Here is a 144,179-nt window from a genome sequence, read left to right as displayed (position 1 = left end):
ATTCTTCTGTGATTTATAGTGATGGAATGTTTTAGAGAGGACAGTTGGGATCTGAAGGATTTTCTATTTTCTCTCTCCTCACATTATGTAATTGTTGTTTAAAGGTCAAATTTTATATGCCTCTTTTGCTTTATTCAGAATTTTTTTTTCTCTGAGCAAATCAGTGATAAGGTTATACAAGTTGCTTCCAAAAAAACATGCTTTGTCAATGAGTCATAAGAGTCAAAACAATCCTAGGTTGTTGTTGTGTGTACTATGCTCAGAAATATAAAAAATTAGATATTTTTTTCTTACTGATGTACTTGCTTTCCAGTTTCCATTTTTGCATTTGCGTCTTAATTATTTATATAATTAAGCATAATATAATTAGGCTTTTTCTCCATGAACCACACTGACTGGCCAGAATTTTAGTAAACTTTAAAAACAACTTATATTTAATTATTATATAAAATCTTTCAGATATTTTTGAATTTCAAGATATACATTTTTGAAACACTTCATTTCAAGGCTTTAGTTTAGAATATAACCAGAATTAGATAGACTGGCCTAGGGGAGGGCTACAAAAGATTGGGAATTATTTATGGTGCTCTTCACCTCTAAATCATATTCAGTATGAATGTAGTCCAAGACATTGTGAAATCAATTGGTGGTATCATGTCAGATCAGTTCCTAGTAAACCAATATCTCCACCACAATCAGGTCTAACTGACATTGTTGCCAGAGAAGCCAAAGAATTTTGGGACATGGACAGGTGCTACTAGAAATAGAATTGAGACCATGAAGGAGGCAGGAGATGGTGATGACTTTACAACTGTGCCAATTGTTATCTAATCCTGAAATGATCCACACCCTCTAGACCTTTATTCCTAGATTGGGCCCTGATTCTGCAATGGGATCTCAACATACAGACCCTTACTCCCACGGAGTCTCATTGTCTTTATTGAGCTTCTGTAAGGAGTAAGGATATGCATTAGGGTATATGCATAGAAGTAAAGCTCCGCCTCCTTGATGGGATCAGAGCCTTAGGCTGGATTTGAATCTGTAATAAAGAGATTAAAGACTTTTTGGGTGAAATCCTACCCCCACTCAAGTCAACGGGATTTTTCTGCACTTACTTGAGTGGGGCTAGGATTTCATCCTTTATGTTTTGTTACCAATCTCCTGAGTCATCCTTTCATTACACTTCAACTTGCAGTGAAAGTCCTAGACCCCACAGAAGCCTAAAATTTAGTTCTACGGTCAGCTACGTTTCTGCACCATTTGGGACCTGGGGAGTTTCCCTGGCATTAAAACATCTGTATTATCAAAGAGCAATCTAATGTACTGGAGTAAATGTTCTCACTTGTACAAAGATTCTTACCCCAAACTTTTACTGGCGCAATTTGCCTTTCCATAACTTTTGTATATGATCCCTGCAGGGAATTACATTCATTCTGCATTGGTATTGGCTGCACCCATTTTCCACATTAGTATCTTTTCACTCTTGCATCTCAATATAATAGTCACATGTCCCACTGCAAACTCAGCAACAGTCTTGCTGAATATGGATATAATGTAAGTACACTAGAAGAGGGGCTAATATGCTGTTTTATTTCCAAACTGTAATCTTTCATGGCTATAGGCTCTTCTTCTATAAAAACTCTTCTGGGCCAAATTCTTCCTTCCAGTGCAATTATGACCATGAGATAAATCACTATGAGGAATTTAGCTCATTAGCTTTTATTATATAACATGAAACTTACACTTTAAAGATATTTTTCCCTAATTGCCTTCTTGTCCAGAACATGGACTTCTTTTTAGGAGTACTCGCCTTGATTTCCTAGTCAATAAAACCTGTAAAATAGTTTAAATATCAAAATTAGGATTTCTTTTCCTGTTTAGTACAATGGATTTATAGCTTGTATAAAATACCAGGCCCAAGGCTAAAGTCTTGAGCATTATAAATTTTTCCAAAAAATGGCAGAACTAAACGGCAGCTCTCCATTCATTCGGTTATTCCCTTTTTCCTTTGGGAATATTCTAAGTGATTTATGGTTTTTACCTTACAGTGAGAGAGCAGCAGCTGAATCCTATTAGAATACTGAGAAGTTTTTGTAGACACAGTAGGCCTATCATTCCATTGTCTAATCACAGATCTCCTGGATCAAACATGTGATGTGTAGTGATTGATGCAAGATCTCCAATTCCGTTTCTTCTACAAGAGGAGCCAATTGCCTGTCAGTATTAGAAAATCAGCACACTAAAGGGCATGATGGTGACCTCATGGTTAAAAAGCAGGAGGAATTTCTCCTGTTCAAGGTAAATTAGTCTTCAGGTAGGTAAATGAGATATCTATCACTACATATGTATAGCTGACACATTCTCTGTGTGCAGTACAAACTAGGGAAGGACTCCAGTTCATCATAAATCCATAGTAATCTCCATTTTCATCCTATTTCTTCAAGGGATATATGCAACTATAAGTACACTGAAATAGGTCATATGCTGTAGACTTAGTAAAAGGGTTAGCCCAAAATGTCATGGGGCAATGCTAACTGATGGCATGATTCTAGAGCCCTTATGCTGCATAGCACTTAAGTATCTCATTAATGTCAATAAGACTACTTGACTGGATAAGCAGTACACTGTGTGAGTAGGAAGAAAAGGAGGACTTGTGGCACCTTAGAGACTAACAAATTTATTTGAGCATAAGCTTTCATGAGCTACAGCTCACTTCATGAAAGCTTATGCTCAAATACATTTGTTAGTCTCTAAGGTGCCACAAGTCATCCTTTTCTTTTTGCAGATACAGACTAACATGGCTGCTACTCTGAAATCTGTGTGAGTAGGGTTGCCAAACTGGACACTGAGTAAGCACAGACTTGCAATTCACATGTATTTGATCAAAATATTATGGGGTATGAAAAACTAGAGCCAGGACAATATTGAACCATAGTTATATTTTAAATAATCACCTCCTACTTCTGTCTAAGGCCAGACTGATCAGGTGTATTGGGGGTGGGTGCATGGAGGCTTCCTCTAGCCTCACAGTAAGGCCATGCTAAGGGACCAAAACAACGGCAGGGATTACACCCTTCTTACTCTTCCTGTTCCTTTTCTCTCTACCTTGATTCGGGGGGAAGAGGGAAGCAAAGCTATGGCTTTGTCCCTTAAGCACTGGACATGGCCCACCCATCAGGATTAGTAAACTGCACCCTATTAATGGATGGAGGGGGGGCATTGCAACTCTAAGGGCACTGCAATCCCATGAGACAGATGAGCTGATGCCAAGCTGCAATATCCCATGGAAAGCATCAGGAGGTAGGCATGGATGAGTTCATAATGTCTTTGACTTAGGGGTATCAGAGCACCTTCCAAACATTAATTAGCACAACAGTCCTATGAAATACATATTACTTTACAGATAACCTTCATTTGCCTTAGTTTACTTAATGGTTTAACCAGCCCCCTTTAACATCCTCCTATGCAAGGGGAAACTGACAGGTTACAAAGGGCATATTGTAACTCTACACTAGGCATGGCCAAACTGCAACTTACGAGCCTCATGCAACTTTTACATTTAAAGTGAGGCTCATGGACCCCCCCACACACACCATTCTCTGCCTACTAGACTGGCAGGGTGATGGGGATCGGGGCTTGTGTCCTGAGGGGAGAGGGGTCTCAGGGCTTTAGCCCCATGGAGGGTGCTGGGGCTCGGGTTTCAGCAGGAGCAGGGCCCCCTCCCCATCTCCCCCAGAGTTCACTGCTGTTAGTGGGGAGAGGGCAGGCAGGAGTCCTCCTTTCTGCCCCCCTCCCCAGACCCAGGGCAGCTTGCCTGCTGCACCCCAAAACTCCTCATCCCTGGCATAGCCACACACCCCAACCCTCTGTCCCAGAGCCCGCACCCAGCACTCCAACCTCTTCCCGCACCCAGCACTCCAACCTCCTCCCGCACCCAGTACTCCCTCCTGCATCTCAACTCCGTCTCATCCCAGAGCCTGCACCCAGCCCCCAAACTCCCTCCCAGAGCCTGCACCCCCAACACCATGCCCAGCCCGGAGCCTGTACCCCGCACCCAAACTCCCTCCCAGAGCCTTAGACAGGTGGGGGTGGAGGGGCAGGACCTGGACCCGTTCTGGGCTCCCCAAAAAATTATACAAACCTGCCGCCCCTGTCCCCAGCTCCTGGAACAGGGGACGTTCCCAAGGCTCTTCTAATCCTTGGCTGCTGGATTGACTTTCTGGAAACCTGGAGCCTCTAACATGTACTCAGAACCAGGCAGGCACCAGGATAGTTCAGGATTTTGGGAGGTCTAATGGTCTAAGTTAAAGCCACGTTTGCATCCTTGTTTGCTGCATGGAGTGAAGTTCTGAAATGGCCCAGGGTATCACTTGAAGTATAGACAGAAGCAACCTCTGATTTATTTTTAAAACTTTGATAAATTATAATGTGAGGAGAAAAGCCGAATAGGACAATTTCTCCCTAACAACTCCCTAAGAGGGAGTACTAGAACAATGAAAAATGTACCAGGCCACTGCCTGTGAGATTTAAACAGATCCAGAATTGGGTGGGTAAGGGATAGATTTTTATTTTCTAACTTTTTTTAAATTCTCCAAGAGAAAAGACAACATGCAGCCTCTCCCTCCAATACAACTTCAGAAAATGGATGCACCTGAGTTTATGGGATAAGTTCATCCAGTCAGGGGACCAGAAAAAGAAACATATATGTGATCAACCCAGCTCAAGACACACAAAAGCAGTGTGAAAAGCCCCCTCAGATTTTGAGACATCCATGCAAGTTTAATTTAAGATTTTTTGCTTTCATGAATATTTTAAAGAACTGCATGTTTGAGGAAGATACTGGGATTGGGGTAAGAGAACCAATTTTGACTTCAATTTGTACAGGTCTAGTCCACTATTGAAAACTCTCACAGTGAGCCACCTGTTTAGCCTAACCAGCAGGAAATTTGAGAGGACTGTACACTTTTGTTAGATATCTGCAAACAAAAAGCAAGACATTCACAAGTGTATGTACACTGTGATTTGTTCAAATTTCACCATGAAATGTTTTAGAAGCAATATCTTCAAAGCCCATAGGTTTTTGGTAATTTACTCAATTTGTATACTGCAAAAACTTTAGCAGAACTGGTACATTTAAAATTCTGGTTTTTTTTGTCTCCCCCCTCTCTCCGTCCCCCACCCCCCCGTTCTAGGATCCTCATCAATTCTGCTTTGATTCCACAAACTGACTTGTATGTTTCTCTCCACTAGCTGGCTTGGGGGGAAAAAAGTTGCAATCATGCCTGTTAGACATGTCTTCAAAAGGATAGTCGCTAAATTTTCCCTGAAATAAAAATATAGAATTTTTACTCTCAGATTGTCCTTTGCGTTCCCACCAATAAAAATTTACTTTCAAATGTCATTTCCATACGAGTATGTCACTTTTAAATGAATGCTGATAGGTACACCAACCATAATGCACATTTGAACTCTAACTCTCATTCATGGAAGGTTTCTGACAATGGCCGTGTCCTTGAAATCTATGTGTGCAACTAGCGTTACAGATAAAATTTATATAATTAATTACATTTGTATATGAATACAAAAACTAGCAGAGAATGGTATTAAGTGAAACTAGTGCATTATTTAGGATATCAAACATGGGAGAATCTTTTTTTTTTTTACAGGATTATTCATTGGTATTTATACTTTGAAGTGTTTTAAACATAAAAGCCAAACATATTTGCCAGGTATCATCATGAATATTTTTTTTCCAAATAATTCACTACTACTTTGACAAAAAATGTACAGTATCCAAGCATTACAAAAATCAATTCTAATCCACCTTCAGGCTTTGTCACTGCTGCTGCAGTTAACAGTGTGAAGATTGTCTTTCGTTATTTGTCTAGCCAAGAATAATCAGACAAAAAGTTAAAATGAAAGATTACACTCAAAATTTTGTTCAATGTAAAACCCTTGCTTTATATTACCTGTGACCTGCAATCCTTTTCCATGCTCCAAAGAGTACAAACCCTCAAGCTAGAATTCTGTATGCAAGGGGACACATTTTCATGCACTGGCCTCAGGGGATGCAGGTGGACCACAAAGGCTATGAAGCCACACAGCAGAAGCTATAGAAGCAAATTTATAAGCAATGCTCCTCCCATACCACCTCTCCTGGACAGAGCACTGGAGGATCTGTGCAATATGAATCTGTTGCCCCCCTGAGCACAGCTACACTGGGAGACTGAACAGAATAGGCCTGCACATGGGTTCACCCTCCACATCCTGTATCTCTGCAAAGCTTTGCTTGCCCCTTTGTCACTAGAAGCATAAACCAGGGAGGCCTTGTGTGGCTAAGCAGGTAGGAAAAGTGTTTAGCTGCAAGTGTTAAGCATTTCCCGTGTGGTGCTAAGCACCCTCCACTAAAGTTAATGAAGGAATTGTTTTCAATTACTAGTAAATAGAACTGTCCTTTTCAATCAACTCATAAGACAGGCATTGCTTTGAATGATTAAATATTTATTTGCAGGCTGCAGTTAGATATCAGGATCTTTATGATCATCATCATCATCATCAACACTCCATCACTTTAGAATACTGCCTGTTTTATACTTGGCTCAGCAGAAAGCATAAAAGCTCTTTCCACTCTAAGAAAACATACTTACTAAGTTGTTTTCACGGATAGCAAAACACATCCCGAGAAACAGATTCTTAGAAGAAATATATTCATGCTATTTCCAACCAACTCTCAAGTCAAACATATTGAATATTTGCTATTGCAGAAATTGTATTCCTGCTCTCTTCAGCAGATATGACTAAAAAGCACCTTGTCCCTTCTTACCCATGTGTATTCTTCATCATTGCTACTGTTTTATTCTTTCTGTGCATTCTTTAAGACTTTATATGCTACTGCTCTGCATGGTCAGAATGTAGGTTGTTCATTATAATTCATCCTCAAAAAGGTTTGATGTAGTGGCCAGAGCATGGGAGTGGAAGCCAGCTATTCCAAGATTCTAATCCTTGCTGTCATACTGAATCTCTTTGCTGACTGGAACAAGTCACTTAATCTCTTTGGCTCAACTTCCCTATATGCAAAATGGGGTTGATAGCATTTACTTCTATATAGGAATACTAAAAGCGTTAATATCTGCAAAGCACCATATAAATAAGAATTGCCATAATCGAAGCAAGCCTTGTTCCTGCAATGAATACATGTGCAAGACTTTATTGTATTGCACCTGTACTATTGAAGTCAAATCTTTGCTTTGCACCAGTATAAATATTTACATAAGGGTCAAGGCAGGGGAGAATCAGTCTCACTGATTTCAATAAGAGTTTTGTCTGAATGAGAATTGCAGAATGGGTCCTATGATGCTCTGCTGAAAGAGGAGCAATATTTTTTTTATGGTTGTACTAAATTGCTTTAAATAAAAAAATATATTTTCTTGTGCACATACTTGGTGTGACAGTTTTTTCCATTACAAGGACAGCCTATATTTTACTATACCATAATTCCACAGGCGGAGGGGTCACACATATAAAAAAATGTACAATACAGAGTCGAGCTGCTAACAATAATTAAAAAAAAGCCATTGTTTAAATTGCAGATCCTTTAGTAGAGCGTTCAGTAAGCAGGTCAGGGGATCTCTAAGATGCCTTCATTTTGTCATAAGATGAATCTCTCTAGTAGTTTCCTCCCAAAACTGTTTAATTCCTGAAGTCAGCCACCACATATTCAGGCATATTCCTCTTTCCCTGCAACTTGTCCAAACAAGTGGCTCTCATTTGGCCACCCTTTCTTGTATACTCAGAGGAGGAGACCACCTCAGACAGAAAGCCAGAATTTTAGCCAAGTTACTTGAATATTAACCTGATCCTGAGTAAGCAATATTCGATATAGTATGCTAACATTGGATTCAGAGTAACAGCCGTGTTAGTCTGTATTCGCAAAAAGAAAAGGAGTACTTGTGGCACCTTAGAGACTAACCAATTTATTTGAGCATGAGCTTTCGTGAGCTACAGCTCATGCTCAAATAAATTGGTTAGTCTCTAAGGTGCCACAAGTACTCCTTAACATTGGATTGTAACTTTGACTTAATAAACAAGTTTATAATGATATAATTTTGTATATATAAGTAATACACAACGTATAAGGTTATGTATATTACAGGGATTGGCAACCTTTGGCATGCGGCCCTACAGGGTAAGCCCCGTGGCAGGCCAGGCCGGTTTGTTTACCTGCCGCGTCCGCAGGTTCTGCCGATCGCAGCTCCCACTGGCCATGCTTCACTGCTCCAGGCCAATGGGGGCTGCGGGAAGCGGCAGCCAGCACATCCCTCAGCCCACGTCGCTTCCCACAGCCCCCATTGGCCTGGAGCAGCGAACCACAGGAGAAGACTGGAACCTTTGGTTTTGTATCATGTTTCTAGGAGATCACCTTATCTGTGCATTCCACTTAGATTCCTGCACTCCTCTAGTCCATTAGTCCTCCTGTCTCAAGTGTCCTTAGTTCTTAAGATTTCCTGGGAAATGCTTTAACTTTATTGAAATAAGAGTGATGTGGGAGTGCCACTAAAATTAAGTTTGCGTCATGGCATCTGTTTGAAGGTGGACCTTTCTAAGGGCACGTCTACACTGGCAAAGTTACAGCGATGGCAGTTACAGCGCTGCTCAGAGAACGCCGAAGGAAAACTGCTGTTGTGTGTTCACACTGACAGCTGCCTGCGCAATAGCGTATTCACACTTGCGGCACTATTTGGAGCGGTGCACTCTGGGCAGCTATCCCACGGAGCACCTCTTTCTCTTCTGCCGCTAAGACTTGTGGGAAGGCGAAAGGGGTGGCGGGGTATCTTGGGTCCTGTCCCAATGACCCGTGATGCACTGCTTTGCATCCCATCAATCCCTGTGCTTCTGTCCTCATTTGGCACCATCTTACAATGGTTTGTGTACTGTGCGCCTTGCCCTGCCTCTTTCTGGCTGCAGGAATGGGTCCTGAGCTGTTGACAAGAATGCTGTTCGCACTGACCAACAGGTCATGAGTGGCAGTGGAGTTATTCCTTGAACTACAAAGGCAAGAGGAGTGAGACATTAATCTAGCCACACATAGTAGCTAAGATGCGAGACTGCTTGTGGCATTCACAGAGGTGCTGACCACAGTGGAACACCGCTTTTGGGCTTGGGAAGCAAGCACTGAGTGGTGGGAACACATTGTGATGCAGGTCTGGGATGACGAGCAGTGGCTGCAGAACTTTCACATGAGGAAAGCCACATTCATGGGACTGTGTGATGAACTTGCACCTGCCCTGCGGTGCAACGACATGAGAGTGAGAGCTGCCCTGTCGCTGGAGAAGCATGTGGAGATTGCACTGTGGAAGCTGGCTACTCCAGACTGCTACTGATAGGTCACTAAACAGTTTGGAGTGGGAAAGTCGACAGTTGGAGTCATGTTGATGTAAGTGTGCAGGGACATTAATCGCAACCTGCTCCGAAAGACCGTGACTATGGGCAACGTGCGTGAGATTGTGGCTGGCTTTGTACAAATGGGCTTCCTTAACTGCGGAGGGGCGACAGATGGCACGCACATTCCAATTCTGGCACCAGACCACCTAGCCACCAAGTACATTAATCGCAAGGGGTATTTCTCAATCGTTCTCCAGGTGCTTGTGGATCACCATGTGCATTTCACAGACATTAACGCAGGCTGATCCAGAAAGGTGCATGACGCACACATCTTTCGGAACACTGGCCTGTTCAAGAAGCTGCAAGTAGGGACTTTCTTCCCAGACCAGAAGATCACCGTAGGGGAAGTCGAAATGCCCTTTGTGATCCTGGGAGACCCCACCTGTCTCATGAAGCCATACACAAGGCAACTTGACAGCAACAAGAAGTGGTTCAACAACAGGCTGAGCAAGTGCAGAATGACTGTGGAGTGTGCATTTGGCCATTTAAAAGCCCACTGGCGATGCTTGTATGGGAAGCTGGACATGGCCAATGACAATATTCCTGTTCTTATAGCCGCATGCTGTACACTCCATAATATTTGTGAAGGGAAGGGTGAAAGCTTCAATCAGGGCTGGACTGCAGAGGCTAAACGCCTAGAGGTTGAGTTTGAACAACCGGAGACCAGGATTATTAGAGGGGCACAAGGTGGGGCCATAAGGATCAGGGATGCTTTGAGGCAGCAATTTGAAGCTGAAAGCCACTAATATTTGTTGCTATGCTCGGGATTGCAGTGCTTGTAATGCTAAGAGGTGATTGGTGCACATGATGCAAGAGGGGCCGTAACATAATTGTATGTTGCTTTGCAGTGCTCTTTTTGTTTTCACTTAACGGAATAAAGAATCTTTCAATAAAAGAATTGCATTTATTTGAAAGCAACAACCAGAGGAGAGAGTCAAACAAAAAAATTCATCAGCAGGGAGGGGGATGAGGGAATGAAAGGAATGGGGGAATGGAAGGTCTCAAGAGCAGGAGGAGCGGTCCCAGGAAGGCTACAGATTTGTGTATGTCCAGGGATCCTTTGGAGTATAATGCAGTGGGTGCTGTACTTCAGCAGGGCCAAACTGCAGATGGATCGGTGTTGAGTGCAGTGGGTATTGGGAGTCCACACTGATGGAGCGTGAGGAGGGAGGAGTGGAATGCTGCGGATAGAGAGTGGAGCCAGGAGGTTGATAAGAGTGTGTTGGCGGTGTGTGGGGGTGCGCATGGGAAAGAATTTTGTGATAGCAGCTGCAGGGGAGGGCGGGCGTGAAGCTGCTCAGTTTAAAGATCTGGTATCGCCTAGACTGTGTTCACTAGGTGCTCCATAACTGTTAAGAGCTGCTCCGTGGCTTCCTTCTGGTGTGCCACATTCTCCTTTCATTCCCTCTTCTCACTGTCCTAACACTCCTTCAATTCCTGTTTCTCAGTGGAGGAGTACATCATAACCTCATACATAAAGTCCTCCTTAGTTCTTCTTGGATGCTTTCTAATTCTTCGCAACCATTCTGCTGCCGATAACAAAGAGGGAGGCTGTGCTCCCAAGGTCATCTCTGTGAAGTTTAAATGCAACATTTTTACAGAAGCGATATTATTTGCAACATAGATAACACTGTTTCAGTGCTTTAAAACACAGCCAGTACTCACACACCTGACACTAACTGGCAGACCCCAGCCAAGCACACACAAGCCACAAGACCCCCAAAATGGTGAGTAGCCTCAGGGGCGGGGTAAATCACTGTTCCCGGACCCTGCTGTACACTGAGCAGGTGGCTCTTGGGCACTTGGGGAGAGCCAGCACTATGCGGGGGGGCTGCTGATAATCATTCCTGTCCCCACACTTTCCACAGGAGTTGTTCATTATGGAAGATATCTCACTGCTGAGGGTAAGCAGGGAATCAAGGGAGAGTCTTCTCCAAGCCTGTGGCTTCTGCCCTGGCCCCTATGTGGCTAGCCTGTATGCAGCTATGGTGGTCCCACCCGCCTCCCCGCCGATGACGGCACAGTGGTGCGGGAAAGTTACTGTTAATGGGGCAAGAAACAAAGCAGCTCTGCCAAGGAACCTGTGGGAGTGGATTGTCCAGTTCCTCCACGAGAGTTTCCTGGAGATCTCTGAAGGAGATTCACATGAAGTGAGGGAGTATATCAACAGCCTGATCCGATGCTCAAAGGTGTTAGGCATGAGGTGGGAGACAAGCCTGCTTTTTGCAACCCTCCTGCCCCCAACAACTCGCTTCAGCAATTCCCAAAATCAGATCCACTTACCAGGGGTCTCCTCTCCTGTGTTGTGCTTTGCCAAAGTCCGACTCCTGTGACTGGCTAGGATTGTCTGGGGTAGAAAAGAGCTCCTGACTGCATGCACCTCTGGCCTCCGAGTCAATCTCTGCCTCTGGTTCCCCCCCACCCTCTTCATCCAAGATTGCCTCCTCCTGGCTCGGTCCACTCTCGACTGGCAATGAAGTACCCACAAGAAACTTTGCAGTGGAGGTGGGGTCACCACCGAGTATCGTGTCCAGCTCTTTGTAAAACCAGCAGCTCGTGGGTGCAGCACCAGAGCGGCGGTTTGCCTCCCACACCTGGAGGTAGGCGTTCTGCAACTCCTTCACTTTGACCCTGTACTGCAATATGTCCCGGTCATGACTCTTTTCTGTCATGCATCTAGAAATCTGTCCATAAGTATCATAATTCTGGCAGCTGGAGCACAGCTGTGACTGCACAGCCTCCTCTCCCCAAATACCGATGAGGTCCAGCAGCCCGGCATTGCTCCAAGCGGGAGATCGCCTGCTGCGTGGAGCAGGCATGGCCACCTGGAAGGATGCGCCGAGACCACTTCACACATCACCGAGCAAACAGGAGGGGGACTTTCAAATTTCCAAAGGATGTATGGGGAGCGGCTGATAGTTGGTCACCTGAGGGCAGGGCAGTAGAGTTCAAACGGATGGCCAGAGAGGTGGGAACAGGCATTGTGGGACACCTCCCGGAGGCCAGTCGCAGCGCTGTAATCCCCTCGGTGTCTACACTGGCACTGCAGCGCTGTAGCCACGGTGCAGAAAGCTCTATGCCTCTCCTCGCAGTGGGTTTTTTTTAGAGTGCTGCATCTCCACAGTTCCTGTGTACTGAGTGGCTTGGCAGTGTGTACACCTCCGGAGTTACGGCACTCAAAGCTGCTTTACTGTGCATAAACTTGTCAGTGTAGACGGGGCCTAAGTCCTCTAAAATGCACATGCTTAGTTAGATTGCTCTGAAAATGAGTGTGCCTCAGGAGGATGCAGGATGAGGTTAGGGACCCAAATTTGGAGTCATGTGAGCCTGAGATATAAGCCCTTCAAAACTAGCCCTTTTTACAAACAAAGCTTCTAGGTGTTTTGCACCAAGCTACAGCTCAGTGTAATGTGATGTGGGTTGAAATGATCTCATTCTGTCAAGTTTTACCCAAGACTGTGTGTGACACCTACTAAATCTTTGGCAGATAAAAACTGAGAACTGTATTTAAGAAAATGTAAATTTTTTACATGGTATATATGTAGGGCAACCACCATTTGAAATGCACAATAAAGGGCACCACACACAAACACACGGCAAGCCCTCCGCAACCCTGACCACAAGGTAAGTCGGCAACTCCCCAGCCCTTCAACAGTCATTTATAGTATCTTGAGAGATTGATAACACAGCACATCTCCTCACTCTTGTGTGACTCAAACCCTCTCACACACGCCCAGTGCCCTTGCATGCTGGTGGGCAGACAGCTGTTGTATTTCAACAGTTTTGATCTGTTATCACTTAAACTGAGGAACTGGGAACACTGCACCATCTTTAGCGAGACACAGAAACTTTTAACAGTAGATCTCCCAGTGTACTGCTATGATAACTTTCAGAGTAACAAGTTAGTCTGTCTTCGCAAAAAGAAAAGGAGTACTTGTGGCATGTCATAAATATAAAGGGAAGGGTAAACCCCTTTGAAATTCCTCCTGGCCAGGGGAAAGCTCCCGTCACCTGTAAAGGGTTAAGAAGCTAAAGGTAACCTCGCTGGCATCTGACCAAAATGACCAATGAGGAGATAAGATACTTTCAAAAGCTGGGAGGATGGAGAGAAACAAAGGGTCTGTGTGTCTGTCCATATTCTGTCTTTGCCGGGGATAGATCAGGAATGGAGTCTTAGAACTTTTAGTAAGTAATCTAGCTCGGTACGTGTTAGATTCTGATTTCTTTAAATGGCTGAGAAAAGAACTGTGCTGAATAGAATAACTATTTCTGTCTGTGTATCTTTTTTGTAACTTAAGGTTTTGCCTAGAGGGGTTCTCTATGTTTTGAATCTAATTACCCTGTAAGGTATCTACCATCCTGATTTTACAGGGGGGATTTCTTTATTTCTATTTACTTCTATTTTTATTAAAAGTCTTCTTGTAAGAAAACTGAATGCTTTTTCATTGTTCTCAGATCCAAGGGTTTGGGTCTGTGGTCACCTATGCAAATTGGTGAGGCTTTTTATCCAACATTTCCCAGGAAAGGGGGGGTGCAAGTGTTGGGAGGATTGCTCATTATTCTTAAGATCCAAGGGTCTGGGTCTGTAGTCACCTAGGCAAATTGGTGAGGCTTTTTACCAAACCTTGTCCGGGAAGTGGGGTGCAAGGTTTTGGGAAGTATTTGGGGGGGAAAGACGCGTCCAAACAGCTCTTCCCCAGTAACCAGTATTAGTTTGGTGGTGGTAGTGGCCAATCTAAGGACAAAGGGTGGAATATTTTGTACCTTGGGGAAGTTTTGACCTAAGCTGATAAGATAAGTTTAGGGGGGTTTTCATGCAGGTCCCCACATCTGTACCCTAGAGTTCAGAGTGGGGGAGGAACCTTGACATTGCACCTTAGACTAACCAATTTATTTGAGCATGAGCTTTCGTGAGCTACAGCTCACTTCATCGGATGCATACCGTGGAAACTGCAGAAGACATTATATACACACAGAGACCATGAAACAATACCTCCTCCCACCCCACTGTCCTGCTGGTAATAGCTTATCTAAAGTGATCATCAAGTTGGGCCACTTCCAGCACAAATCCAGGTTTTCTCACCTTCCCCCCCCCACAAACTCACTCTCCTGCTGGTAATAGCCCATCCAAAGTGACCACTCTCTTCACAATGTGTATGATAACCAAGGTGGGCCATTTCCTGCAAAAATCCAGGTTCTCTCACCCCCCTCCAAAAACCACACACACAAACTCACTCTCCTGCTGGTAATAGCTTATCCAAAGTGACCACTCTCCCTACAATGTGCATGGTAATCAAGGTGGGCCATTTCCAGCACAAATCCAGGCTTTCTCACCCCTCCCCCCCCCCCAGAAACACACACACACACACACACACAAACTCACTCACCTTGATTATCATGCACATTGTAGGGAGAGTGGTCACTTTGCATAAGCTATTACCAGCAGGAGAGTGAGTTTGTGGGGGGTGGGGGGGGCGGAGGGTGAGAAAACCTGAATTTGTGCTGGAAATGGCCCAACTTGATGATCACTTTAGATAAGCTATTACCAGCAGGACAGTGGGGTGGGAGGAGGTATTGTTTCATGGTCTCTGTGTGTATATAATGTCTTCTGCAGTTTCCACGGTATGCATCCGATGAAGTGAGCTGTAGCTCATGAAAGCTCATGCTCAAATAAATTGGTTAGTCTCTATGGTGCCACAAGTACTCCTTTTCTTTTTGCTATGATAACGCAAATCTTTAGACCCACGTAAAAAATCCTCAGAAGATTAAATTATTTTCTGACGCCTGGCAAATCTGTTTAAAAAATAATGGCCAGGCCCATGTAATACTGGCCAGACAGTGACCCTATGCATATGGCAATACAGGAAGCCAGCTTGAGGGTTTCCATTCCCCCTATTTTATAAGCTTTAGACTTAGATCTTGCAAATTCCCTAAAATCCAAACGGTTACTCTGATTTCTATAAAGTTTGGTGTGCCTCATGAAGGTGCAGGGCAGCATTACTGACCCAAATTCAGGGTTATGTGACGGAAGGGTTCCCAGGTTACAGGCCCTCCTCACAAAATGGTTTACTTCTGCTGCCTTGTACCATTCATCTGAGAGGTATTAATGACAGGGTGAATCACAGCCCTGCTGATGGCTGTGAACTCACCCTTCTATTTACATAATTAAGGATACATTGATCACAAGCCCACACCTAAGACAAAAGAAGTTTTAGACTGAGTGGCTGGAGAGTGCTACACTGGGTGGCAGTTTCCGTTTGGGGGAGAATGTAATCAAGGACTTTGGGCGAAAATAAATTAGACATGTGAAGGCTTCCTGGGAAAGGAGGAGTATTAGTGGGTGGAGGAGGGGGAGAATGGGAGTAGAGGTGTTTGGGGCCTCAGCAAGGAGGTGGGAGTATGGAGAGAAGATAAATGGGGATTGATGGTAGGGGAGGAAAGAGAGATTTGGGCTCAAGTGAGAGAGGTCTGGGACTCCCCAACTGTACCAGTACACCCAAGCCCCTGAGCATTCCATGGCTCTGCCAATGCTCCCCAAGCCCACAGCTCTGCCAGTGCACCCCCACCACACTGCACTGAACCCCCTGCACTGCCAACCCCCACACTGCAGCCCCAGGTCTGCCAGTGCACTCCACCCATTCTGAATCTCAACCTTCTTTCACGCCACAGCTCTGCCAGTCCCCCCCAAACACTGAATGAAACCTATTAAAAAAAGTGTTGGAAGAAGTGGAGTGTTCATAGCTGACTGGAAAATGCGTGCCATATGGCTGTCATGGGGTACTCACTCACTGCTGGTGGCACCTCCTCCTGGCTGCTCTGGGGAAGTGGACCTCTGAGAGGTCCAGAGAGGCCTGGATGACTTCCAGCTTTTGAGGCCCCTAGCCATAATAAAAATAAAAAATGATGACACATGGAAACAAAATAAGGCACCAAGAAAAGAGTGAGACATAATTTGAATATTTTCTTATTTAACAAATGCTTTTCTGGTCCGACAGGGATGTACATAAAAACAAGTTGCAAAACTTATCAAATGCCAAAATATTAACAAGTGTCTAAATTTGAGGCCCCCTTTGAGCTTGAGGCCCAGGCCAAATGGCTCTCCTGGCCCCCCCTCTGATTGGTCCTGCTGGGGAATAGCTCTCTTTCAGGCCCTCCCATTGTGGTCTCTCCTTTCACTCTGTGGTCACTCTCTTATTCCAGTAGGTGCAGCTTCCTCTGCATGACTGCACCACTCCGATCACTACATGGCTTCCCCTTTCAGGGTATTGAGTCTCACTGGGCGTGCTGTCCAAGCAATCCCACCGTGTCTGTGGCTGGGGGTAGTGGGGGTGCAAGCACCCACCGGCACCAACAAAAGTTGGCACCTGTGCTGGTGACTTCCTGGCTTTATATTACCTTACACTATGTCTACACTACAAATTACTTCAGAATAACTTGTGTCATTCGAATGTGAATAATCCACACTCCTGAGTGAAGTAAGTTATACCGACCTAAGCGCCAGTGTGGACAGCACTATATCAGCAGGCGAGCTACTTCCGCCAACACAGCTACTGCCTCTCGCAGAGGCAGGCATTATTAAGCCAACCAGAGAACTCTCTCCCATTGGCTTAGAGTGTCTTCCACAGATGCGCTATAGTGGCCCAGCTGTGCCCCTGTCGGTGCTATAGCGTAGACATAGCCTCAGTCCACACCTGCTCAGTTGAGCTTCATCCTCTAATCAGGGGTTGCTTCTCCAGCCTAATCCCCTCATTGGGTGGCCTGTCACACTAATTGGCCCTTTCTCAGCTTCCTTAACCCTTTCAGGGCTGTTGTGGGGGTGAACACGCCTTCACAATAGCATACAAATATATGCTGTGACCCCCCCCGGCCCCCAGTGTTTCTCTGAGATGGCGTACATCTAGCGGACAAGGTCAGAGGATCTTTCTGTCAGTATTTTGGAACAGAAACCCCATCTGCAATTTCTCTCTCTGACTCCACCACAAACTCCACCCTACAGCCATTGTGAAACATGCATAGGAACACTGTTCACAGTTGCCTTTGCTACAGGCACTGAATGTGAATCAGGTTATAGGAGGCAGAGAAGTAGCAATAATAGAAATATTTACACACCAGGGAGTGAAGGCCCCAGGGAGCTGTGTTACCTGCTTGTGGTGGGGAGCCTGGGTGCAGCAGCGGGGAGGGATTACGTTTTCGAGGGGAAAACAATGATGCTGGGGAGGTGTGTGAAAGCAGGGCTGGTGCATGGCTCAGTATGCAAATTGCAGGACATGGTATGTACAAATGTCTAAATGACTTCTAACTCCTACAACATTTTTTTTTCTGTTTAAAAAAAAATAAAAAAATAAAAAACACTTAGGAAATTCAAGGGCATTTTTTTTAAAATTGTTAACACAAAGTTAAGGTTGCTTGGTTGTATGTCATCCCCTTTCAGAATGATGAGTTGAACCAAAACTGAAACCTCTGAAAACCAGGAAATGCATTTTTATGGTTGCCCATGCAACTGTCCCTCTTCCAGCAATGCCCCAATATACATTGTCCTTTAATAGTGTGACATGGAATCCTGTGGGTGAGAGGGAATGCATCGTAAAAGGAGATGAAGAGCATATACACTTCAGCAACCATGGGGCTGACAGAGCAAAGACATGTGGGTATATTGGGTCATTGCTGAAAGAAGCCAGCAGCAAGGTTGTATGGGCATCTTAAGTGTGCCTCTCCCTGTTTTCAGAGGTTTCAGTTTGCTTGACTCAGCATTTTGGTACCATCAAGCAATCTTGATTCTGCATTAATGTAGTTTTTTGGCCATTGAATAATAGTTTAGATTTAATTTATGGAGTATTTGAAGCTTCTATGCTTCATGTTGCTTTAGATACCTAAAGGAAAAGTTCCTTGGGAAATGTCTGGGATTCTATTGTTGCATCATTGGTCTAGTGTCTGTGGGCAGGTCTACACTACCGTGTACATTGATGAAACTTATGTTGTTCAGGGGTGTGAAAAAGACTCCTCTGTGAGTAATGCAAGTTACAGCAACCTAAGCGCTGTCCACACCTGCACTATGTCGGTGTGAGATGCTCTTCCAGCGACATAGCTTCTGCCTCTCATGGTGGTGGAGTAATTATGCTAACTGGAAAGAGCTCTCCTGTTGGCATAGAGCATCTTTACCAGATGTGCTACAATGGCGCAGCTGCACTGGTGGAGCTGAGCTGCTGTTGTGCTTTTAGTGTAGACCTGCTCTGTATTTCTGGCAGAGGTCTACATTCCCCCGGCTTCTAGTATTATTGCTTTGCCAGGGTTAGGTCCCATTTTTCTCATACTGCTATTTGCACTGATAATTATAGTCCAAGAGCAAACTCGTGTTACATTTATCTGAAAAGACCGAACTGTTGCCAAAGCTGCATCATGTATCTGTCTGTGTAATCTGCTTTTTAATAACTAATGACATAAAGGCATTTGTGCCCTATATCAAATTGGAATTCAAAATTATACTGTATTTCACATGCAGGTGCTATCTAGTCATTTTTCCATCTCTCCTATTTCAACAATTGTCACTGAGCTCCTCACTATGCTTTCCATGTTGTTTTTTTGTAACTTAATTAAGACATATTTCAAAAACAGGATGAAAACAGATTTGCAGTTTTCTTTCTTCTTTCATTCTTTTTAAATATACTAAAATGGGGCAGAAACTACAGTAGTTTGTTTTGTTTGTTGTTTTTTGCTGATCCTGTGAATGGTGCAAACTTTCAGAACAAGGAACATGCCAACACTGAGTTCTATGAATATAAGTTCTTGTACTTTCACAGTTGTCGCTTTGTGAATATATATCTTGCAAGACTGGGGACTGTTCTGCATAGACAGTAGCATCATGCAGGTTAAAGGCCCATAGTTAATAGTTATCATTATTTTAGTAGTGAGCATCGATATTGCCTCAATTATGGCATTTTTAAATCCAGCCTATTGGCATTCTTAACTTGCTGAATATTTCTTTAGTGGTGAAACCATTTTAGAGATAGTGTCATAGCCTTAATATAGGCACTATTTTCTGAATTGCACTCTGTGTTATGGACAGTATCAGTTTACTGAATGAAGAAAAGGAGTACTTGTGGCACCTTAGAGACTAACCAATTTATTTGAGCATGAGCTTTCGTGAGCTACAGCTCACTTCATCGGATGCATACCGTGGAAACTGCAGTAGACACTATATATACACAGAGACCATGAAACAATACCCCCTCTCACCCCACTGTCCTGCTGGTAATAGCTTATCTAAAGTGATCATCAAGTTGGGCCATTTCCAGCACAAATCCAGGTTCTCTCACCCTCTGCCCCCCCGCCCCTCCACAAACTCACTCTCCTGCTGGTAATAGCCCATCCAAAGTGACCACTCTCTTCACAATGTGTATGATAATCAAGGTGGGTCATTTCCGGCACATAAACACCACCCTATACCGGAAACCTACTGACCGCTATTCCTACCTACATGCCTCCAGCTTTCACCCTGACCACACCACACGATCCATCGTCTACAGCCAAGCTCTGCGATACAACTGCATTTGCTCCAACCCCTCAGACAGAGACAAACACCTACAAGATCTCTGTCAAGCTTTCTTACAACTACAATACCCACCTGCGGAAGTAAAGAAACAGATTGATAGAGCCAGAAGAGTTCCCAGAAGTTACCTACTACAGGACAGGCCTAACAAAGAAAATAACAGAACGCCACTAGCCTTCACCTTCAGCCCCCAACTAAAACCCCTCCAACGCATTATTAAGGATCTACAACCTATCCTAAAGGATGACCCAACACTCTCACAAATCTTGGGAGACAGGCCAGTCCTTGCCTACAGACAGCCCCACAACCTGAAGCAAATACTCACCAACAACCACATACCACACAACAGAACCACTAGCCCAGGAACCTATCTTTGCAACAAAGCCCGTTGCCAGCTGTGCACACATATCTATTCAGGGGACACCATCACAGGGCCTAATAACATCAGCCACACTATCAGAGGCTCGTTCACCTGCACATCCACCAATGTGATATATGCCATCATGTGCCAGCAATGCCCCTCTGCCATGTACATTGGTCAAACTGGACAGTCTCTACGTAAAAGAATAAATGGACACAAATCAGATGTCAAGAATTATAACATTCATAAACCAGTCGGAGAACACTTCAATCTCTCTGGTCACGCAATCACCGACATGAAGGTCACTATCTTACAAGAAAAAAACTTCAAATCCAGACTCCAGCAAGAAACTGCTGAATTGGAATTCATTTGCAAATTGGATACTATTAATTTAGGCTTAAATAGAGACTGGGAGTGGCTAAGTCATTATGCAAGGTAGACTATTTCCCCTTGCTTTTTCCTACCCCCCTCCCCCAGACATTCTGGTTAAACTTGGATTTAAACTTGGAGAGTGGTCAGTTTGGATGAGCTATTGCTAGCAGGTCTGTGCTGGAAATGACTCACCTTGATTACCATGCACATTGTAGGGAGAGTGGTCACTTTGGATGAGCTATTACCAGCAGGAGAGTGAGTTTGTGTGTGTATGGGGGTGGGGGAGGGGTGAGAAAACCTGGATTTATGCTGGAAATGGCCCACCTTGGTTATCATACACATTGTGAAGAGAGTGGTCACTTTGGATGGGCTATTACCAGCAGGAGAGTGAGTTTGTGTGGGGAGGGTGAGAAAACCTGGATTTGTGCTGGAAGTGGCCCAACTTAATGATCACTTTAGATAAGCTATTACCAGCAGGAGAGTGAGTTCGTGTGTTTACGGGGGGGGGGGGGGGGGGGGGGGAGAAAACCTGGATTTGTGCTGTAGCTCATGAAAGCTCATGCTCAAATAAATTGGTTAGTCTCTAAGGTGCCACAAGTACTCCTTTTCTTTTTGCAAAGACAGACTAACACGGCTGTTACTCTGAAACCAGTTTATTGAATATGTACTATTTGTGTACAGCACACTTTTAAAGGAGTTTGGATTGCTTTCTTTTATGACCCAAGTGGTGTTTTTGCATTTCTCTGTTTTCTTAGTTTTTAGAGTTCTATTGATTTGTAATTCTGATTTTTGAGGGTCACATTATCATGTACTGTCTCTCTCCAATAGTTAGGATGAATTAGTTATGATGAGGTCAGCTCTCCTTTTGGTTCATTTGATGAGTGGTCTTATTTCCATGGTTTAGATTCATAGATTCATAGATATTTAGGTCAGAAGGGACCATTATGATCATCTAGTCTGACCTCCTGCACAACGCAGGCCACAGAATTTCACCCACCACTCCTACAAAAAAAACCTCACACCTATATCTGTGCTATTGAAGTCCTCAAATTGTAGTTTAAAGACCTCAAGGAGCAGAGAATCCTCCAGCAAGTGACCCGTGCCCCATGCTACAGAGGAAGGCGAAAAACCTCCAGGGCCTCTTCCAATCTGCCCTGGAGGAAAATTCCTTCCCGACCCCAAATATGGCGATCAGCTAAACCCTGAGCATATGGGCAAGATTCATCAGCCAGATACTACAGAAAATTCTTTCCCAGGTAACTTGGATCTTATGGTGATATTTAATGGTGTTTTTTTGGCTTTTGTGAACAATACTGTCACTGGTAACTATTTGAACTTGGTCTTTGTTGAAAGCTTCAGTACATTTAAAATGACGGGAAACTGAAACAATTCAGTTTTCAAATGAATTAAACAAACACACTTCAAATCCTTCTGTTGCTTGAGGGTACAGCAAAGCAACAAAAAGTCTTACTCATTTGAGCTCCCCTATTCAAAGTGATACTTTGAGTTAATGACAGCCAATGATTTGATCGCTTTAGTAATGTGATTTGTTTTTCTGTTTTAATTGCATGGGTATGTAATTTGCTTGAGGTAACTGCATAATATTTTAAATTTTATTTTGGAATCTGTGAAGAGCTCAAATGAATCTGGTATGGGGTTTGAAAGTTGCTTTTATTTTGTGTATACATTCTCTGTGGAAGCCTCTTACTGTTATTAGACTAAGACAAGATCTCTCTGATCTTTGTTATTTGTGAAGTTCTTCAGTATCTTATCTTTTTCTGGGTTTGAATTTAATCTTATTTTATTGACAGGTATTTCTCTGGTGCTCATCACTGTAGGGTTTTTTTCAGTGTTCCATGCACACTGATACATAAAGCAAGACAATATCCCTGTGAGGTAGAGAAGTATTGTTATCTCTGGTTTCCAGGAGAAATTAAGACAGAAGTTAAAGCCAAAAAATTTCAAAGTAGCCTATGATTTTGAATGCTTCATTTTTTGGCTGTACACCTGAGACACCTTAGGATTGATTTCTCAAGGGCCTTGAATGTTCAGTATCTCTGAGAAACCTATCCAATGTCTCTTACATTGCTCAGGCAGACTATAGAGACTGTATCATCATATGCTGATGAAAAGACAGAAAAATGGGGGGAAATGTTTTTAAAATCTTTCTAAATACATTTCAAATATAATATGTAAGGCCAGATCCTCATTTGCCTCTAAGGTTGTTTTGTGCCATTGCACTGGTGCAAAATGATCTTAAAGTTCCCCTAATGAGATATGATGATGATAATTGAAACATGAGGCTAGCTTAAAACATTCTCACTGGGGACAGAAGAGGTGTTCTGGTGTTGGGAGAGAGCTGTGCTAGATAAGTGTGTGTACCAGTCACCCCCACTGGTAGAATGGTTCATAGGAGTCCATTCCAGCTGGCAACCATAGCACTGTTCTGTAACTTCCTCTGGTGGCTGATTCATCCCCTTGCCCCTCCCCTCCCCGCCCCCCTAGTTGTTCTTGATTGTGAGAGGCATATATGGAGAAGCATATGTCTTTGATGGAAAAGGAGTATTTCAATTTTTTTTCTACCTCACCTTCATAGTGTAGTTCAAAAACAAACATGATTAGTCATTTTCCTTCATTTCTTACCAGAAATTAGATAACAGAAAAGGCCCTGGCATACACCGATGCAGATTGACTTAGAATCATAGAATATCAGGGTTGGAAGGGACCTCAGGAGGTCATCTAGTCCAACCCCCTGCTCAAAAGCAGGACCAATCCCCAATTAAATCATCCCAGCCAGGGCTTTGTCAAGCCTGACCTTAAAAACTTCTAAGGAAGGAGATTCCACCACCTCCCTAGGCAACGCATTCCAGTGTTTCACCACCCTCCTAGTGAAAAAGTTTTTCCTAATAGCCAACCTAAACCTCCCCCACTGTAACTTGAGACCATTACTCCTTGTCCTGTCCTCTTCTACCACTGAGAATAGTCTAGAACCATCCTCTTTGGAACCACCTCTCAGGTAGTTGAAAGCAGCTATCAAATCCCCCCTCATTCTTCTCTTCTGCAGACTAAACAATCCCAATTCCCTCAGCCTCTCCTCATAAGTCATGTGTTCCAGAACCCTAATCATTTTTGTTGCCCTTCGCTGGACTCTCTCCAATTTATCCACATCCTTCTTGTAGTGTGGGGCCCAAAACAGGACACAGTACTCCAGATGAGGCCTCACCAATGTCGAATAGAGGGGAACGATCACGTCCCTCAATCTGCTCGCTATGCCCCTACTTATACATCCCAAAATGCCATTGGCCTTCTTGGCAACAAGGGCACACTGCTGACTCATATCCAGCTTCTCGTCCACTGTCACCCCTAGGTCCTTTTCCGCAGAACTGCTGCCTAGCCATTCGGTCCCTAGTCTGTAGCTGTGCATTGGGTTCTTCCGCCCTAAGTGCAGGACCCTGCACTTATCCTTATTGAACCTCATCAGATTTCTTTTGGCCCAATCCTCCAATTTGTCTAGGTCCCTCTGTATCCTATACCTGCCCTCCAGCATATCTACCACTCCTCCTGGTTTAGTATCATCCGCAAATTTCCTGAGAGTGCAATCCACACCATCCTCCAGATCATTTATGAAGATATTGAACAAAACCGGCCCCAGGACCGACCCCTGGGGCACTCCACTTGACACCGGCTGCCAACTAGACATGGAGCCATTGATCACTACCTGTTGAGCCCGACAATCTAGCCAACTTTCTACCCACCTTATAGTGCATTCATCCAGCCTGTACTTCTTTAACTTGCTGAGAAGAATACTGTGGGAGACCGTATCAAAAACTTTGCTAAAGTCAAGATACAATACATCCACTGCTTTCCCTTCATCCACAGAACCAGTAATCTCATCATAGAAGGCGATTAGATTAGTCAGGCATGACCTTCCCTTGGTGAATCCATGCTGACTGTTCCTGATCACTTTCCTCTCATGTAAGTGCTTCAGGATTGATTCTTTGAGGACCTGCTCCATGATTTTTCGAGGGACTGAAGTGAGGCTGACTGGCCTGTAGTTCCCAGAATCCTCCTTCTTCCCTTTTTTAAAGATTGGCACTACATTAGCCTTTTTCCAGTCATCCGGGACTTCCCCCGTTCGCCACGAGTTTTCAAAGATAATGGCCAATGGCTCTGCAATCACAGCCGCCAGTTCCTTTAGCACTCTCGGATGCAACTCATCCGGCCCCATGGACTTGTGCACGTCCAGCTTTTCTAAATAGTCCCTAACCACCTCTTTCTCCACATAGGGCTGGCCATCTATTCCCCATGTTGTGATGCCCAGCGCAGCAGTCTGGGAGCTGACCTTGTTCGTGAAGACGGAGGCAAAAAAAGCATTGAGTACATTAGCTTTTTCCACATCCTCTGTCACTCGGTTGCCTCCCTCATTCATTAAGGGGCCCACACTTTCCTTGGCTTTCTTCTTGTTGCCAACATACCTGAAGAAACCCTTCTTGTTACTCTTAACATCTCTCGCTAGCTGCAGCTCCAGGTGCGATTTGGCCCTCCTGATTTCATTCCTACATGCCCGAGCAATATTTTTATACTCTTCCCTGGTCATATGTCCAACCTTCCACTTCTTTGTAAGCTTCTTTTTTATGTTTAAGATCCGCTAGGATTTCACCGTTAAGCCAAGCTGGTTGCTGCCATATTTACTATTCTTTCGACACATCGGGATGGTTTGTCCCTGTAACCTCAACAGGGATTCCTTGAAATATAGCCAGCTCTCCTGGACTCCTTTACCCTTCATGTTAGTCCCCCAGGGGATCCTACCCATCCGTTCCCTGAGTGAGTCGAAGTCTGCTTTCCTGAAGTCCAGGGTCCGTATCCTGCTGCTTACCTTTCTTCCCTGTGTCAGGATCCTGAACTCGACCAACTCATGGTCACTGCCTCCCAGATTCCCATCCACTTTTGCTTCCCCTACTAATTCTTCCTGGTTTGTGAGCAGCAGGTCAAGAAAAGGTCCCCCCCAGTTGGCTCCTCTAGCACTTGAACCAGGAAATTGTCCCCTACGCTTTCCAAAAACTTCCTGGATTGTCTATGCACCGCTGTATTGCTCTCCCAGCAGATACCAGGAAAATTAAAGTCACCCATGAGAACCAGGGCGTGCGACCTAGTAGCTTCCATGAGCTGCCGGAAGAAAGCCTCATCCACCTCATCCCCCTGGTCCGGTGGTCTATAGCAGACTCCCACCACTACATCACTCTTGTTGCTCACACTTCTAAACTTAATTCAGAGACACTCAGGTTTTTCTGCAGTTTCGTACCGGAGCTCTGAGCAGTCATACTGCTCCCTTACATACAGTGCTACTCCCCCACCTTTTCTGCCCTGCCTGTCCTTCCTGAACAGTTTATAACCATCCATGACAGTACTCCAGTCATGTGAGTTATCCCACCAAGTCTCTGTTATTCCAATCACGTCATAATTCCTTGACATCACCAGGACCTCCAGTTCTCCCTGCTTGTTTCCAAGGCTTTGTGCATTCGTATATAAGCACTTGAGATAACCTGCTGATCGCCCCTCATTCTCAGACTTCCATGTGACTCTTCACAAGAATGAAATCAAATACATATATAAGTGTTTGCTGGAGTGGGGCCTAACTGACTGTTCACTGACATTTAATAACTAAGGAATTAATTAGTTTAAGATTCAACTGGTTTCCAGAAAGAATTATTTGATCCAAAACTATCTATTAAAACTCAAACATTGTTCTTTTCACCTTCATGTTATTAGTTACTCGTAAATCCTGATTATGCATTGAAAATTAAGGAAAAAGTTGAACAATAATAATTGATTATGAAGCTTATTATAGTTTTTAATGAAGATTTTGTTCATGCAAGTGGTGTAGAATGTGCATACTAATGAAATATTAGTAGTTAACTCTAATAGAATTGACAGCAAAAGGCAAAACTCACAGTATTTAAGAATACAGGCTAGACTGCATTTCTGAGTAACACCACCGTTTTTAAAAAGAAACCCAAATCAAATTTCATCAGCCCAAACCTAAATGGCTAATTAAATTGCATTTTAATAAAGGAAATTCACTCCATTTTTTAAACTTGTGTTTAATACAAAATCATGCTTTTGTGGGGTTTTTTGTTTGTTTGCTTTTGGGTTTTTTAACAACCTAGATGTTGCTTAGAGGAGTGAAGGAGTGACAGTTGGTGAGGACAACAACAGCAGACCTAGGCTATGGAACTCACTCCAAGAGATGAGAAAGACAGTGCTAAATGTAAACCACACTTTTAAAATTAGGAGTTCTCCTTCAATAATCAGAGGGGTAGCCGTGTTAGTCTGGATCTGTAAAAGCGGCAAAGAGTCCTGTGGCATCTTATAGACTAACAGACGTATTGGAGCATAAGCTTTTGTGGGTGAATACCCACTTCATTGGATGCATGTAGTGGAAATTTCCAGAGGCAGGTATAAATATGCAAGCAAGAATTTCCACTACATGCATCCAACGAAGTGGGTATTCACCCACAAAAGCTTATGCTCCAATACGTGTGTTAGTCTATAAGATGCCACAGGACTCTTTGCCGCTCCTTCAATAAGTACATCACTCTAAAGCACTTAATCCTTTTATCTTTTCCCACAATAAACTAATCAAGCTAGCTCACCAATAGGCTGGGAAAAGGGGAGATTTCTATTTCTAAATATTTGGGAAGTGCTCAGAGAGTGGTGGGGCCATATGAATACCCAGATAGGTAGTGGCATGTGCTGAATATTTATCAGGAATCCGTTAACTGTTGATTGTTTATTGGGATTATTTGGCAGTTTTTTATGATTATTTATTAGAGTAAAATGGATAGAAGGTCATGTTTATTTGCCCTCTTAGAGGCTTAACTCCTGATATTGGACCAAAAATTACACAACTATTTGTCTTGGAGACCACTAGTATGTCAAAATTTCAGGAGGAGGGATCACACACCCCACAGGGGATTGTTTAAAACTGACTATTGTAACCTGTTAATTACAGAACTATAAGCATGTTAAAACTTTCCTAGATTCAGAAGCGCGTTACACAGTACTTTGTTGGGTCTAACATACTCCATGTTCAAACACCATTTTTTAAAAAAGCTACACAGGTGTTGGGATCTCACTGACTCCATGTTTAAACAATGAAAATAGATGGTAACAGCAACAATATAAAAGGCACAAAGTGCCTGTGAAAGAGTGGAGAAGATAGGTGATGTGTTCTGAACATACAAAGCTTTTACATTTTGTACATTGTTGGTGTTTTCCAGTCGTGTCCTCTGGAACAGATGTAGTATCTTCCCCCTTTCATAGGACTCTGGATCAGTCCCCAGCACACTAGACACTGCTTCCCTAGAAGCCTGAGGCAAGGCTGTGATGTTTCTTTCCTGCATCTGATTACCAAGAAGCCAAATACAGTCCCCTTTAAGTATCCCAGCCTTTGACCTCCACCTAGACAGTCAAGTCTAATATAGTGAGAAGTTATTGAAAACCTGATTCCATATGCGATGTACACAAGTCCCAAAGGACCAGACACTGATCCCCAAGTCAATAGGAATCTCAGATCTTACCCAATAATCATGCTGCTACCAATCCTTTAGTAACTAAACCTAAAGGTTTTAATAATAAAAGGAAAAAGAAGGAAGAGAGTTGCAGTGGTTAAGAGATCACTATACCTAGAGTAATGGGGAAAGTCCTTAGGTCAGTTTCATAGCAGAGACGGTGAGGCTGCTGATTTGTAAAAGTCTTTCTTGAATCATTTTAAAAGTTATAATAGACAGTCCAGGTGTACAGTTTGTTCAATTTTTTCCATGAGAATTCCAGGGTAAATCCAGAGTAAACCTGGAAACTGCAGTCACGTAGTTTAGACCTTCCTTTTCAAAGTTTAAACGGACCTGAGATGAAAAGGATCAGGCTAGAAGCTTCCTTTATAGTTGAAGCAAGCTGGGTGCTGACAGGTAATTCCACCACATGGCCTTTGATGAAAGATAGCGGACCGTTTGTGATCTTTCTTCAATGGGTCCTTTTTCAGACAACACATTAAGCAATAGCCATTCAAACTATCAAGACAGATAATCAGTAGTTTACTATGTGGAATTACAAGATTCGAGGAGAGATTGGGATAATATTATTAGATCACAAGTCCCATCTAAAGGATAATATCCCCTTTTTGATCTCTGAATCAATAGAATACTGTAATGAAGCATTATGAGACAGGAATAGGATTAGTATCTACAAGGTAATTAGATCACACATAGTTAAACTTCTAACAAGATACAGGTAAACACATACAAATACACTTAGCACCTACCCTTGATTTCTATTGCTACAAATAAATAGGTTAACGATTGCTGATCTAGGAAATCTCTTTGAAATTCATATACATTGTCTTGATTACATTTCAGTGCCTCTTGTTAAGTTGTTATGGGTCATACCTAAGTTGACCAGTCTGTCAGCAAGTCTTTTCCTCAGCAACAGCATCCGTCAAGTGTCGTCTAGCTAGAAAATGTATCTGACAATTGTGGCTTCACCAGAAAACTCTTCCTAGCAAGTGTAGGCTTCCCAGAAAATCAACTTGATGGTGTTCTCTTCAAAGAAACTCAATTTGCTGTACAATTGTGATTACATATGAGGCAAATGTTATCTGGGGTCTTCAAGACCGAAAAGGTCCCTTTGAAGCATTCTTTTTGATAAAGACTACTGAAAATATGATGATAAGCACAATGCTGAAAGATTAATATAATCTTATGATAATATTATCATAACTGCTGCCTCAAAATATAAACAGTCTGATGCTAGAATACTTGCATAATTAATTTGGGATCTAACTGAACCCGTTACATTTTACTGACTTGTTTTGCTATACAAAAGTGCAGCAGATAGTGTGATGAAACCAGTGCAGAAAGATTGACCTCATCCCAGTGGGAGAATACTTAATGTATGAAGAGGCACAGGTTTGGCACAAAATATTTTGTTTAGATTATTGTACACATGGGATCAGCTAGACCCCAGAACATTAGGAGGGTTAAGAACTTCGGAAAACAGAGCATGATGGGTGAGTATTGTGGATGCCACAGAGGCTGGGAGTTTATTAATGGAGAAGCATTGCCCTGGTATGACAAAGGACTGTAGGGAAAGGAGAAAAGAGGGTCTTCAGTGAGCCATTTGAGCAGTGGTGGCTCAAAGTGAGAGTACTACCTTCTTTGGTAGGCCTGTGGGGGGATTTTCTCCCCACATATAAGAAGTTGTAAGCACCACTTTTGCTTCATGTCTCGGAGTCTAGCTCCTGATTTTATTGTGACATTATGGGAATCCTTCAATCATGCTCCATAACTCACAACACAGCAGTTCCACTAACTTCAAACACAAGAGGCAACAGAAGGTAGCCAGAGCCAGCTCCCACTTCCACCCAAATTACTGGATCTTCAAACTCTTGGCCTCATACTTCAGCAACAGTGCAGCTCTGCATGTGAATCAGTGCATCTAAATTCTATTGAGTCTGAGGCGCCTGCCAGCCAGGACTTAGATCCATTTATCTGTGGCTTTGTGCTGTGAAAGGGTTAATATGTGCCTGAAAGTCCAATAAACATGCCTGCTTACATCTGGAGGGTGAGCCAAGACTAATTAGAAATAAAGCCCAGCTGGGAGAGAGCAGGACTTGTACCCAAATAGAGCTGGGTGAGTGGAGTTCGAAGGGGGTGATCTAGAGAAGAGGGGGTGTGGGTGTGGGTGTGTGGTTTCTGGGATGTGGCCTATAAAGACAGTTGAGAAAGAGAGGGAAAAGAGTAGCATAAAGCCTGATTGAGTGAGTTGCGGACTGTGAAAAGCTGGAGCCTGTCTGAACCCTGGAGTGAGAAGAGGAGCGTGCCAGCTGCTGGATGATGAGGTGGACTGAGGGCAGTCTTCAGCAGCAGAGGTGTGCCTGCAATGACGTAGTTGCCTGCTGAGCTCACCTGGGCTGAATGTTTGATGTTTTTTTATTGGGGGGCTGGTATATGTTACTTTAGACCTTTAGTAAAGGACTCTGTAACCCGGGAAGGGATAGAATTCTGTAAAGTGGTCTGGCTGGAGGGCCAGGACATGTATATGGCTGGATAGGCTGAAGGACAGTGGGGGAATTGAGGCAAAGTTTGCTGCAATCAGCAGGATGGGGCATGTTGGGATAGCAGCTTTGCTACAGTGGGTCTCTTGTGCAGCTCCCCTATAGGCCAGTCTAAGACTGAGCTAGTTCCTACTTTTGATGGTGTAGTTCAGTGGTTCCCAAACTTGTTCCACTGCTTGTGCAGGGAAAGCCCCTGGTGGGCCGGGCCGGTTTGTTTACCTGCTGCGTCTGCCGGTTCGGCCGATTGCAGCTCCCAGTGGCCGCGGTTCGCTGCTCCAGGCCAATGGGGGCTGCTGGAAGTGTGGCGCGGGCCAAGGGACGTACTGGCTGCCGCTTCCAGCAGCCCTCACTGGCCTGGAGCAGCGAACTGCAGCCACTGGGAGCTGCGATCGGCCGAACCTGCGGACGTGGCAGGTAAACAAACTGGCCTGGCCCACCAGGGGCTTTCCCCGCACAAGCAGCGGAACAAGTTTGGGAACCACTGGACTAGATAATGCAACATGTGTGAATGTGTCTGAAACACTGTAATTAACATCACTGTTATTGAAAGCTGATCTACTGATTCATTTTTTTTTTTAATAAAAATCCAAGCAATCATTAACTCTCTAATCCGATTAGTTAGCCAGCTGCAGCAAATCAGGAACCTAGTGACTCACATAAGTAGGTAGAGATAGATGTGGTATTTGGGTCTGTGCCATTGAGGGAGGGACTTCTGGGTGAGCACCGTGAAGCTCTTGTTGTGATGGCTGAGCCCATGGGAATGGGACACAAAATAAAGCAGATACCTAGCAAGCACCTTACTCACTGACTGGGTCGGGGTGGCCAACCTATGGCTCTGGAGCCAGATGCGGCTCTTCAGAAGTTAATACGCGGCTCCTTGTAGAGGCACCAACTCTGGGGCTGGAGCTACAGGCGCCAACTTTCCAGTGTGCCGGGGGGGGGGGTGCTCACTGCTCAACCCCTGGCTCTGCCACAGGCCCTGCCCCCACTCCACCCCTTCCTGCCCCCTCCCCTGAGCCTGCAGTGCCCTCGCTCCTCCCCGCTCTTTCCCAGAGCCTCCTGCATGCCACGAAACAGCTAATCGGGAGGGAGGGAGCGGAAGGAGCTGATTGGCAGAACTGCCGGTGGGTGGGAAGTGCTGGGAGCCAGGGGTAGGAGGCAGCTGATGGGGGGGCTGCTGACATATTACTGTGGCTCTCTGGTAAATTCTGGCTCCTTTTCAGGCTCAGGTTGACCACCCTGGACTGAGTGATCACTGAACACCACATTGCTGGAAGTTAGTCGCCAAGCCAGGTATCACATGTGTTATGTACTATGACTTATGATGAATACACCATAAAAGCAGGCTGCTTGAGTCTGAGGGACTATATGAAGCACATTCTGATTAGGACTGTACAAGTGGAGGATTCAGTCTATGATAAGATGTCCAAAAAATTAAGCTTTCAGGATTTCATAGCTCCTTCACAGCTATCAGCTCAGATCCTTCGTATAATGCAGCCTTGAGCACCACAAATGTATCTTGTTTCCTTTATTAGGTAAACTTTACAGCACTTGTAGGGAGAGCGTATGTGAGAATTGCTCCGAAGATTCTTCTCCAGAGCGTGTGGTTCTATTTCAATTTTATGGCTATTTCAATTTTGTGGCTATTTCTGAAAAGTCAACATAATTGTCTCTGATGTTTATGGCAATGTCAACAGCATTGATATTTTGTTGCTTTACTTGTAATCTATTACTTTAGGCTAGCCTACACTAGAAAAAGATTTGCTGGTATAGCTGCAACCCCTCCTATTGTACTGGTAGCTTATTTCATTTGGGGAATCACTATGAACTGTACCAGGAAAACTCAAAGCACTTTTTTTAGCTTTTGCTGGCATTAACATGTCATCACAAAACTGCATCCTTAGCCAACATTACAATGTCAGCAAAAAGCTTCCAGTGTAGACCTGGCCTAAGGCAGTATGCAGGGACAGACAGGCAGTAAACTGGTCTGTGGAAAGAGCTGGAACAAATGAAGCAGGGCTCCTGTTAGATACAACTTAAGAGACTCCGCTTTACTTAAAAAAGAGGAAAAAATACTTTGTTTTTGTAACAAGAACTAGGTGGGTGTGAAGTTGTTTCAATCTCTATACTTGTAATTCTTTCCTTTGTTGCATTCCTCAGGGGAGGGAGGCAATAAAACTGAAATACCATCTGTCTACAATTTCCAAATATTAAAATATCTGACAAAGATCAAAAAAGGAAATATGAGAGTAGCAGTCATTTTGTAGTGAAAAGCACTGGGGAGACAGTAGAATGTTTTTTTGTTTTTGTTTTTGTTTTGTTTTGTTTTACCTTGAAGTACAGCTTTCCTTCAACATCAGATACATGCCAGGGCTGGAGGGAAATGTTCTAGCTTTCACTTCATAAACATTTCAGAGAATTAGCAAAAAACATTTGGACACTGGTTTTAACTACAAAATATTGCTCAGTTTTCTCAATGTTTAGAAATATGCTACTTTTTGCTGACAGTTTGCCAAATTTTTGCAGTAAGCTACTGGAAAAACACACAAAGCTGCCTTTAAAATTTGTTTTGAGGCTTTTTGCTGGTGTGGTGGTGGCAGCATATTGAAGGAGAGGACTTTTAGGAATTTGACCCCGGCAATCAAAAAGCAAATCGAATATGATCCCACTCATGGTAGTATCATGCTTATTATTTATACAAAAGGAGTTAAAGAGCAGTAACAGGCAGCAAAAAAGAAGGAAGCACTCTGTCCACAGATGGAAATCTGACTCCTCACAAGTGAAAAGAGGGCTGACTGATTCTGCACACATACTCCTGTCCCTAAAACGCTAATAGCTTTTTAAAAACCAGAATTCATGTAGGGTCTGATCCTGTTCCCATTGAAGGCAATGGCAAAACTTCTGCTTCAGCATATTTAGGATCAGATCCAAAACCTCACACCCACAGAGCTGCAAACCAAGTTGACAAATGAGTTGGCAACTGCCCTGGAATTGCAGTTCAAATGCCTGCAGTCAGGCCCTTGCTGTACAAGGCTGTTCTTTATTTTAAATTATTACCGAGTAATGTTATCACAGCACTGAAACAATTTAACAAGTATTAGCAGAATTGCTGAGGGGTGGGGAATTGCCCAGGTCCAATATAGTGAGTCTCCATTCAGGAGAGTAACTTTGATTCCTAGTCAATCAGAGGAAGCCATTCTTTTTCTCATAGCCTCTTCTCTCCTGCTGTGGCAGTTGAGTAGAGAAAACTGTCTTTTTTCCCCTGTGCTCATAACTTTAGTCTGGATACATTTAAGCCATCCAGTTATAGGCTGTACTTGAGAGAGCTCTGAATGTGGTTAGCAAATGTGAGAGTTTTCAATGTGCATGTGTAGTTACATATACAGGGCTGGACTGTGTCCTGCCCTTAAATAGCCAGGCAGGGGTGTAAGAAATAAAGACTTTTTTTAAAAATGGGGGCTGATTACAATTGCAGTCCTAGTACTTGAGGAAGGTGAGCCCATGATGCTCCCCACAGAAGCCTCTTGGCAGAAGTCGGGCAAAGTAAGCCCCTCCTGAATCCACCATGGGGGCTGAGGCTCTCTCCTCTTTAAATGGTTGTAGTAAATACCCTCACCTTCCACTCCCCTCTTTCCTCCTCACCCCCCGCCCCGTCTCACACCTGCCTGGCAAGCCACAGGATGTATTGTGTTAATGGATATATCTACAGTGCAATAAAACATCCACAACTGGCCTGTGTCAGCTGACTCAGATTCACAGGGCTTGGGCTGTGGGGCTATAAAATTGCAGTGTAGACACTCAGGCTGGAGCCTGAGCTTTGGGACCCCCTGGGAAAGGGAGAGGCATAGGGTGGTCCCAGAGCCTGCTCTTCAGCCCGAGCCGCAATTTCTACACTGCAATTTTTTTAGCCCTGCTGCCCAAGCCCTGTGAACCTCAGTCAGTTGACACAGGTGAGCTGTGGGCATTTTATTGTAGTGTAGACACATCCTCTGAGGCCTAAGCACACAGATAAACCAGTCTCCATATAAGTACTTTTGGCATACTGAGGCCCGATTACCGAATGCTCTTACGTGAAATTTTTCTATATGCACAAGCTGTAAATTGCCCCTAAATTTAACATTTATTGCAATGTTGTAGCTATTTTCATAGAATCATAGAATATCAGGGTTGGAAGGGTCCTCAGGAGGTCATCTAGTCCAACCCCCTGCTCAAAGCAGGACCAATCCCCAATTAAATCATCTCAGCCAGGGCTTTGTCAAGCCTGACCTTAAACTTCTAAGGAAGGAGATTCTACCACCTCCCTAGGTAACGCATTCCAGTGTTTCACCACCCTCCTAGTGAAAAAGTTTTTCCTAATAGCCAACCTAAACCTCCCCCACTGTAACTTGAGACCATTACTCCTTGTCCTGTCCTCTTCTACCACTGAGAATAGTCTAGAACCATCCTCTTTGGAACCACCTCTCAGGTAGTTGAAAGCAGCTATCAAATCCCCCCTCATTCTTCTCTTCTGCAGACTAAACAATCCCAGTTCCCTCAGCCTCTCCTCATAAGTCATGTGTTCCAGACCCCTAATCATTTTTGTTGTCCTTCGCTGGACTCTCTCCAATTTATCCACATCATTCTTGTAGTGCGGGGCCCAAAACAGGACACAGTACTCCAGATGAGGCCTCACCAATGTTGAATAGAGGGGAACGATCACGTCCCTCAATCTGCTCGCTGTGCCCCTACTTATACATCCCAAAATGCCATTGGCCTTTTTGGCAACAAGGGCACACTGCTGACTCATATCCAGCTTCTCGTCCACTGTCACCCCTAGGTCCTTTTCCGCAGAACTGCTGCCTAGCCATTCGGTCCCTAGTCTGTAGCTGTGCATTGGGTTCTTCTGTCCTAAGTGCAGGACCCTGCACTTATCCTTGTTGAACCTCATCAGATTTCTTTTGGCCCAATCCTCCAATTTGTCTAGGTCCCTCTGTATCCTATCCCTGCCCTCCAGCGTATCTACCACTCCTCCTAGTTTAGTATCATCCACAAATTTCCTGAGAGTGCAATCCACACCATCCTCCAGATCATTTATGAAGACATTGAACAAAACCGGCCCCAGGACCGACCCTTGGGGCACTCCACTGGATACCGGCTGCCAACTAGACATGGAGCCATTGATCACTACCCGTTGAGCCCGACAATCTAGCCAGCTTTCTACCCACCTTATAGTGCATTCATCTAGCTCATACTTCTTTAACTTGCTGGCAAGAATACTGTGGAAGACCGTGTCAAAAGCTTTGCTAAAGTCAAGAAACAATACATCCACTGTTTTCCCTTCATCCAAAGAACCAGTAATCTCATCATGGAAGGCGACTAATTAGTCAGGCATGACCTTCCCTTGGTGAATCCATGCTGACTGTTCCTGATCACTTTCCTCTCGTGTAAGTGCTTCAGGATTGATTCCTTGAGGACCTGCTCCATGATTTTTCCGGGGACTGAGGTGAGGCTGACTGGCCTGTAGTTCCCAGGATCCAAATTCTTCCCTTTTTTAAAAATTGGCACTACATTAGCCTTTTTCCAGTCATCCGGGACATCCCCTGTTCGCCATGAGTTTTCAAAGATAATGGCCAATGGCTCTGAAATCACAGCCGCCAATTCCTTTAGCACTCTCGGATGCAACGTGTCCGGCCCCATGGACTTGTGCACGTCCAGCTTTTCTAAATAGTCCCTAACCACCTCTTTCTCCACAGAGGGCTGGCCACCTACTCCCCATGTTGTGATGCCCAGTGCAGCAGTCTGGGAGCTGACCTTGTTCGTGAAGACGGAGGCAAAAAAAGCATTGAGTACATTAGCTTTTTCCACATCCTCTGTCACTAGGTTGCCTCCCTCATTCAGTAAGGGGCCCATACTTTCCTTGACTTTCTTCTTGTTGCCAACATACCTGAAGAAACCCTTCTTGTTACTCTTAACATCTCTTGCTAGCTGCAGCTCCAGGTGTGATTTGGCCCTCCTGATTTCATTCCTACATGCCCGAGCAATATTTTTATACTCTTCCCTGGTCATTTGTCCAATCTTCCACTTCTTGTAAGCTTCTTTTTTATATTTAAGATCCGCAAGGATTTCACCGTTAAGCCAAGCTGGTTGCCTGCCATATTTACTATTCTTTCGACACATCGGGATGGTTTGTCACTGTAACCCCATAGGGATTCCTTGAAATACAGCCAGCACTCCTGGACTCCTTTCCCCTTCATGTTATTTCCCCAGGGGATCCTACCCATCAGTTCCCTGAGGGATTACTGCATGATCTTACAGGTATTTTTTTTACTGCTTCTGAATCTCGTAGCTAGATGCTGAAAGGAGTGGACCATGTCACTCTGCTAGCCAAGGTAGCAAAGAAGACCGTACCAGCTTTTTCTTCTCATTTGCACTGGGCTAATTACTTCGCTTCAACTGTATAGGCCTAAGTGAAGATTCTAAGCATCTGTAGAGAGTTTTGAGGCTAACAACCAATTACCATCTCACTAATGATCTCACATGGTTTAACCCAGGGGTGGCCAACCTGAGCCTGAGAAGGAGCCAGAATTTACCAATGTACATTGCAAAGAGCCACAGTAATATGTCAGCAGCCCTGAATCAGCTCCCCCTTGCCCCCACTCCCAGCATCTCCCACCCACCAGCGCAGGGCTGGATTACCCAATAGGCAGACGAAGCATGTGCTTAGGGCACGAGCAAAGTGAGATTTTTTTTTTTTTGAAAAAAATTGATATTTGATATTTCAAAAGCATCAAAGTAGTCATCAAGGGAAAAATCAGAACTTTTTTAGATTTCCGCACACTCCACTACACACTCTTCCACCGTTTTTCTGTTCTCTTTTTCTTACTTATCCTCACCTAAACCAGGGGGGCATCCTACTAATGTAGATCGAAATATTACGAGGAAATCAGATCCTGTCATGTATTGCAATAAATTTGTTTTATTGATATATTCTTCTGAGTTATAATAATACTGTTGAATACGGTATAGTATTGTTTTTATTTTGAATTGCATATGGGGGGGCACCATAATCTTTTCAGTGCTGGGGGCCTCTAAAGATTGACTTACACATTTTGTAAACTTGTGTCAAATTTGACAAATTGTACCGATGGACAGGTGGGGGGAGAAATCCTAGAGGAAACCCCACAATAGTTTGATGTTAAAAAAAAAATCAAAATTACTCATTTCAAGATTTTCTTTTACTTTTTTTTTGTTTTTTTATTTAAATGGTTAAAAGCTATACAAAGTGGCTTTTTTTTTTCTTTTGGGCTGAATGAAACATTTCAGTAGACCCAAAACAATTTTTTTAATTTAACTTTTTCTGAAATGGTCAAGAGGTGTGCCAAAACACTGGGAAAATCAGCTATTGGCACACCTCTGCCCTTAGACTGTACTGCTATTCAAATAATAAATCAACTTACAGTGTATGGTACCAAGGCTACCTCTTTTTATCATGGACTCATTCAGTGTATTATTATTTCTCCACTCTTTCCCTTTGGGGCTGATTCTTTGCTCATTTACTCCTGATCTACCCCAATGTTACTTTATTGAAGTCAGTGGAATTCCACTGGTCTAAAATTCATGTGGTAGGAGAATCAAGCCCTTTAACACTTATATTTTCTCATTTATCCCAACTAGGCAATTCTTGGCTTGTGAATCTACTGCAGCTGAGCAAACTAGAAACATTTTTGAAAAATTAGGTAGGCTTGTCCAGTACTGGACTGGTTTTCCATCAGTTTGCCTTCTCAAGTCAACATGTGTTCACCACCGCCACAGTTGATTATTACCAAAGTAAATCAGTATCCACAGTACACATTCTAATTCTCCACTCCTGCCTTTTGAAACTAACTTTTATGGTCCATTTGAAAGTGACAGCTCTCGTAGTAATTGCAATACATTAAGTAAAGCTTTGAGGAGTCAAAAAGCAAAGTAAATTGTTACATATTACTGAGCCATCAATTAGTGTTAAGCCAGCAATCTCAAGGGCAGTTAAAATGGTCTAATAATTGACACTAGCTTTCCAGTGTCAGTTCTTAGTTTTGGCTAAGTGTCCTTTTATTACTCAGCAAAGTACAAAGGAGGCTCAATAACTCAAAATGGAATTGGTTTCTTATAGAGAACAAAGAAAGAGGAAGAACTGGGAAACGCTTAGCATACACATGCTAATTTATTGTCCGCTGTGTATGCAGATGCATAGCTCCCAATGGCTTCAAGCCAGAAACCTCATAGCTCCTGCATTAATGTGGTGATAAATATTTATATTTTCATATATTAGACAATATTCCAAGATAAATGATTTATTCTGTTTGGTTTAGAGATGCACTTTCTGCTGAAATGACAAAAATATTTTGCACCAGAAGTTTTGTAACCATTTGTTCTTATGCATCTGGTCAAGCTGCTCAGTTACCTAGACCTGTATCGCTTTTGGACACTGGGGAAAATTACTTTGTTGTCCAAATTGCCTTGTCAATTATTACTCTCACGCTGACTACTGAGTTTCCCCTAGATGTAGTCTATTCTGGGGACTTTGATGTCTTTCCTTTGTCCTCATTAAAACTTGAAGATAACCCATCTTCAAAAAGCTTAGTTTAGCATGAAAAATGGAAACCATTTTTAACTTTTTATCTGGATAGTCTTTCATGAAAACATTTTAAATGACTGAATAACACACATAGTTACTGTAAGGACCCAAAGCCCCAAGTCCATTGAAATCAATGGAGCTACTCATGTGCATAATGTTAAGCATGTGCAGGGTGCTTATAGAATTAGTTCAGTAGGGACCTCTTTATATGACCACATACGTTCCATGGTCCTAGAGGATAGATATTACATTTAACTTTTTGTGAAAGCATAATTAAGGTGTCCAATGATTTGCTTGCAGTGTATTTGTTTGGTCCCAGGATATGAGAGACACAAGGTAGGTGAGGTAATATGCCTTATTGGACCAACTTCTGTTGATAACAGGAACAAGCTTTCTAGCTTCACACAGCTTTTCTTCAGATGTGAAGAAGGTAACCATAGCATCTAAGCAAAATTCAAGTTGGGACACATTGTTAAGCATAAGGGGTTAGCATGTGTAGGAGATGACTTAAAAATAAAATGGGCAATTAAGGGTTAACAGGTGGTAGGGTGAGTTACAAATTGTTGTAATTGTAGATTTATTCTGACTAAGGACATGAAAAAATTAATAAAACATGAATTCACAGGAGTATTCACAGTAACCTTGTAAATATGTAATTAGTAGATAAGGGAATAGTAGTAGGGCAATGAATAACATGTAACGGTAAGGCCATAAATGTGTGATGGATGGCAGATGGATGGCACATAAACCGTTCATGATCTGTATGGACACTGGCTCACTAACTTCTGAGAACCCATCATAGAGCCCATGATATGATGTAGAATAGAAGGTTCACGGTGTCTGTTTTGGGAATCTGTATGTAAGTTTGATGATGATGTATTCTGGACTTGTGGTACACCCTCTACCCACCCCTTTTACTTGAGCCTGATCAACTCATCATAAATTTACTATATGCCAATAAAGAAACCTGACTAATTCAAAGTTGAGATGAGTTCTTGGGAATTAAGGTTAAGGTGTTGGATTGAATCCAACAATGAGCCATAAAACTAGTCTCAAAGTCTGTGGTTGTCAGTGTTCAGCAGAGTCCCCCGGCTCATCTCTTGAAGGTGTTGTGTAGGTTGCCTTTGAGGATGAGAACTGAGAGGTCAAATATACAGCAATCACTTACTGAAAAGTGCTTGCCCGTGGGTGATAGGGTGCTTTTGTCTCATCGTTCTGTGTGAGAATATTCAAGAGCATAGTGCTTGTCCAGTTTAATCCGCATAGTTGGGGTATTGGATGAACTGGATGAGATATGCTGAGTGTGCATCTTGAAAAGTGTGTTGGGATATTGAACATCATAGCAGTGGAGAAATATCTGCAGATTTTGTATCTGTTCTGACAGGGTCTGCTGCTGATTTGAGCTGGTGTGTCGTGGTCTGTGGGGACCTTGCTTCTGAAGAACTTGGTGAGGTGGCGGGATGGCGGGGGGAGAAAAGGGATTGTTTGAAGGCCATAAGAGGGAATTTGGGAAAGATTTCTTTCAGGATGTAGTCCCCATCAAGAATGTGTTGTAATTATTTGATAATACCCTGTATGAGTTCCAGGGTGGGGTGGTAGGTGACAACTCTGGGTGTAATAACTTCTACATCTACGGTTTAGAGCAGGGATCGGCAACCTTTGGCATGCGGCCTGCCAGGATAAGCCCCTTGGTGGGCCAGGCTGGTTTGTTTACTTGCCACTCAGTTGGTTACATTTCATCCTGCCCCTTATTTCAGTTATCTGAACTTAAAAAAAAAAAAAAAAATACACAATGTACACTATTTGTGTGTGTGTGTGTATATATATATGTATATATATATATTATATATGAAAGGAGAAAAAATGCATCAAGTACTATAACTCAGAAGAATATATCAATAATAAAACATAAATTTATTGCAATACATGGCAGGATCTGATTTCCTCATACTATTTCTATCTACATTTGTAGGATGCCCCCCCTGGTTTAGGTGGGGATAAGTAATAAAAAGAGAACAGAAAAATGGGGGAAGAGTGTGTAGTGGAGTGTATAAGTCTAAGAAAGTTCTGATTTTTCCCATGATGACTACTTCAATGCTTTTTTTGAAATATCAAATATCAATTTTTTTCCAAAAAAAACTTTTTTTTTTTTTGGTGCCCCTGCTTTGCTGGTGCCCTAAGCATGTGCTTAGTCTGCCCATTGGGTAATCCAGCCCTGATCACCTCATGTGATAGGTCTCTTCTCCTTATCTGACTTAGAGTGGAATTTTATTGTTCTTCCACTCTTAGCCCTGGTCTACACTGGGGGTGGGGCAGGAGGGGGAGAATCGATCTAAGTTACACAACTTCAGCTGTGTGAATAACGTAGCTGAAGTCGATGTACTTAGATCGACTTACTGTGGTGTCTTCACCGCAGTGAGTCGACTGCTGCCGCTCCCCCGTCGACTCTGCCGGCTTCTCTTGTGGCACTGGTGTACAGGTGTTGACGGGAGAGCGCTTGAGGGTTGATTTATTGCATCTAAATCGATCCCCTCTGGATCGATCGTTGCCCGCCAATCCGGCTGGTAGTGAAGACATACCCTTAGACCAGGACCTGGGTATGCTATCCTGTGTATAACAAACACTTACTTACCACTCTGCAGGCCCAGAGGTGTTTGAAGCCCTGCATTTCCTTCTCTCAGGAATCTCTGACCAGTGATATAGTGCTCAAACCCAGATCTCCAGACAAACACACACAGGCAAGTGCAGAAACAGTGAGAACATAGTAATATGGGGATGATATATAGTTTTTTGCTTTGGGGGATGTTTGTACCTGGGCTAAACTAACTGGGTGCCAATCATTTGAGCTAACTGTGCAGTGAAGACATACCAAGAAATTACATTTTGACTACTCACACAGATGTTAATTAATACAGATACTTATGGTTTCACATTTCACATTTACTATCATTTGCATGTTAATATTTGGAATGATATTTTACTTCTCTGATATTTTATAGGGACACTGCTGGGATCCAGGCTCTGGCAGTAAACTGAAAGATTTGGGTATAAGCTCCAATTCTTTTCAGCACCACTTAAACAGTTTTTAGCAAGTCACACCCAGGTCAGTAGTAGCTGGGACCTCAATCACCACAGGCTTTTACTACTTGAGCTAGAACAGCAATTCCATTAGTTGACAGCAATAGTAGGTTGTTGTTTTCAATAGTAGGTTGTTGTAGTACCTACTAGGAGGAGTGTGACAGAAGCATTTTTTAAAAATATATTTTCTGACACTAAAGTAGGAAAGTGTATGAGCATGTCTATAGGCTTCTATTGTAGATGGGGAAGAAATGACTAGTTAACATGGATGAGTTATCCTCTGGTTGGACAATCACAGCAAATGTGAGATAGATATATAAGGTGCTATGTTATTATACATTTAAGATGTGACAGGTAAGAGGGGGAGGTACTTAACTTTTCTAGTGTAATGCATTTGTTTTCCTTTCTCTTTTATACTAAAGGTCACATTGCACAAACACTACTGCATTTTTATCATTCTGAATGGATTATGTGGGCTGTTTGCTAACCCACTCTCTGTTCCTTTTAACTTTAAATGGAACCACTTTGTTAAGAGTGCTCTCATTTTGACTGTGTTGTTTTTTAGTCCTATGAGAGCCATAAGATTCAGTGTTTGGACAGTTCCATCTTAATGATTGATTTAAAGGTTTTTCCTATAAACTTTTTTTGGTCAGTGTGTCCTCTGCTTTTAAGTTTCCATCTTTCTCACTCTTAGGCATTTTAATGACTTCAGATTTTATATTCGTTAGAGCTGAGGATCATCTTCACTGTGAATGGCTTTTGTGCCCTTTCATTTGATTGGTTCCTACAGAAATCACCAAGAGGCTGCAGTGAATCACTCTGACTCATTACCTTCAAGTAATAGGCTAGCCTTTTTCCAATTTCATCTGACTGCAAATGTGACTTGAAACTTTTTTTTTGTATTAACTTCTAAACTGGAGCTGACAAGGGTTTAAAATCAGGACAAAAAAAAAAGCCACTTGATTATGACTAAGTTGTGTGTCATAGGCTCCAACAGCAAAATGATAATTACAGTTTCTTTTAATTTGTGGGAGGGTTACATTAAAAGAGGCAAAGACAGAAGGACTGAAAACCAGGACTTTGGGTTCTATGGTCTGATGCTAACCTGCTATATAATGTTTGGTTATTTCATAACCCCTCTATGCCTCAATTTCTCAATCCGTCAAATAGAGACAACTATAACACTTGCAGATAAAATGTCTTTAGATATCAATGTGTTTTACAGAGATGGGTAAGCATTATCTCCATGGATGTACAAACTAAAATCTTAAGACCCACATATTGGCTCTGTCAATATTTAGGTGCTCATCTTTAAACACGTATATTTTAATATGCACACCTAAAACTAAAGGTATTCCAAATTACTGGCCTGTAGCGGGGTGGTTACCCTGCTCTGGCCCTGAAGGGCTTAAAACAGCCCTGGGAGAGGGCTGTGGCAGGGGAAAAGCTGGGCTAATTGGGAAAGCAGCCAGAGCTGTAGCCAGTGCAATCAGGGCCCAGCTGGCCCTTATAAGAGGGCGATGGGCCAGAAGGAAAGACAGTCTCTCTCTGGTTCTAGAGAGGGAAGGACCTGGCTGTCTGGGAAGCTGAGGCGGATACTTAGGGTGGAGCAATGCTGGGGAATGGCAGAGGTTGCTGGGAGCTCCAGCCTAGCAAAACCTAGGCCTTGTTGGGTGGAGCAGTACGGGGGAAGGGAAAGGGAGCTGGGGAGCTCCAGCCTAGTAAAACCCCAGGCTGAAGACCTTATTAAGGGCCTACAAAAGGGTATTGGGGCTTCAGAGGGGCAGCCCATAGATAGGCAAAGACAGCAGGTCCTAACTCCCATTTGCCGATGATGAGTGGCTTATAGACTGCAGTCCGCCACAGTGAGTGGGGGCTAGATGGTGACTGGCAGTAGCCACTGAGGCGATGTGGGGATAGTGGGTTGGGGGTTACCCTGAGTGGGGAGACCTAGATTGGGGATTGCTGCTGTTGGCAGAACCCCTGGGTAAAGGACACTGGGGACTTGGAGGGACACGGGGGCCAGGGGCGGGTGAGACATCAGCTGGCAGAGGGTGCTCCAGAGCTGGAAAACAGCTAATTCCTTGGACAACCAGCAGGAGGTGCCATGCCAAAGAGTAGTCACCCCGCAACAAGGCCATGTTTGAAAATTTGGCCCTAAGTGACTTGCCAAGGTCACACGATGAGTTGACATTATCAGACCTAGAAATAAACCCCAAGTCATCCTAACTCTCAGCACTGACCTACCACACAGGAATGTTGAGAGCAGTGATGGTCTGAACTGGAATACGAAAGATACACACCTTTGAATCCAAAAGCCTCATACCAGAAATGCACACCGCTGGATCTACAACCAGACCTTAACTTCACAAAGTAGGTCCATCCCCCATGTGTAAAACGTCATTAAATGATCTGTGTAGCTCTTCCAGATTCTGAGATGAAAGGCATGATAGAAGTGCAGGGGAAGGTTTAATGGCATTGCCTTCAAATGGCTTCACTCATTTCTAGATGAGAGCCTAAGAATATTGGTGTGTGATTGTCTGGGTGGTATTTATTTTAACTGTATGCTCTACACTTAATGTGAGGAACTTAGATGCTAAGGTTTACAAACAGAGGAACAGATTAAAGGACCAGTGTCAGATGATTCAGAAGAAGAGGTAAAGAGAACTATTTAATACTGTATCATGGTGGTGTATTTGCTCATAAATCCAGATGCTGATCAACTTACGCCTTGAAGGTTAAGTTTTAACAGCACTTGCACAAGCAGAGGTAGTGCAAATGAATGTGCTGTTCTTATCCATATTAATGTCTAATTCATTTTGAAACTTAAACTATTTGCCCAAATAACATCTGGTGGAAGTGAGTTACACAGGTTAATTATACAGTACATTGTACACAACATATTTCCTTTACTCTGTTCAGACTCATTGCTATTTAATTTTATGGAGTCCATATTTGCTCTTTTACCATGAAATTACTGAACGGAAGAGGAATATAACTCTTCTCACAGTGACTTCCTTGGTGTCAATGTCAGAGCTATGAAGACAGACTAAACCTGTGCTAAAAGATTTCAAACACCAATTCTCTTTTAACTTAGTTATTTTGTTTAAATGTTTGCTATAGCATTGACTAAGCCATTTGGCAAAAAGCTGCTCTTCCTGCTGAAAATGCTGATGGAAGCACCTTGGGTGGTTCAGTGGTGCATTCAGGTCAAGTCACTATGGACTGCTGATAGGGGGACATAACTTTAAAAATAAAGTGCACAGTAGCTGAAACTAGCTGGCACAACAAATAATTGAGATAAATACATGGGGGGGAAAGAAAGTAGAACAAAACGGAATACAAACTAGGGCTAAGTGAATAATGGAGGTTTTTTGGTTTCTTGGCAGTTCTCGAAAGTTGGGGGCGGGGGGAAGCTGTCTTGGCTGAACAAAAAATGTTGAAGTGAAACCAAACATTTTAACTTTAAAAAAAATAAAATTAAAGGAAACTGAAACAATTTCATGTTTTAAAATGTTGAAACAAAACATTGTATTTTTTTTACTGTTTCAGTTGGAAAACAAAAACTTGTTGAAATCTTCATACATTCACAAAATGTTGCAGTGTCTCATTCTGCATCTTTTGATGGGGTGGGTGAAGTTTGCCTGAAAAATTTTGCCCAGTACAAGTACAGACCTTGTTTGTCCCAGCAGAACCACAGATGTGACATGATTCATATAAATAGGCATTTGGCAATGGAGAAAAGGTTTTCCTGCAAGTGATGCATGTTGGGAGCTAGAATCTAAACTTGGTTAATGAGATCTCTTGTACAGAGTTAACTGTACACTAACTTATCACCAAAACCAAGCATGGAGTGATGCAGAAAGTCTGGGAAAGAGAGAGCTCTAAGAACCGCTCAAGTGCTGATATGGGCTAGACTGCCTAGAAGATTAGAGCTGCTTCTACTACTCTGGATGAAGGGAATTCCCTAAATGATGGCTATGAAAATTTGTATATTTGCCAAATATAGAGTGGGAAGAAAGGATTTATAGTAAAAGCACAGGACTGGGAGCAGGAGGCATAGATTCAATTTTCAGCACATCCATGACTGCCTTCCTTGACCTTGGGCCGGTCACTCAAAGCTTCTGTTTGCCATCTGTAAATGGCAATAAGGAGGGAAGTACTACTATCTCAAAGGCATTTTGTGAGGATAAAATCTATTGAGATTCACAGATGCTATAGTGATAAGGGACATAGATATATTCAATATAATTTATTGAGCATGTTACAAATAATTCAATACATGCACAATCATAAATGCATATATTTGGAATATTTCTTAATTCCTTCACAGTTCTCCCAAATGAACCTAAAAACTGACCTTAAACAACCCTGTTTACTACATTCTCTGTTTTCTTCTAAGTGGAGACAGCTAATTGAAATAAAACATGCAGTGGTTCTGTGACATGGACAAATGTCTCAAAGGGACAAAATTGAGACAACCAAGCTCATCACTTGTGAAATGACAGGTACAAATTTGCATTGTCTGTAAAGGTGAAAGACCATTGCCTTGAGTCACTGTGCCATTTTGTCCTCCTGTACTGATATTTTAGATGCTATGTAAAGGTAAATTGAATGAATAAAATACAAGAATTCACCATTATATAATGTTGGCCAAAAAAGGAAACTTTCTGACTATTTTAAAACTCTTGCATTCTACCATGTTACTGATAAACAGCAATCCACACAGATTATGTGACTTTTTTTGTTATATGTGCAGGGATGTTGTTATTCCATATACTTAACTTACACGTGCTCTAATAGAACATTTAGTAATGCATAGCTTTCAAAAAAGATTATTTTATATCTTGCCAATTGGTAGCCAATTTGCATGATTTTTATGAGAGAATAATATCTCTAAAACAGATGGGATGAAAAGCCAGTAGAGCCAGGTCAGGCTAGTGGGAGCTCTTGAATACAGGTTTTGCCAGTGGTACGTTGACACTAAATCTTCCTGTGTAAGAAGAAACTAATTTAATATCTACATTGGTTATGTCTGATGCAAGGCCTGCCGAATGCATTGGATGGTTCCTCAGGTAGAATATACTAAAAGTCAGATTCCTATTTAAAAAAAAATTGAGAGAGCTCTCTCTAGCAGGAAAAAAAATATCTCATGGTAGAACTTAACACCCCAGATGGTTTAATGTTTTGCACAATTTCTCAGCACACTTCAGTCATGTGAAAAATGAATATTTTTTCATGTCTATCATGTAACTGATTCCACTAGATATTCTGCTCTGCAGATAGTTGTATCCTCTGATCTATATTAAAGAGGAAGGGCTAGGATAATCTCTCAAATTCATGCTTTTGTTCCTCATGCTGCCCCTGAGAGTTGGAAATACCTCCTTCTCCAGGTTGACTGCAATCCCTTCTCTTCACTTACATCTCTGCTGTAAAGCCCAGTGATGATAAACATACGGACGGCCATACAGGGTCAGACCAAAGGTCCATCAAGCCCAGTATCCTGTCTTCTGACAGTGGCCAATGGCAGGTGCCCCAAAGGGAATGAACAGGCTGGTTATCATCAAGTGATCCATGCCCTGGCATCCAATCCCAGCTTCTGGCAAACAGAGTCTAGAGACACCATTCCTGCCCATCCTGGCTGATAGGTCCATCAATGGCTATCTTCCATGAATCTATCTAGCTCCCTTTTGAACCCCGTTATAGTATTGGCCTTCACAACACCCTCTGGCAAGGAGTTCCAGAGGTTGACAGTGCGTTGCATGAAAAAAATACTTTCTTGTGTTTGTTTTAAACCTGCTACCTATTAATTTCATTTGGTGGCCCCTTGCTCTTGTATTATGAGAAGAAGTAAATAACACTAACTTATCTACTTTCTCTATAGCACTCACGATTTTATAGATCTCTATCATATCTTCCCCCCTCCACCCTTAGTCGCCTCTTTTCCAAGCTGAAAAGTCCCAGTCTTATTAATCTCTCCTCATATGGAAGCCCTTCTCTACCCCAATCAATCATTTTTGTTGCCCTTTTCCGAACCTTTTCCAATTCCAGTATATCTTTTCTGAGATGGGGCGACCACATCTGCACTCAGTATTCAAGGTGTGGGCATACCATGGATTTATATAGAGGCAATATGATATTTTCTGTCTTATCTGTCCCTTTCTTGATTCCCAACATTCTGGTCACTTTTTTGACTGCCGCTGCGCATTGTGGATAGTTCTCTGAAATCATCCACTCAATGACTCCAAGATCTCTTTAGTGAGTGGTAACAGCTAATTTAGATCCCATCATTATATATGTATTATTAGTATTATGTTTTCCAATGTGCATTACTTTGCATTTATCAACATTAAATGTCATCTGCCATTTTGTTGCCCAGTCACCCAGTTTTGTGAGATCCTTTTTACAGCTCTTCACAGTCTGCCTGGGACTTAACTATCTTGAGTAATTTTGTATCATTGTTTTCCCCTTTTTCCAGATCATTTATGAATACGTTAAGTCGGACTGGTCCCAATACAGATCCCTGGGGGACACCACTATTTTCCTGTCACCATTCTGAAAACTGACCATTTATTCCTACGCTTTGTTTCCTATCTTGTAACCAGCTACCAAGCCATGAGAGGATCTTCCCTCTTATCCCATGACTGCTTATTTTAAGAGCCTTTGGTGAGGGATCTTGTCAAAGGCTTTCTGAAAATCTACATATACTATATCCACTGGATCTCCTTTGTCTGCATGCTTGTTGACCCCCTCAAAGAATTCTAGTAGAGTGGTGAGGCATGATTTCCCTTAAACCATGTTGACTCTTTCCCAACAAATTATGTTTATCTATGTGTCTGACAATTTTGTTCTTTACAATAGTTTCAAGCAATTTGCCTGGTACTGAAGTGAGGCTTACTGGCCTATAGTTGCCAGGGTCACCTCTGGAGCCCTTTTTAAAAATTGGCATCATATTAGCTATCCTCCAGTCATTTGGTACAGAAGCTGATTTAAATGATAGGTTACAGATGACAGTTAGTAGTCCTGCAATTTTACATTTGAGTTCCTTCAGAACTCTTGGGTGAATACCATCCGGTCCTGGTGACTTTTATTACTGTTTAGTTTATCAATTTGTTCCAAAACCTGCTTTAATGACACCTCAATCTGGGATAGTTCCTCAGATCTAGTACCCCAAAAGAATAAAAATTGCACTAGTCTAAGACTTTCTTTTCATCCAGCAGAACAGACTATGCAATACAGACAAATGATCAGGTTTAAAATATAAGCATCTTGGGCTACAGACCATGTCTCCCTTTGTTTTGTTTCAATGATGTAAAGTCTCTGACAGTGGCTCAATCAATTATGATAATATCCGGGACATCTTTGACCCAGAAACCACACAACCTGGTAGCAGAGAGACCATATGTAAGATCTCCTGTGGTAGGGACTCCTTGGCAGCCAGAGCTGAGGGTTGGCATGTTGGAAGCATGAGTTAAGACAAAAAGAAGAAAAATAGGACACAGAGGGTCGGAAAGTCTCAAAACTAAAGATGAACCTGAGCTTTGAGGCTAAGCTCCTGCTCCATACTTCCTCAAAGCTGGGAGTTTAGGAATATTGGGTTTTGGTTCAGGCCACCACTCACTCTAAATTTGGCATTTATTACTTTCAGTATGTATGTAATTGACATGAGTTGGGGTGGAGGGGTATGCTGTCTAACTTTTATTTATTTATAATTTGAGGTTATGTGCTTTTTTAAGATAATGGAAGGGGTTTGATTTGGCACTGCCCAACATTGTGACTAAAAACTAGAACGCTATAACACTAAACTAAAAAACTAGCACTTTATAAAATTAAAATGGCACATGGAGTAAAAGCTGCTAACTGATAGGCCTCAACATGTAGCTGTAAGCCAAGACACTTCATTGTAGGGGTTAGTTCTTGGCCCTACATTATTGAACACTTTTAACAGTGACCTGGAAGAAAATGTAAAATCATCCCTGATAAAGTTTTTAAGGCCTGTCTTGACAAAGCCCTGGCTGGGATGATTTATTTGGGATTGGTCCTGTTTTGAGCAGGGGGTTGGACTAGATGACCTCCAGAAGTCTCTTCCAACCCTACTCTTCTTTGACTCTATGATAAGTTTGTAGATGACCAAAAAATGGGGGTGGGTGGGTGATAAATAATGAAAAGGACAAGTCACTGATACGGTGTGCCATCTGGACACAGGCAAACCATATGTGTTTTAATATGGCTAAATGTAAACAGGAACAAAGAATTTAGGCCCTGCTTATAGGATCAGGTCCTCTGTCCTGAAAAGCAGTAACTCTGAAAAAGATTTGGGCATCATGATGGATATTCAGCTGAACATGAGCTCCCAGTGCAATGCTGTAACCAAAAGTGCTAAAGCGATCCTGGTATGCATAAACAGAGGAATTTTGGATAGGAGTAGAGAGGTTACTTTACCTCTGTCAAGAAGAATGTTGATATATTGGAGAATGATTAAAGGATTAGAAAACACACCTTATAGTGATTGAGCTCTTTGAGTCTATTTAGCTTAACAAAAGAAGGTTGGGAATGACTTGTTTATAGTCTTCAGGTATCTACATGGGCAACAAATATTTAATAATGGGCTCTTCAGTTTAGTTGAGAAAGGTATAACACAATCCAGTGAGTGGAAGATAAAGCTAGACAAACAGACTGGAAACAAGGTGTATGTTTTTAACAGTCAGGCTAATCAACCATTGGAACAATTTGCCAATGGTCATGGTGGATTCTCCATCACTGGCAATTCTGAAATCAAGATTGGATGATTTTCTAAAAGGTACGGTGTAGGAATTATTTTGGGGAAGCTCTATGGCCTGTGATATGCAGCAGGTCATTCTGGATTATCAGAATGATCCCTTCTTGTCTCAGAATCTATTACAGTTAGATTATGTTGAACATAATGATATTTAGAAAAGCTTCAGATAAACATTGAAACGTAAAAGGCTTTGTTCCAAACTGAACTTCCTGAGCTTCATGCACTGCTGGTCATGACATCCAACACCAAATAATAACTAGCTCCTTTGCATGTGTTTGGGCCAGATTCTGCACTACACCAAGTTCACATTGCATTGCTTAGGTAGTGCAAAGTGACCTGGAAGTGGCCAGAGATTTTGTATCTTAGAATTCTTCCTGTGTAAGGGGAATATCTGCAGGTGCAAAGCAGTTCTCCTACACCAACTATGCCATTCCTGTACTGGAACTTTGCTCCCATATATTGGGTAGCATCTCTGAGGTGGGGAGGGGGACATGTTGGAGCTGTTGGGAAGAAACAGGTGGCATGTCAGGAGAGTGGTGGTGGTAGTGCAAAGCTTTGCATTAGCTGATCTTCTGCCAGTGTTTAAGTCAGAGCTGCCCCACTACATCTTAAACTTGCATTAGAGATGGGTAGCTGAAATTTGGTTCCAGACAGTGCCACCTCCCCTACTGCCACATGAGCTTGAGCTGTGCTTGGGTACAGTGGAGAATGAAGCCTGTTTGTGAATAAGTTGAAGAATAAATTCATTTCACCTGTATTTCTCTTTAGGTTTGTTTGTTCTGGAGAATAGAAGACTGAGGGAGGATATAAGAGTATCACAACCTTTTACACACTTAAAGAAATAGGATGATCATAAATTGTTCTCCTTATCCACTGAGGACAAGACAAGAAGCAATAGGCTTAAATTGCAGCAAGGGAGATTTAGGTTAGACATTAGGAAAAACTTCAAAAATATACAGGTAGTTAAGCAAGTGAATAAATTATTTAGGGAGGTTGTGGAATCTCCGTCACTGGAGGTTTTTAAGAACAAGCTAGACAAGAACAAGTCAGGGATAGTCTAGATCAGGGGTTCACAAACTTGTTCCGTCGCATGTGCAGGGAAAGCTCCTGGCAGGCTGGGCCAGTTTATTTACCTGCCATGTCCGCAGGTTCGGCTGATCGCGGCTCCCACTTGCTGCGGTTCGCTGCTCCAGGGCAATGGGAGCTGCTGGAAGCAGCGCGGGCCAAGGGACATACTGGCCACTGCTTCCAGCAGCTCCCATTGGCCTGGAGCAGCAAACCATGGCCACTGAGAGCCGCGATCAGCCGAACCTGCGGACGTGGCAGGTAAACAAACCAGTCCAGCCTGCCAGGGGCTTTCCCAACATAAGCAGCAGAACAAGTTTGGGAACCACTGCTCTAGATAATACTTGGTTCTGCCTCAGCGCATGGGATTAGATGACCTACTGAGGTCCCTTACAATCCTACATTTGTATGATTAAACATATACACTTCAGAAACATCTATGTCGTATACATATGCAATAAACAGCCCATTGAACAAAAACTCCAAGTACAATGGTGCAGCTGAAAGGCCAAACACAATCCTTAGAAGTATAAGAAGGGGAATACCAAAAGGAATTAGGAGGTAGTATTCCCTCTGTGCGTGGCAATAGGGAGACTATTTCTGGTCTAGTCTGTGTCTAGTTTCAGTGTCCACAGTTAGAAAAGGATTTGAAAAAACTGGAAAGAGTTTAGAAAAGATCTAGAAGAATGATTTGAGGTCTGGAAAATCTCTTGTGATGAGAAGCTAAAGATGCTGTATCTATTGAGTTTATCCAAGAGAAAGTTAAAAGGTGGCATGATCATGATCTTCATCTATCTACATGGGGAAGAGATTTTTTTTAATAGCAGATGACTCCATAATATAGCAGAAGACAGTATAATGTGATCCAGTGGCTGGAAACTGAAGCTAGCCAAATTTATATTTAAAATAAGGAGCACTTTTTTGACGGAAGACATTAACCATTGGAACAACTTACTAGGGATGTTGTGGATTCTTCATCACTTGAAGTTTTTAAATTGGGATTGGATAGACTTTTAAAAGAGATGATATAGCTCAGGGGTGAGCAAACTTTTTGGCCCAAAGGCCATATCTGGGTGGGGAAATTGTATGTAGGGCCATGAATGTCGGGCAGGGGGTGCAGGAGGGGGCTCAAGGCAGGGGGTTGGGGTTTGGGGTGCAGGCTCCGGCCCGGTGCCGCTTACCTCAAGCCGCTTCAGCATGGCAGTGGTGCGCAGCAGGGCTAAGGCGGCCTGCCTGGCCCCACACTACTCCTAGAAGTGGCCAGCATGTCTGGCACCTGGGGGTGAGGTGGGGCAAGCAGCTCTACTGAGTGCTGCCCTCTCTGTGGGTACTACCCCCAAAGCTCCAATTGGCCGCGGTTCCCCATTCCCGGCCAATGGGAGCTGCAGGGGGTGGTGCCTGCCGGTGAGGGATCTGGCCCATGGGCCGCAGTTTGCCCTCCCCTGCCATAACTCAAACAGAAGTTAGGGGCTTGATGCAGAATTTGTGGTCTGTTATGGAGAATCTCAGACTAGATTATCATAATGATCCCTTCTGGCCTCAAAATCTGTGCATGTCTAGATTAAATTTTCATAGCTTTTAAAATGCAATAACTAACAGTGAACATTTCACAATGTAACATGTAGGACCAGATTATACCTGATAGGCACAGGCGTATATTCATTTCCTCATTCCTTTCTGCAGCCCAAATCTCTTGTGGATTGTGCACCCTGCTACTCCAGGTGTGCCCACCCAGCTCCTCAGGCCAGTGGGAACTGGGGCAGAGACATCACCATATTCTCCCTGCTTTCTTTGGGTTGACTGGCATCCCATGGAGAAGTAGAGAGGAAAGCACCTGGACTCCTTGTGTGCATGTGTTGACTCTTTGTATCCTCCTCCCTATGTCTCTCTGGTGGAGCCTGATGAGGGTGGTTGTTGTGGTGTGTGGTTGGTTGGTTTTTGCCATATTTTATATTGTGGCTTCTAAACAAATCAAGTGAGCTTCAGAAATACTACAGTGTTTCTATGAACTGTGCTCCTCACTTGTAATATTTCTACTTCACAAACTAGAATGCGAACCATGAATGAGGAAGGCAAGGAATAGTCTGAAAAGGATTAAATATTGATGATACACAAATATTCTAGGACAAGCAGCTTTTTAGGACCCAGCCATCCATACTTCACTTACATGGCCATATCTTTATTTTAAATATTTTTTCCATGTAGCCTGATGGCTGTGTTAGCTGCATGATATTCATCAACACACACTCCAACTATATATCTGTGAAACAAGCATTTAGGCAGGGGGGAAAGACTATATCTGTGTTTCAGAAATCATTCCAAACAGGAAAGCAGGATGCTCTTTCATTTGACTGGTAATAATAAGACTGCTATGGTCAGTCATAATTTGCCCTATCAGGTCCAAATCGTATACTTCTTATTCAGGACTCCAATAGATCTCCATGGGAGTTTAGCCTTAATACAGACTAGAGCATTGGCAGGAGAGGAATTTGACAGTAACAGTCAATATTAAGGTACATATTGTGTGGCTTTGCAAATGTTGTAATATTTGGTACAAATTCAGATATTTAAAGGAATAGTGCAGTACTTATAACAGCACGGACAAAGGTATCACTTCTGTAAATGCTTTGGTTGCACTAAACTGAGCTAAGTAAACTGAGCTAAGTAAAGCAAAGGCCAAAATCCTCTGCTGGTTTACAGCAGCTTAGCTCCAATGAAGTCAATGGAGCTGTGTCAGTTTACACCAGCAGAGACTCTGGTCCAAGAGGTACAAGAGATCCTTGACTGAACTGATTTCTAAGGACAGCATTATCCTATACATACCAAGGGTTTATTGAAGTTTACAGGTGATTACTTTACTGAACCCCATCTATGCATGGGTTGCCCCATTGAGCAAACATACTTGCAATTATTTCATCTGAATAAAGCAGTATTAGAAATATCTTCACTTCCACGCTCCTAAATGGAGGATTTTTCTAATCACATTAGGATACCTTTCAGAAGTTACTCCTGAGGAAAATATGTATTCGTAGAGCAGTTAAATATATTATTACACAAACACACACAAATTTTAGAAAGCTAATAATTAAATATAGATCTTGTTCACTAACTGCAAAAAGAGTGAAGAAAAGCATTTTTTCCCTTTTAGTAAACTCTTGACTGAGGACAACAGGGAGTCTAAACAGCTTGGAAAACAGATTGACTTTTCTTTATCTATAATTTCTTATAATCAAGAATACAGTCATGCATCTACAACGTGGATAATATAACCTCAGAGACTTTAATCTTCCTAGGCTAATTTGCATGGTTGGTCCTCATGGACTATAAAAAGCATGCAGCCTTTCATCTGTTGTTCTTTTTGTCTAAAGCCTATCCTACTATTTCTCAAAAGCCCTACCGTACATGAGATTAAGTCAGAAATGAAAGGGATCTGTTGCTCTCTATAAGCTTTTTATGTTTTCTTACATAATATTGTGAGACGATATTATCTTAAAAATGTCTGGTTAAGTATTCACTTCTGCAAGACTACAAAAACAATTAGTTGTTGACATTTCTCTTGTGCAGTACATTGGTTCACAACAGTCTTGAGGTGTGATGCTAATAGTTTATTGGATCAATGAAGGGACCCTAGGTGATAGCAACTGCCTAAAGGTCTCTCATTTAACCAGTGCTGAAATCGATCACTCACTTAATTTTGTTACTCAACGCCATTGCTTAGATATCTTTAACTCAAGAGTATGGCTTATTACTTTCAGACAATGTTGTATAATTTTGGTGGGGATCCAAAAATCTAGCTGAAATCATTACAGTGCACTGTCACCACCAGGGCGCATGTGGCAGTTAGCAGAAATGAAAAAAAGTTGAAAATTCAAAACTCCAAATAATTCTAATCTAAATTTGTGCCCTCCTAAGACCCTTGGAAAGTTTTTAGTTAAAGGGAAAGACCTCTCCATAAGGACTCCCTCAGGGAAACAACAATTCTGTCAGGAGTGGAGGATGGCCACTGAGCCCAATTCAGGTACAAGAATCCAGGCCTTTTATTCATCAACAAACTGGGATCTGGAAGATTATTATAATTTCCACAATCATCTAAGTTTGAATAAATGTTAACTAATCCTTGTACAGTTATCTATCATGCAGTGACATATCTTGGTGTTGGCATTTAAGAAGCAGAGATGGATTTAGGTGGTAACATTCAGATCCAGATGTCTGTCTATCCCAGGATTCAGGTTTTGCTTTGGCCCACTCTAAAATCCAAAACTGTAGCGAGGCTTGCATTGCAAACTCTCCCAAAATTCAGGGTTTAACAGATACCGGGTTTTGGTTTGAGCCCATCTCTAAGTTTAGAATATGGACACTCTGTACATTATGGAGAAAGGGCAAATATTTTTTGTGTCTCACACAATTCACAATGGCGATAATGTAACCCTCTTGTTACATGGAGCCTTAAAGACTAACAGATTTATTTGGGCATAAGCTTTCATCGGTAAAAAGCCCACTTCTTCAGATGCCTCCATGCATCTGAAGGGTCTGCTCTAATTTACCTCCATGCATCTGAAGAAGTGGGTTTTTTACCCAGGAAAGTTTATGCCCAAATAAATCTGTTAGTCTTTAAGGTGCCACCGGACTCCTCATTGTTAGTCTGTATCCACAAAAACATAACTACTCCTCTGATACGCTTGTTACATCTACACCTCCCTTTGACTTTTGGCCTATAATCGGGTTTCTTCTTATGTGATTTCAAAAACAGTATGAGTTTTGATAGAGCCAGCAAAGAGAGCAAGTTTGCTGCTTCTTTTTTCTCTTTTTTTTTTTTTAATTTAAAACAATTTTTAAGAAACCCACCATATTTTTTTAATTGCTGGATTTGCATTCCATTTGATTTCAAGGGCCTGATCCAGACTTACACAGGCAAAACTCCCATTAAAGTCAATTGTACCAAAAGGAGAAAGGGAAAAGTTGCACTGGAAAGAAAACGGAACTCCTCTCCATCCCCCTTTTCTATGTTCTGAGGGAGAGCACAGAAAACTCAGTCTGCAGGAAAAGGGAGCAAAATGACTTTATGCTATCCTTGTGTCTCCTGGATTCTGCGTGTGCCAGGGATCAATGTAGCACACAAATTTGAGCCAACCCTTCCAGTCCAGCTCACTCTCTCTATACTTCTCCTGCCCTGGAATTTTCCCTTGGCCTGTAACAGCTCCTGTATACCACCAGAATGGTTTGCAGGGGCTGGAGTGAGGACCAGCATTTATCATCTAAATATGTCCGCCCACCCTTGGGAGCAAAGGTGGCCTTCTATCCCTAAAACAGCACAAGCTGCCTTTTAGCTAGTCTTACTCCTTTTATTTTTTTATTAACTTTTGCCTGGTGCGGGGAAGAAACCTAGCTTCAAATTATATGGGAACTAATGTTTGAAAATTCATTTTGTGAGCCTACAAACCCCTCCCCATTCCCCTCAAATAGGTTGGTCAAACTTACACTATATTAGAGATTTGTAATCACTATTTTATAGGGCTAGTGTACAGCTCCAGCGCACAGATTTTGGTATTTAGATAACATAGTGAGTATGAGCAAGTGCATAATAAAAAAAATAATAATTATGCAGCAGCCATGACTGTGTATGTACCCCTGGTCACTGATGGCTATAGCTACAGGCTAGTGTTTTGTTTTTGTTTTTTTAAATTAGGGCACAATCCTGAGTTGAACTGTGGTTTGGCTTTTTGTGTGGAAGCAATCAACCGTCAGGTTGACCAGCTCACTTCCACCACACCATGCTCTCAAAGGTTCTCTGTGGGTAGACTTGTAGCCCAGCTTGCTGTACACTAACTGTTTGTCTAGACAAGCCCTCAGCTTTCCTTCAAAAATCAACAGTATTCTAGTTCATGCACCAGTTATGGAAGGACAATGGGGCAGTTATATGAACCATTATTAGATGGGGCACAGAGTTGCCTCTTATTTACTTTGCGGAGTCCTCAGGTTCAGAACTCTGCTGTGTTTGGGAAAGAAACATTGAAACCACACAGGTATCCAATTTTTATATATTAACTAAACTAAATAACAAAACATAAAATTGCATATAAACAAATCAAATTAAGACAGTGGCTTAATATCAATAAATTAATCTAATTATGCAGTTGCTTAAAACATATCAACTCAACATTTCCTTATAAGCTCTGTATAATAAGGGGACGTAGCAGTCTTGTAATAAGGCATTAGCAATCTCTCGCTGTCAATAAGTTCCAGTCAATTAGCTGATAAAGGGAAGGTCAAATGACTCCCTGATGTGAAGCTGATATTGAGAATACTACTCTCATGCCAATTAAGGTAGCTTTCTCAAATTGTTGGTAATTTGGTTATAGCTAATCTCTTCTCTCTTACCCCTTCCCAAAATATGGTTAAAATGAAACATTCCAGTACAGGTCAAGATGACAAAGCTTGTTACATTTAATTTTCAAATGACAAACTTAAGTGAAAATAAGACAATTTCTCAGGATTATATATACAGCTTCTAACCCATGAAATATATGCATGTGTGGTCTTTTAGACAGCAAGGTTGTTAAACCTAGGGCTGCTTTGCTATTCTATAGATTTAATTCTTAAATACATTTTTGTGGATTCTAACCACACACAGCTGTGCTTGTGCATGCATGTGTGTAGGTACATGCTCCCAATCAGCCATCTGCTGGAGTTAAAAACCAATGCAAGAATGCTGAGGTAGAGGCATCCCTATGTTAATAAAGATCAGAAAACAAATAAAAAATTTACACAGGATAGTTGTTCTGGCTTCAGCCAGCATCAGGAAACTGGTATACTGTTAAAAAGATTAGCCGGTGGTCTTAGTGGCTCCGTTTAGTATCTGGTTATAGGTTACTTGCTCTTGGATGTTGAACCTTAGATGTTCCATGTGAAGCACTCAGAAAGGAATGTCAGGGTTAGAATTACCTACACACTATCCCTTTAAGGAATGAAAGTCGGCTGAGAAGGTCAAAGTGGCTGGTTCTGGTTGCAGCAGCAGATGTGCTCTGACAGGACTCTGGAGCAATAGGGCATGTGCAAGGGGTGTGTGTGTGAGAGAGAGAGAGAGAGAGAGAGAGAGACGCTGACTGACTGACTGACTGACTAAGGGCTTGTCTACATGAACAATTAGAGTACACCTTCGAAGAGGGAGCGTGAATCTACCTTGATCTATCCTGCTGCAGTCTAACTGTCCATGTGAATTCTGCTGATGCACATGAACAGTTTGTTAGTGACTTCACTGGAGCACTTAAAGCCCTAACGTACAGCAGGGTGCATACAGACAATTAGGGTACGTCTATACTGCAAAAACACAAACAAACACAGCAGTAAGTCTCAGGGCTTGGCTCATCTGACTCGGACTTGCCCTACAGGGCTAAAATTAGCTCTGCAGAAATGTCCACTCCAGCTGGAGCCTGGAGTGTGAGACTTTCTCTGCCTCACTGGGTTTCAGAGGTCAGGCTCCAGCCCAAGCAGAAACTTCTACAGTACTATTTATTTAACCCTCTAGCAACTCTGAGTCAGTTGACCTAGATTCTGAGACTCATTTATGCAGGGTTCTTCTTTTAAGTGTAGATTTACACTTAGACTGCAGCAAGCTAGTGTGGGGTAGATTCATACTATACCACAGATAGCTGCGGTCTACTTGTTCCCATAGACAAACCCTAACTTTTTAAAAACCATGGTTGGGGAACGTAACATAACATTGCTGGTCTCCTGTCCCTTGATGGCCATCTGGCAGGTTGGAGGAAGTGCAGAACTTGTTGTCAAGCATGATGGCATGGAATATCCGGAGGCCAGCCAGCAAACAGCAAGCTACCTGTCTTTTCATTTGTTTATTGAAGATAGTGGCCTGGATGGTTCCTCTCCTTTGTACCTGTTCTCAGGAGCTACTTGGCAAATCAGAATGGGGCACCCATAAGGCCATTAGTATCATTAAATTGGTTCTAATTAGGTCATCTTTATGCAAATAAAGAACTTCCCCATTTCAATAACCACAGTCAGCCAGTCCACAGGCATTTTGAGACTTACAAGGCCATGGACCAGTCTGCAGGCATTGTCCTAACCATCCCAAAAAATTCTGACTCAAAAATAACTTAAATTCAAAACCAGCAAAAAGTTGGAACTGAAATTGTAGGATCATACATTTTTTCAGCCATGCCCAGAGAGGGACAATTCCTGTTTTACAGGCAGATTCTTGCAAAGGGGAAGATATATTTTAGTATTCAGCAGCTCAACTGTAAACAGCATTTTTTATGCACGTAATCTGTGAGAGGTTGACTACAGAAAAGTGGGGCAGTGAACCCTAAGTGGGCTTTCACCTAAGATGACAAAAGAACCCAGCACTGTGGACTTTGTGTGAGATCCTGACCAGAGAGGGGTGGTCAGCCATTTTGCTGGAAGGTAATACAATAAAAATCTTACCTTGAACCAAGACTGTAGTTTTTAAATTTTCATCTCTAGAAAGCATTTTTTTTTTTTTGGTTGTAACTATTTCTAACTCTCTCCTTCCTACTTGAACTCACTAAAAACTATCACTTTTTGTTAATCAACTTGTTTGTATTTTAAGCTAAACCAACCCAGTTCTGTTTGAATTGAAGTGACTGTTAAGGCCAGTTAAATTGATAAGCTGTGCATTTTGTCTCCTTTAGAAGAGCAAACAAATGTTATTCCTCTGAATGGTCCAGGCAAGGGCCTGGACACTGCAGAGCACATCGTTTTGGGAAAATCTGGGACTGTGGGATTTTGTGGTCGTCATGCCAGGCAGGTGGAGCTCAGAGTGTGGCTGTGGTGTAACAAGCAGGCTCCTGGAGTAAGACCTGCTGGTCCAGGCAGTTTCTCGCACAGACACTTAGTGCATGCTTGAATGCTGGCTAGGAGTGACCAAACAAAGGAGCTACAGCATGAGAGCACTTTAAGGCACTCAGGGTTACAGAGAAAATGATGACACAACCCATCACGGGTCTGGATTGCACCCCAGAACATGTGTCCCTCTGTCTCTTGCTTGCTCAGACGGTAAGCTCTTCAGGTTGGGAACTGTCTCGTATGTTTTGTACAGTGCTCAGCACAATGAGTCTCTAATCTTTGTTGAGGCATCTAGGGAGGTATTGTAGTAAAAGTAAAAATACAGAACTACTGCAGCCAATTAGTACTTATTGCCTCTGTAAGAGTGTTCCTCCTATGAATGTGTTGTGAATGCTTTAGCGTGCTGCATATTGACAGCTGTTCTACTGCAGAAGATCCCACAGAACCTGAGCTGAGTTGCTGTAAACATACTCCTTCTGTACAGTGCAGCTTCCTAAGGCTGCTCAACAGCTGGTGTTCAATGAAAATATGCATCTCTGCTGGTTAATGTTACAACACTGTTGGACATGACCATAAACGTTCACTGCATATCAAAAGAGAAACATTTATTTTCCTGAGCAACAAGAAAACATTTCTCTTAAGCAATGAATAGCACACTACAACACTTTCATAATCACATAATTAACCCATATATAGTTATTAATTTATATTGTGCACCCTTAATTCCAACCTCCTTCGTAGCTGGCTATGATAAGCTGACAATGGTTGCCTGAACACCCCACTTATGAGCAGGTGTTGATTTGGCAGAAAAAGTGTTTTTCTGACTGAGTCAGGTTTGTTACCCCCACCTGGACATAAGAAAAGTAGGAGCAACTTCGAGAGCAGGAGTGAGAATTTTAGGCTAAGCAGTAGAGAAGAGAGAATCCAAGGCAAAATAGCCACTGCAATCAAACTTGGATAGAATGTTTGAGCTGATCTTTGCTACATTAGGATTGTTTTGTTAGTAGATAAAATAAAACCCAGGAAAGGGCATGGAGAGCAGAGTTTGGAATCCAACTGTATTTTGTAGAATAGCTTGAGACAAGTCTGATTCCAGGCTCCATATGACATTATTTCAAATTTTGAAAGGAGTTTAGTCTCCATTTTTTTCCTATGAATTTTCTTGGCTGCCTTTTATCTTCAGCTCCTATGTGTGTCCTAATTATATTAATCAAACTCTATTTTTATATGATCACTGAACTTAATCCATGCTCACCATTTTACAAATTCAATCAAAAGCCCCATTTTCTGATCTGTTCCCATGCAGCAGAACGCTAGTTTGATCACCTATACCTCCATTTTAATGAAAAAAAGAAAAACAATTTAACTCTAGGTCCTATTCTGTTGCATATATCACAAACCAGCTTTAGCATTTGCCATATCAGTTCAGTGGACTTGATGGGCCAAGTCTTGCCTGCCCAGGAAGGCCAATATCTGATGCTTCAAAGAAAGCTCATGGACATCCCATAAACACTTAGCTAAATGTGGGATGCTATAAATATGGAGGAAGTGAGTTCTTCTCCACTCTCTGTAGCGATCAACTTGTACTGTGAAATATGCATTTGTTTATCCTTATGTGATGGGGTATACCTAAATCTGACTAAGTGAGGCATGCAAAATTAGAAACTTTTAAAAAAGGAAGAGAGGACACTACCTCTATAATTTACCAATTATTAACAAGTTGCCATGTAGACCGTTGGAGCAGAGCAGTAAAGAGAAGGCAGTGGTAAACTGGTGAGGGCCCCTAAAAGGAGACACATACTTTGGCTTTTCCCTTCCAGCCAAAATAAAAATAGAGTTAGGTGTCTGAGAACAAATCTTTTCTCAAAGGGAGTCCTGGAAACCTGAAAGGTTTTATTTCTCTAGAAGAACTTTCCTGATGGAAGAATATCGTAAGTCAAACGTTTGGTTTGTGGATTAGGATGGAGAAAGTCCATCCTGTGCCTTAATTGTTGCTCGGATGAACTTGGCTGGGTGAGGGAAGTAGTGCCTTGGGGTCTTTTATTTAGAATTTGTCAGCAATAGATTAGCTTTTTTATGCAGACTGTGCTGTGAACATTTGCAGTCGTCCTTGCAACTAAGTCTTTTAATTACAAATACACTCAAGACTTATTGATATGATCGTGGTTGAAGAAGCCTCACCTGGCACAAATTTCCTGTGCTGAGTCTAGGCTGTGTCAATAAGCCCTTGGATGCTCTGATAACACATTCTTGAAGGGAGAATGAAGATTGCATCATTCCTATAACAATTTCCCGATCCTCGATCTGCCCTACAATGATACTGCTCAAAGGGGGCTTCTCTTCCATCAGATATTGTTTCTAGCTCACACTGCATCTTAATGTGGAAAAAGTGAAATAACAAAGGCTTTCATGTAGTGTCGCTTATAGTGGCGGCATAGCTTTTTTGGTTTTGTTCTCACCCTTCCCTGCCCCTATTCTGACCAGCAGAGGCAGCACCCCAGGACCTGCCAGTTCTCAGTGGACCCCAAGCACATTGACTATAGAACAGTCAGTGCTCGACAGGCCTCTGTTTAAGAACCATTCATTTGTCCAATTTGTAGCAGATGGTTACTGTTGTGCCCATGACCATTTCAAATCTTTTCTTCCAATCTCTTCTTTCTTAACTTTTAATTATCAGATCCCGCAACAACAAGCAGATTGTCAATGTTGGACACCCCTGAATTCATGAAGTTTTCAAAAAGCAGATTGTTTTAATGTGTCAATAAAAAAAATGGCTCATCTATGGCAAATTCTTTGCATTTGAAGAGAACCGTTTCTCATGTTTTAAGTTACAAGGGTTTCATATAGTCTTTTCTAACTTGCTGTTTGCTCTCTTTGAGAGTGAGAGCTTCCTATAGCTAGGCAAAGAGGCACATCTTTTTTTTTTATTATTATTTTGTTTACTTTTTTCCCCCAGATGTTAGCAGAAAAAAATCCTTCTTCTTTTGCCTTCACAGTCAAAAAAAGTCAAACTGGACTAACTCTCTCTCCTGCTGCTCTTGTGTTTTTTCCACAGCATGCTTCCAAATTACTGCAATATATCATTGCTTCCGATAGATATGAGTTCAAGACTGGGTCAGATGTCCTTTCAATAGGACATCAAAAAAAGTGCTAATACAACATTAGCAGGAAGTTTTAGTGCTTATGCATATTTCATTAGTAACCTTTGTTCTTGGACTGTTCTTACAAAAAGCAAAGTCCACATTTTTCTTGTTTCGTTTTTAAAATGTCCTATTTGCAAAGAGTTCATAACCATGCATTTCCAAATAACTAGAACAAATTAACTTAAACAATGTGATCGGGTCTAGTATTGAATAAACTTCATGTAAATCTCATTCCTTTCATATTGTACATGGACGGGGATGCATAATTTACTTGAACATCTTAGGTCAAATCTTGTTCCTGTGTGGTAGTCTTATTTTAAGGGGTGTGGGTGTAGCAAATGCATTAGCTTCTTAAACTTGAACTTAGGCCATTAACTCAGCTCAGCCTTCTATATACATTGGCTGCCATTCAAAGAGTCAATATTCTGTCACAGATTACCACACAGTAGTATCCGATATATTAGTTACTTCCTATTTTTGATTAACATATGTGAGCTGTGACTCAGATACTGCTGTAGATATATGTTGACTTCTCAATGACAACCACTATGTGGTCACTGAAAAAATGTATTTTGTCTTTGTGGTGGGAAAATAGCAAACCAATAATTGTCCTGTTGGATAGAAGGAAGAAAGTGTTCTTGGGTTTATTATTTTTATTTTAATCTTTATGGATCAATGGGAGATTTCTCTGGCCAAAATGCACGTTTTTTTTTTTTTGTTCTTAACAGATGAAACAGTTGACCTTTCGGGTTTAGGTCTATATCTTTTAAATTGTTCTTTGTAGTAGAAAGAGAGCTGGCAGAGGTCTGGCATGAGGCCTGAGGCCTGAACTAAAGTAGTGGTCAAGGCTTGCTAATAAAAAAAACAAAGTTAGCAAGAGACAAGGTGTGAGCAGGCTCACTGAATCTGGCAAGAATAGAGAGAAGTGCTCGGCACAGAACACTTGCGTAATCACATTCCAGAAGGGTGGTACCAGAACACCCTCATACCAAGTTGGTATAAACACATTCCCGAAAGATAACAGTAACATGCTGACCTCTCTTAAAGATAAGGTCAGGATGACTGTGTGATGGATAAAGATATTTTGATCGAACCACCTCAGAGGGGCAATATGTAACTTGTTTGTACTGGTATATAAAATGGAGTCTGTATCTTTGGCTAGCTCAGGGAGTAATGGAAAGTGCCGCCATTTACTGAGCTCTGCCCATTGTCACGGGCATACATGTATTAAGTGTACATGCAGCAAGTATAAGGCACTAATACTGTGCTTCATCAACAATAATCCTGACCGAGTTCCTTCACTATTAAGGAGTCTGTGGTTATTGGCCAGTTCGATCAAAGGCTGCTGTACAGGTAATCTGGCCAGATCCCGTGCAGCACCCAGAGAAAACACACATGCAGCCAACTTCTAATAACACACTTATATCACTAATACAATTAATGTTCTGCTTCTCTGAATCTCTGAAGAAAAAGAGATTGAACAAATTTAAAAAAATATCTCTGATTTCAAGAGCAGCTGTGGGACACTTTTAAACAAGCAGTGAGGCACAATGGGAAAGGCATTTCTGGGCAATTAGAACATCCCTGGCATAAAGTCAAGGAGAGAGCCACTACCCACAGTGTTTCTTATTGCTATTCGAACATCACTGACTGCTAGCCAGTGTCCATTATATTCAGTATTTTAAGGTATCTCATAATTTGAATCTTTATTGAATGAAGAATCTAAGTTCCCCCACCCCAGAGGAATGAATCCTGGAGGGGGGGAAAAAGTGATGTTCAATGACTCATCACATCAAAAGATGTACAGGGAAGAAGAGAGATCCCTAGGGATCTTTAATCTTCTTATTAAATCCTATTGCCAGTTTACCAGGAAATCACGCCTACACTCCTATCCAAACAACTGTGATGGAACAAAGCAGTGTGCTTCCAGGTGATTTTCTTAAACTGCACATGCTTCATTTTATTTCACACTTTTAAAACTTATCTGCTTTGCTAATCAGTGCTAAGCTCCACAAATATCAATCAGGTGTGGACCCAGGGCTAAATGTATAGTCCTTGTAAAAATACAGTGTGAGTAGCAATTTGAAGCCTGTCTTATCTCTTTAATTATACCTCATACCATCGCTAGAACTCCTGTAGATGGCTCAATAGCACCATCACTTCCATAATTCAGGAATGTCATCTATCTCTCCCTCTTTCTGCGTAGCTCTAGGCTCCTGATGTTTTCTTGAAGTCCCATGATATCAACATTATTCCACTATCTAGCTTTATAATTACTGACAATCTCTTTCTTAGTTGGTTGAACCGCAAACCTCAGTCCCTCATCTCCTTTCACTAATTGAAAGGAGTTAGCTTGTTAAAAGGGAAAAATAATTGGCAAGAATCCAAAGTTTCATTTCTAACCAAATTTTATTTCATAAAGTTTTTTTTTTCCCCCTGAGGTGGAAAATGAATAGTATTAAATATTTGGGGGCTACATTCCTTGCAAACCAACAGACATTTTCACTCCCATATTTGTATGGCAGAGGAGACTTGGGAAAATTCCCAGAGATATGTGGGACTGACTTTTCTTTCAGTTATTTTATTTTTATGGACAGGGAAATTCCCATATCCCCTTGCACTATTTATTCCCTGGTTCTAAATGCTGAATTGCCTTTCTAACCAGTGAATGTATTTTTCTTGCTTCTACACATTTTCCCCTGTGGTTTTCATTATCATTTATTAAATAGATTACACATGGTATAAATGATAGCTCAGTTTTCAGCTTTTAAGACTTTGCTTTCCATATTCCTCCTCCCTGCCCCCCATGAATTTGAGAAATAAATCACAGCTGCAGTTTTTCATGTAGCCATTTCCTGTCAAAAAAAAGCACACAGTCATATTTTGTCATGGTGTATTGGACTAATCTATACTGATACTTTCTCTGTGCCTTTACTTTTTAAAAAGTATATATTTTAGAGAAAGCACAAACCTCCTTCTCGCCTGCTCCCCACAAAAAATGTCAAGATTTGGGGAGAAAAATTAAACAGTTTGGTAGAAAACTTCTGATTTTAAAATAATATATTGCTGTGGTGCCTCATGGGAGTTGCAGTTGAAGTGCTTCATGCCTCCACTCTCGTTAAAGGCCAGCTTATCGGGTCACACTACATCTCCCATGAAGCCAGGCCCAAATGTGCATCATGTGAGCTCTAGTTTGGGTTCCTTGTTCCCATTCACCTCAATGGGCTGGAGTCTGCATCCTGACTATCTCTCCAATGATGTAGTGGGGCCATGCAACACATCCATAACACACAGCCTCCCCTCACACAGAGCGAAAACTATGCATCATGGGAGTGTAGTTCAAGTAGGGAGTCCAATCCATATTGGGAAATGGGAACATCCCTGGCTGGGATGATTTAGTTGGGGATTGCAGGGGGTTGGACTAGATGACCTCCTGAGGTCCCTTCCAACCCTGATATTCTATGATTCTATGAACATAAGGCTTCCATTTACAATTCCCATGAGACACTATGGCTGTAATTCAGAATAATTGTTTGTAGGTTTGGGTTATTCAGTTTTTCAATGAAAAATTTCCAAGGACAGCAGACACTTTTCAACAAAACAATCTTTTTTTTTTCTCTCTCTCTCACTCACGCACACGTGCACACACACACACACACACACACACACCTTTGTTTGCAAAAGTTTCAACAGAAAATTTTCTACCACCCCTAGTGAATGGCCAGAAGCCTCTTAAATGTCAGCTATTTAAACAACCCATTCTCGGCAACAGAAAAAACTTCATCTAGATTTTTTTTAAAAAAAATCCATGTTTGTACTTGCAACATAGTGATTTTGTATGTTGTACACTCCAAAAAACAATTCTCTAGTGATAAGTACCCCATCAGCTCTTGTATCCTACATGGAGCCCTGTGTGTGTGGGGGGGAATGTCAGTAATCTGTAAATCATTAGGGAAGCTGAAGTCTGAAAGAGAGAGGAGTATATATCAACATGGAAGGTAGACGTTAAAATGAGCTTTCCTGAAAGAGAGAATGTTTATATCTTAAATAAGCTGCTTCACCTCCAGCTTGTTCTGGTTAAAGCTAACCCTTGTGTAGGGAGAAGCATGAGAACTATAGCTTACTGAAGCCCTCAAAAGATAATTTAAGTGGTGCATAGCCCTTTTGCTAATGAGAAACTCAAAATATTATCCAGAATGTTCCCTAATTCCACCAGACAAAACAGTCTGAATATTCTGACAAATGTTGGCAGGGACATAGTCAGACTGTCCAAAAATAGCATTATGGTAGGTTGTGATAAAAACAGATTCAAAAACTTGTTCTTTGGATTTACAAATCTCCTTATCAATACTTTTTCCCAGTGTTCAAGACTTTCTGGAGCTGGTGTGCAGACTAGACAATTGTAGAATGTTTGCTTTATTCTAGGAAGGGAGAAATTCTTCCGAAGTAGGGAAAATAGCAATTACATAATATCATGATGGGTTGATTTCTTTTTTTCATAAGAAAACAGTCTGAAAACCCTGAATTTTATAACTCCGAAATAAGCAAGCGTGGTTCACTCAGATTTATTTGCAACTGTTAATGTGTCGCGATCAATAACCCTATTTTAAAAATAAAGATTGCTGGAAACGTTACATATGCCATCACCTGAAAAAGTATTTAATGATTTCGGAGCATGAGAAAGAGCTTTTTAAAATTATTAGTACAGTGGGTGTTCTTTATGCTTCTACTGGTTTTAATGGTTTAACTTTCTGTACTGGTTTATATTTGCGTGTATGCAAATAAATCTCAAGCCTATAGAAATAACCCAAGTACAAACACTGGAATCTTCTATTTTGAAAATAAAATAGAATGGTTGTGATATGATAAAACAGTAGAAAACATTCATTTACATTAAGAAACAATGATTTGATTGGTGTAGTTTGTATGATCAAGAGCTTGGGGATGGAAAGACTTCATAGGCTGATAAACAGAAATGTAAGAAAGTAATATGCAGCATAAACTCAAACTAGAAATAGTGCTTTTCCCTTCTGTAAACCTTTTACAACAAATAAATTAAAAAAAACTTTTTGTCAGCATAGAATTAAAATTTTCCCTCATAAAATACAAAAATAGTAAACATGTTCCTGTATATCCTCCAGATCTAGTCCTGAAAAGATTACTCAGGTTTTACTCATTCCTGACTGCAGCAAAAATCCTATATTTCAGATCAAGGACACAGTAAATCCTGGATTAAGACTGTTATGAATTTTTTAATTGCTTTCTGTGAGGAAAATATGCCCTACATATTAGCATTAACAATAAATTATTAGAAGTCTTGTAAATCAAAAACTTTCTGGTGTTAATGTTCCCAATTACAATTTATGCCATCAACCTTTTATCCTCTGCCAAGGTGTATGGTGGACAGTCAAGTTGTACAGATGCCTCGACAGTGAAACTATCTTCTTTTTAATCTATCCTCTGTGTCTGTCTTGAGTGTATGAGCCAACTCAAGTCAGTATTCCTGGTAATAAATAAACTATTATTATACTAGTAAAAATAAACCTTCTAGAAAAATATCTCTAAGGTACAGGCCACGTGTGCTGATAACCTTTTGGAAGTTGGGCATCTTCATCATAGCTCTCTCCACAGAACTCTGTGCTACATTTTAACCTGATACACAGACAATTTTTCAGATATATTCAGCTTAAATAAAATATCTAATGCTGAACAAACACTTTTAAACAGAGTAAATAAAATTGTCTGAAATTACTGATACGGTTAATGACTAAATACACTTCCATGGAACTGAAAATATTTCGATTTACCACTCTAAATTTTGAGTTCAGAAAATTTAATACCCATTTCAATATTTTCAGAAAGGTCCTTTATGTTGGTGTTGCATTTTCTAGAGTTTCAAGGGGGTGGTGGTGGTGGTGGTGGTTGTTGTTGTTGTGATTTGGTTTTATTCCAGGAATATATAGGGTTCAAGGTGAGATCCTTCTTTAAATAATTCACAATAGCTATCTATTTATCTGTTCTTTCATGTTATAACTCCTGTAGAATTTCAAACATGGATGGTAGCTTGAAACTTAGTTTCCTTTCTACCCTTTTCAAGTGTGGTTTTCATTTAAGTGCCTACCAATCAAAAATACTCCAACATCATAGGTGACTAGAGGTGGGCTTTAAAAATGGTATCTTGCACCTAAGCATATTTTGAAGGTGACATATCAGGACTTCAGCAATCTGCATTTCAATGAGGATGGTCATCCACCCACACACAGCCACATGGAACCTTTGTAGCATCTTGCCAAAATGGATGGATAGTATTAACTGACATTACCCAACCACAAGTACAATCAAATGCTCTGAATTAGAGTGACATGAATTCTGGCAGGATGACTTTAGATGACTTCAGAAAACAAATTAATGCCCTAGAACTTCATAAATTACAATATTGTAATCTGTAAAAACTGTTTCCTTGAAACAATATTACACTGGGGACAGAGGAAAACAATATCCTGTTTCATTTTGAATCTTCGGAGGAATATACTTTAGAGTAATTGATTCCTTAAACCCTTCGGTGTTCTATCTTCTCTCCAAACATATACTAAGAGCTCTTTAACCCATATCACTTTTTCCTTGATATCTGCTGTTGGAGTAGCAACAGATATACCCTGTTACACTTCTCCAGTTGGTGTTAGGGGCCAAGTGGGATATAAAGACAAGTGGAATCACTATACATGTTCTCAGTTGTGGGGGATGCACCCAATTTCTCTTCCCCCTCTCCTCCCAGCATATTTACCTATGGAGACCCAAGCCAGATATGATAATTCAGATGAAGTCCTATATGTGTAGGTTCTTTGCTGCCTGGCCTAAAAAAGTGGAAGAGAGTGGGGGGAGGGGAAGAGTGTGTGTGTGTGTGTGTGTGTGTGTGTGTGTGTAGGGGTGGGAAGGATGACTTCTGCCACTGCTTAAAGAAGAGAGGGAAGAAAACGAAGTAAGAGAGGATACAGCCATGGATAGGAGAATGTATATAAGGAGGAAGGGCAGTGTAGATACCAGTCTAATAGGTTATACTGGCTGTAGAATGACCATGCCTAATAGGGTACAGAATGTGACTGAGGACAAACAGCAAAAATTAAGGTGTTTGTACACCAATGTGAGGAGCCTAGGTAACAAAATGGAGGAACTAGAGCTACTGGTGCGGGAAGTGAAACCAGATATTATAGGGATAACAGAAACATGGTGGAATAGTAGTCATGACTGGACTACAGGTATTGAAGGGTATGTGCTGTTTAGGAAAGATCAAATAAAGGTAAAGGTGGTGGAGAAGCATTGTATATCAATGATGAGGAAGAATGTAAAGAAATAAGAAGCAATGGAATGGATAAGACCGAGTCCGTCTGGGCAAAAATTACATTGGGGAAGAAAACTATTAGAGCTTCCCCTGGGATAGTGCTTGGGGTGTGCTATAGACCGCCGGGATCTAATCTGGGTATGGATAGAGCCCTTTTTAATGCTTTTAATAAAGTAAATACTAATGGAAACTGTGTGATCATGGGAGACTTTAACTTCCCAGATATAGACTGGAGGATGAGTGCTAGTAATAATAATAGGGCTCAGATTTTCCTAGATGCGATAGCTGATGGATTCCTTCATCAAGTAGTTGCTGAACCAACTAGAGGGGATGCCATTTTAGATTTGGTTTTGGTGAGTAGTGAGGACCTCATAGAAGAAATAATTGTAGGGGATAATCTTGGTTCAAGTGATCATGAGATAATTCAGTTCAAACTGAATGAAGGATTAACAAAAATAAATCTGCGATTTCAAAAGGGCTGACTTTTTCAAAAATTAAGGAAATTAGTTAGGGAAGTGGATTGGACTGAAGAATTTATGGATCTAAAGGTAGAGGAGGCCTGGGATTATTTTAAATCAAAGCTGCAGAAGCTATAGGAAGCCTGCATCCCACGAAAGGGGAAAAAATTCATAGGCAGGAGTTGTAGACCAAGCTGAATGAGTAAGCATCTCAGAGAGGTGATTAAGAAAAAGCAGAAAGCATACAGGGAGTGGAAGAAGGGAGGGATCAGCAAGGAAAACTACCTTATTGAGGTCAGAACATGTAGGGATAAAGTGAGACAGGCTAAAAGTCAAGTAGAGTTGGACCTTGCCAAGGGAATTAAAACCAATAGTAAAAGGTTCTATAGCCATATAAATAAGAAGAAAACAAAGAAAGAAGTGGGACCGCTAAACACTGAGGATGGAGTGGAGGTCAAGGATAATCTAGACATGGCCCAATATCTAAACAAATACTTTGCCTTAGTCTTTAATAAGACTAAAGAGGATCTTAGGGATAATGGTAGCATGACAAATGGGAATGAGGATATGGAGGTAGATATTACCACATCTGAGGTAGAAGCGAAACTCAAACAGCTTAATGGGACTAAATAGGGGGGCCCAGATAATCTTCATCCAAGAATATTAAAGGAATTGGCAAATGAAATTGCAAGCCCATTAGCAAGAATGTTTAATGAATCTGTAAACTCAGGGGTTGTACCGTATGATTGGAGAATTGCTAACATAGTTCCTATTTTTAAGAAAGGGAAAAAAAGTGATCCGGATAAGTATAGGCCTGTTAGTTTGACATCTGTAGTATGCAAGGTCTTGGAAAAAAAATTGAAGGAGAAGATAGTTAAGGACATTGAAGTCAATGGTAAATGGGACAAAATACAACATGGTTTTACAAAAGGTAGATCGTGCCAAACCAACCTGATCTCCTTTTTTGAGAAAGTAACAGATTTTTTAGACAAAGGAAACACAGTGGATCTAATTTACCTAGATTTCAGTAAGGCATTTGTTACCGTGCCACATGGGGAATTATTAGTTAAATTGGAAAAGATGGGGATCAATAGGAAAATTGAAAGGTGGATAAGGAATTGGTTAAAGGGGAGACTACAACAGGTCCTACTGAAAGGTGAACTGTTGGGCTGGAGGGAGGTTACTAGGGGAGTTCCTCAAGGATCAGTTTTGGAACCAGTCTTATTTAATCTTTTTATTACTGACCTCGGAACAAAAAGTGGGAGTGTGCTAATAAAGTTTGCAGATGATACAAAGCTGGGAGGTATTGCCAATTTAGAGAAGGACAGGGATATCCTACAGGAGGATCTGGATGACCTTGTAAACTGGAGTAATAGTAATAGGATGAAATTATATAGTGAGAAGCATGCATTTAGGGATTAATAACAATAATTTTAGTTATAAGCTGGGGACGCATCAATTAGAAGTAAAGGAGGAGGAGAAGGACCTTGGAGTACTGGTTGATCATAGGATGACTATGAGCCGCCAATGTGATATGGCTGTGAAAAAAGCTAATGTGGTCTTGGGATGCATCAGGAGAGGTATTTCCAGTAGGGATAAGGAGGTTTTATTACCGTTATACAAGGCACTGGTGAGACCTCACCTGGAATACTGTGTGCAGTTCTGGTCTCCCAGGTTTAAGAAGGATGAATTCAAACTAGAACAGGTACAGAGAAGGGCTACGAGGATGATCCGAGGAATGGAAAACCTGTCTTATGAAAGGAGACTCAAGGAGCTTGGCTTGTTTAGCCTAACTAAAAGAAGGCTGAGTGGAGATATGATTGCTCTCTATAAATATATCAGTGGGATAAACACCGGAGAGGGAGAGGAATTATTTAAGCTCAGTACCAATGTGGATACAAGAACAAATGGATATAAACTGGCCACCAGGAAGTTTAGACTTGAAATTAGACGAAGGTTTCTAACCATCAGAGGAGTGAAGTTTTGGAATAGCCTTCCAAGGGAAGCAGTGGGGGCAAAAGATCTATCTGGCTTTAAAATTAAACTTGATAAGTTTATGGAGGAGATGGTATGATGGGATAACATGGTTTTGTTAATTAAATATTCAAGGTAAATAGGCCCAATGGCCTGTGATGGGATATTAGATGGGGTGGGATCTGAGTTACCCAGGAAAGAATTTTCTGTAGTATCTGCCTGATGACTCTTGCCCATATGCTCAGGGTTTAGCTGATCGCCATATTTGGGGTCGGGAAGGAATTTTCCTCCAGGACAGATTGGAAGAGGCCCCGGAGGTTTTTTGCCTTCCTCTGTAGCATGGGGCACAGGTCACTTGCTGGAGGAGTCTCTGCTCCTTGAAGTCTTTGAATCACGATTTGAGGATTTTAATTGCTCAGACATAGGTGAGAGGTTTTTTGCAGGAGTGGTGGGTGAAATTCTGTGGCCTGCGTTGTGCAGGAGGTCAGATTAAATGATCATAATGGTCCCTTCTGACCTAAATATCTATGAATCTATGAAAAACAATGCTGATCAGACTTATTGGTACAGCTCTAGATTCATCTCCAGCTGATCTATGGAGCTGCAAATCACCTCCCTGCACCAGTTCAGGCCTCTGGCTCCTGGGATGGATTTGCACCTACAAAAGAAGGGCTCTATCAGCTCTTTCATGTGAGGTTTGCTCTTTTGCCTTCTCTAAGGGTGGTTCCATCCTGAAAACGATTTCCTCTGCTGCAAAAATATTTACCTTGCCACAACCCCATCCTTCCCCAGCCAGCATTGTTGATTGGCTAGCTTCAGTTCCCTTAGAAGAAGGCTATGACCTACTTTAAAGATGGATTTTCTGCTCCCTGTTACTAGATATGCTATTCAGAACTACCAAGCAAATAAGTCATTGCAAGGCCAATACCTATGTTAAATCCCGAATTACAGAAACACTTAGTTCTGGACTTTTTTTTAAAAAAAGTCTTAACTCCTCTGTACCTTTTGTATTCTCTATGCCACTGTAACACACTTCGTGTTCTCACAAAACAAAATCTAAAACCATCTTGTTTCTGCTGCCTGTATTTCCACCCACCTTTATCCTATCTTTACCCTTTATTTTTCAGTTCTACCCAGGATCCTTTTTTCCAGCCACCCCTGTAAAATACTTTTAGTGTTTTCTAAATTTTTGGCAACTCTACCTTCTCCCCTGCCCCATCTGTCTCTTTCCAGCTGCTCATTTCTACCCTGTGCCTGTTCTCAGCATTCAAAATGAATAAATACAATTTTAAAAAATATTTGCCAAGAAATCTACTAATGAGCTTGATCCCACCTTCCCCCTCCATGCTCACCAGATGTCCAACACTGTAATGACCCCTGTTTTCTAGCTTACTCTAACAATTATTTAAAACAGACATTTTTTTGTAATGAAAGACTCTTCTTGAGCTCTACTAGTCTTATCTGCCCTCAAGGGCTATATTATGTATTCCCAAGATAAGGGGACAGAAAGCACAGAAGACTCTGGGGTGATCCTCACTACATCCAGGGTACAATATTTGAGATGATCCCCAGGGAGGCAGAGGGTGTGATCTTCAAACCTCTGGGTCCTGCGGATCAGCCAGAGAAGGAAACTCCTCTTTGCAAACAAGCTGTCCTCCATGTTGCTCTCCAGGGTCCTCTTCCCTTTTGGCACCATGACTTCAATTGTATTTATAACCTATCAGAAGAATGAGCAATTAATTTGAATGTCTGGTGTGCAGAGGACCATATTACAAAGTTTAAGGTTTCTATTTATCTATGATGTCATTAGGACTATCAGAGGCATCTAAAATATTTGGATTTATTTTTTATTTCGAAGCTTTGCTGCCCCATCTCTCCTTGCTATGCTTGGGAAATAACACCCCAACTGAGATTCTAATTTATGGGTGCTCTAGTTTTCTAACCCAGCTCGTTTACTTAACTTATTTAAAAAAAAAAATTATAGGAGGATTGTCATGTATATACAGTGAAATATTTATGGACAAATAAGTTTGCAAAGCAAAATCTTCTGAAACACAAATCTTGATGAATTAAATCTTCCTACCGGAACAGTCACTAGATTTAACAATGAAGCCTAATACTGTGAAACTAGAGTGATGCACAGTACATTTTCCTCCAACAGCAAAGAAATTCTGTATGAAAAATGCGTTGGGGGGAGGAGGGGGATGACATGGAAGTTGCAAATGGTCAGTACATTTGGAAATCAGATAACTAAATATGAAATAGCTTGACTATGGATTTAGGAGCCTAACTTTAGGCCACAGGTTTGAAAATCTAGGCCTTTAGCTATTGTAAAGAGGGAATGCTATAAAAGCGTTGCTCCCCAAGGGAATCTCAGTATGAAATGGGATAGTCAGTGAAGTGGTTCTGCCACACTGCTTAGCTATCCAAATCCTACAATAAAAGCGAATTTGACTGTAGAGAGCATTTTTTAATATAGTTGCTGACAGAAGTGTAACAAATAATAAAATAACACAAGACTGCATTGGGCAAAAATAATATAACTGTTCCTTTAAAAAAAATGCATTAAATCAGAACACAAGAGTCCATTCAGTAGTCTACTCACCACCCCTTATGTCTGATCCAAACTCCGTTGAAGTCAATGAAGAAGGCTTCCTTACTGTGTCAACCACTAGAGATGGGTGAACCCTTTGGAACAAAATAAGTGGTTCAAAATTTTGGGGGTAAAAATAACTTTTTTTGCCTCAGGTTCAGATCTGAGTATATCCCTCCCTGAACAAAACACATGCTGGTTCTTTCACTGCTCTCCACTCTATAACCCCTCTCTCCCCAGGGTGTTTTTTTAGGATGTGGTGGGATTCCCTTGCTGCTGCTGCTGCTGTCTTAATTTTTTCACTACTTTGAAGTTTCCCCTTGAGTCATGCCTCCAAGTGCAGCAAGTTGAGTAGGGACTGAGGAATCTCACGCCCTGAGCTTTTCCTGAATGGCAAGCTCCAGAGTAACACCATGTCTAAACTGGGTCAGCTGCTTCAGAATAGAAGGATCTAAAGAGAAACTTTTGGATACATTTTCCAGCTGATAGGGAATTTGAAAACCTTCCCTGATATAGCACTATTTATAATGCAATGTATAATGCATAATGCAATTTCTGAATCATTTCATGATTTTAAGGATAAGCTATAATTGAACTGGTTTGGGATCTTTCCAGGTTAGAAAACTAAAATTCACTATTAATGTATTTATCTGTAGTGATTTTAGCCTATTTTCTAAGAATATGTTAAGAATGGCCATACTGGGTCAGACCAATGGTCTATCTAGCCCAGTATCTGGTCTTTCTACAATAGCCAGTGCCAGATGCTTCAGAGGGAATGAATACAACAAGGCAGTTACTAAGTGATCCATCCCCTGTGGTCATGTCTCAGGTTCTGGAAGACAGAGGCTTAAGAACACAGAGAGCATGGGCTTCAATCCATGCCTATCTTGGCTAACCGCCATTGATGGACCTATCCTCCACAAATCTATCTAATACTTTTTTGAACTCAGTTACACTTTTGGCCTTCACCTATCCTGTTTCTGGTGGCTCTGCTGCTATAATGTTTCTTGAGATGCTTTATGGAGAAGGTTACTAGATTACCAGTCATCTGGAAAAAAATAATAGTGAAATAAAAGGTGGTTAGTTTTTAAAAACATTATTTTAGAATTCATGCTGGAATAATGGCATTTCATGAATTATTTTTCTGGCAGTAATAAATTATGACCAGATGAGAACAGTTGGTGCATCTTTGTTATTTGTATTATTGGATCTCATGAGAATAGCAATATAGAAATTTGCTGTAATGACTATTTACATTAATATATGGATAATGGATTTCTGCCAAGTAAGCTTTTTCATTTAGATGTCTAATTACTAGAGTTTCCTCAGCCATTCGAGAATGCTAATCCTTAGTATTAGCTGCCAAATGCTGAAGGTCCTTTGTGTATTGGACAAACAAATCAGACTTAATATTGTCAGTGAAATGATGCAAGCAATTTTCTCTTTTATGAAGGGTAGTTAGTGATACCATGAAAACACAATGTCTTTAGCTGGAAATATTTGATTTCAAGGATGTCAGAAATCTTAACTCATTATAAAATACATCACTTGTTCACCAACATTAGCAACAGGATACAGATTTACAGTCCTGCACCTTTTGTCACCATATTAAAGATGACAGTGTACATATGAGAATATTTTTGGGAAGTCCAAGGTCCCTTTATAACAGCTCATAATGCTACTCATGTTAATATCACGGAACAGTGTGACAAAATTAAGTCTGACTTGGTAGTGAGTGTTATTCCATTTTCCACATCAGGGGCCATATTTGTTGGGCTTACTCCTCAATAGGACAGTGGTGCCAAGTTACTTGCATACTATAACCAGCCAATCAATTCCTGTGATAGCAGTTGAGGTCATTCTGCAGCTAAAGGGCTGCAATCCAGGCTGTCAGAAGAGGTTTGGCCAAATACATTTTGGAAAAAGAAACACGTCCAAAAAGAAAACCCAAACAATAACTTCTGCCATGATTTGAATCTTAGTATTCACAGGGTGCGAGTACAATGGAAAAACAATTCTGTCTCACTTGTTAGTGATTAACTGAGATAATGCTAAAATGCAAACAATTTAGAAATAGTCTGAACAGTGTCTATTCCAGATGTAGCATTCTCAATATAACATCTGAAAATACAGTTCTGAAACTGAGAAAGTTTGCAGATGACCCAAAAATTGGGGGAGTGGTAAATAATGAAGAGCATAGGTCATTGATCTGAATTGCTTGGTAAACTGGTACAAGCAAAAAAAAAAAAACTTTTTAATGTGGCTAAATGTATACATCTAGAAACAAAGAATGTAGGCTAGTCGTGGGCAACCTGCAGGCCACATGCAGCCCATCAGGGTAATCTGTTTGCAGGACAAAAGACATTTTGCTAACATTGACCATCCGCAGACACAGCCCCCCGCAGCTCCCAGTTGCCATGGTTTACTATTCCCGGACAATGGGAGCTGCAGGAAATGGTGGGCCACAAGGACGTGCTGGCCGCTGCTTCCCGCAGCTCCCATTGGCCACTGGGAGCTGCAGGCGACTGTGCCTGTGGATGGTCAACATCAGCAAAATGCCTCATGGCCTGCAATCAGATTATAACTGTCCCACTCATCTGTTTGTATAAAGTAGCTAGCAAGAGCTGCACTTGAATCATAGATGGCAAAATTACTCATTGATGTATCTTATTTGTTCTGATTGCCACTTTTCTCTGAGCAGGTTATGATTTTATAAACTTATCTTTATTGAATTTTCGCTTCTGTTTTGAGAAATGATCTGAGTATTTGTTACCCTATCTGAGTGGCCACCTGGGGCACATGTGTTCTATTACCTAATTGATGGTCTATGTTTTCATAAATAGAAGTCCCCATTTTCTGTTTGCCAGTTACCTGAAAATACCTATGATCTAAGAAGTTCCAGATGCCACTAGCAGAGCTCATATGGGCACTGGGATCCCCTGGTTCACCAAACTAATGTCATGTAGGGTCTCTTATAAAAGTCTGTGTCAGACTGGTGGTCGTAATCACTGCAAAAATATGTATGAATGTTGTGTAAGGAGTTTGTGTGTGTGTGTGTACTAAAAATTATGTGATTAAGGTCTGTGACTACAAACTGGTTACCAGAAAGGGGAAAAGCAGGTTGTCCCGTTTGTCTGTCTGTCTGTTTACACGTAAATTAAGTATTGTGTGGTTCAGAATGGGCCTCTATCTGCATTCTGAGCTAAATGCTAATGAAGGATTGTAAAAGCTTCAAAGAGAACATTTTCAGGAAGCAGTGACCCAGCAGTGAACCCCATTAGAAGCAAGAACAAAACACTTTGGGGGGTCTACTGATGGGTGTGGAGGTACACCCTCATTCCTTCAATTTGCGAAGACAAGCTGCCACCTGGTTTGATCTTACGAGAAGATGTTTAAGCCAAACTGATTAAAAATGTTGGAGACAGGACTTGGCATAAGCTATCTTGTAGGAGATAGGTGAATTCCTTATTAAACTTACTCTCTATAAAGTGTGTGATGATTTTGTTCTGTGCTTTCTTACTTGAATCTCTGTTTGATAATAATAAACTTATACTTGTTTTCAAATTCATATACAATATAGTGCTGTGTGTTAAGTAAAGTGGTGACCCCGAATTGAATATTCCAAGTTGGTGTGCGCTATTCCTTTGGGAATAGCGGATCTAAGAGTGGATCTGTGAATGTTCAATGGCATAAGGGCTTAGAACTCCAGAGGGATGCTTGGAGGACACAGGGGTTGTTGTGTTCCTATCGCTAACGTAAACGGAGAGCAAGGCCTGGAAGGCAGTGCTTGTGTTGCCAGAGCCTGGTGACATCAGTGAGCAGATCCACAGCACGCACAGATAAGACTTTTTTACACTAAAGCAGTGGTTCTTAACCCACTGCCCAATCAGCACACTGCTGTATCCCATGTAACATCCTCAGGGCCATACAGGTAGTATATATATTTTGTGGATGTGGCCCACGTAACACACACACACACACACACACACACACACACACACAGCTGCATATGCAACTCACAATGGTAAATAGGTTGAGAACCACTGCACTAAAGGCAGCTGGTAGTGAGGTGCCTCACAACCCTGCATATCCCAGGGAAAGTGTCACAATATCTAATTGTTTAATCTACTGCAGTGGTTCTCAAAGCTGGTCCGCTGCTTGTTCAGGGAAAGCCCCTGGCATGCCGGACAGGTTTGTTTACCTGCCGCGTCCGCAGGTTCGGCCGATCGTAGCTCCCATTGGCCGTGGTTCGCTGCTCCAGGCCAATGGGGGCTGCGGGAAGGGCGGCCAGCATGTCCCTTGGCCCATGCTGCTTCCTGCAGCCCCCATTGGCCTGGAGCGGCGAACCGCGGCCCGTGGGAGCTACGATCGGCCGAACCTGCAGACGCGGCAGGTAAACAAACTGGTCTGGCACGCCAGGGGCTTTCCCTGAACAAGTGGTGCACCGGCTTTGAGAACCACTGATATACTGCATGAATAATAAAAATATTTCCAACTGCACTGTATTCTCAGGCAGTATTCTGACCTGCAATTTTAGGCTCTCTGCCTCTCTTCTCCTCAATCCTCAGGAGAACGGGAAGAGCCCTGAGAAGAAAGGAGGGAAACTGGCCAGGGAGCAACAGGAGACTTTGGATGAGGGGGGTAGTGAGAGAATAGTGTGACATCAATACCACTTTCCCAGGAGAAGGAGGGACTTGAGCTGTTGTGTTCTTTTTGCCAGGTTTGAGGGTTGAGATGGATGTCTGATGTGAGTGCTGTTGCTAATACTTAGATGCTTCTGTTATCCATAAACATCCTTGTGAATAAAATCTTGTTTACCCCAATGGTCACAAATAAGCAAACATGAGGGGCTGCTCATGCCAATGAAGATAATTGACTAGTTTGATTTGCACATTAGTATGGAATTCAAGCAATAATATATTTATGGATCTAGCTTCTTGTAGCACTTCCTAGCAATGAGCCCAATCATGAAATGTGTCTCTGCCATCATTTCTACAAGGAAGGGAACATGATCTCTCTCCTTAGGATTATTGGTTTTTACAGCAATAACTACACATCCTAGTGGAGAGAAAAGGAGTACTTGTGGCACCTTAGAGACTAAGAAATTTATTAGAGTATAAGCTTTCATACAGCTCACTTATGCTCTTATAAATTTGTTAGTCTCTAAGGTGCCACAAGTACTCCTTTTGTTTTTACGGATGCAGACTAACACGGCTGCTACTCTGAAACCTATCCTAGTAGAGGGAGCAATTTGGTACTCACCAAAGAATGTTCCAAGAATGAAAAATGAATTGATCTGTGATTGTACTCTGAAAGCAGTAGCTAACTTACTCCATACTGGAGAAACTTGCTCAGCAGATGTCAGTGCATGAAAGGAATTAACTATTCCAAGAATCTTTCAGGATTACTTCTGTTGTTTGTCTAGCATTTTGTCTTTTGGACAACAATGTCAGCAAAATGGAACCATAGAACTAAAAATACTGCAAGAACTGTGGGTTCACCTTAATCAGGTCATCATGCTAGAGAGAGTGCATTGCACAGATATTTAAGTCAGCTCACAAACAGTTTCATGTTGCTTTGCTCTCTGGAAGGAGGAAACTTAAGAAACAGACAGTAATAAGATGTTTAACTTATGGTCTAAGTTCTTGACCACAGATAACTTAAAATAGGCACATACTAGTTACATATGCATTTCTTACAGACATCAAAGGCAATTTACATTAAAATGTTTTTTTAATCTCTCATTTGAAAGTGTTATTGTATCCAGGAATTAGCATATTGAGCTTTGATGGACTTTGAACATGGCTGGCTGCTGATTTAATTTTCATTGCCCTAAGATGAAAGTACAGTAATAAATCTTTGGCTTTAGAAACTGGGATGAAAGTGGGGCAGCAACAGAATTAAAAACACTGGAGAAAGAGAACTCTGTATTGTTCAGTTACAAAATCAATTTCTAGATAATGCTTAGGCCACGTCTTCACTACCCGCTGGATCGGCGAGTAGTGATCGATCTATCGGGGATCAATTTATCACGTCTAGTGTAGACATGATAAATCGATCCCCTATCCCTCTGCCGTCGACTCCGGAACTCCACCACGGCGAGAGGCGGAAGTGGAGTTGACAGGGGAGTGGTGGCCATTGATCCCAAGCTGCGAGGACGCGAAATAAGTGATTCTAAGTCGATCTAAGATACGTCGACTTCAGCTATGCTATTCTCGTAGCTGAAGTTGCCTATTTTAGATCGATCCCCTCCCCTAGTGTAGACCAGGCCTTAGTCTAGAGATAATATGTAGTCCTGCCCTAATGCAGGGGACTGGACTAGATGACCTATCAAAGTCCCTTCCATTTCTATGATTACAAAATATTAAAACAGAGCAGAAAAATAGCTCTCAACACTAAAGAAAATTGTGTGTAGCTACCATAATGGCTACATTTCCACATGTTATTTAAGTCTGTCACCCAAACCTGAGTTAGATAAGACAACAATTGGCTACCCTTTCTACTGTTACCACCAGTTGGAGGACTCCTTATGAAACAAGTATCGACCAGACAGTGAAATGGTTTCTATATCATGTTCCTGCATTTTTTTCCCCATCCCATTTCTGTGGTGCCAAGTAGAATGGGAGAAACTTGGTCCAGCTCCAGGCAGTCATTTTGGTATAAAAGTAATGATAACCCAAACGAACTGCTAGTCTTGGTTAGTTGATGGCCTGTAATATTTTTAGGACGTTTGATGGTATTTAGGTAAAATGAGTATATAAATATTAATCTCAAGTTGGATATATCACTACTGCACTATTCCTACACCACTGTTGAAAATAGCTCCGATAAATTACTTAACTTGAAGCACTTAACACTTTAGTAGGAACATAGCAATTGCCATATTGAATCAGGTCAGTGGTTTTTCAAGAGTAGTTTCTGTAATGTTTTAAGACATCCCATCGAGGTGACTAACCAATGCTTTCAAAAACATGTTCCCAGACAACATATTCCAAGTTTTACTTTGAGTCCTTATTTTCAAACTTCAGTGTCTGGGTTTATGCACTTAAAGTGGATTGACTTTTTTTTTTTTTCTTTAAATCATGCTGAGCACATATTACCTTCTAATGACTTTGACAATCAGGCTACTTGTGTGCTTAGATGCTTTAACTTTAGGCACTCATATCTGAAAAATTCAGTCTATTTTTTTCTTCTATGAGGTTGGAATGGGTAACATACAAGTATTACAAAAATTGCAATTAAGTTTCTCATACACACTAGAAGTAACATCTTCCTCTCAGTTGACATTGTGTTGGCCCACTTCAAATAGCTATTTTGATCCTTATGAAAGGTTAATCCTTTTAAAACTACCTATTTTATTTATTTATTACATTGCAAGTTGTTTCTAACCCCTCTCCCCCCCCCCCCCCCGCCATCATATCTCGAAACCTCATGCTCAAGGCACTTTAAGAATTAAATCTAGTTACATTTGACACTTTTTTGCTGTTTTCAAAGACTTCTGCTTCCTGCTGGCAGTTACAGCAAATACACTAAAGTATTCTTCAGAAATGTAATAGGCTTTTTGCCTAGGAAATTGTCCTTGGTAGTAGATCTACAGTTTCTTTATGAAGAGACATCACAGATTGTAAACAGAGAAATATTACAACTTTTTTTTTAAGTGTAGAATAAGTACAGTTATTGCTTACGAAGGTGAACTAAGAAAAACTCACTTTTCATAAGATTAAAATATTTGGTGGTAGCATAATTTTTATAGTTTGACAGTAGACCTATTTTCATTAATGAACAATTGGATTCCAGATGGGAGTTCTAAGCCATGCTTTCAAACATAGGCACCGAAATTGGGCCTGAAAAATATGCACGGGCACATATGACCCATTTTGCATGCAGAAATATTTGTTATGACAAAGAAATTATTTCTGCCTGTATTCTAAATATATGGGGCTATGGTAAATACTACTTCTAGCTGTCGTAGTTTTTCCATATACTGTGCACAAAATAGTTCATTTTAAGTCCTGAAATATCAGGGAGGCATGTAGGGAAACAGAAGGAGACATTTATCTACTCATTGTGAGACAAGTAACACACAGCAAGTTTAGACCTCTTGCAAAAGTCACAGGGGCTGTAGTATTTCAATGGCTGAGGCAGGCTGCAGGATAACTCCTTTGTCAATTTTTTAATGTAATTTAAAGTGATCACAGTACTGATACTGGTGTAACTTCTTGGCTGTGTTCTGTCTCTGTAATGAGTTCCTGTCTCTGGGTGGGACTGAGTCTTTGAGAATCAACTGTAAATGCAGCTCTGCATATTGTCCTGCTTCCAATCCTGGTGAAGCTTAAAACTGTTCTGTACATCAGGCCTCTGTCATATTAGCAGTTCTACCGTTTCTGTTCAAAATTGAAAAATTAAGCAGCACAGAATGAGTGATAGATAGTCCTAGACAAAATGCATTGCTATCATGACAAACCATTCACGGATACGGCATGCAGTTCTTTGAATAATAGTGGGCAAGAAACCAAGTAAGCCTCATCCTATCTACTTAACCTCATATCGCTAAGGCAATCATTTGAATATATACTTTAGCATTGCTTCATCCCAAGGCTTTGCTTTTCTTTTCTTTTCTTTTCTTTCTTTTTTTTGGTGCTTGTTTTTCTATACTGTAAACACTTAAGATAATGCCCTCCTTTGCCTCAAAGTGTTTTGAAAAGTTCATTCATCATTCGGTCTATATAAGAACAACTAAACAACAAGAGTGCCTTTCTTCAAAAGGACATGTGGTATCAGCAGCACTACATTGACATCTTGATAGAATTAGTGACTCTGGGTTTACATATGAGGCTTGTTTTGTACGTTCTCTCAATATTTTAGTCCTCTGGGTTTGGGAAACTGAACAGTAAATTGAGAACATGGTTTTAGCTGCCAAAAATGTTGGCCATTCTTTCAAGTATTGAGAGACAGATTATACGAGTGATATATTTGTGGTAACAAGTAGAGCTGGGCTATTAACTGATCATTCTGTTTGGCAGGTCCAAAAATAAATGGGAAAAATCAGTAGGGTTCAATCTGAAACCTTTCAGAATTTTTGGTGAATTCAAATTTTGTGTCTGCACTATCACCACCACCACCACTTCATCATCCTCTTCCTGGCTGGCTTCTGGATGGCCACAACTATTCCTGTCAAACTGGCAAGTAGTTTTGGGTCAAATTAAACTGCGTTTTTGTCAAATCTATTCATCCAAAACATTTTGTCCAGATTGAGGCACAAGTTAGTACCTATGTGCAAATATTTAACCTCTTTGCCCATAACCAGCTGTCACTGTTCCAATCATATCTTTAATTGGACCAAGTCCTGTTGGTGAGAGAGACAAGCTTTTGAGTTTACAAAGACCTGAAAAGAGTTTTGTGTGTAAGTTCGAAAGCTTTCTCTCAGCAACAGAAGTTGGTCCAATAAAATATTATCACTTTTTGTCTCTCTCATCCTAAGACTGACACGGCTACAACAACACTGCACGCTGTTGCGATCAGCAGAGATGCTCATGCCAGAGCTCCCTTAATATAATCAAGAGGGAACTACCGACAGGGTGTTTTCTGTGAGGAATCCTTGATTCTGGGGATTGCTCCCCCTGTTTGACTCAACAAAGCCCATAACTGTTAACTCTCCAGGCATGCTACAAATTCCTCTCTCTTTCAGCCTGCTAAGGCAGCGGTGGACTAAAGGCAGTGGTATATATTTATGTTGTGACTCTTAGGGTATGGCCACATTTGTGAATGAAGACAGAAACATATGTGCGCACTGTTAGTGTGGGCATCTCATACTTGCACAGTGTATCCACATATGCTGTTCTGGGCATGGGTGTATAGAGTAAACAGGCATCTTCCTGAATCCATACTTGCCTTTACAGAATGCGACAATAGTACTGAGAAATTCTTCATGGGCCAGGGAAAGTCGGGATGTTCTGTGCTTTTACATCATGGACTACCAGGGAGCAAGAAGATGACTTGGGCCTGTGCTAAGGTAGACTTGTGACACTATGGCACTGCTGCCAAAGCTCAACAGAGCATTGTAACATACTTGTGTGGCAAGACACTAACTGCTAACTGAAATTGTGGTGTGGACCCTTTGGCCACACTTCTGTGCTGAAGACATTGTCAATGCCCTGTAATGCCATCATTCATCCATGTTTCTGTTAATGTCAAATGCATTTGATTTACGGGCAGCACTTTAGCAATGTTAATTCTTGTATGTTTTGTTTTTCTTGCTTTGTCTTTGGAGGGACTTGACACCTTTCCTCCTCACAATGTTACAAGACACCATTGTTCTCAGCATTTAGGTGCTATGCATGATTGCTCACATAACATGAGAACCATGGTTGTCACTTGTGACTGCTTGAGAGAGGTGTGGGAGGAGGGATTGTCAAAGCACAGTGTCAGATATCTTCCATGTCATTTTACTTTTTTTTCCTTTATGGGTCTGTTAAAAGATTTAACTCGCACTACAAAGACTTTTCAGTTAACAACTTCTCAGTTTCTTATTTTGGTGCTTTTGAACAGTAACAGTTATTTCACAGCTTACTTCATTGCTGCTAAATTCTTTAGTTCTTGTGTGATTTTTGGGGTGTTTTTTGTTTGTTTGTTCAATACATACGTCAACTTATGGCTGGGGGGGAAGGAAAGGGCTAGCTTGAGGGATATTTTTATTTGTATTTCAATGGTTCCAAACAAACACAGATATGTGTTGTGATTCGTGCTACTTCATCCCAAACCTCTGTGAACGATCACCTTCCTTATATTCGGGAAACAAGGTGTACACGTATAAGTGAAACAATCATGAACTTTTTTGTACAAACATTGATCTAACTTAGTGCAAAAACACTTTTGTGACAGGAACAAATCAAACAAAAAAGCAAATTCCCTGACATGTAGGTAAATGCTGCTGCCTCTGGACACGTCTACAACTCTTTCTCCTCCCCTTGCCCCTGACAAGGGGGAATGCCTAAGGAATGTTGAGGGGTATGTGTGTGTGTGTGTATGTGTGTGTTTGTGTGTGAATGGGGATGTCTCCCATGTGGGTTTTGGCACCACACACAGGCTGGACTACAGGGACAGGATTGGGCTCATTGTTGTGCCTCTTCTCCCCCCCTCCCTCCCCCCCTCCCAGTGCTTTGGAGAGTTCCCTTGCAAGGAGTTCTTCATGCCTGTGTCAGCACAGGAATATCTTGACCAGTCAAGGACCAGAGTAGTAGTATATATTTTTTCCCCTTGGAAGGCACCTAATTCCTCTCCCATAAAGCAGCTGTGGTTTTGAAGGCCACAGTATTGCTACATTTTAGAATCCCAGGAATAAAGCTTTTACAGCCTCCTTCCTTTACACTGCTTCTGGAATTCCTGAGGAAGGAGCTGAGATTAAAAATGGTAAGTTACCTGCACTACTTTTGATTCAAGTGTTCTTGTAATAGTTACATTCATAAAGAGCCTGTTTGAGGTGGGTTTGGGTTCCTGCAGGGATAACAATGCAAGTAATCTTTTACTTTAAAAGACTGGCCATCACTTGGAGCAGTTTTGAAGGTACCAGAATGGAAAAGTGGCTTTCCAGTATTGTGCCCTCTACATATTGCTGAATGAAGGAGTTTGGTGAGCTATGAAGGGAAATTAAACACATTTGCACTGCCACTAAACGTGAAGAACTATCTGGAATTTCTGCTATGCTGAAAGTTAGCTGAATTACGCTTACAGGACTGGGTGTCAATTTGAGAGGAAATTGACTTTATTCTAATCTAGAAGAGGAATTTCCCAGGGAGGAGGAACAGAGAACCATAGAAATAGTCAACACCCCTCTCCCCCAACCCTCTCTTTATCACCGGGAAGACCAACCCTTGTGTCGAGTGAACAGAAGAGACAGGGAAAGAGGGAGTCACTGAATAAGCATATCTTTCCCTGAACTTTTGAAGTAACATTGTAAGCAGTGACCTCTCCACTGCCAAGGACACCAAGTTGTGTTTGTGTAATTGCCAGAATGGATCCTTTACCTACTCCCACTTCTCTTGGCTTCTTCAGCGAGACCTAGCATGTGGTGAGGTCACATACCAGGGCCTGGGAATGGTACAATATTATCAAGGAGGGTAGGGTCCACTGTAAAACGCACCAGCATTGGATTCTGATTTTTGTCAGGGCTTTCAATCCTTGGGCTGGAAGAGTGGAGGGTGGGCTTCCTTAACTGAATCTGTTGGCTAGAGGTGCAAAATAACATGCTCCTCTTCCTCTGGGTCTCCTGGGGCTTCCTACAAGGTCCCTAGTGAGTCCTTGCCTTCCCCTCATTGGCGTCCCATTGTACAATGAGACAAGCAAGGTTGAGGAGGAGGTTGAGAGTCATTTTCGGCTCTGTCCTCGCAGCCCTGGGGAATACCCAGTCCAGCTCATCATAGCAGGGGCAGGTGGTCAGTGCCCTCCCAGAGTGATTTATTGGAGTCCTCACCCTCCGGTACAGCAGCCTGAGGGGTTTCATGTGCTCCCAGCACTGGTATGGAGTCTGGTGAATGACAACCTCCTTTAGCCTCCATGAAATCTATCAATAGAGGTAGATTTTTCTTCCACTCTGCACCAAGTTATGGAGGACTCTGTGCTCTGCCCACATGTTGAGCAGCACCCAAGTGTGTTCAAAAATAAGGTGGCAGCTGTAGGAACCAGTATCCTCTATGCTGTCAATAGAGCTCATGTGGGGGGAGAGAACTGAAAAGTGGTTGTCACTGGTGGCTACTACTGCTGGCAATGTGAGGTCACAGACCTTTCTACCTTTTTGGGATAAGGGTCAGGCAGGAAAAAGAGCAATGCACTATGGGGATGGCCCTGGAGGACTATCTATACCTGTGACCTGGTACATGTCCCTTGCCCTCATCCACACTGCATTATAGAACATGTACAGTGCCACGCCATAGCAGTGACACATACATACCCACACCCCTCATTTGTGCTAGCTTTTGTGCACTTCACTCTCCTTCAGGAAGGTGCTTCAGATATGGCTGGTTAGAGGGGTTATTGCGTAACAATATGTACATAACTGTGAAAAGTCACAAGTGTAACTGGGACCTTAATGTACAGAATATGCACCCAGAACACTGGATGGTTGCCTATAGATATATTTTAAAAATCTGGACACTTTTTAATAAATAAAATGCCTGGCTTATGTATGAAAATATGCATGTAAATCAGGTGAATACCAATATTTGTTTGTGCAGAATATGTGGCCCTGTTTAGTCTGCAAGAAAAAAATAAAAACCTTTCCAGAGAAAATCGGGTTGAGGAAGTTGTTATGAAGTAGAATGTTATCCTCTAATGGTGACAGTGGGGACTCACCAGGGGTCTTTCTAGATTCCAAAGGATTGCTCTGCATATTTCAACTGTCTTCACTGTATATGTTATAGGACCTCACTGGAGAAGAACATGGTGAGAGAATACTATCTGGAAAATATTAGATGGTGTAATGCTGTTATGCTTGCTTCACTGGAATGTTGTACATATTCTGCATTCTTGGTTTGAGAGTTTAACAAGTATGTGGCTTAATTCATTAGCCAGACTAAACCAACTAATGTTACCCACTGTAGTTCATCTAAGTCTTCAAAATGTTTGCTCAGGTATGTACTCAGTGATTTTAACTACCCTGATATGTTGATTTAAAGCAAAAGATGAGTGACTTGGTTTGGCTTGAGGATGACCTGATGATCCCCTTCCCCACCTCAATATATTATTTCTGCAACAATCTTCATTTCTTGTATGGCTTTTAAAAAAAACAACAGCAATATATGTATTTATCAATCCACACGTAATATGGAATCTGATGGAACAAAATACTTAAGCACATGCTAAAGTCCCACTGAAGTTAAAGCTTAAGCATGTGCTCAAATGCTTTGCTGAACTGATGCCATGATCATTTTAATAATTCACTCAGTCTAGAACTGCTACCATAGCTTGAATAAGAACTTTTTAGAATAACTAGCATGGTTACAGGGTGGGTATGTGTGTACAAGATTAGATTGTTACTTCCAAATGTGTTCTCAGGCATTAGAGTGATGAGCTCCATAGAAATAATATACACTTCCTTTTAGAAATGACTTGTTTCTTTTAAACTAACTCTGAAACACAATTTAGGATTCAGTTCTTGAAATGTCAGCCTGCTACAGAAGCAATATACTTACTGATACTGTGCCAGTTTTATTCAAGTTCTGTGCCAGCTTCTGCTGCTGTGATGCGTAGCCCACTGGGGACTTGTGACATTGTAAAGGAGACAGGTGGTGACTGCAACTCCTAAAAATGGGTCGCACTAGCTGGGGAAGGGGATTAGGGAGTTGGAGCCTGTGGTAAGGCCTAGTTCTACCCCTGCTTCTACTTCTCTGGTGCCACTAGTGAATCCTTTCCCTGAATGGGGGAGAGGAGGCTGGAGCCTTGAAGAAACAGCTGCTTGTCCACTAGGAACTAGGCAGAATAATACATGTTCACACCACAAAATTTGCCATCATAAATTGCGCTGATTATCATCCTTGTTTGCAGTCAGTAAATAGGTCAAGGACCAAATGGAGATGGAGAGTATATTCTATTTCTCTGATAGCAGTCTCATCCATTACTGTTGTATCTCTTTAGGGTACATAACTTATTTTTTTGACTACCACAGAGATAATTCTTTTCCCACCCTGTACCTGATGAACATATGCAGGCATTCAGATATGATTTGCTGCATATATTAGGACACTTAACTGGGTGAGCCCCTCAACTAGAATTGCAGTACAGGAAGCCTGTGGCTCTGTAGGACATAAGTGGCAATGTGTTTGGTCCCCAAATGAGGGCAAGGGGACTTGTGGAAAGGGGTGAATGGAAGCAGTTGCTATTTTTAAGGTCGGCTGGGGGTGTGTGTGACTACAGAGACCAGAGGACATTCCGCTGATTTTTGTGGGGTTCTAGACTTCAGGGAGCAGAACAGACTGTAGCAGACTGCAGCTTACAGCAGGATGTATGAAGTAATGTTTAAATAAAAATCATTTAAATGTTAAAGACAGGCTGCCCATGGTTTCGGAAGAATAACATCAGTGCTAGGGTTTATAGAGAAAAACATGGAGCTGGAGGAAGAATTCTTCAGGATTGAGGGGAGAGAGGGAGACCTCCTAAATTCTAATCCCAACTGTTACACAGCCTCTGTAGCTCATTTATCCTTCCTTTGGTTTACCATCTGTAAAACGAGATAATAGCCCACATCACATGGATGGGAATGTTCATTTCGTAAAGCGCTTTGGAGGTGAATGGGAAGTAGAACTGGTCAAGAATTTTGCAACTAAACTGTTGCTAAGTACTATTACTATTACTGTTTTTCATTCCTGTACATTTTCATGGAACAATCATTAAACACAATCTGTTTTTCCACCCCTCTGCCTCGTTTCTCCTGCCAATTTATATATTCCTGAGCTTTTCTTTCCCTTGTATAAAATGTAGAATAAGAGAGCAAATCTGGGAAATGGCCAACAAATTATTAGAGAGAGGAACAAATTGCATGAGATATAAAAAAACCCTCTAGCAGGGAAAGTTCTTATCATCCTATAAAGACCCCAGTTCTTGCGCAAGACCTGGAAATGATCATGAATCATTTTGCTTTTAATCTGAAATTGTTCCAAATGGTCTGAAATTGACAGTAAAAAAGAGAAGGGCTCATTGAAAATGAATGCAACTTGAAAGGACTATGAATATCATTCTTCCTGGCTTATAGATGCCCTATTGCATATGTCTCCACTATAATCCATCAGGATTTGTAAAACAGTGTTTTGGGACAATGTCATTTTAAAGATTTTTCCCGGCTCCATGATGAAAACTGTCTAGTCTACATTAACTCCTGCCTAGTACTGCAACATAAAAGCGTATGCCTTTAAAGTTGTGATTTGGATTTGCATTCCTTAAAAAATAAACAACTAGCAGAGAAAAATCTCTCTACATGTTGCTGGATCGTAACCTGTAGCCCCCTTGCTATTCTAATCCCACTTATGTCAAATTGTTTCCAGGTGTGCAACTGAGAGAGGTTTGCACAAATAGGTACCAGGAAAAGGATAACTTATTTTTTTTCGTGTGGCATAAGTCAAAATTTGCATTCGGTACTCCAGATATGGAATGTGAGAATGTCAAGCTACTGCTCTGTTACACCATAGGTAAATATGGAGTCAGTTTGTCTTCAGGGGTCTGTCAAGACAATAGGATGACTTCACCTTTGTGAACTTAGCTGCAATTGTCGTGTTTCTAAAAATAAAAATCTTTATTACAAGAGAAATAGGAGAGGTTGAGCAGGACTTGTATTTGCCTGAATCCTTCACTTGCATATTCTCTCCCAAAGTAGCAATGCATTTTCTTATTTTGCATAGCTATTCTTACACTGACTACAGCACGTCTGCCTTTAACATAGCCTGAAAAGAGTCTAGGACAAAGCACTGTATTCTCTCCTGCCAGTACAGTCAGGATTGTAACCCCTGGTACATTCAACAGCAGTGAACAGATTGGGGCAACACACCTGCAAGGCTCATGCTGCTGCAGGAATATAACTTGAAGCAGTCTATTTCAGCCTTTCCAAATTGGGCAGGGCAAGCCAGAAGCACACGGGGGGTGGGGGGCACTGACACAGTTCTTTTCATGGGCAGCCTCCATTAACTGAGGCCCTATATGTCAGTGTCCCAGAGCTTAAAGCATTGACAAATTGTGACTTATAAATTTTAAATTCTATACTTTAAATGTTGGTTTCAGCTTTTGTTATATTAATTTAGGCATTCATTCTTTCACTTTGAGGTTTGGGGCTCATTCCAACAAGAGATTAGCTCCAGGATTTTGGCTGGAGCCAAAGCATATCCCACCCAAAAATGTAAGAATAAATTTATTACATTGGATACTGGTAGAGCTGTGTGAAAGCCAATAAATAGGTTTCTTTGCAGGAATTTTCTTTTGTCTGATCTATGCTGATTCATAACCCCTTGAATTTTACTTTGGGTTTCACTAGATGGGTGTGAACTATGAATTTCAGAAAGGAAATCAAATTATTCAAATATTCAGAGCATGGTTAGCTTTAAAACTTAACCCATGTCTCAAGCATATCTTATGTTTAAATAGACCTAAAATCTCATAACTAATTGCATCATCATGGTATTATGTGATTACAATGTGAAACCATGTATAAAGTTGAATGTTGCATCTTTTTATGCAGTGCCACAAATTGGTCTCTGTGTTCATTATTTGGCCTACCTCCTTCCAAATTGGCATCAGGATTACTTGAAAGACTTGGAAATCTTAGTGATGCCTTTAACTAAATATGGTATTTATGAGTTTGCCATATATCAGAATTTTGTGTTGTGTGTGAGTTCTAGTTTCATTGCAAATATTTCGCACAGCACTGGTCATTAGTAATTTTAAGTAATTTTCCAAGCAATATATTAGATGTTATCGCAGCTTGTGGTTCTGCAGCTGTTAAAGGTTAAAAATACTATTTTACCTCCTAAGGGAAAAAAAAGATTGTTTTTTATTTATATTGTCACTGTTTACCTGATTTAAAACTTGTTGTATAGGTTAGGAACAAACATTGAAAATGAGACTTTGTAGTCCATGATGAATGATTAGCAGCCAATTAGTAGTGTTCATTTCCTGCTGGGTAATTAAAGCTAATGTAAAATACAGCATTTATTTCAGTAAACTATAGCATTTATTCCAGCTTGTAAATTATATTTTTAATGACTCCAGCCATCCACTTTTGTGTGTCGGGGAAGACCAATTAACTTGAAAGAAACAATTTAAAATTGCAATTTAGAACCTTGAACAATATCAATAAAATTATTAAGTGCAATAGTGAGGTTGCTTAACCTCTTGCAAGTTCACATTTCCTTCAATTTATTATCTAATATTTAGTCTAATAAAGCAAGTGTTTATCATAAATTATATGAACATCTTCTTTGAGCTGGTTGATCTTATAGGTTGTTTCCTACAGCTTTGACTTAAAATGTATGTTTTTAAGACTGCAAGGACAAACAAAGTGCATGGCAAATGTCCATGATGACAATGTAATTTATAAACATAATGCTGCATGAGTAATGTGGAACAAACGTGCAATGATGGCACAGTAATGTCTTCCTGTAGGACATATTTAACAAATCACTGTGCATTCTATTGCCTTTGGTTGCATGCATCTTGATTGGAAATGTGCTGACATTGGAACTGGATGGCTCAGGGAGAGAGAATGAGTTATGGTAGTAAGTGAAAGTCATCTTCGGAAGGTTGGTTGGTGGCCTATATGAAATGTCTTGGTGCATTCTATCCACGCCTTAATGAAGAATTTCACATAACCCAAACTAATATGATCAAGGCTGACGTTAGAGACTGAGAATCTCTCAGAAACAGAAGTTGTTCCAGTAAAAGATATTACCTCATCCACCTTGTCTCTCTAATATCCTAGGACTGATACAGTTGCAACTACACGGTATACATTAAAGAGACTGTCAAGTTAAAATAATGATCTTCTTTATCCACATACTAATAACACTGGAGACTAGAATTGAAAGAAATGTATAATTTGCATTGTCTCATTTACTTAACTCCCCTGTTTACTATTTGTATTATATTCAACTTGGATTATGAAAAGCAAACCTGTCATTTTTATCTGTGTTTATTAGGTCTACATTCTGGTTCCCATACATTAGCAGAGCATAGCAATTTTGGGTTTGCAGACACGAAGAGAAATGTTTTAAACTGATTCTCTGTAACTTTTTTTTCTTCTTCTTTTAAAGGAAACATTTCTGTTGATGCTGAAAAGGTTTTTTGTTTTTTAAATCATATTTTTAAAAAATCCAAAATGAGCGACTAAACTGTCCTTGTGGTATCTCTTTTTAATAGATATTCTTGCTTTAGTCTCTGCAAAAAGGTCAAGGATTTAATCAACAGGGAAACCTTCATCAATTTTAATATTATTCTTCAGATGAAATTGCTTGGATTCAGACTAAGCTGTTCACTGCTGTAGAAACAGAAGAATTTCTTGAGGGGGATGAACGCTGAATTTTCTGCTTTAGATTCAGCCAATATTGCACTGAAGAGGTGGAGATGCAAAGATGAGTTCATGCTAAATTCTGTAAATTGGCCCATTGTTCTTTCCCAATTACCTTAGATTGCCAGAAAATACACTGTGTCTACTATTGATTGAGATTGTAAGGGCTTCCTTATAAGTGGGGAATAGGTGCATTATGACAGCAATTTTTAAAGGAACTATTGACGCTAATGCTTAAGAAATCAATAATAGATGGCTGACGATCTACCCTAATGATTGATTGTTATCCTATCTCCAGTTATGAGGAAGGTCACTGGGAAGTTTGTGGCTGGGAAACTGAGTTTTTTTTGTTCTTCATATTTCCCTGACTCCAGTCATTTTGAGTTGTAGGCCTGGCTACAGGGTAGAAATGGCACTAATTGCATTAACTGACTTCCTCCTAGCAACGGATGAAGACCAAGTGTCTGTGCTGATTTTTTTAAATCTGTTAGCAACCATTGATACTGTTGATCATGAGATTTTGTTTACTTGCTTACAGATCCTAGCAGGGGTCAGTGGAGTAATTCCTGAGTGGCTCTATTCTTATTTATCTGAGAGAACCTAAAGGTTAGTTGTGGTCAGTTGTTCTTCTGTCTTAAAAGTTCTTTCTTGAAGGGTACCTTGGGGAGATTTGTATTCTTGCTTCTTTCCCAGCATGTGCATGGAAGGCAAATGGGGAGACAAGGGCTGTCATGCATTCAGTATACTAATGACACCCAGCTTTACATTTCCTTTATGTGTGACCTGACTGGAGCAATGAAACTTATATGGATACATTTAGGATTTGGATTGGAGCTAGCCAGCTGCAATTTACTCTGAATAAGGCAGAGATAACTTTGGTGGAAGCAACTATAGAATAATTCTATGGGAAGCAGCCAGACAGATTGACATACCTTGTATTTTGGCATCCTACACTGGAAAAGTGTGAGCACTGCCGGTAACACGGGTGCATAATTAATGTGTCATCTGAGGTCATGGGCTGCTCCTGGATGTCCAAGTCGTGACAGTGGCCCCTTTGGTTATTAGTTCCTTCCTTTGTTTTTTAGTAGTAGATATAGTGGATTCATATTATAGAGAAATACTATTCATATTTGTCACTCTTCCTTAAGTTACACCTAGCTGTATTTGGTTGATCATAGTCAAAGCCTGGAAGTCTCTTCATTGGATCTAAGATGCTTTTGTACAGATGTGTTGGTCCCTAACTCAGTTCAGTAAAACGCGACTGAACCATGGCATAAAATAATTATATCCTTTGAAGGGACATCCTGAAGAAGACTAATATCTTTGAGCCCTCAAAATACTTGTAATGTGTTTGGTTTTACTGCTTGTGAAAGAAAGGAGGAACATTACACTCTGTATGTTGCTCTAACTTATTCCTAGTGTTAGGACTTGTGACGTATTAAAGTCAATGAAGTTGAACTCTCACAAAGGACTGAATATGGCCCATAAATGGCTTTCAATAACTGCTAACTGAATACATAGCTACATGACTTTCCTTCTTAAGTAGACCAAGAAATGTTGCCAATAATGCGTTGGTGAAATTTCAACAAGTCCATCACTGTAAATCCTGAAACAGTAAATTTTCCCCCTTTTTATAAAGCAAACTGCCTAGCATTATTTTGCTTTCTTAAAGGGTTAGTCATTTTTACACCCTGTGTGGTCAATGCAAACATCTAGACTCCCGCTACCACACAATAAAGGTCAATGAACACTTCCTGATCATTTAAGACCTTCTCTGACACACAGTGTCCGTCCTTTTGAAGAGGAATGCAAATCGGCAAGGTGAAGTTATCAAAATGGTGTGATGTTTTTGGAAACACAAAATAGGTTCAAAATATATGTAACAATACAGCCTGTGCTGTTGCTGGTGCTTGGCTTGCATGCTATAGGGAAGAAAGTCTTCTGTAGCAACGCAAGAAAAGAAAAATTAATGCCAAGGCTTAAAACGTGTCATTTTTAAGCAGAATGTGCTGTCAGGGGGAAGAAACCAAAGTCTTATTTCCAAATGCTGTAAACAATAAAAATGGTGGGGGCGGTGGGAGGGGAGGGGTGTATACCATAGTCTTATTTCCACATGCTGTAGACAATAAAAATGGTGGGGGTGGCGGCGGGGGGGTATACCATAGTCTTATTTCCAAATGCTGTAGACAATAAAAATGATGGGGGGAGGGTACAACTTTGCCCCATAATACTGCCAATTCCAGTGAGACGTTGGGATACTTGCCACAGACCATGAATATCAGTCATGCAAGCTAGAATTGACACTGATTGACACTGTCCCTCTACATTTAAAAAACAAAACAAAACCTTCACAGCTACAATAGAATTCATTCATCTTGCCTTACGTAGGGTGAGACATTATTTTCATGTAATTTATTCAAAGAAGGGCTGAAAATTTCTATCCAACCTAATTTAAGTCATTTTTCAGTCAATGAGTTAATTATCTATTAATAATCAGGTATAATATGGACTGTACAGAAAATCAAATGGAGACAGCAAAGGGTGTTAACAAAAGCAACTCCCGATCAAAAAGGCAAATCTATCATATTAACATATTCAGGCAATAATTTCTTGTTCATTGATGGTCACGTTTTAGCATCATTGACTTACATTTTCTTACACCAAAACATTAACCACTTTCATCATGTTTCCCTAATAAACTCCTCCACAGGGTCAGATCCTCAGTGAGTAAAAATCAGCATAGCTCCTGAAGTCATGTTGAAGCTATACTGGTTTACAACAGTTGAAGATCTGACTTGTGGTCCTTGCTTTCCTCTTCTTTCCAAATTGTATGCATTTTAGTATGTTACTACTGGAGACTATATTTTGCAATTTCTAATCTTACTGGTCTGCCACTTTTTGTCCAAAGTGCCACTCATAAACGCTTCTTGTTCCAGTTTTGATCAGAGTCCTTATTCCAGTACTGTCTAGCCTTTTCTCACCGGGCATATATAATACCTGGAGACAGGAGAATGGATCCCTCCATTCTCTGTAATTAGGCTGTAATTTATATATGGTAATGTTAAATCCAGTGATGACAAATACAAATTCTCTAGTATAAATTTTCCTGAAGTTTGTCTTCTTTTTTTGACATCTTGATCAATCTACTCCTATAGGTTATTTATGTGAATGAAGTTAAGTGAAACACGATGTACAATAGCTGATCCCAATGGGATTCTGTTCTAAACTTCTGAATACATTTGTTTTCAGTGCCTAGCACACGCAGGCACATTACAGAAAGAACTAAAAGACCATACTTTTCTGAACTGCTTATAATCTGTTCTTTTAGTAAATAATGTGTCTGTTGGTTCTGGTCATTGTAAATGTATACAATTCATCAAACAAGCTGCAGAAGTGGTTTAGGTTTTTTAACATAAATATTTTTAAAAAATTGTATTGGCCCTTTACCCCTTGAAATAAATTAATAACGTATAGCTACAGTGTATTCACAACCCATTTAAGTAGCAACAATTTATGTGTTTATGGGGGGAAAAAAGGGATATTAACACATCTGTGATGTTAAATGGTCACAAGAAGAAAAATATAAAGCTTAATAATGAGCCTAAAAATCAATGGGCCAAATTCTTATCTCACACCCATGTAAGTCTAAATGAAATGCATTGAAGCAAACAGAGTTCCTTCAGAGTTACCTCAGCATAATGGAGAACAGTATTTGACTTAGCATCTAAACAAAACAAGTCAAATTTTTACCTACATTGAATTGTAGCAGAAAGAAAATAGTCTCTGAACAAATAAATTTGCATGTTTAGAGTTTCTCTGGTCATCGTGTACATTTTAGGAGCTAGGTGTAAGGAAAAGGGGCCCACTGTGGGGAGCTTGTGAACACTTCAGGAGCAGAGTCTGGCTTGTGTACAATTTAGGAGTTGAACTGCAGGAGGAAGCAGCTGTTACGTGGAATTCCTAAGCCCTCTGGGAGCTGTACCCTGCATTGCAAGCATGTTCAAGAAATTAATTGAGCCACACTTGAGGAAATATAGAAAAATGCATTGTTGTGAAAAAAGAAGGTGAAATGGTAGGCAGACAAACTGAGGAGCTGGAAAATGGCCATATTTGTGGATTTATGCAGACCAAATATATTTGTGCCATCTAGACCAAATTGTAAATTATACACTATTTGCATGTCTGCATCAATCACATTGTCCAAGGGCTTGAGCACAAATGTAAAACTTTAACACCAAGTCTTGTTGTTTTAATGTTAATACTTTGAAATGAACTGTAACTTTATTGTTACTGGAATCTTTATGTTACCATTATTTAGGGTGCTGTGGAGGCTTTCCTGGTTGCATGTTATGCCGGTGTGTATATATGTTTCCCTTAACGTTTGTACTTGGTGGAAGTTTAATGATGATGTTGCCCAAGCAGAAGCTGTATGTTTTCTTTCATTCTTAATGTGATTTGTGCAGAACTTACTTTTCTTGAGGTGAACATGTAGGTGAAAGATGGACGGAAACCTTTGATTCTAGAACTTGTGGTGTTTCTTGAAGATGTCAGCTGTTCTCATATCTTCATATGGAGGGGCATTGGATAGATGGATAAATGGTAGATCTGCTAATGTAGACACATTTAAAGCAAATGTTGTAAACTTTTTGCAGTAAAGGCTGTCTTTTTGTTAAAGGGTTGTGCAGTGCGTAGAGTCCAAGTCATCTGGGCACTACCATAATACATGTGGAATAATCCAACGCTCCAAGGTAATTTCATGAGAGATAATCCATCCAAATTTTCAAGTTAACAGATTGCTCCCCAATCTTCATGTGGTAAAATCCTAAAGTACAGGAATGAGATGGTCACTGCACTGGGAGTAGCTGTACATATTTTGTGAGTGTGCATCCAGACATCTCCTCTATTTAATTAGATGACTTACTGGGTTTTATATTTTGTTAAATAATTCAACCCTCCAATACATCTTTAACCTATATAGAGTTGGAAACAATTTTGTTATTCCATAATATATGTACTCACTTGGGTAGCATGAAAAAGGGTCATGAGCCTCATAATAAAGGCCCCACTTTGGTAATTCAAGTTATTCCTGTTTTAGTGAAGGTGATAGTTTTGTTAATTGTAATTTTTGATGCTATAGTTTCCCAAATAATTTATGGATTATAAAGCCAGCTTGGAAAAGACAGTCAAAACCTGAGTCCACTGAAATCAATGGCAAAACTTTCATTGACTTTAATGGAGACAACATTTCCTTTCCTATATTACATTTACCTCGAATCTAACTCTCTTCCATTGCTTTACAAACACTAAATGTTTAAACATCACAAAATGCCAATGAAGAGGAGATGATTTAGAAACACTATGATATGTATCTTGTTTAAACTGGAATTTGAGTTATTCTGACCATAATTTTCTCAACTGCAGAAACCCAATTAACGTACACATCTGTACATGGTTCTGCTCCTGTGGACTATTGCAACATATTACAAGTTGTTGAATTTGTATAAACAAGTTTTATTTAAAAAAAATAACGAACCAAAGAGAGCCTCCAAAATATGGAACAAACCATTGTAATCCACCCTTTCAAACACGTTCCTCAGGAACTATGCTTCTTGTAGTACAAAAATAACATCTACTGCTCTTAATTTTGATCTCTCCAGGCAAAACTGGGATAATTTGAAGAGATGACAGCTGTCCAAGATTATTCTTTCAGATTTGCAACAATTTCTATTTAACAATGTTTAAAAAACCTTTTGTGTGCAATTTTACATCCATTTGAGCTTTACTATAGTGAACATTCAGAGAAAGCGAACTGTAGGACTGCATGCTTGGGTATCATAGAATCATAGAATCATAGAATATCAGGGTTGGAAGGGACCTCAGGAGGTCATCTAGTCCAACCCCCTGCTCAAAAGCAGGACCAATCCCCAATTAAATCATCCCAGCCAGGGCTTTGTCAAGCCTGACCTTAAAAACTTCTAAGGAAGGAGATTCCACCACCTCCCTAGGCAACGCATTCCAGTGTTTCACCACCCTCCTAGTGAAAAAGTTTTTCCTAATATCCAACCTAAACCTCCCCCACTGCAACTTGAGACCATTATTCCTTGTCCTGTCCTCTTCTACCACTGTGAATAGTCTAGAACCATCCTCTCTGGAACCACCTCTCAGGTAGTTGAAAGCAGCTATCAAATCCCCCCTCATTCTTCTCTTCTGCAGACTAAACAATCCCAGTTCCCTCAGCCTCTCCTCATAAGTCATGTGTTCCAGACCTCTAATCATTTTTGTTGCCCTTCGCTGAACTCTTTCCAATTTATCCACATCCTTCTTGTAGTGCGGGGCCCAAAACTGGACACAGTACTCCAGATGAGGCCTCACCAATGTTGAATAGAGGGGGATGATCACGTCCCTCGATCTGCTCGCTATGCCCCTACTTATACATCCCAAAATGCCATTGGCCTTCTTGGCAACAAGGGCACACGGCTGACTCATATCCAGCTTCTCGTCCACTGTCACCCCAGGTCCTTTTCCGCAGAACTGCTGCCTAGCCTTTCGGTCCCTAGTCTGTAGCTGTGCATTGGGTTCTTCCGTCCTAAGTGCAGGACCCTGCACTTATCCTTATTGAACCTCATCAGATTTCTTTTGGCCCAATCCTCCAATTTGTCTAGGTCCCTCTGTATCCTATCCCTGCCCTCCAGCGTATCTACCACTCCTCCTGGTTTAGTATCATCCGCAAATTTGCTGAGAGTGCAATCCACACCATCCTCCAGATCATTTATGAAGATATTGAACAAAACCGGCCCCAGGACCGACCCCTGGGGCACTCCACTTGACACTAGCTGCCAACTAGACATGGAGCCATTGATCACTACCCGTTGAGCCCGACAATCTAGCCAACTTTCTACCCACCTTATAGTGCATTCATCCAGCCCGTACTTCTTTAACTTGCTGAGAAGAATACTGTGGGAGACCGTGTCAAAAGCTTTGCTAAAGTCAAGATACAATACATCCACTGCTTTCCCTTCATCCACAGAACCAGTAATCTCATCATAGAGGGCGATTAGATTAGTCAGGCATGACCTTCCCTTGGTGAATCCATGCTGACTGTTCCTGATCACTTTCCTCTCATGTAAGTGCTTCAGGATTGATTCTTTGAGGACCTGCTCCATGATTTTTCCGGGGACTGAAGTGAGGCTCACTGGCCTGTAGTTCCCAGCATCCTCCTTCTTCCCTTTTTTAAAGATTGGCACTACAATAGCCTTTTTCCAGTCATCCGGGACTTCCCCCATTTGCCATGAGTTTTCAAAGATAATGGCCAATGGCTCTGCAATCACAGCCGCCAGTTCCTTTAGCATTCTCGGATGCAACTCATCTGGCCCCATGGACTTGTGCACGTCCAGCTTTTCTAAATAGTCCCTAACCACCTCTTTCTCCACAGAGGGCTGGCCATCTATTCCCCATGTTGTGATGCCCAGCGCAGCAGTCTGGGAGCTGACCTTGTAAGTGAAGACAGAGGCAAAAAAGCATTGAGTACATTAGCTTTTTCCACATCCTCTGTCACTCGGTTGCCTCCCTCATTCATTAAGGGGCCCACACTTTCCTTGGCTTTCTTCTTGTTGCCAACATACCTGAAGAAACCTTTCTCGTTACTCTTAACATCTCTCGCTAGCTGCAGCTCCAGGTGTGATTTGGCCCTCCTGATTTCATTCCTACATGCCCAAGCAATATTTTTATACTCTTCCCTGGTCATATGTCCAACCTTCCACTTCTTGTAAGCTTCTTTTTTATGTTTAAGATCCGCTAGGATTTCACCGTTAAGCCAAGCTGGTCGCCTGCCATATTTACTATTCTTTCGACACATCGGGATGGTTTGTCCCTGTAACCTCAACAGGGATTCCTTGAAATACAGCCAGCTCTCCTGGACTCCTTTCCCCTTCATGTTAGCCCCCCAGGGGATCCTACCCATCCGTTCCCTGAGGGAGTCGAAGTCTGCTTTCCTGAAGTCCAGGGTCCGTATCCTGCTGCTTACCTTTCTTCCCTGTGTCAGGATCCTGAACTCAACCAACTCATGGTCACTGCCTCCCAGATTCCCATCCAGTTTTGCTTCCCCTACTAATTCTTCCCGGTTTGTGAGCAGCAGGTCAAGAAAAGCTCCCGCCCAGTTGGCTCCTCTGGCACTTGCACCAGGAAATTGTCCCCTACGCTTCCCAAAAACTTCCTGGATTGTCTATGCATCGCTGTATTGCTCTCCCAGCAGATATCAGAAAAAATTAAAGTCACCCATGAGAACCAGGGCGTGCGATCTAGTAGCTTCCGCGACCTGCCAGAAGAAAGCCTCATCCACCTCATCCCCCTGGTCCAGTGGTCTATAGCAGACTCCCACCACTACATCACTCTTGTTGCTCACACTTCTAAACTTAATCCAGAGACACTCAGGTTTTTCTGCAGTTTCGTACCGGAGCTCTGAGCAGTCATACTGCTCCCTTACATACAGTGCTACTCCCCCACCTTTTCTGCCCTGCCTGTCCTTCCTGAACAGTTTATAACCATCCATGACAGTACTCCAGTCATGTGAGTTATCCCACCAAGTCTCTGTTATTCCAATCACGTCATAATTCCTTGACATCACCAGGACCTCCAGTTCTCCCTGCTTGTTTTCAAGGCTTTGTGCATAACCTGCTGATCGCCCCTCATTCTCAGTATGAGGCAGGAGCCCTCCCCTTACAGACATTCCTGCCTGTGCTTCCTCCCGGTATCCCGCTTTCCCACTTACCTCAGGGCTTTGGTCTCCTTCCCCCGGTGAACCTAGTTTAAAGCCCTCCTCACTAGGTTAGCCAGCCTGCTCGCAAAGATGCTCTTCCCTCTCTTTGTAAGGTGGAGCCCGTCTCTGCCTAGCACTCCTCCTTCATGGAACACCATCCCATGGTCAAAGAATCCAAAGCCTTCTCTCTGACACCACCTGCGTAGCCATTCATTGACTTCCACGATTCGACGGTCCCTACCCAGGCCTTTTCCTTCCACGGGGAGGATGGACGAGAACACCACTTGCGCCTCAAACTCCTTTATCCTTCTTCCCAGAGCCACGTAGTCCGCAGTGATCCGCTCAAGGTCATTCTTGGCAGTATCATTGGTGCCCACGTGGAGAAGCAGGAAGGGGTAGCGATCCGAGGGCTTGATGAGTCTCGGCAGTCTTTCCGTCATGTAATGGTACTTCAAATGTATATTTTATTGTAAAACTCACAATTCATGCTGTATTCAAGTTATCCAGATTATCAGGTAACATCTTAGTAAAACGAGAAGTGTGTGGTTTTTCAGCTCTTCCCCCGAACTAAATGTGATGTTCTAATCAGGACACCCCGAGCATAAGGCACTGTGTTACCTCTCTGCCTCAAGAAGGGAAAACTTTGCTGGGGCTTAAACTATGTGTCAGATCTCTGCCATACTCATCTGTCTGCCTCACCAGCAAACTGCTCGAGACTCTGCCACTTTTAACCCAGCCTTGCAGGTAACAATAAGTGAACTCCAGTTCCTGAGTTTCCCAGAGACTTATCTCTGCAGTGTCCAGCCCTTCTCATGGGACACTCACAAAAATTAAATTCACTGCCTCCAAAGAGACAATACACATGCCAGCCTGTTAGGTTAGCTGAGGACTCTCTCTTTTCTTCAATATAAAAGCACTAAAATGGTTTATAGTAAAACTAAGAATAAGTTTATTAATAAAGAACTGAAATTGAAGTGATACAAAACAAAATAGCAGAAACAGAAAATAGTTGCAAACATGCTTCTTAGTGCAAAAACTAAATTCTAGGAAGTTATGTCTTTGCCTAAACAGCTTTCTCACAACATCTCCAAGGTGTTCTGGTAAGACGATCAAATGCTCACAGAATCAGAGGGTGATTCCCTAAGTGATGGAGAACTAAAATGTCATTTTTGCTCCCCTTGTATTTTCCAAAGTCTATTGTCTTTGTCTCAAGAACCAGGAAGACTTCCTGGGGGGTGCAGACTCTGTCCCCTGGTATGCTTGTTAAACTGTTACCTCAGCCACTTGTTAGCTTGATTATTTTGTTTACCTTGCATGTAAATGTACATTCATTATCCTCTGCCTGTAATTAAGCTAGTCAGACAGGTAAATCCACATTCCTTTATCAAGGTTTATGGACACATAAACTGTGAGTAGCATTCTAATTATAAGAACAAGATCAAACATTCATTTTGAGCAAAGTGATGAGAATATTATTGGTAATAAAAAAAGGAAACACCCAGGAAATGGGGGGCCTAATCTTTTCCTTGTGGAGGAAGGATTCCCCCAAATCACTTTCTTTATAAACCAGCTGTAGAGCTATGAATATTATGTCAGAATATTACTCTTAAAATTCTTTGTCTTTAACCTGTGATGTCCCAGATTTGGATGGTTTAAAAGCTTGGATGAATAAAAGTATTAAAAGCATTTGGAGATGTTTCCTGCAGGTCCATTTAAACCTTTTCTTAACATTATGTGGTAATTGACCTTGACTATCTTAGAAAATTTATGAAAACCACGAATAAGAGGGTTTTATATTCATAAGTATAACATCTTTAGCCACTGCCAATTATGTTGGTTACAAATTTGAGAGAATCTCTATTCTTGGTTACTGGTCTCTATCCAGATTTGATAAATCATTAATATCCAATCTCAGTTCCTGATGATTCTAAGTTTAAATGGAAATGAATAGTGCAGCAAGAAATGAAGGGTGCTGAGCAGGATGGTGTATGATATTAAGTACTTCTTGTCGGTCTGCTAGGGAAGGTAGATTACAATTTTTATAGGCCAAAATTTTACGAGTTTTATTGGACTCTTGCCAAACTCTTCAATAAAAGATTACTGCCTAATGTGAAATGTTGGAAGAGTAGTCTGGATGGTAGAATGCAGATTTTATGGCTCTGTAACATACTTTACTACCTTTTTGCAGCGACTACTTTGTTTTCTCAAATAGTCTGAGCCAAAGTATTAAACAGATGCCACTGATTATAACCTGATTTGATCCTGGAGATTTGATAAAGATTGTGATGGGAGTAAACAGCCCTACTGTATGCTACAACCTCTTGGCCAAATGTTTATATCCTGTGCAAAGCCCAAAAGGGACAAACTTTGTGGGGGATGGAATCCTCCTTTAATTGAGAGGTGGGGGAAAGAATAGCCATGTAGCTCCTGCAAGCTCTGGATTTTAGTAGCAGCCCTGGCCTGCCACATGCCAGTCTCAAGGATTTTCACCTTGGACATGCACAATTCATAGACCCAGGGGCTATGCCACATACAGCTGACCAGAGGATGACAACTCAGTTTTGTGAAACCTTTTTGAGGCTTAAAAATTTGTTCTTCACTAGAATGAAAATAACCTTTCAAACTTTTTTTCATGAAAAGAAAAGTGTGAGTGTAGATCAGGTTCTGTGCTTGGCCAGGGATGTAGGAGAGCTGAGTTCAAGTCACTACTTTGCCTGATTCAGAGCAATTTTTCATCCTAATCACTCCAGCTTAGGCACAGCAGGGGCTTGAATCAAGGTCTCCCACATCCTAGTCCAAGTATCTTCACTATCAGGCTACAAAGTCTGTCTTTCTCTCCCATCCACCCAGATCAAAAACCTTCCCAATAAAAGTTTTGAGGCAACTGATATGGTTGACTTCAACAACTATAATGCCTCATGTGATGTTACACTACATATTCTTCATAGAAACTGGTTATGATATGAATATGACGTAACTGAGATGTACTTGATGCAAGATGACTCAAGTAAGGTATCATTGGAAAGGTTATGATTTATTGAATGTGTTTATCCAATTTGTATGCCTGTATCATTTTTGTATCTGAAGCTGGGAATATTGACCATGTCTCTGTATTTCAAATGTGCTACGCTGGATGAGGCCAAACAATGTTTGTGGCTTATTGAAGAAATACATACAAGCATAAGGATTACCCCAGGAACTGTATGCAATGGAAACCTCTCAGAGATAGCTCTACACAATGTGAGCTGTTTGACCCAGGTCACAGCAAAAAATCTTTCCAGCAGGTGTGGGGGGAGATATAAAAGAGGGACAATGACAACATGGGGGGACCTCACTCTCCCTACAACAACAGACTTGAAATCACCTGAGGGGCAAAGACTGGACTGTGGGAAGTGATGGTTCCAGGATGGAAGGATTTTTCGCCTGTGTAAGAGAACCTGGGAAAGCCAAGGCAACTTGTGCCTTAAGAATCTGCCAGCCTGTTTATCACTCGGTGAGAATTTGCTAGTTGTATCCTAACTATCTAGTATGTTAACCTTAGTTTGTGGCTTTTGTTTATTTACTAAGGTAATCTGTTTTGCTCTGTTTGTTATCCCTTTAACCACTTAAAATCTACCGTTTGTAGTTGTTAAACTTTTTTTTTTTTTTATTAAACCCAATTTATGTAATTTCTAACTGGGGTGGGGGCAAGAAGTCGTGCACATCTCTCTTCACATCGAGGAAGAGGACAGATTTTTATGAGCTTGCACAGTGCATATTTTTCTATACAGTGCAAAACAGTATTTGTTTGGGTTTTTCTTCTTGTGTCCGTGAGTGCTGGGGGAGTCCTCTCACACAGAGCTGACTTCAGTCTGTGCCTGCAGTGGAGTGTGGCCCTACCTGTGTGTGTGTGTGTGTGTGTGTGTGTGTATGTATGTGCTGCCAGAGGCCAGAGAGCCTAACTCAGCAAAGCTGGGAGAGGGAACCTAGGCTGGTTGAGCAGGAGAGGCTCAGTGAAATCCCAGTACATCAGGTGGCATCCCAGAAGGGAGGTCCAACCCGTCACAGTTCATTTATCCCAGAACTCCCACTTTTCCCCACCCCCACGCTGACCTCCTGGGGAAAGAACCAGCACAAACCAGTGTTCCATGTTATTCAGGGAATGAAGGATGTACAGTCCCCATCACCACCACATAGCCTATCCCTGAACACCAGTAATGAACAAAATAAGAAATTGTTTTTCTTTTTTTGTGTGAGGTTTTTTGTTTTCTATAGTGATAACACCAAGCTACTCATAGCTAATAAAAATGGGATATCCGCTTTACAGGAAATCTCAAAATCACTTTCATTTCAAAATGGAACCATGTCAAGATTTTGAAATATTCTATGAAATGAACAATTCCTACAGTTTCAAATCTAGTTGGAAAATTTACAGTACCTAGAGTTCTACATAGTGTGTGACCCAGGAGAGAGCGGATGGAGAAGGGAAGGGATAAAAACCTAATCTTCTGATCTTGCAAACCTTGCTACCAGGCAGTGATCCCACTGTGAGTAATCTCACACAAGGAATGCTACACTGAATCCTGTCTATAGCATTGGGTCCTGAATGCTTAAACAATCAGGGAGAAGTCAATAGCAGAATTCCTGTTGACTTCAGTGGAGTCAGGATTTTGACCCACGGTCATGATACACCAGCTGTACTGCTTCCACTATGTGGCTCCCCTTTATAATGAAAGGGAAGGTATCATCTGGTGCCATTTAGAATATAATAGGTGGCATTTCAGATATCTTTCAAGTTCAGAATCAAGCTTACTGTTTGTTTTTGAGGTACTGCTTTAAAATCTGTTCTTAGGTATTTGATTATTTTACATGTATTATAATAGATGCTAGATGGATGCCCTGCAATTTGTTGACTAGACTTCTCTCTATATACATTTCTGCTTCCAGCCTTCCAGAGACCTGGTTTTATTTAGTGAAATCCATACTGTAATTGCCATTGGCTCACAAATACCTTTTGTGTGTTTTCCATTAAGCTGAAATAAATGCTTTCTACTATTGAAGATTTTAGTATATTTTTCAGGCTTCATAATTTACTTATTAGCTTTGCCTCACTAACCCTGAAGCTATCAAGAATAGTGGGCATACTGCCAACGTTGGATATATGCTGTTAGCATCCTCCTCATAATACATGTATAAAGAATTTATATAATTAAACCACACACGCAATACTATGCTTAAATAATGTAACATTTTGGACAAAGAAAACCCACCAAGAAGCTGAAATATTGTTCTTTCATCTTGTTGTGTTTATTTAATGTGGCACATAATATGGAATCTCATTCACTACCCCCTGTGAGACACAGTTTTGTTTAGATGGACTAATTAAGGAAATAGAATCAGCCTTGTAAAAGAAAACAAATGGAAAAAGAGTTAAAGTGGTTAAGGCTCAGGCCTTGTCTAAACTAAAGGGAAAAGTCGAATAGCATAACTCAAATCGACGTAGCTTAGATCTTCTTACCACAGGGTCCATACTATGCGATGTTGACAGGAGACAGGAGACACTCCTCTTCTCAATCAGGCAGAGTACAGGAGTCAAGGGGAGAGCAATCAGCAGTCAATTTAGCAGGGCTTCACTAGACCCACCGCCGATGTATCGATTGCCACAGCATCGATCCTCCGGTAAGTGTCTGGAGATATAGGTTCTCTGCTCCCAGTTCTGCTACTGTCTTTTTGTAGTTAAGGGGTACTCAGAGACCATGATTCAGCAAAGCACTTAAGTATGTCCGTAAGTCTAAATGAATGAACATCACTGGGACTTAAACACATGCTATGTTCTCTGCTGAATCAGGACCTTAATATCTAGGTGCCTCTGTTTCACCATAAGTAATACTGAGATTAATATATTTACCAACCAACTAACACAGGGATGTTGAGGCTAACTAGTATGTGCAAAGGATTTTGTGAACTTTGTGTGGAAAGTGGATGTAGAAATGTAAAACGCTTTTCGTTAATAAAAATAGTGTTTTCCTTGCTGTGTCTGAAGTCTTCAGTATCCTGTAGTTTCCCTAACATTTCAAAAATATTTCAGCTCAGGCTTGGAGCAATTTCCCAGGTCATTTATCCCCCAGTACCTAAACATTAGCTATTGTTATTTTTTGTAGGGGGCTGGGGGGTAAACAGTTGCTTTAGAAAAGCAGTGAACTGATTGCTTCCCCTCTGGAAAATCATAAATAATTTTTTTTTGTTCATATAATACCAGCAAATATACAGTTTAAGGTATCTAGTTGCAGATGAATTCTGTTAATGATGACGTCCATTCAAACAGAATTGATTTCACAGTGTTCTGTGTTACATTGCAACTTCCACACTTTTAAATTCTCAATGGTAATTTATAATTTTGTCATCTATTGTGTGTGTATTTGTCTTCTGCAGTACATAAACAATACATCAGCCTTGTAACACTAGAGTATGTGTGATGATCTCTCAAGTAGTAATGAATATTAAACCTTGTACTGCAATATGAACTGTACAATCCTACAGATGCATATGACATTTGACAAATCATCTTTGCTCAGACAGGTTTGGCAGAAGAAAAGATTATGAATAGGAACAATTATGTTTGAGGCTTGCAACTTGCTGCTTCCTTTCAAATATTAGATTAAATATGTATTGTCCATTTCAATAAATATGTCTTCAGTGCCCTTGGAGGCTCTCTTCAAACTGATGATTCAAGACACCTTATATATCTGAAGTTTTCCATTTTAAAATTCCTTTATTTTGTTTAAAGCCTTATATGTGCAGTGATAGCTTTCTTCCATCCTCTTGCAAAGTCAGCAATGCCAGGTATTAACCTGCAATCACTTAAATTCAAGGGAAAATCCTATTTTATATGAATTCTTAAGGCTGATTTATATCACTTTATCAAAAGTGACATAGTTCATTCAATAAATGAATGGCTATTACAAAGCACATGCATTTGCGATTAAAAGTGACAGATAGGGTAGCATACATAATTGAATATTGACTTTGTGTGATTGCAAGACAGATGTGCAGAAGGATTTAAAAATTGTCTATTAATAATAAAGGATTTCTGTTGCCCATGGCAGAGCCACAGGAAAGGAAGAGGCAGGGAAGGTCAATGTGACATTGATAGTTATATATCGACAGCTGTTGATATTTAATGCAACATGATGATGTGATTAAATGAACATTTTTGGTTTAGAAATCTTGTGCAGGGTTTGAGGGGGGGAAATGATTACAGCCTTCACCCTTCTGCTATAAGAATATATGTGTGTGACATGTTTTACAGTCACAAACAAAATCTACAAAAAGATGGCAGAACAATCCTACACTACTAAAAGTTCAAATGAAACAATTCAGGGAGAAAGGTATAATCCAAGGAAGGACCTCCAGACCACTTAAGCCCAAGGGTACAACTGGAATGGAGGTCCTTGCATGTGAGCCCTTTGTGCTCACTTGCATGACTTCCACCTTAAAAGAACATATTTTCTATTTAGAGCAGGGGGAAAAAAAACCCCAATCAGTGACAAATAGCGATTAGATTCTTTTAAAGATATTGTAGCATCCTCCAATGTCAGGTACATATCCATGAACAAGAGAGTGTATCTCCTTCCGAAAAAGAAGTTAAACAATGCTTTGGGTTGAACTAAAATTTTTCAGATCTTTTTCATGAATTGAAAACATTAGAATTTTTTTTATTTCTGGTAAAACAAAGTGTTTTATTTTAGATTTTGGTATTTCTTACCTTTTGAAAAACAAAGGAAATGAAGGGGTAGATTCACAAAAAGGAGATTCATTCCTCTGCTCACCCTTTGACTCCAGAGGTTAGGGGCACTCACCTGAGATAGGGGAAACCCAGGTTCAAATCTCCATTCTGGAGCATGGATTTTAACCCAGAGTCTCCCCCTTCCCAGGTGAGTGACCTAGCCACAAGCCAGGGATCGGCAACCTTTGGCACGTGGCCCACCAGGGCAAGCCCCCTGGCAGGCCAGGCTGGTTTGTTTACCTGCCGCGTCCACAGGTTTGGCCGATCGCGACTCCCACTGGCCGTGGTTCGCCGGTCCAGCCCAATGGGGGCTGTGGGAAGCGGCGCGGGCCGAGGATCCATGACTGAGGGTCCTAAGCCCTAATTCTGCAATCTGAATAATAAAGATGCACTTGAAATGTATGCAGCCTGTTTTGGGTGAATCCAATAAGTCCTGTCTGAAAATCTGTGTGCAGCTCTCATGTTCCTGGACTGTCTTGACCAATTCTACTTACTGTGGGCAGGGGAATGGAAATCTCCTTTGAGATTGAGAAAAGTGAAAGTTTTTGCAATTTAATTTGTAACATTTTTCTGTTTTTCCTCAGGACAATTTATTTTGGTGGAGGTGATATTAGGTTGACCGTGATGAATTTTCACATGGGAAAAATGTGGACAGGTACATCTCAGGAATGTCACCATCTTCTGAAGTCAGAGAACACTTGTTTAACACAACTAGCAATAAGTAGCCCTGGAACAAATTTCAATCTCTCTCAAAAAAAATCATACAAATTGATACTTACGCTGCTCTCTTGCCCACCTTATCAGCTAACGTCATCTTCTAGTGAACAGCGAAGCAAGGAATTCATTAACCTTTTTAAGCAAGTGTGAAACTGTCAACCAATATACTGTCATTGTCCTTGCTTAAAGACCATACATTCTCAGAATCAGTTAGTGACTTTTCCCCTTAGTCACTGGAAATAGTTATTTTAACTTGCAAAGTAACTTGCCACTCTTCTTTTCTTGATTTTTTGTTAGGCTGCCAAATGTCAAAGGTGGAAAAAAGTGAACTGTACGGTTTTCTGCGTCAAAAATTGAACTTTCCCTTTTACTTGCTAATAGTAAGCAAAATACCCTGATAAGAATAAAAAAAATATAGCAGAGGCCTATAACTACTAAGCAGATCAACTTCATATACTAAACTCTCAAGCTCTCCACTCCAGAAGTTCTATTTCTCACAGTCCTGATGACGCAATAGGAAGAGAGAGAACTAAAATGGGCTACACTGGAAGGTTCCTTAAGCTCCCTGGAATGGCACCCGTTGCCATGAAAACTCTGTAATCGGAGTTCAAGGCCTCACTGTAGGCTGTATAAGCCCTGACGATTCACTGTATATTCATGACAGAAATGTAAGATTCGGATATTGAACTCACCCCCGTTGCTCCCCGAGGAGCACTATATTCTCACTTTTCCTTGGGATTCATACAGCACGGTGCCCGTGACAGCACCAGCCGTGGTGAGTATGGCCCTCAGTAGCTGGGGAGGGGGTTAGGGGAATGGAGGTGGAAAAGGTCACATGCATGCGTATATTTGTATAGGGCAATGGAACAGAATTCCGGCATCATTTTCCACAGGCTGATATCTCACTCCTGAGAGTAACAGAGGCAGAGAGAGCACAGCTAGTGAAGGTGTCCCGATGCCGCCTGAGCCCATACGCCGCTAGCCTGTATATGCCATGGTGCCTGATGAAGTAATCAATGAATGGTGTGGGAAAGGGTCCTACCACTGCAGAAGAAATAAGGCTGCCCTCCACAGAAACCTTCAGCAGAGGATTGCAGGGTACCTCCATGAAAGTTTCCTCAGGCTCTCTATGGAGGATTAACTGGACATCCTGGTACAAGTAAACAAATTGCTCAGCATGGCCCCCTCCGCCTAACTCTAGAAAGAAAAAAAAGAAAGCAGATAGCAACTCTGCCTCTCTTGGTTGCTTCATTATCTCTTCTAGCACAAGTGAAAAAGAGCAAATCAACAGATGTTTCCGGCTACTTTGGGGGTTCCATGCCTGTAATTTCAAAGCAAAGGCATATTTACTAGAGGTTTCTTCCTCTGCATCAGGCTTGCCCTGGCTGGACTGTGGTGGAATCAAAAACATGTCCTGTCTTGCTGGCAGCTGGATCCCCCTGGTTGCCTGTCTCCCATATTCCACCTCTTTCTTGTCAAACCTCCTCCTTGCTGTTCATGGTGGGGGCTGGCGACTCAGGCTCCTTTGTCTCACCGGGGCTCTTGCAAATGGTGGTAGGGTCTCCACCAAGGATGGCATGCAGCTCTTTGTAAAAGTTGCAGATCTGTAGCTCTGCACCAGATCAATTGTTGTCCTCCCTGGCCTTCTGGTACACCTGCTGCAGCTCCTTGGCTTCCATGTGGCACTGCTGCTGGTCCCTCTTGTAGCTTTGCTTAGAGCATGCAGGAGAAATCTGCTTGTAGATGTCCAATTTTTCCAGTGAGATTGGAGCTGTGCCTATACAGCCTCTTCTCCCCACAGGCCCAGGAGATCCAACACTTCCTGTGTACTCCAGGTAGGAGTGCATCTGCAGTGTGTAACCGGCATAGTCAGCTGGGAAGTAGCACACACCACTGGAGAGCTGCTTGGTGTGCTTGCCAACGTGGCCAACCAGGAAAAAGAATTTCAAAAATTCACTGGGCTTTACAGAGGAGGGGCAGCTTCCTGTATACCCTGACTCTGGGCAGCGGAGTTCACAATGGTGACCACAAGGGTCAGTGTGTGGGGCATTGTGCGTCAATTGCTGGACGCCAGTAACCGTCGACATAAATAACGCAGTGTCTACGAGGTGGTGTTATCAAGTTGACATAATGGGGCAGTTACGTTGGTGGGAGTGAAATACAAGCATAGACACATCTACAGTGAGGTCAATGTAAGCTGCTTTGTGTCAACCTAACTGTGTAGTGTAGGCCAGGCCTATGTGTGTCCTTGTTTCAGCACTGTGAGAGGCAGAGGCAAAAACTTTTTGAGAGCTGTAACCCAGGCTGGAAAGAGGAACTGCTTTTGTTTTGTCTGAGTTTTATGTTGAAGAATAAAATTGAGCATAGCAGAACGTCCTTTCTGGGAAGGTTGGGAAATCTAACTTGAGTGAGGAAAAACTGAGACAACGGATAGCCTGATGCCAGACCAGGTAAGGTGTGCTGCTACACATTTTTAAGAGCAGGATAAACCACATCTTCTCTTGCCTCCATGTTGCAGCTAAAAAAAAATAATAATTAGGGCGTGTGTGTGTATGTGTGTGTTTAAACTGGTGTGAGTTGTAGGCTACCAATAGCCACTGGAGTCAGAAAACTCTCCTGCTCTCTCCCAAGGCTCCATGTACACATGACAAAACTAGAGATAACAGACAGCATATCTTCCCAAGTCTGAACATCACTTGCATGCTAAGAAAAAAGAACTTGGAAGACTTTAACAAGGCCACTGATGGCAACTGTTATAACAGTATATTTAATATTGTGATTTTTTTTCCTGGTTATTTCACTAGATCCCATGACATTTGTATCTCATGACCCTTCAGATTGCTAGGGTGAAAACGGTAGTTTTATATTTTATACAGCTTTCCTGAAAACTTCCAACCTTGAGAAAAACAATAGATGTGGCAGGTGGCTTTTATCATACAGTTCTATTTCAGTCTAGTGCAATTCAGTTACATGTAAAACTGAATTGTGTTACTTCAAACCAGTGTCACAGTGTTCAGTGCGTACCTTTACAGCGCTTGTGAAATGGGATCCAGTCTCTGCATCCCTGCACTGTCAGGATTAGCTCTGCATTTATTTATTTTTGATCAGGCTCTTGATATCCATATGGATGTATAGCTTCCTATGCACATCAAGAAAAATTTGTTAAACCGAAGCAAGGTTCATAGATTCAGACCTAGAAAACTGAAAGTGATTGTGTTAAAAGCCTGGAATAAAATCTCGATGCTTGCCCTGTGCACTTTCAATAAGGAAAATGTTTGAAATCCTTCATTTTGGATTCTAGTTGACAAGTTGTTTTTTAATGTCTAACTTGCTATAAACATAAACATTACAACTTTTAGTCCACATTCAAAGAGCAATTCATTTACTAAGGAAGGAATAGGTATTACATCGTTATTCATGTGCTAGGAGTTAAAATTAAGCTCTAGGCATCACACAAAATATCAATAGAAGGTGATATAAAACTAACCAACATATTATACTGAGCATTGTTGCCCTTGAGGGAAATGAAAATAGAACATGAAAATAAAAGAAATTGGTGAAAAACCAATAACTTATCTTTCTTTGCCCCCCAAAAGTTGTATAAAGTCAATATATAATTTTAGTAATATCTAGGTAAATGTTACGTTGGTTGATAAGATTACATTTTAAACAAGTTTTTACTATTTTAACCACAAAAAGGTAGCTTATTTGTAAAGCAAATTAAGATCTCCATTTTATGCAAAATAAGGACATTTTCAAATAGGATTCTATTGCAAAAATAAGTAACCCTCTGGTTACTGAGAATGCATCCTCTCCATTCACATTAATTCCACTGTCAAGCAGCATAAAATATTCCTAGCAGCCAAAAGGTGGAATGAGTTATAAAGTTATAAAAGTCAATGAGAGTTGCAAGGCTAAAACCTCAGGCACTGCTTTGAACATTTAGGAGGTGGAGTAAAAAGTTTTTTTTAATATATATATGTGAAGCGGTGTACTGCTATCAGGAGAGCATAGCTGGAATAGTGCAGCAGAAAAAATGAACATTCTACATTACTCTTGTTCTGTGCTGTGATACCAATGTGGGGACACAAAAATCAGATGCACCTCAGGTAAATTTGATAGGGATCTTAGAAAGAGAAAGATTGCCTTGATCACATTCCGTGCACATGCACACACCCCTGCCTTTTAATGGCTTGGAGGTACAAAATACCAAGCTCAATATTTTCAGGGGCCAGATAACTCAGTCTGTGTGTGAAGGAAAAACTACTGTGACTCATACATTGTAAATGCATTGGGAATTGCTGTGTTAGCACACTACACCTTTATGAAACTGCACTGCTCTGTCCTATATATAGAATAATTACTGCAGAAGTTTCACTTTGATGTTCAGCAATTTAATTTTTATAGATTGTATCAATATTTTGTCATGTGATGTGTGTGTGTTGTGACCACATATTTTATATTTGTATGCAATTAGGTGTGATTCAGTAAGGCATCCCTATTCAGGAAATCACTTAACTTAGAAATGTGTAATTAAAGTTAAATACATATTTATTTCCCGAGCCTAAGCCTGAGTCTAATCCAATGCCAATAGAAATCAATGGGAGGATTTTGTTTTGTTTTGGTTTTGTTTTTTTGCATTGAATTCAATAGAGCTTGGGTTGGGCTCTTGTTTCTGTATCCTTTGGATACATTAAATAGGCTAAATGCAGCATAAAAAAGAACTTGTTCTCACAAAAGCTATCAAACCACTATGTCCGTCTATGCCAACCCACCACATGAACAAGCAATTATCCCCCTCCATTAGCAAAAGAGAAATGCATTGTTTTTTTCTTTTCTTTTTCTTTTCTTTTCAAGTCATACAACTGTCTAACCCAGTGGTTCCCAAACTTGTTCCACCACTTGTTCAGGGAAAGCCCCTGGTGGGCCGGGCTGGTTTGTTTACCTGCCGCGTCTGCAGGTTTGGTTGATCGTGGCTCCCAGTGGCTGCGGTTCGCTGCTCCAGGCCAATGGGAGCTGCTGGAAGCGGTGGCCAATACGTCCCTCGGCCCACGCCACTTCCAGCAGCTCCGATTGGCCTGGAGCAATGAACCGCAGTCACTGGGAGCCACGATTGTCCGAACCTGCAGACACGGCAGGTAAACAAACCAGCCCACCCCACCAGGGGCTTTACCCGCACAAGTAGCGGAACAAGTTTGGAAACCATTGGTCTAACCAAAACACAGTAGGTAATATTCTATGCTGTCTCTAAGACAGGGGTAGCCAAACTGTGGCCTGGGGGCTGCATCCAGCCCTTTAGACATTTTAATCCAGCCTTTGAGCACCTGCCGGGGAGCAGGGTCCAGGGCTTGCCCCGCTCTGGCGCTCCAGTCAGGGAGCAGGGTTGGGGACTTGCCCCGCTTCGTGCATACCGTGGCTCCGTACGGCTCCTCAAAGCAGTGGCATGTCCCTGCTCCGGCTCCTATACGTAGGGGCAGCCAAGGGGCTACACACATTGCCCCCACCTCAAGCACCACCCCCGCAGCTCCCATTGGCCAAGAACCACAGCCAATGGGATCTGCGGGGCAACGCCTGTGAACGGGGCAGCATGCAGAGCTCCCTGGCTGTGCCTCCTCGTAGGAGCTGGAGAGGGGACATGCCACTGCTTCTGGGAGCTGCTTGAAGTAAGCGCCACCCGGAGCCTGCACCCCTGACCCCCTCCCACACCCCAACCCCCTGACCCAGCCCTGATCCCCCTCCTGCCTTCCAAACCCCTTGGTTCCAGCCCAGCACACACTCCTGCACCACAAACCCTCATCCCCAGAGCCTGAACCCCCAGCCAGAGCTCAAACCCCTACTCCCACATCCCAACCCCTGTGTCCCAGTCCGAAGGCCCTTCCCTCACACTGAACTCCTCATTTCTGGACCCACCACAGAGCCTGCACCCTCAGCTAGAGTCCTCACCCCCTTCTGCACCCCAACCCCCAATTCTGTGAGCATTCATGGCCTGCCATACAATTTCCATACCCAGATGTGGCCCTCGGGCCAAAATGTTTGCCCACCCCTGCTCTAAGCAGTACAGCACAGAAGACACAGCTTTATTGGGGGATGGGAAGAAGTAGTATGTGATCATATAATTGGACTGTAACAAATGCATATGCACTGGGTCTCAAAACAGATTGGCTGGACAACCTCAGTTGTAGCACTTCCTACCTTTTCAGTACTTGATGTTGCACCTTTGTTCTTTTAACATTGTTTAATAATAAATTTCAATTTTTTTACAGCAAACTGGGAGGGCAGAAATCAATCATGTGGAACCAATCATGTGGAACCATATGGACCACCTACATGGGTTACAGACTAGGACCTTTAGACACAGAGCACAGACTGCTATCACTTGACCCTAGATTAGTATCATGTTCTAGTGGTTATAAACTCTTCTGCTTCTGTCCATCTTGTAGGAGAATCCGGTCTCCTGCTCCTATGCCCACTGACTCTTGCCCTTGTACCCTCACCCCCTTAACCCTCTGCATTAACTAGGTTGCTTCTTCCTTGCTTTTTTGTTACCAGCAAGGGAAGCATTGATAGTACAGGAGAGAGACCACCTCAGTACTGGTGCTTGGCATCACAGTGGCCTTGTGCAACTAGAAGGAACAATTGCACTGAAAGTCCAGCTTAGATCTTACATCCCTGAGATGGAGCATGCTCAGTTGTTCTATGAGGATGCTGCATGCACATTCTAGTCAGCATATAGGTGCTATGAGGGGACGGAACATGCTCCGTGCAGATGGACTCTTAAGAGAATTTAGCTGCCAAACTCTAATAATTTTCTACAGAGCATGTGCACACTGCAGTTTTTTAGGGGTGTATAGCTTGGCCAATTTTGAGTGGATTTTCATATTTTTAGGAAAAGGCACACTCCTGACAACAGGGTCAGCCTCCTGCCAAATATAAAATCCCTACCCAAAAGTAATGTAACAGTTGACTTTAAAAAAAAAAAAAATGGGCAAAACAACTTGTTTTCCCCTCATGTTTTTCTCTAAAACTGCTGAACAAATTTATCTGAAATTTTCAAAAAGGTTAATAGATTTTAAAGTCAGAAGGGAGGGACCATTAGATATCTAGCCTGACCTCCTGTGTAACACAGCCCATAGAATTTCACTGAGTTACTCCTGTATTGATCCCAATGGCTTGTGTTTTGATTGAACTCTTTCTTCCAGAAATGCATCCTATCTTGATCTGAAGACACCAAGAGATAGAGAATGCACCACTTCCCTTGGTTGGTTAAAATTAGAACAATTGTCCCTCACTGCTATTTTTGTAATACCTTTTTTCAATTTCAGTTTGTCTGGCTTTAACTTCCAGTCATTGGTTCTTGTTATGCCTTTCTCTGCTAAATTAAAGAGCCCTTTTTATATTTTTCTCCCCAAGAAAGTACATACACATGGTGATCAAGTCACATCTCAATCTTCTTTTTTGATAAGCTAAACAGACTGAGCTTCATTTAAGAAAAGAAATGAAAATAAATAATTTAATTTAAAAAATCAGCATGAGGAAGAGATTTAGCATGGAGAACATCCACCTGAATTGTTAGTTTGGCAAAGGAATAAGCAAGTGAATACAGTGTCTTATAATGTGAAGTGTCAGGCAACTGTAACAACAGGTGGTGCAACTGGCTCTGCCTGTAACTTGACAAATAATGCAATATAATGAAATGGCCCTGAAATACCATCATTCAAAGCATAAGCACCAGGGGGCAGAGATAACTTTGAGCTGTCAGCTTCAGCACTTAATTTCCTGTCTTTTTGGCATTTACTTTTCCCATCATTAATGTTATATTTTGCAGATTTGATATATAGCTAACTCCCCCTGAGATACCAGAGCTGCAAGTAAGTCCACAATGGTTGAAGTAATACAAATTGTGTAAACTTGCATCAATGTGGAAAAACTCACTGTCAGTATAACCATGTTACAGGGGAACAGAAGGGCTCCAATTTATGTCTTGCTGATACAGTGGCATCCCCATTTTCTATCTGTAGTGATGGTGGAGGAGAATGTTCGCCTTGGCACACAGTTGGGCCCTGATTCTGCAGACATTTACACATGTACTTAACTTTATTCACATGAGTAAACTTGAATCCTGCTGAAGTCAGTAGAATTATTTTTCTGTTTAACTGTAAACAAGTGCATAACTGTATGCAGGTTTAAAGCCTTGCCTTGTAAAATAATGCTAGTGAAATATGTTTTGTGACTACTAAGCAATAGATAGTGATGAGTTTTAATGTCTCTTACTTGATTTTGTTTTCTAATTACTGAATTCTTTGTGTTAGAGCTATGACCATGTAAGAAGCCAGTGCTTAGTATTATAACTAGGGCTTCTGATTAATTGCAGTTATCTCATGTGATTAACTCAACAAAATTAAATTGCGATTTAAAAAATTAATCGTGATTAATCACAGTTTTAGACACACTGTTAAACAATAGCATACCAATTAAAATCTATTAAATATTTTTGGATGTTTTTCTGCATTTTCAAATATATTGATTTCAGTTACAAAACAGAATATTAAGTGTACAGTACTCACTTTATATTATTTTATTACAAATATTTGCACTGTAAAAATGATAAAAGAAATAGTATTTTTCAATTCACCTCATACATGTACCATAGTGCAAACTCTTTATGTAGGATTTTTTGTTATATAACTGCACTCAAAAACAAAACAGTGTAAAACTTGAGAGCCTATAAGTCCACTCAGTCCTACTTCTTGTTCAGCCAATCACTAAAAGAAACAAGTTTGTTTACATTTACGGGAGATAATGCTGCCAGCTTCTTATTTACAGTGTCATCTGAAAGTGAGAACAGACATTCACATGGCACTTTTGTATCTAGCACTGCAAGGTGTTTATGTGCCAGATATGCTAAATATTCATATGCCCCTTCATGCTTTGACCACCATTCTAGAGGACATGCTTCGATTCTGATGACGCTCATTAAAAAGATGTATTAATTAAATTTGTGACTGAACTCCTTGGGGGAGAATTGTATGTCTCCTGCTCTGTGTTTTACCCACATTCTACCATATATTTCATGTTATAGCAGTCTCAGATCATGACCCAGCATGTTGTTCATTTTAAGAATACTTTTACTGGAGATTTGACAAAATGCAAAGAAGGTATCAATGAGAAATTTCTAAAAATAGCTACAGCGCTCAACCCAAGATTTAAGAATCTGAAGTACCTTACAAAATCTGATTGGGACAGGGTGTGGAGCATGCTTTCAGAAGTCTTAAAAGAGCAACACACCTGTGCAAAAACTATGAACCACCAAAAAGAAAATCAACCTTCTGCTGGTGGCATCTGATTCATATGATGAAAATTAACACGTGTTGGTCTGCACTACTTTGGATCATCATCGAGCAGAACCCATCATCAGCATGAACACATGTCCTCTGGAATGGTGGTTGAAGCATGAAGGGACATATGAATCTTTAGCATATCTGGCACATAAATACCTTGCAATGTCTGCTACAACAGTGCCATGTGAAAGCTTGTTCTCACTTTCAGGTGACCTTGGAAACAAGAAGCGGGCAGTATTATCTCCTGCAAATGTAAACAAACTTGTTTGAGCGATCGGCTGAACAAGAAGTACGACTGAGTGGACTTGTAGGCTCTAAAGTTTTACACTGTTTTGTTTTTGAGTTCAGTTTTTTTGTACATAATTCTACATTTATAAGTTCAACTTTCATGATAAGGAGATTGCACTACAAGTAAGTGAATTGAAAAATAATATTTTTATTCTTACGGGGCAAATACTTATAATAAAAATGAATATAAAGTGAGCACTGTACACTTTGTATTCTGAGTTGTAATTGAAATCAAAATATTTGAAAATGTGGAAAACATCCACAAATATTTATATAAATAATATTCTATTATTGTTTAACAGTGTGATTAATCGTGATTAGTTTTAATCACTTGACAGCCCTAATTATAACTTATAAATGATGTATATAAAGTTCACTCATTTATATGAATCATATGTTTTTAATCAAAACAAAGCAAACAAACAAACAAACAACCCCCCTCCCCTCATACACCAGGAAGCTGTGACATTCTATATGTTGGGGAAGCTCCCTGTAACCCCTATATTTCTCATTTACATATAATTGTGATATTGCATATAAAGCATTCCATGTGTGGTATCATGGGAAAGATTATGATGTGTTGAAAGCCATTGTTTCATCTAAATATATGTATCATTAATGCATATAAAATTATAAGAATTGTGTTAAATGATTTTCACTAAAATATGCTGTGGGTTTGGGAAGTGCCCAGATACTAGCTCTCCAGAGACTATGACAAGGGAAGAGGTAACCAATGCCTGGGTGGGTGCTGAACAGACATCACCAGCCATTGTCCAGCAGAGGAGTTATAATTCAATGACTCACTCACAGGAGACACACCTGGGGTATTGCTTCACCTTGTGACTCAGCAATGCCCACAAGACATGCCTGGACTTGTGTTCTCCAAGCACATGGACTAAAGATATAAAACAGAGCACAGGGAGCCCATGCTTGGCCTTTTCTCCCTCCCCCACCTATGCTGCAAGCAACAAGGATGCTCAGAAGACTGAGGACTCCAACAGAGGAATCTGGCCCAGGTTTCAATGGTGAAACCTGTGTACTATGAACTGCAATATCCAGTGGGGATGAGAAAAACTGCTTAATCTAGATGTTGCCCAGTCTAAGAGGTTGAGAGTTTATATTTTATTTTACTTATATTTTATTTTATTTAGATAACTAACTCTGACTTTTTGCCTATTACTTATAATCACTTAAAATCTATCTTTTATAGTCAATAAACTTGTTTTACTGTTTATCTTTACCAGTGAGTTTGCCTGAAGTGTTTGGTAAATCTGTTCAGATTTACAAAGGCTGGTGAATATCCACTTTTCATTGATGAAGTGGTGAACCAATTAATAAACTTGCAGTGCTCGTCTTGAGCAGCGCAAGATGGTATATTACTGAGGTACAAGGCTGTGAGCTGTGGGAGATTTGGCTGGTCCTTTCTCTGTATGATTCATGAATTGCTTTGGGAGCATTCATGTAATCTAGCTGAGTGTGGGGCTCCACATGCGGTTGTGCTGAGTAATAACTGTGCCTGGAGGGGCTTCCTGCTTGTCACTAGCAAAGCAGTGTGAGAGACAGCCCAGGCTGGAGAGTTAAGGGGGCACAGCGGTCCTACAGTCCCAGGCTACACCCCAGGGATCCCATCACAATGGCATGCATTAACATTCTGCCAACTGGTAAGTAAGTAAAGTTGATACACTTTGTCTTAAAAACATTTCCTCCAGACAAGAGTAGGACACCTACATACTCTGGCTACTTAACTAACTAATTATGAAGCTGCTGCAATGCTATTGGGAAGCTGGCAAGAACATTTTTCTGGGAACGGGCTCATCATTATTTAATTGGGACAGCATATGAGTGAGTCATTATGGGATCTGATTATCATATTTCTTATTGGGTACACATTTAATTTTACTTCAACGTCACAAGCTGTACTGCTTGCAAAGTTGTGTGTCCTTGACCTTCAATGCCAAGTGAGGCAGTTTTGGAGGTAATATTTTACAGAACTACTGTTTGTTTGGGGAAAATTACTATTTTTTTCTATATAAGGTTTGTTTAATTCTACTATATCCCTATTGGTTAGTCATTCCTGATATACCTAATTTAATAATTGCAGTTTGCAGTGATTTGCATTATGTAAAAAAATCTGTACCCAATTCTGAATTCCTTGCAAACTCAAACTCCCACTGAGTTCCATCAGTATTTTGAATGTTTAATTAATGCAGAACAGGACCCTCTAGCTTTGTGAGTGTGGTTCATATTACATAACAATATACCATGTCTTCTTTGTACATCAGCTGTTGGCAACTTTCCTCAGATCAATATAACCTCGCTGCAAAGAGGGTGACTTTCCAAGTACCTTGCCCTGCACCTGGGACCATTCAGATGCTCCTTCACAACAGCTCATAAGAGTTAGTACTCCATCTAGTTTTGGTAAGGAATCAGGAGTATTTTGGGGCACTGTCCCCTGTGAGCCTGCCATCTTTTCATAGACATCTGATCAGGTGTTAATGTACCTCAGAACTACATTACCACCCTGTGGGACCTAGCTCCCATGTGCACCCAGCCAGTGGCAGCATTCCTTTGGCAGGAACCACAATGTCAGAAGGGAGCAGAGCCCTCAGAGATACAGCCATCTATGAGGACAGCTTCTGCCTTCACAGAGGTAAGTGGTGCCTTTCCCACAGATTCTCTGAATCTCTGAATTAGGGGGCCTTGCTCCCTTCAAAATCTGAAGGACCTCATACCTCTTTCCCCAGGCAGGAGGCTTTCCAAAACAACCTCCTAGAATATTTCTACTGCTCTGGCCTCCTCTTGTAATATTCTCCTCAGGAAATGGGGAGCACTGTGCTGATAGCATTGCCCTATTTGGAGAAGCTGCACTATTTTATAGTTAATAAAGTAGGCCATTTTTTTCTTATTTGGGTACCAACATTATTTGTTTGAAGCAGCACTTGTTAATTAGGAATGGAGTGGTTTTTTTTTGTTTGTTTTTCCCCAATGTCAATTTAGTTTATTTAAAATATTATATAGCTCTTTGTTGCATCTTGTGCAATTCTGGTTTTTTGTGGAAGCTGCATTTCTTAAAGCATTGGGAAAGATGCCTCCCTAAACTGTCTGGCTCCTGGATTTATTTTTGCTGTCATCAACTTAGGAGGCAAAGTTGTTAAGCTTTGCTCTGGCTTTTGCCCTCTGACTGATATGATTGTCAGATTTAAAATTTGTTTCTGTTAAGGCTTGTAATGCTTTTGGCTTTCAACCAGTGGTTTGTATAGAATTCAGATAAGTTATATGGTTATCTTATTTTCAGAAATACGTATTTTCCCCAATGGTGCATTGGAGTAATGTACTGAAGGTGAAATCCTGACCCTACTGAAGTCAGTAAGAGTTTGCCATTGATTTAAATGGAACCAACATTTCACCCTAAATGTTGATCTGTGGCATTCTATTTTAACTGAAATGTTTGCCCATAGTCATTTAAAGATATTGCTATAACTCTGACTTCTCTGTGGGGTTAGCATGAAAGGATTCTGTGTTTCAGAGGCTGTGATGGTCTATTCCCCTGGGTTCACTCCTTTATAGGACTATAAATTTTGTACAAAGTACAAAGCCTTCTGAGATATCATTTGAAAACTCATAATTTGCTGACAATTATTGTCCTGGTAAAATATGTGTAGCAACACTATATGTCAGTGGTGGGCAACCTGCGGCCCGCAATATGTAAAGTTGTAAGATTCTATTGTATGGCATTATCAAAACATGTTCCAAATTGGGGAGTGGCCACAAACCAGTTCTCCAGAGACAGAAGGCAAGCTAATACCTCAGCCAGGTGCCAACAAAATCAAATGGATCATCACATGGGCAAGTAGCCAGTTTTTGGCAGGAAAGAGGGTGTGGGTAGAAAAGCTACATCTTGACCAAGAAATAGCTCCCATTCCCACAGACTTTCTATCTCCTGAACCCAGCTGGAGATGCTTCTCAAGGAACAGAAAAAACTATAAGAAGGGAGAGCAGAACTCCAGATTATTCCTCCCTTTCTCTCTTCCCAACAGCATCAATACCTAAAGAACAAAGGAAGTGGCTTTGGATTGGGGACTGGATCCTGACTAAATGAGTTCAACCAGTAAAACTAGTAGAATATGTGGTTAGAGAGATCTTTGCTTTAAATTCACTTTAAGTTGTTAAGTCAATTCTGACTTTGATGCCTTATCACTTAAAATCCATCTATTTGTAGTTAATAAACTTGTGTAATTATTTTGTCTAAACCAGTGTGTTTGGGGAACTCCATTTGGAATAACAGGATTTGTGTGTATCACTTTCTATTAATAAAATGACAGATTTTATGTGAGCTTGTATCACCCAGGAGAGAGCTGGGCAGTACAAGACGTACATTTCTGAGACTGGGAATTTGCTGGTATGACTCTGTAGTGTAATTCAAGAAAGACTGGCATCAGCACTCATACACTATAACTGGGAGTAACTTACATGCTGGAGCCTGTGTGCGAGCAGACCAGGTGTGGTTGCTCTCACAGCAAAGCAGTGTAAAAGGCATTCCAGGTTGGAGAACTGCGGGGACACAACTGTTCTTCAGTCCAGATTGTACCTTGGGTATGTCACAGAGGGGGAACTTGGTGACCACCTTCTAGTTCACATAATAAACCCTCTATACCACCTGCACAGAGGTATCATTAATGCGCCACACAGAGCAGTCTAGCAGCCAGAAGTTCACCTCCAAGTAACTTACTAAGTTTGACTATTTTGAGTAACTTAATTGTTTTATAATCATATTTTCTTCTTTTTATACAATATTTTATGTTTCTGGTTGACCGCTATGGTAGACCAACAGAAACAACTTACTGACTAACGAGTTTCAATGTTTTTCACATAGACATCAATACCAAGATTTTCAAAAATAACATACTAGAGTTTGGCTCCTAAAGCCATATTTTGGCAGTTAATTTCCACTCAGTGAAAAGTACAAGGGCTCAGCACTTAAGAAAATTAGGTCACTTTTATTTAGGTATTAAACCATGGATTTAGGCATATGATCTGAAAAATTTTACCTTAGTGTTGTCAAATGTGTAAGAGAAACACACTGTAAAACAGAAAAATATACTTTCTCCGATCTTATAACAAAAATATACTTTCTCTGATTCTTATATTATAACAATAATATTTAGGCAGAATGACTTTTAAGTTGACATAAATCCTTGACTATGAAGGTGAGTGTTTCACCCATGCTCTGGTCTCTTTATCCTTTGTAGAAGGGACAGAGTAGCATAAAAGAGCCCTAAACCCCTTGATTCTGCCTGGGGGAAGAATTCTCCCAGCACAAAGAATGAGGAGTACTTGTAGCACCTTAGAGACTAACAAATTTATTTAGGCATAAGCTTTTGTGGGCTAAAACCCACTTCATCGGATGCATGCAGTGGGAAATACAGTAGGAAGATATATAGATATATATACAGAGAACATGAAAAAATGGGTGTTGATGTTTTCTGTATATATATATCTTCCTACTGTATTTTCCACTGCATGCATCCAATGAAGTGGGTTTTAGCCCACAAAAGCTTATGCCCAAATAAATTTGCTAGTCTCTAAGGTGCCACAAGTACTCCTCGTTCTTTTTGCTGATACAGACTAACACGGCTACCCCTCTGAAACCTATCCCAGCACAGTCACTTAAGAAGACAGTTGTAAGGTTGCCTTCTGAGAACTGCTTTGCGAACCTTGGTATAGGGGTTGTATCAAGGGTGGTAGGCATGCTGTGTTTCTAGATGTGTTGTGGCCTCTAGGGCCACCTCAGGAAGCTGTTGTAATTTAAAGACACCTTAGAGCACCTCCCACACACACCAGTAGTTGCAAGTCCTGTGCCACAGCTCTTAGCAGCCCAGCACAAAGTCCTTCCTCCTAGCTTGTCACAGCTTGTTCACATTCTTGTTGTATGGTTTGTGGTCTCTGGGTAAAATTTTTATAACATGTATAAAAACACTTTCTGCTAAAGAACTTAATTTATACCGTATTGCTAAAGTCTGTTTGACATGGAGGTATCTTTGTCCTGAAAATAAGTGCTGCCTTGTGTAATTCATTGGATCATTATAACCTAATGCAGATATCATTAAAAAGTTAGTTCTCTTCCTATGGAATATGGAGTTGCAAAAAATGCAGTATTATTCTATATTAAAATATGCAGATATGACAACTGGAATTATGTAATTTCTAAATCAGTGTAGGAGTAATTGAATATCTCTTTAAAAAAATCCAGTGAATAAATGTCATCTATAACATGAAGTAAGTGATTTCATACTTGCAACTAGCTTCAGGGGAAAAAAAATATCCTTCCAATTAAACTAAGTTTTAAAAATGTAGACCATAAGAAACTGCACACTCAGTGCACAGAGTGTGAGAATCATATTAAAAATGAAAAGGAAAGTATTCTATTTGAGCCTTGAAATGGGGCATGAGCAGATCAAGTTCTTAGCCTATTGAAGTAGATAGTTATTTATATATGTGGAGCCTGACAATTTTAGATTGCCAAGCTGCATTAAGCAGTCTGTCTCTGCTCAGTGAACATCTAAATACCGTATGTGGTAAAAGACATGAGTTTCTTAAGATGCACCAGCTGCAGCCATAGAAATCTGACAAAAGTAACCAGATTTACTGAATGGAGGGGGATGTTCTCCTGATCAGTACACTTTATTGAGCTGCCTCAAGGCAGCTTTTGCCATGAGTTCTCAAATGGAAGGTGTCAGATTTTTGTTCTCTAGCTAAATTAACAGTGCTACCTACACACACATTATTATGTTAATTCCAATATCTACAGCTTCTGCAGAGGACTCTGGTTTTATAGCATGAGGTTTCGTGAAGACATTGAATTAGAATGTGTAAATGAAATGTTAGACCTTTTTGACCTTTATTTAATAGCAGGTTTTGGTGTTACTAGGGCTTTGGGATTTTTCTTTCTGAAATTGAATAGTAAAAGGTGTGGAGGGGGCGGGAAGGGGAGGGCAGGAAGCAGGGAAAAGTGAGCTTCCACGTATACAATCTGCTGATTTGTTAATTTTTAAAGGAAAATTAGTGTACCACTCAAAAAGGTGACATTTCTAACTACTGGTAACAGACACCATATCTACAAAAATCATTGTAAAGAAATGACTGTAAAATGGGAAATATGCTAATGTATTTGTTATAGGTTTATGAATTGAACACACTATAATGTTGTCCACCTGAAAGACATTAACTGATCTCTAATTCTGCTTTACTGCAGCTGCCCTTTTAAAAAGGACAGATATAAATACAATGATCCCTCTCCTCTGTGCTTGGAAGAATAATTTTTTGTTCATAATGAGGGATCTAAATGTGTTTTATTATAGTATTAAGACATTACACTGTTAGTTTGTTAATATGTAACTTGTGCACTGTGAGTAGGACTGTGTGATAACAATGTATTCATTAAAAGCTAGATAGTCCCTTTATGATCTGTCCTGAGTAAGGGGTATTATGCAGTTCTGCTGTTCCACAAGTACTACAGAAAAGCAGATTGTGACGTATGAGCAAACAATCTGCATCTTCTTTCCTCTGCACTTGTTCCAGGGAGTAAATATACCACACCATGACTATACCCAGTTCAGTATGTGTCTCCCAGCATGCCAACACATCTATGTTGGTCAGCATGTGAGACAGTGGTGCTGTCCTGTCCTCACTCTGATCTGCCCACCTGCTTAGTGTAGATAAAATAGTGGACCAACATCCACTTCTATGCTACAAATCATATTAAGGGTAGACCACACACAAAGGTGTGTTTTACACTTGCATACAGGTGTATGGGATTAATAACTATCTAGTATGTTTGCTAACCCAGTCTGTGCTCAGAATCTTTGGGAGAAGGGTTTTCTCCCCCCCCCCCCGAAAATATTTCCCCTACACATTTTTTGCATGATAGTATTTGAGAGGAGCGCTTTTCTAGTGCAAATGTAGGCATTTATGCTTGTTAGCAATCCAGTATTGTTTCATTCATTTAGTGGGAATGTGACAAGAGAAAACTGAACATAAAATCTGCCAATAAATTTGGCTTGCTGCCTTATTAGCATTCTCTATTCCTCACTCAGGAAGAAACCCAACTGTGTTTAAAGTCTATGTAGGCCAAGCACATTTCTTTTAGAAAATGGAAAGCTAGCCTTAATGAAGCCAATAGAAAGGAGCATTTTCTATAGCAAGATGGATATTAGGAGATTTTACAGTAGATCAGAAACAGGAAGCCTACAGAAGAATCTATAGGTGTGCTACACTACCAGGGAGTAAAAGGAGAAGGTAAGGTGATAAGCGCATTGTAGAACATCTGCCTTCACCACAGAGGATGTTGATATACCTACCCTTTTCAATTAATAAAAGTGAGTAGTCAAAAAACGTATGTTGGAACAGTATTGTTATGGCTTGGGTTACATCTTGTTGAAGTGGGCTTTACAGCTGCCTTTCATTCAGGATAAATGTAAAGAACACATTAAGCTCTTTTATGTAACCACATAGTTGAAATGATAGGTGTGTAACCCAAAGCACAGGAACAAAACTAGGCTGGAGTAGAAGCTGAACCATGACCAAAAAGACATTTCTGGGGGACTCATGTAGCAAAGTCAGGGACTAAGGCTTTGATTAGATTGAGGCTGCTTTTGCATGTCTGGGAAACAGCAATGGCATGCCACAAGGTTCTGTACATTAAGGATCTAGGACATGTACTAATTTAGATGGAACAAAGAGGCTAAAAGAGATAACATAACATAACCCATTCACTGCCTAACCATAAACAGTGTTAATACAAGGTCTGAGGCTCGCTATACAGACTTCAGCCAGCTTAGCACGATGGCAAATATACCATTAAAATCCTTTTAATCTTTTATTAAAGGTACAGAAAAGAAGGGAAAACAGTTAAAACATTTGAAATGTAAAGTATTTAGTAAGGCTCTCATGTTAACTACATCCCATGTTCCCTTTCCTTTAATTAAAGAGAGTTTTATAAAGGGGGGAAAAAAACAAAAAAAACCCACCTGTTGTTGAATAGTCTTTTAAATAGCGTCAAAGATGCTAGCAACTGTCCTTCTGGGGAAAAGAGAAGAAGATAGTTGAGATGGGCTGGAGATGTCATTGCTACTGCTGTCATATTGCAATCTTAGAAGGAAAAGCCCCCTTGTTTGATAGTCTCTTAAATGGTATTCAATAAGGTAATAACTGTCATCCAGGTGCTGTTTGTGATTCAGCTGGTAGGAGAGGTGATGTTATTTGGATTCCACTCTCTGACTTGTTCTGATCAGAATACCTCCTAGGATCAGAACAATGAAGGTGTGGGGTCGCAGGAGATTGTGGGGGTGGCAGCAATAATGGTGAAGCTTGCCCAAGGAGCCTCAGTCTGTTCTTTTGTTTTGTTTTGTTCTTTCATAATGTTCTTCTGCAATCTTTCTTTTCAGGGCCCAAAAGAGGAGTGCTGGGTGGAATAGCCCATACCCTCTTTATTTTGTCCACCAATTAGGTCTAATATCCAGCATACCAGCTTTGTCTCATTAACGTCTGGCTCCACATCTCCTGTTGTTGTTCTTTTGTTTTGTTTTTTAACAAGCATAATTTCAACACAATCCTTGGATTATATCAACATGACCTTTTTGGTTTAGACTGATTCAGATTTTGTCTGATTCTCTTGCATTTATTATAACAGTCAGTGTTGTAAACAACTTGACCTGTTTTTCATGGTTATTGTAAGATTTTATGACCTTTCACATGCTTTTTATATTTATGCTCACAATAGGGGTACACCTTGTAGGCCCAGTAGTCACAACAGACCTAGGATCTAGGTGAGCAGTAAGGAGATAAAACTGGCAAATAGTACACATTTAATTAGGTTAGTAAATTGGAGAAAAGACTGAAGAACTTCAGATGAATCTAACAAAGCAAGGTGAATCGAGGAGGGTATTGAATTATACTGCACAGTAAGGAATTTTGATCCTTTAAGTAATTCCTCTCTAACTGGTGGTGAAGACACTTCATCAGGTGGTCCTGCCAGTTTCTAACCCTTCTAAGCAATCTGGTTATCCCAAATCCATGCTAAAAAAAATCTTCATACCACACTTTTTTTCTGTGGGTATTCATAACATTCAATCAGGGACATATAATTTGATTATGTTCTTGCTCTGCAGAGCAAACAAATGGGAAGAAAAAAAATTAGTTATTCAGCACCATGTAGATGGGTGCCATAATGAAATGCTAAACACCTGTGAAGTTTTTATATTGAATTTCTGCTAATTTGCACATGAATTGGACCAAGAGAGAGACTGGAGGTAATGTGCACATGCTGAAATAGTGGTTTAGAATTTTGGCATGACGTTTACTTTTGAATAGGATGGGTTTCAGAGCTTTATAATTTTGCCATGCAGCTTTCACAATTTGTAGATCTGGGTCTTTTTTGCAGGTGAGCAGGTAAATCAGTCAATTATCGCAGGTTTAATTAACTGCGTGCACACAAATTGCAGGGAGTAGAAACTGGGATGGGTTGAGGAATGGGGGTGGGGAAGGTATCTGTTTTAGAGGGGTTACTATATTAATTAGCTTTGCTTAACAGTTACATTATTGTCCACAATTCTCACTAAACACTGTAAGGGGTACCATTATGGCACAGGTGGCTGAGAAAACTGGGGAGAGCTATTGTGTATTCTAAATAGTTTGTCCAGGAATATGAAAAAATAAATGGATCAAGAGGTAGGGTTTTTTTTTTTTTTTTGTTAAAGTAGTAATGATGGGCTTTATTCTTCTCTTTTGAAGTAAATAGTAAAATTCCCATTGATTTTAATCAGAGCTGGGTTGGGTCCCAAAGCAGTAGCACACCTGGTTCGAAAGCTGAATTTCCATTCTGCAAGAAACTCTGACATTTTGATTTCTTAGTTCCAAATAGGAAAAAAAATCCAAAATTTACCAGGGAATGAAAAATTCTGAGAAACTTTGATTTGGACCCCTCAAAATATTTTGTTTTAATAGTGGTGAATTCTTGTGTTTCAATGTCGGAATATTATAGTATTCATTTTAATATAATATTTGAATCAAAATGGGCTGGTGTATGCTCTGGATTTCACTGGGTAGTGTTTATATTCTGCATTGTGACTTGGGCTGTTATGCGTGAGCCAGAAGTTCAGCTGGAAACCACACATGCTAGAGGGCGTAGCTCTCGCAAGTATTCAGAGATTACAATAAGAAAAGGAGTACTTGTGGCACCTTAGAGACTAACACATTTATTTGAGCATAAGCTTTCCTGAGCTTTTCGTAGCTCACGAAAGCTTATGCTCAAATAAATGTGTTAGTCTCTAAGGTGCCACAAGTACTCCTTTTCTTTTTGCAAATACAGACTAACATGGTTCCTACTCTGAAACCAGAGATTACAATGTGTTCCCTGCTCTTGTCCTCAGTCCTGTCCTGCTCCTTTTTCAGGCATATACCCTTGAGCAGCTTGCAAACAATGTTCTAGCCCATGTGCATTCATGGGAACAGGAGGAGCTCCTTGTACAACCACACATTGACTGACCAGTAGCTGGCTCCTAGGGAGTGGTGTTCTAATTTGCTATTTATTTAAACAACTTTCAGTATTTGGGGCACGCATATACTGCTCAACAGAACTGGTGTCTCTGCCTCTGTATGATGCATGCAACAAGTAGTGATACCAGTTAGAGCTTGTCAAAACCTCTGGTTTCACAGCAAAAATAAATTTTGTGAGCATATTTGAAATAGAAATTTAACTCTTTTTGAAAATGTCACAGTGAAAAGATTCAGTTGCATAAATAAAAGAGAATAAAAGAATAAAAAATTAGAAACATCCAAAACTATATTTTTTTTAATTCAAGTATAGATCACTCACACTTTGTGTACAGCTTTCCAACACTCATAACTTGGGTCAAATCCAATCCAATTTTTCAGGTTAAAACTGAATGAGAAATGTATCAGTGCCAACTTTCCAGGGTTTGAGAATCGTTCAGAAAAAGTTGCATGTATTTTCTTTTCCAATGGTGGGGAAAACCACCTACATTCACTTACCTGGTGTTCAAAACAGGCTGGTTGTGTTTAATTAAAAAACATTGCATAGTGGAGACTGAACACAGAAAAATTCAGAAAGATGAAAGTTTCAGAATACCAAATCTCTGAGAATCGTTGGTAAGGTCCAATCAGTGCTCACTGAAGTCAGTGGGAGACTTTCCATTGTATATTCTCCTTGCATGAGGTGCTTAATGCAAACCATTATGCAACCTTAAATATAGAGGGCCACAACCACCACTGGCTATAGAAATAAGAAACACATTCCCAGATAATAGTTTCCTATTTTTAATTAAGCACCACTAGCTTACAGATGTAGTTGGACTCCGAATGAAGAGTATTTTGAGTGCTTCAGTTACTTGAGTTGTACAATTTGGGCTGCCCTACATCATAACTGATTTTTTTTTTCTGAATTAAATACTGGTTCCTCCTTCACTGAGGGGTTCCTATTAGGGGAAATTCCAATAGTTACATGCTATATCAGTGTGACATTTCTGTCATAATCAGCAGTAGCCAGGTAGGTTGTCTATTTGGTAATATCCTATTTCTAAAATTCAAACATTATTTGGGAAGTAACAAGCTTGTATGTTTCAGAGCAGCAGCCGTGTTAGTCTGTAGCCGCAAAAAGAAAAGGAGTACATGTGGTACCTTAAACACTAACAAATTTATTTGAGCATAAGCTTTCGTGAGCTACAGCTCACGTCATCGGATGCATTCAGTGGAAATGTGTATTTTGAAAATTTTACTCTGTAGGTCGTCTTCTTAGACTATTGTTCTCTAGGAAGAGTAAATGCATCACTAACTAATTAAAAAGAACAAAGAATATGTAAATATATAAAAACACTAGGTGTCTCTAGCAGATCCAAAGAGATCTTCTTTACAGTATGTTCCCCATGAATCAGAATGAAACAGAGCTTGGACTGTGAGTGTAGTAAAAAATGTATCTGAAATAAAACTTAGTGACATTTTTGTTTGATTAAGAAAAGCAGTTTGAACAACCAGCAAAGTGGACATTATTTAAGTTACCTCTCCCAGCACATAAATTCTAGACCTATTCATGACTGTGGTGTTCCAGAAATAGGGATGTCTAGGTCAGATGACTAGTGCACTTCTGAGCTGCCTGCAAACACTAATAACAATAAAATTGTCTACCTCAGGCAAATAACTCACTATTACCTGGCAAAGACAGCAAAAGGAATACTTGTTCAGTATTGTACTTTGACATCAATAATTAGTCTAAGAGATTGTGCTTTATTGTTAGCACCTGACATCATTTACTTAACAGCATCTTCTTAAACCCATTTTTCTTATAAAAAAAATGAAATACAGTGGAAATAGTGAAGTAATTTGTTTTCAATGGCAATAAGACCAATATATGTATGTGGGTAGACAGATATAAGTGGTGGTTTAGCTATATCTGGAATTCCAGTTGGCACATTGCAGGGGATTGGAATGTTTTAAGATTTAAGACCAGGGAAGAGTATAAAAATATTGCTTGGGCATGTAGGAATGAAATCAGGAGGGCCAAATCGCATCTGGAGCTGCAGCTAGCAAGAGATGTCAAGAGTAACAAGAAGGGTTTCTTCAGGTATGTTGGCAACAAGAAGAAAGCCAAGGAAAGTGTGGGCCCCTTCCTGAATGAGGGAGGCAACCTAATGACAGAGGATGTGGAAAAAGCTAATGTACTCAATGCTTTTTTTGCCTCTGTCTTCACTAACAAGGTCAGCTCCCAGACTGCTGTGCTGGGCATCACAACATGGGGAATAGATGGCCAGCCCTCTGTGGAGAAAGAGGTGGTTAGGGACGATTTAGAAAAGCTGGACGTGCACAAGTCCATGGGGCCGGACGAGTTGCATCCAAGAGTGCTAAAGGAATTGGCGGCTGTGATTGCAGAGCCATTGGCCATTATCTTTGAAAACTCGTGGCGAACGGGGGAAGTCCCAGATGACTGGAAAAAGGCTAATGTAGTGCCAATCTTTAAAAAAGGGAAGAAGGAGGATCCTGGGAACTACAGGCCAGTCAGCCTCACTTCAGTCCCCGGAAAAATCATGGAGCAGGTCCTCAAAGAATCAATCCGGAAGCACTTACATGAGAGGAAAGTGATCAGGAAAAGTCAGCATGGATTCACCAAGGGAAGCTCATGCCTGACTAATCTAATCGCCTTCCATGATGAGATTACTGGTTCTGTGGATGAAGGGAAAGCAGTGGATGTATTGTTTCTTGACTTTAGCAAAGCTTTTGACACGGTCTCCCACAGTATTCTTGTCAGCAAGTTAAAGAAGTGTGGGCTGGATGAATGCACTATAAGGTGGGTAGAAAGTTGGCTAGATTGTCGGGCTCAACGGGTAGTGATCAATGGCTCCATGTCTAGTTGGCAGCCGGTGTCAAGTGGAGTGCCCCAGGGGTCGGTCCTGGGGCCGGTTTTGTTCAATATCTTCATAAATGATCTGGAGGATGGTGTGGATTGCACTCTCAGCAAATTTGCGGATGATACTAAACCAGGAGGAGTGGTAGATACGCTGGAGGGCAGGGATAGGGTACAGAGGGACCTAGACAAATTGGAGGATTGGGCCAAAAGAAATCTGATGAGGTTCAATAAGGATAAGTGCAGGGTCCTGCACTTAGGACGGAAGAACCCAATGCACAGCTACAGACTAGGGACCGAAAGGCTAGGCAGCAGTTCTGCGGAAAAGGACCTAGGGTGACAGTGGACGAGAAGCTGGATATGAGTCAGCAGTGTGCCCTTGTTGCCAAGAAGGCCAATGGCATTTTGGGATGTATAAGTAGGGGCATAGCCAGCAGATCGAGGGATGTGATCGTTCCCCTCTATTCGACATTGGTGAGGCCTCATCTGGAGTACTGTGTCCAGTTTTGGGCCCCGCACTACAAGAAGGATGTGGATACATTGGAGAGAGTCCAGCGAAGGACAACAAAAATGATTAGGGGTCTGGAACACATGACTTATGAGGAGAGGCTGAGGGAACTGGGATTGTTTAGTCTGTAGAAGAGAAGAATGAGGGGGGATTTGATAGCTGCTTTGAACTACCTGAGAGGTGGTTCCAAAGAGGATGGTTCTAGACTATTCTCAGTGGTAGAAGAGGACAGGACAAGGAGTAATGGTCTCAAGTTGCAGTGGGGGAGGTTTAGGTTGGATATTAGGAAAAACTTTTTCACTAAGAGGGTGGTGAAACACTGGAATGCGTTACCTGGGGAGGTGGTAGAATCTCCTTCCTTAGAAGTTTTTAAGGTCAGGCTTGACAAAGCCCTGGCTGGGATGATTTAATTGGGGATTGGTCCTGCTTTGAGCAGGGGGTTGGACTAGATGACCTCCTGAGGTCCCTTCCAACCCTGATAGTCTATGATTCTATGATTTCATCATAGTTCATTCTATAAATCAGAAAAGATAAAGATGGAAAACAGGTTACATCATCTAAACTATCTCACTACCCAGCCAGGATATGCTGTAGTCCTGAATCTGGTTACGAGCATGATCCATTGAATGGGTGTCTTTCCTTTGACTTCAGTAGATGTTGAATAAGGATCTAAATGTGGATTCCATTTGTGCTCATCACTGTAGAATCTCAGTAAAACAGTTTCCGGTACAGTTATTAGACCAGATCCTCAAACAATGTAAATCAGCATAGCTCCATTGGATTCAGTGCAGCTCTGTGAATTTTCATCAGGTGAGAATTTGTGTGTGTATTTGTTTGTTTTTCCCCAGAAACTATCAGGCTGAATGATTTAACAAACTAAAGAATGTCTGATGTTATTAGAATGGGCAGACTGATTTTGCTGTTGAGGTTAATTTAAGTTTAATACAACTTTTCCAAGAACATGTTCAGTGTACACTCAGTGTGACCAGGAACAGGAAAAAAAAACATTGGTGTCCAAATCCTGGCCCAACTGAAGTCAATGGGAAAATGTATGGTCTTCAAAGCAGGGCAGGGAATAATTTTACCTGTAAGCTTCTGTCTTGTTGGGGGCTAACGAGGTCCTAAACTGTGTGATCCTGTATGTAGCTCCAGTGTTGGGTGGGCAAAGCAGCCGTTAGGGTGGCTTTTGCTCTGTGTGTCTTTATTTCACCCTGTCATGAAAGTGTATTTGGTTACTGAGTTGACTAATAATCTTGTCATTCACATTTTTCTATGCTATCATCCCACAAAATCTGGGAAGTATAACTGTCTTGTATCACACCTTTTGTACTGAAGAATACCAGGGTTTTTTAGGATTAAAAAAATCTTTCTTGTCAAATGTCCTCAACTCCACCTCAATATTGGGCTTGGGCTGCATATCTGTAGGTATTCTAGAAGCCATACAAGCTGCTTACCTACCCTCTATTTTGCAGTCACAGAGCAAATGATGAAAAAAAAAAATCTTTTCAAGGGTTCCCATCTGAAGAAACCCCAGAAAATAACCAAGATAAGTATCTTTGTAGCTTGTTATGTAGCTTTGAGACTAAGAGTGTATTGTGGTTATATGTTTAATTTAAATAAGCCTTGCAAGGATTATTTATGAGAGCAAAGTAAAAGGACTTGGCATATACTTGCTAATATATCCCATTTAAATACTTACCTATATGGAAATAGACAGACAATGTGTTGGTGGTATAAATGACTTACTGCTGAATAGAAGGATAAACTATTGTTATCAGAAGATGTGGGATAGGAGTGGGAAAGTAACTTCTGCAAAATTTGATGTGATAGACTTCCTATGCTTGTGTACAGATATTATTTACTGACATTATATTTACCAGGGCACAATAATGTTTGTAATAGTTCAGACCATCATTCAAAGTAGGTAAAGACAGACACTTTTAAAAGGTACAGTTGAAATTAGAATGACGATATTGTTTTGTTTACTTAAAAAATACTATACTGTATTTCCAGTACATCCTCAAAACACATACTAATTAATACATCCATGGTACCAGGTGACAGAACAAAGAGTAATGATCTCAAGTTGCAGTGGGGAAGGTCTAGGTTGGATATTAGGAAACACTGTTTCACTAGGAGTGTAGTGAAGCACTGGAATGGGTTACCTAGGGAGGTGTTGGAATCTCCTTTGCTAGAGGTTTTTAAGGTCAGGCTTGACAAAGCCCTGGCTGGGATGATTTAGTTGGGGATTGGTCCTGTTTTGAGCACGGGGTTGGATTAGATGATCTCCTGAGGGCCCTTCCAACCCTGATATTCTATGATTCTAATGTTACTCATCTCTTATGAAGAAAGCAGATCATTAAGGTTACATTTAGATATCCAGCAAGTTAACATAAACTGTGATGTGAATTCCAACCGACTGAATTTATGTAATAGTTAATCTCTGGGACTCAGGATTTTCTGATTTTTTTTAAATGTATTCCAAACAGAAATGTTAAACTAAGTGTAGTCTTTCAACATATAACCACAGTACTACTTCCTTTTGAACCCCCTGCCCCACATCCACCATGCCCTCTAAAATAATTAATTTTCCTTTGCAAATCTTCTCTCTCCAAAAAAAATCTATGTCCTTGGAGGTAAGTCATCTTGTTTATTTGTACTCAAGTAATTTAAGAGTATCCTTTGAGAAGTGCTTTGTCATGAGTTCATGACAAACAGATTTTCTTTCCTATTTTTATCTCAGCATTCATGTTTGCCAGAGTCAAATCACTTGATAGTTAAGGTCATATTATGACTGATCCAGTGCAGATGTGCTTTTCTGGGGAGAGAACTCTGAGCTTTCTGCCCCCACAATCCAGCACTTCCATAAAGGGGCAGCCATGGTTTGGCTGCAGGTGCTGAAGTGTGTGGAACAGAGTGAAGCTACTGGCCCCAGGGGAATGTATCTTAGCAAAGGCAGGGCACTGTGCTCCAGCATGGCTATGCTCTGGGGCGGCAATGAAGGAATACTACATACCTCTTGGACCAGCACCACAGGACCTTCTGCCCAGTGTTTTCTTTCTCTCCAGTCATTTCCCAGTTCCCACTGCCTCTTCACATTTTATGCTATAAAAGGCATAATGAGCCTGATTTTCGTATTACACCATGTAGTAGAATTACATCAGTGAAAATCAGCAGTAAGCAAGAGGAGAATCTGTTTTAATTCCTCCTTTGATGGTACTTGCCCTCCCCTCTTCTGCTCCAGTGTGACTCAGTCTCTGCGTAATTAGAATGAAGCCCTTTAAATCTGTTCGGACAATTCTTTACTCCCATCCACCCAGCTGGTTTGTACCGCACATTCAGTTTTAGTTATCTCTGCAGTGCTCACGTTGACATCCATGGGAGTTCTGCAGGTGGACAGTGAGCAGAATATGCAAGAGATCTGTTATGCAGATCAGAGAAAAAATTATAATTACCGATGGTGTTAATTACAATTTTGCACCTGCACTCTCATGGGTATAGTCCGCAGCATGCTAAGGGCTTTACCTGTACAATTTCTTTTATTGTTAGTGAATTTCATAGCTGAACCACTCATGTCAATTTAAGACCTATTGGGCTACACTCCAGCAACTTTGTGCCTCCCAATGGCAAAGCAACCTGAAACCCAGAGAATTTCTTCTGTCATAGAACCGTAAAAATATAGGGCTGAAAAGGACATCAAGAAGTCATCAAATCCAGCCCCCTGTGCTGAATCAAGACCAATTAAACCTAGACCATCCCTAACAGGTGTTTGTTTAAACTGTTCTTAATCTCCAATAATGAGGATTTCACAACCTTCCTTAGTAGACTATTCCAATACCTTACTAGCCTTATAATTCAAAAGTCCCCCCATACCTAACCTAAATCTTCCTCGCTGCAGATTAAGCCCATTACTTCTTGTCCTACCTTCAATGGACGTGGAGAACTATAGATCATGATCCTCTTTATATCCGCTCTTAACACATTTGAAGGTTGTTATCGTGTTTTCCCTCCCCCTATCTTCTTTTCTCAGGACTAAACAAGTCCAGTTTTTAAAATCTTTTCTCATAGGTCAAGTTGTCTAAAGTTGATCACTTTTGTTGGTCCTCTCTAGCCTCTTTCTCCAGTTTGTCCACATCTTTCTTGAAGTGTGGCTATGACCTCACTGGTATAGCTCTGTGGGGCTGCTGTAACTGACAGCTAAAGGTGGCTGGGAAAATGTTTTCCCATCCCATGTGAATATTTGAGATTTTGAAGACTTGTCTCATCCTGAATTGTGACAAAAAAGTCACTATCTTGAAAACTGTTGTGAGCTGACAATCCAAAAAAACCCAACCTTTTTGATGCAGGAGATGTGGAAAAACTGCACCGTACCTGCAAATAGTTTTGGTTTCAATAAAATGACATTTTCAGGTAGGTAAATAGATCTGGTTGGGATTTTTTTTTTCCCAACCAGATCTACTTACCTACCTTCGTAGGGCAGCTCTTCCTTCCCTGGGCCACCAGTGGCCCAACTGCTTTAGCCTTCACACCACTTCCATAATTGTGCATATATGTTCTCTTTACATCACATTGATTTGTTCTACAATGGTTTGCCAGCTTACCTTTACCACAGTAACGGGATGCAAAAATTTTAAAAACAGTGTGAAATTCAAGATTTTTTTTTTAAACTAAAAGTAATCATTCATGTTAATCTCAGATTTTAGCCATACATTTTGATTGGAGAGTGCTAAAGGCAATGTTCACTTAATTCCAATCTTGTATAACTCTCAACATGCAGTTACAGCATTATAAATCCACCCTAGAGATTGAACATTGGCATATTATTTACAAGGAATCCATTAGTGAGCATTCCAATTGATTTAGCTTGCCCCTGTGAACTTGTTTTTATCCTGCACTTTAGTCTCCTGAGTTGACCAAGAAGGAATGCTATTTTTTAGATTCTGGAAATTGCAAGTCCTTAAAAGTAAATTCAATGTTTTGTTTTGTTTTTTAAAATTGAAAGATGCATTCTGAGTGACTGCATATTCCTTTTTTTCATATTGTGACAATACAAAAACTGTGCAATCCCATTTATCCAAAGAGGAGTAGGGGTCAGGACCCTCAAAGCTTTCAAATACAGAGTTTCAGTTGGATAGCAGAGGCCAGTGAACTTTGCAGGGACTCAGTCCTAACTCTAGTGTGGAAAAGAAGCTGTAAACCAACTGAAATGGAGAAATATGGAATCAGACTACAAGTCTCCTACCAAGAATGTGCTGAAGCACCAGCTAGTTTTGTGTGATGTGTGCGTCCTTTTATGTCCCTCTTTCCCTGCTTCTGTTATCAATATATAATTAAAATTTCAGACAACACCTTTTAACTCTTGGAGCACCTGAACTTGTCTATGAAACACTACAGGTGTCCTGAATCTACTATAAATGGTAGCATTTCATACCTAGGCAACCTGTAGTTTGTGGTAAATAAAGGAATTCTTCTGAATCTGGCTGTTCATATGTAGAAAGTACCTAGTGCAATGAAGCTTTAACCTCAGTGAGTCTTGTTCAGTAAACTGGAAACTTCCATATTTCTGCAAGTGACCACTGTGGTGTTGAGTAATCACCGTGGGCCTTGTGACAGGTTTCAGAGTAACAGCCGTGTTAGTCTGTATTCGCAAAAAGAAAAGGAGGACTTGTGACACCTTAGAGACTAACCAATTTATTTGGGCCTTTTGTTTCAAAGAGATCCTCTTTATTCAGTGATCAGTTCCACCTGCCCTTGCATACCAGGAAACGGGCTTCTGCAGTGCCCCCCACAGCAGAATTGTTACTTGGAAAGCTAGAACATTTAAAGGGACAGTTCCCCATACCACAGACACTTTATTTTAAACCAGAAGACACCTCTCACCTCTTCTTTACTGATTCACTGTCTGAGCTTTTGTTTCAGATTCTATTGTCAGAGTTCTTTGTTGTTCTATTGCACCTACTTTCTTACTCTCATTACTGTAGTATCTGAGCACCTTCCAGTGACATGACTTACATCTATCACGTTATTTTATCCACACAACTAACCATTTTCAATCTGAATGGCTTTTTGGTTTTATTTCAGTTAATCATACCCCAACCCCCCCAAAAAAATATATAGGGGTCAGATCCTCAGCTAGCTTAAACTGACCTATGTGGATTTGTTGATGACCTTGCTCTTTATAATCTCCTGAGAAGATCCTGTGCTTTCTCTTATCTGTTACATGCTAAACCAACTTTCTTTGAAATTGATAACAGTCTCGCCAAACAGGCAGAATCTAGATGTTTAAATTTGTGATGAAATAGGAGGAAAAAGCCCATAATAGTTACATAGCTACAGGTACCGCATGTTGTAAGTTAGTTTTGAAAGTCTCGGGAGACATAATCAAACTTTTATTAAATGGGAGCGTGTTAGCCAGAGTTTGGGTAAGTAGGGTTGGAATACATTTGTTAACTCATAGTGTGAAATGAACATCATTGTAATAGCTCTTCCGCTTTTTGAAGGGTGTCTTTCATTTTTGTTCACATGATTTCTGCTAGTTTGAACCATCATTGCATAAAAGACGTAGCTGTACTCAGGTGCATGCAGCACAGAGAGTTGGTGAAATTGGGAACTAATCCCTGAGGCACGTTAACGTGCTTTTTGACAACTCTTATTCACTATAATGAGGTATATAAAGGGCCGAT

The sequence above is a fragment of the Eretmochelys imbricata genome, chromosome 2, assembly GCF_965152235.1.
Source record: "Eretmochelys imbricata isolate rEreImb1 chromosome 2, rEreImb1.hap1, whole genome shotgun sequence".
NCBI lineage: Eukaryota > Metazoa > Chordata > Testudines > Cheloniidae > Eretmochelys > Eretmochelys imbricata.
Note: the sequence above shows the minus strand (reverse complement) of the source record.